This window comes from Staurois parvus, unplaced genomic scaffold, assembly GCF_062004578.1.
Source record: "Staurois parvus isolate SC_StPar_1 unplaced genomic scaffold, SC_StPar_1.0 ptg000476l, whole genome shotgun sequence".
Classification (NCBI taxonomy): domain Eukaryota; kingdom Metazoa; phylum Chordata; class Amphibia; order Anura; family Ranidae; genus Staurois; species Staurois parvus.
In genome coordinates, this window is record NW_028318272.1 from 5,416,771 (window position 1) to 5,550,532 (window position 133,762).

Below are 133,762 nucleotides of genomic sequence, written 5' to 3' on the forward strand. Positions count from 1 at the left end.
GGCACCTGAAGAGAGGGAAAGATTGAAGATGTGAGTGAGGCAGCACAGGATGGAGGAGGAGGGTGACCGAAGGAGTTGTGAGGGGACAGGGTCCAGGGGGCAGGTGGTAAGGCGGGCTTCTGAGAAGACCCTGAGGACCTCTTCGGTGGTAGCGAGGTCAAAGGAGGAGAGTGTTGAGGGAGGTATGGAATGAGGAAAGCTTAGTGGGGTGGGTGTCTGTGTAGTGGCGATGTCCCTACGAATTGCGTCAATCTTGTTTTGGAAGTGGTTTGCAATCTCGTGGGCAGTGAGTGAGACGCTGGGTAACGGTCGGGGCAGAGAAAGTAGAGAGTTAAAGGTAGAGAAGAGCCGACGAGGACTCGAAGAGAAGGTATTGATGAGAGTGACAAAGTAGGCTTGTTTGGCAGCGTGAAGGGAGGAAGTGTATGTTAGGAAGGCAGATTTATAACGGGTGAACGCTTGGTGGGATTTGGTTTTACGCCATAATCGCTCCAGCGTGCGACTGTGTCGTTTGAGATTCCAGGTGTGGCTGGTCTGCCAAGGTTGTAGAGGTCGGGACCTGATGCTTTGTGTTGTTAGGGGAGAAAGCGAGTCTAGAGCGGATGAAAGCGAGTTGTTGTAGACAGCGGTGGCCAGGTCGGGGCAGGACAGGGGGTTGATGCTGTCATAAAGTTCGTCAGTTGCAGAGTGGAAGGGAGCCGGGTTTAGGTTTCGGAGATTTCTGCTGGTAATTGTTTGCTGTTTGGTGGGAAAGGTGTTAGAGGACGAGGAGACTGTGAAGGTGATGGGATTGTGATCAGAGAGGGGAAAGGGGGTGTTTGTGAGGTTATAGGGAGTACAGTGGTGAGAGAAGACAAGGTCTAAGGTATTCCCGTTGGAGTGAGTGGAGGACTGTATACACTGTGCTAGTTCAAAAGATTGGGCAACTATGTGGCAAATGAGGTTTAATGTTGATAAGTGTAAGGTTATGCACGTGGGGACTAAGAATATGCATGCATCATACATACTAGGGGGGGTACAACTGGGGGAATCAATGTTGGAGAAGGATCTGGGAGTTCTGGTAGATCACAAGCTTAATAATGACATGCAATGCCAAGCTGCGGTTTGTAAAGTGAGCAAAATCCTCTCTTGTATTAAAAGGGGTATAGACTCCAGAGAGAGAGATATCATATTACCCCTGTACAAATCATTAGTAAGACCTCATCTGGAATATGCAGTTCAGTTTTTGGCACCAATTCACAAAAAGAACATTGGAGAACTGGAGAAAGTACAGAAAGGGTAGACAAACTAATACGAGGCATGGAGGAAAGATTAGAGGAACTGAATTTATTCTCTCTTGAGAAGAGGAGATTAAGGGGGGATATGATCAACATGTATAAATACATCAGTGGTTCATATAGTCAACTCGGTGTAGAGCTATTCACCCTGAGGTCATCACAGAGGACAAGGGGGCACGCTTTACGTTTTTTACTTTTACTCTTTACGAAACACAGGTTTCTTCACAGTAAGAGCTGTGAAAATGTGGAATAGACTCCCTCAAGAGTTGGTTCTGGCCAGCTCAGCGGATTGCTTTAACAAAGTCCTGGATTCTTTCTTGGATACACAGAATATAACTGGATACTAACATTTATAGGTAAAGTTGATCCAGGGAATATCCGGGGATCAGGAAGGAATTTATTTCCCTGCAGGAGCAAATTGGATCATGCTTTGCTGGGGGGTTTATTTGCCTTCCCCTGGATCAGTGTTTCTCAACTCCAGTCCTCATGGACCCCCAACAGGTCATGTTTTCAGGATTTCCATTATTTTGCACAGGTGATTTGATCAGTTTCACTGCCTTAGTAATTACCACAGCTGTTTCATCTGAGGGAAATCCTGAAAACAAGACCTGTTGGGGGTCCATGAGGACTGGAGTTGAGAAACACTGCCCTGGATCAACTGTGGGTATAGGATTATAACTTTTATTTTTCTATGGTTGAATTGGATGTACTTTTGTCTTTTTTCAGCCAGACTAACGATGTAACTACCGTATTTTCCGGCGTATAAGACGACAGGCATATAAGATGACCCCCTACTTTTCCTGTTAAAATATAGTGTTTGGGCTATACTCACTGTATAAGACTACCCCTCTTCCAATGCACACCAGTGGGAAGAATCGTGCCCCATCATTGATGTCAGTAGGAGGAATAGTGTCCCATCATTGGTATTAGTGGGAGGAATAGTGTCCCATCCTTGGTATTAGTGGGAGGAATAGTGCCCCATCATTGATATTAGTGGGAGAAATAGTGCCCCATCATTGGTGTCAGTGGAAGGAATAGTGCCCCATCATTGGTATTAGTGGGAGGAATAGTGCCCCATCATTGGTATTAGTGGGAGGAATAGTTCCCCATCATTACTATTGCTGAGAGGAATAGTGCCCTATCATTGGTATTAGTGGGAGGAATAGTGCCCCATCATTGGTATTAGTGGGAAGAATAGTGCCCCATCATTGGTATTAGTGGGAGGAATAGTGCCCCATCATTGGTGTCAGAGCAACGAATCGTGCCCCATCATTGGTGTCAGTGGGAGGAATAGCAACCCATCATTGGTGTCAGTGGGAGGAATAGTGCCCCATCATTAGTATCAGTGGGGGGAATAGTGTCCCATCTTTGGTGTCAGTGGGAGGAATAGTGCCCCATCATTAGTATCAGTGGGGGGAATAGTGCCCCATCATTAGTATCAGTGGGGGGAATAGTGTCCCAACATTGGTGTCAGTGGGAGGAATAGTGTCCCAACATTGGTGTCAGTGGGAGGAATAGTATCCCATCATTGGTGTCAGTGGGGGGTGGAATAGTGCCCCATCGTTGTCAGTGGGGGGGGAGGAATAGTGGCCCATCGTTGGTGTCAGTGGGAGGAATAATGCCCCATCATTGGTATCAGTGACACCAATGAGGCACTATTCCTCCCACTGACACCAATGACACTTGCTGACCCCTGTTCCAGTATGGTGCTGCTGCAGCCAGCATATGTGGTTGCAGCAGCACCTCTGCACGGCACACTTACCATCCGCTCCTTCACTCGATTTTCGCGGGGCCGCTCGGCTCCGCCTCCTCGCCGGTGATTGGCCGCCTGTGTGCCTTTCCTGAGCTACAGTTCTGGCGGCCAATCACCGGTGAGGAGGCGGAGCAGAGCAGCCGCGCAAACATCCAGTGGCCGAACTGAATGAAGGAGCAGCCTCGCTTCCTGGACTGGATCGTCGTGGGACTGGGACCGGAGCCAGGTAAGAAACAGCAGCCCCTGCCCACCCCTGTACTTAGTGTTCCTTCCGTTGGAAGGGGGGGGCGGCGGCGGCACCGCCCCACCCCCTAAAAAGTGTTAGCATGCCGTATACCGGCATATAAGACGACCCTCGACTTTTGAGAAGATTTTCAAGGGGTAAAAAGTCATCTTATACGCCGGAAAATACGGTATGTAACTATTTGTTGTTTTTACCTGTATTACAGCCCAGAAACAATAGTGCTCATTTTGTTTTGTTTTTTTACCTAAAACACATTGACACTTACTGACACTGATACCATATAAAAAAAATCCTGACCTTTGACCCAAAAACCTTTGACCTTGACCTTTGTCCCAAACACTAAAACTGGCACTGAATTAGATCAAACCTTAATCTAGGTATTATTTCTTTATTTTTTCTTATTTCTATATTTATTTATCTTCTTTTTTTTTTTTACAAACAGTTTTTTTTCTCTCTCTCTCTGCAAGGAGATAGAGAGATACAATGTATCTCTCTCCTCTATTCAGAGAGAAAAAAAAAACAAGGGGGGCGGGCTTCACAGTGACTGATCACTGTGATAGCCAATCAGAGGCTATCATAGCATTCATGTGACCCGGAATCGGGAGTCCCGGGTCCCGATCATTAGAAAAGCCCGGTCTTTGTGCTGGGAGCGCACTGTGAGGCAAGCTCCCAGCACAAAGACAGGTATGTAAATATGCGGCCCCACGGAAAAAAGCTCAGTTCTGTGAGGCCGCATATTTGTGTGATGCCGGTGGGAAGGGGTTAAAGACATACAGCAGAATAAATTTTAGCCAGAATTTATGAAGATATTTTTTAATTTTTTATTGGATATATTTTATAGCAGAAACTAAAAAATATTGTTTTTTCCCCAAAATTTTCAATCTTTTTTAATTTCTAAAAAATAAACAGTGGTGAACAAATACCAACAAATGAAAAGCTCTATTGAAAAAAATTGTATAAATTTTGTTTGGGTACAGCGTTGCATGACCACGCAATTACTGGTTAAAGTAGCGCAGTGCAGTATAGTAAAAAATGGCCTGGTCATGAAGAAGGTAAAATCTTTTGGAGCTTAAGTGTATAATATTAATTTCCAATGTGGCTATTGTTTTGTGAATTGTTGAATCTGGAAATCATGTTGCTCTGCTTCATAACTTGCATAGTGTTATGGTCATTTTTTTCTTGTTGAGGAGCAACACAGATACAAACTGCACTATCTGACAACTAGAGAGCACACTCTGATACCATTATGTTAAATATCATATATATGAAACGGCAATCTAAATGTGAACGCTACATGGAATAGGATAAGGTAGGTTTTATACTTAATAAATATTATTATTTTAATAATATTAATTAATATTTTCTAGCAATAGTTCAGAAATAATGATGTACAGTTGTGTCCAAAATTATTCAACCCCCACTGAAATTGAGTGTTTTGGCCAGTTTGACATTGCTTTTGATCATTCAGTCATCTTGCTTACATTTACATTAAAGAGGCACTTGTAGGTCAGACAAATATAACATAACAGTTATAATGAAATAACCACAAATGTCTTTTCTGTGCTCACAGCATTATCAGTTTTATTCAACCCCCAAGTGACATTCAATCTTAGTACTTAGTACAGCATCCTTTTACAGTTATAACAGCTTTTAAACGTGAAGCATAGCTTGACACAAGTGTCTTGCAGCGATCTACGGGTATCTTCGCCCATTCTTCATGGGCAAAGGCCTCCAGTTCAGTCACATTCTTAGGCTTGCGCACTGCAACTGCTTTCTTTAAGTCCCACCAGAGGTTCTCAATCGGATTTAAGTCTGGTGACTGCGATGGCCACTCCAAAATGTTCCAGCCTTTCCTCTGCAACCATGCTCTAGTGGACTTGGAGGTATGCTTGGGATCATTGTCCTGTTGAAAGGTCCAACGTCTCCCAAGCCTCAGGTGTGTGACGGACTGCATCACGTTTCCATCCAATATCTCCTGGTACTGAAGAGAATTCATGGTACCTTGCACACGCTGAAGCTTCCCTGTACCTGCAGAAGCAAAACAGCCCCAAAGCATGATTGACCCTCCACCATGCTTCACAGTAGGCAAGGTGTTCTTTTCATCATAGGCCTTGTTCTTCCTCCTCCAAACATAGCGTTGATCCATGGGCCCAAACAGTTCTAATTTTGTTTCATCAGTCCACAGAACACTATCCCACAACTTTTGTGGTTTGTCCACATGGCTTTTGGCATACTGCAGTCGACTCTTCTTATTCTTTGGAGACAGCAAGGGGGTACGCCTGGGAGTTCTGGCACGGAGGCCTTCATTACGCAGTGTGCGTCTTATTGTCTGGGCTGAAACTTCTGTACCCACATCTGACAAATCTTTTCTCAGTTCCTCAGCAGTCACACGGGGACTTCTCTCCACTCTACGCTTCAGGTAGCGCACAGCAGTCGAAGTCAGCATCTTCTTTCTGCCACGACCAGGTAGCGTTTCAACAGTGCCCTTTGCCTTGAATTTGCGAATGATGCTTCCTAAGGTGTCTCTTGGTATGTTTAACATCTTTGCAATCTTCTTATAGCCATTGCCCTTCCTGTGAAGAGAAATCACCTCTTCTCTTGTCTTCCTGGACCATTCTCTTGCCTTCACCATGTTTGTAACCACACCAGTAAATGTCTAGAAGGAGCTGAGTATCACAGTCATTTTAAAGCTGCCTAATTGGTGCTTATTATGCTTGATTGCTGCTCGGTGACATCCACAGGTGTTTTCAATACCTGATGGAAAGCACCTGTATGAACCTCTGTTCTTCAGAGTGGTAGTCTTTAAGGGGTTGAATAATTGTGGCAATGAAGAAACCACATAAGAACCATTTACTACTGTATTACATAAACAATTGATGTCATTTTAGTTGCATTTGGGTAGTTACAACGTCCTTGTAGGATTTGATTCTGAATACAATTCCAAATGTACACTATAGTCCCTAAACCCCTTTACAGCATTGGGGGTTGAATAATTTTGGACACAACTGTATGTTCTTTTGAATACTGTTACTGGTGAAGAATTACTATTGTGTGGTTGAACACTTTGAAAAATCATACAAGTAGAAATGATTTTGCAAGTTACATTTAAAACAAACTTGGAGGAATCTGCAGCTGCCTGGAGTTAGGATCTGGGGACACTGCTCTGTACCTGGACATTGGAGATCATTACTGAAACTTTCATTTTCCAGATGCAGCAGCACAGAATATGTATAAAGTCTTACTGTTTGCTGGCAGAGGTCAGGCGCTCCCAGTCATGCTGTGGCTGCTTCCTAAACTGTGTAAAAGTTGGAAATTCTGGCTTTGTTAAAATGATGGCTATATCTGTGCTCTATACCAGTGGTTCTGGAGGCACAGATGGCTAAAAGGGGCAAAAAGAAGTCATTTGCATGACTCTGCCTAATTCCCCTAAGCAGAGACGGAGCTCTTTATTTTATGGGTTTTGTGTTGGATGTGAGGAAGTGTGAATACCTTCTGTTATAAGAAGACAATGCTGTATTCCACAGTACAGTACTATCGCGGTGAGCTTTTCAGTTCCTTTTGTACCGCCTCATGACAACATGTTGAACTGTTTGCAGCATGTTGAAATGTTGAACATGCTGAACTGTTTCTCTTCTAAAAGTTCCAATTACATAAATTAAAGCAATGTCAAACCCTTACAAATAAAATGAATGTTGTGCTACAGACCTTGGCACTTACTATGATTGCTCCTAATCTTTCTTTACAATGGATTAGTGATTAATGTAACTTTATTTTTTTTTTAACTTTTGGTTTTTTTACAGAACTTTATTGCCATTACATAGGGGGCTGACACATAAAGAGGTTGTTATATTACTTTTGTCACTCCACAGTGACTAGTGAATAACAGCTCTAAAACCAAAAGTTACAAAATGATCATTGCTGGATGGAGGATCAGTGAAGGAAGTTGCATGGGTGGCGGGTCACTTTGCGGCACTTGTGGAAGTGGTCGGGTGCTCAAAAGCTGACATTTAGCTTGCAGTGTATACATGATTCCAAATGCTATAGCAGCCAGGGGTGTGTGTAAATTCCTCTTTTGCTGCTGACGTATTCCTTACATTGGTAGCAGCAAAAGAGTTAAAGGGTTGCAGAGGAGACACCTTTATCCATTGGCACTACATACATTCCCTACTTGCATCCATAAGATGAACAGCCACTCTCTTGCTTTTCCTTCTTCCTAGCAAGGGATTGACAATGCAGCTGGAGCTTGCGACTTCCCCAATACAGCTTTGAAGTAATGTAATCGGTGCACGTGCCTAACTACACAGATGTTCGTGGAAGCTGCGCTTTGGGATCTGGAGCTGGTGCCAGTCAAAAACAAGTATTGTTACTATTTTTGTTTACATACAAAAAAATCTACTGTAGAGAGTTTTCAGGCTGCTTAGAATGCATAATGATCCTTTCATATGGGCACCATCTGGTCCGGTCAGGATCCATGAATCTGTTGCTGAATCAGAGCAGAACAGAACAAATGCCACTTCAGTTTTCTGCTGCATTTAAAAGCCTGATCTTTCCAGACCTATGTTAGATCTATGGGCGCCTGTAAAAATATGGCTGCGGTCCGGCTTTGGAACTATGCCTACATAGGTTCGGATGGGGGAAAGGGGGGGCGGGCACACAGTGACATTATAGCGCCACTTGGCAGCTTTTATAAATGAGAAAGGAGTCAAGGACTCCGAGCCAGAGGACTGAGTGGAAGGGGAGGGACCCAAGAGTGGGAGAATACAGAGGATGGAATGGACTGGTGATGATGGCAGAATACACTCAGAGGATGGAAATGAGGGCAGAATACAGAGGATATAGATGATGGTAGAATACACATGGACAATGGGGATGATAGTAGAATGCAGAGGATGGAGATGATGGTAAAATACACACAGAGGATGAAGATTAATGTAGAATACAGAGGATGAAGATGATGGGATATATCTGCTGTGCTGTATGAGGGATGCGATGGGGGGGTGAACAAACAGAAGGGAGGGCAGTGAAAGTCCTCCAGAGGTAAGTGTTGGAATGGGGAGGGGTAGGTGTGGAGGTGAGTGGTGGAATGGTGGGGTGCAGGGGTGAGTGGCAGAATGGGGAGTATAGAGATGAGCAGAGGAATGGGAGGTACAGAGGTGAGTGATGCAAAGGGGTTACAGAGGTGAGTGGTGGAATGAAGGGTAAGACCGGCCACCCACCCTGGCGGGTACTGTGTCACTTACTGGAGGACTGGACAAGGACTCTGGAGGAGAACTTGGAGAAGAGGACAGAGGTGGTGATGAGAGGACCCACCCGGAGGCCCTGCAAGTCAGCAATGGAGGATGTCAGTGAGCCTCCAGTGGCTACACAAAGTTTGTGGGGTGGGGGTGGGGGTGGGGAGCGATCACTGATGTAAGGAGGAATGTATAAACTAAGGTAAAGCCTGGTACACAAGACCCGAATATCCACTGCTATCGGCCGGTTCAACAGAAACCGGCCAACATCCGGCCTGAGTGTACAACAGCCTGACCGACAGAAGCTGGTCAAATGTCCAGCCTCTGTGGAATGTCATGCCAGAAAAACATCTGCCAATCTGCATCTGGAGTGTGTCAGAACATAATAGGTCAGCAGAGAGATCCTTGTACTAAAATCAAATTGTTAGTACAGCGTCCTCCTCCCGAGCACCTCAAAAACACATAGTGTGAACAGGCATTAGGGGAGACACTGATATAAAGGTTCCCCCTTCTAACTGCTAACAGTAGCTCTCCCTTACCTTAGCGTATTCACTGTGTGGAAGGTGGTCTATTCCCAGCATTCCCTCTTGCAGCAAAGTCTGCAGGATTCCTCTTTACAGTGCATGGGGGAACTCTGCGGACCCTGATATAAAGGGAGCTCTGTGGATCTTGATATAAGGGAGAACTTTGTGGACTGTGATGTAGAGAGGAACTCTGTGAACTCTTATGTAAAGATTGGGGGGTCTTTGGTGACCAGAGATCCCCCTTACATTAGAGTTTCCCTTTACACCACAGCCTGCAGCATTCCCCCTTACAGTCACCAAAGATCTATTATCTCCTGCGCTCAAAAACTCAGATCAAACGGGCGTTAGTAACAAGCAGCGTGTTCATCCGCTGGTGATCAGAGGTTATGCAGCTCTATCATGAAGCCATGAAGCTGGGGAAGCTTGATAAAACTGTAGAAGAAGATGAAAGAAAGAGCGCACAAACCTTGCGCATTACCTCAATAAATAGTGACTAATTTTATCATTAAGGAAATATACTCACAAAGTGATGGTAAAAAAAATGTTTATTCTATATTATAAGATTTTTTGCTAACAATATTTTATATGATTTTTTTTTTTTTTTTTACTCTTAGGTATATATATATATTTACAATTAATTATTTAATTTTGTATACCATAGATACATTTTATGGTTCACAGTTTATATGACTTTTTTATTGCTAATCGATCTTTAACCAGCGATTCTTATGCCAGTTTTACAATTAAGCTCTCAATTTTTTCCATCATTTCCATCCATTTTTTCCATGTGTATGTGTATATGTATATATGTATGTATATATGTGTGTATGTGTGTGTGTGTGTGTGTGTGTATATATATATATATATATATATTTTTTTTTTTTTGTGTACATGTTTTCTATATATACCTTTTCTGTATGTGGTTTTTGACATTATTATTATTATTACTATATGTATTGCCATTTTTATGAGTATTTTCATGTGTATTGCTATGCTCATCTACAGTATCACCACCTGTTATACCATCATGACTCATGTAAATATTTTGAGGGGAATTTGTATTTGTATTTGTTTGTTTTTTTGATCAGCTCTGATGAAGAAGGGAGCACCCTTCGAAACGCGTTAGCCTTCATCCCCCCCCCCCTTTGGATTTACCTGTAACCCTGTGTGGTTTATGGTTACTTATGCCTGTGATACCATCACTTTGTGAGTATATTTCCTTAATAATAAAATTAGTCACTATTTATTTAGGTAATGCGCAAGGTTTGTGCGCTCTTTCTTTCATCTTCTTCTACTGCATTCCCCCTTACATCAGAGTCCTCAGAGTTCTCCTTTACATCATGGTCCGCATAGTTTCGTTTTACATCAGGGTTCGCAGAGTTCTCCCTTGCACTGTAAAGGGGAACCCTACATGTTCTGATGTAAAGGGGAATGCTGTGCTGGGTCATATTAACCTGACCTTTGTGTAAATGGAGAAATATGTTTTTTGCCATTTTTATACCTTAAACACATTGCTAATAGCACTGGCTACATGTTTTGCACTGAACCCTGTCATTTTATGGACTTTTTTGAAGTGCCAGTAAAAAAATGTGGTTCTGTCAGTAAATTTCATGATTTTTGTCATTAAAAAACTGGCGCTGTCAGTAAATTTTTGGCATCCTGTCAGTAAATTTCACTTCGGAAGACTGGCAACACTGCTGCCTTTACAAGCAATGATGAGCTGCAGGTAAAATACAAAGAACTGAAGAACATCTATTTTACAATCTCTTCTCTGTAAACATTGTAATCTCCAGCAGTCTGACGAGTATTCTATACAGTAAGGAGTGGAAAGCGTAGTGGTAGTGTAAGTTAATACATGTAGGAAGTGTGTACATAGGAGGGGCCTGAGTCTCCACTACTAGATCTTACACAGAAGACATGTTAATAACTTCTGCCTGCTGCTCCTTTACCACGTTCTGCTAGATCATTCTCACTATTTGCTGCTTACTGTATCTGCTGCCATATGCTTGATGGTATTGAGGGTGAATATTCACATTACTGGTAAGTAAGAAGAATTCTACGTTTAGTGTATTGTGTTTAGATTAGACTGCTTTATATGTGTATTGTTACTGTAAAGAGAGACAGACGTCACCAGTTGCAACATTTTTAAATATCTTCTGATGAAGGACCCTTTTCCTGGCATACATGATTTCCTTTCCTGTTGTTCAAAACGTTTTACCTATTTCTTCAGAATTATGGCTACGTTCACGTGAACAGCCAGGGGCACATAGTTTGCTGCATTCAACTATGCACCTGGTGCCCAACCTGCTTCCCCTTTGCACTTTTTGTCCCGCCCTCAAGGCCCCTGTAGACACTAGTTTGTTTTTCCCTATTGTCCTTTTATAGCAATGATCCTAAGTGCCGATTCACATGTATATGGATTGGATGTGGTTTGAACCGCATCCAATCCGCATGACATGTGAAATAACATTACTTCCTATGGTGCCTGTTCACATATGTCCAGTGCACTGGCAGTGCGGATTCAATGCGGATTGAAAAAGAGTGTTGTACGAGTTCTGAATGGTTCAGGTGTGGATTACAGGCTATTGACTTGTATGGGAACTGTTTCTACACCACACGTGTGAACAGGATAAAATCTTGACCTAATCCTGTCCTGAACCTAAAGTAAACCTGACCTGAACCACTGAACAACTGTGTCAATTAGCTGTAAAACCTGAGCTTCAATCCACACCACATGTGTGTGAATCAGTTCTAACAGTCTCATGTAATATGTGTCCTGAAGGATGTTCACGGGTTCTGACAATCTCCTGCATGTCTACAGTCTCTGACCATCTCTGATATCATGTCCACAGTCTTTGACCATCTCTCAAATTATGACAGCAGTCTCTGACCATCTGTCCTATCATGCCTGCAGTCTGTGACCATCTCTCATATCATGTCCGCTGTCTCTTACCATCTCTCCTATCATGTCTACAGTCTGTGACCATCTCTCAGATCATGCTCACAGTCTCTGACTATTTCTCACATCATGTCCTCTGTCTCTGACCATCTTTCATATCATGTCCACTGTCTCAGACCATCTCTCATATCATGTCCACAGTCTATGACCGTCTCTCAAATTATGACAACAGTCTGTGAGCATCTCTCCTATCATGTCTGTAGTCTGTGACCATCTCTCCTATTATGTCCACAATCTTTAACCATCTCTCAGATCATGCCCACAGTCTCTGACCATCTCTCATATCATGTCCGCTGTCTCAGACCATCTCTCATATCATGTCCACAGTCTATGACCGTCTCTCAAATTATGACAACAGTCTGTGACCATCTCTCCTATCATGTCTGCAGTCTGTGACCATCTCTCCTATTATGTTCACAATCTTTAACCATCTCTCAGATCATGCCCACAGTCTCTGACCATCTCTCATATCATGTCCTCTGTCTCTGACCATCTCTGATATCATGTCTGCTGTCACTGACCATCTCTCATATCATGTTCGCAGTTGGCGACTGTCTCTCTTATCATGTCTGAAGTTTATGATCATCTCTCATATCATATCTGCAGTCTGTGACCATCTTTTGTATCATGTCAGCAGCCTCTGATCACCTCCTGTGTTATGTCCACAGTCTTTGGCCATTTCCCATATCATGCCCATATTCTTATGGACTAGACTATATCCTGCTGTGTGTCTGCCCCTGAACTTTCACTGAAAAGTCTCTGACACTCCACATTCACTGAATTTTATATGCAGCCATTTGGTTATGTGGAGGGCCGCAATTGAGACCCCTCTTATCAGGAAAGATGACCACCACTGAACATCACTCTGTACTATGGCTGCATACAAAGAGGCTGATCAGCTACAATCAGTTTGTGTGCGGCCAGAACGTCACAGAAGCACCATCCTTAGATACACACTGCCTGTCTCCAGGGTCAGTTGGAGAATCTGTTCACATTTAACAATTAAGATGAGTGGTTACATGTGGATAACTGAGCATTGGTTTGTACAGAGCCCAATCTGCTTACGCACAGTGTGTACAGGTAGCATTTATAACCGTTGACACAAATCTAATGATTTTCACCTGTGGCCGTTCTCTGGCTGACCCTGCACCCCCAACATTGGTAACCTGTCTTAGGTCCTATTGACAATTACACTGTCATACCTGCACTTATATGCATCTAAAGGACCCTTCTAAATGTATATATGTTGTAAATGTAATGCTTTTTGAATGGTGCCATTCACCGGAGAGTTTACTTGTGTTTAGGTGCAGTCAGTTTAACTGGATTGAGAGAAAGTAGAATTCTGTGCACCTAGAATCTAATTAGACACTCTAAACATGGCCAAACACATGTAGATGTGTCCACACATGGCTAAACCTGATTTAAAGCTGCAACATTTAAATGCAGGAAAAAGTGATTTGGGATACAATAACTTCTTCCAACTGCATGTACACATATATGTGGCCTTGCTGAAATGGGTCTTCTTCAAGGGGGCCGCATGTATGCACATGTGTGTTTGTGCTGGGAGTGTGATGCACAGTGCACTCCCAACATAGAGACCGGGTCTCGTACTAATGATCAGGACGCTGAAAGCACAGTTCCTGATCACCTGATCGCTACGATAGCCTCTGGTTGGCTATCACAACGATCAACCACTGTAAAGCACGCCACTGTGTGTGCTTCCGCTCTGAATGGAGAGAAAGACACTTTGGAGTTGATTTACTAAAGGCAACTAGACTGTGCACTTTGAAAAGTGTGATTGCACTCTGCAAGAGCAGTTGCTCCAGAGCCTAGTAAATGATCAGAAGCTCTGCTGACTTCCATCATCCAATCAAGTGCAAGAAAAAAATGCTGTTTTTTATTTTCCTTGCACGTGATTGGGTATTCTTTGCAAAGTAAAGCTTTACCTCATTTACTACGCTCTGGAGTAACTGCACTTTGCAAAGTCAGGTTGCATTTAGTAAATCAAGCCCATTGCATCTCTCTTCTTGCCAGAGGAGAAAATGTAAATAAACAAATACAAAGGGAAAAAAAATGAGATTCAAGTGTTTCTAAAGGCTCAAGGTGTTTTAACTTTATGTATTCTATTGCAGAAGGTAAAAAAAACTTCTGTGTGCGGCGCCCCCCCCCCAATCCTTACCTGAGCCCCCTCCTATCCAGCAATGTTCTCAACAGCCTCTGCTGTCTGGGGACTCCTCATTGACTGAGACAGCAGCAGGAGCCCAGTGGTTCCCGCTGCTGTCATTCACAGTCAGTAAGCCAATGAGGAGAGAGTAGGGGGCTGGGCCGAGACGCTGCTCTGTGTGTCTTATGGATGCTTAGAGCAGCAGCCCGGGGACAAGCACGCAGGGTGATCTTCTTTCCCTGGGGACACTGCTCAAGGGGGAGGAGCCAGGAGCACCGGCGGGGGGCCCAAAAAGAAGAGGATCGGAGCTGCTCTGTGCAAAATCACGGCACAGAGCAGGTAAGTATAGGCATGTTTGTTATTTAAAAAAACAAAGCTTTATTGTCACTTTAAGGTTTGATTTAGGTCAGTGTCAGGATTAGAGTTAGGGTAAATGTCAGAGTCAAAGGCCAGGGGCAAGGCACATTTGCATCAGATGCAAAATAATTTTCATAGAGAACAAAAGAAAGCAAGTAAGAGATGTTCATTGTTGGGGTTTGCATACACTTTGAACTAAAGGCAACACTTTTTTATTTTGAAAAAAAAAGTAAGAGAGGGTTACAACCCATGGCAGGTGTTTGTTGCCATCTTTGTCCTATTGGGGAGATTTCCCTTCACTTCATGTCCCACAGCTAAAACAGGAAGTGAGAGGAAATCCTTTCAAAATGAGGGAATTCGAGATGGCAACCAAGGTCACCAGAACTGCTTTCCCCATTGAAAGATATCCTATATCTATTTATGTTCTGGTGACAACCTAAAATATGAGATTTATGTCTACTTTCAGTGATAACAGAGGTTAAGGGGTTAGCAGCACAGTGGCTAAGTGGTTAGCACTTCCACCTGGCAGCACTAGGATCATCGGGTTGAATCCCAACCAAGGCACTACCTGCCTTGAGTTTGCATATTGTTCCTGTATCACACTCCAAAGACATGCTGGGAGGTTAATTGGCTCCTGTCTAAATTATCCCTAGTATGTGTATGTATGAATGTGAGTTAGGGACTCTAGATTGTAAGCTGCTTCAGGGCAGGGACTGATATCATATTTGCCAACATTTCAAAACAGTTTTTAGGGACACCTTTTTTTCTGTGTCCAGAAAGCCACTATAGGTGGAGCATTACTTAAGTTTGTTCATTCATTTATCATAAGTGTGGTTCTACAAGAAGTAGGCAGGGAAGTAGGTTTGGTTTAAATGATGCTACATATTGGGTGTGGCTTAAAGGGGGTGTGGTTGAATAGAGTTTGAGATGACTTAAATAGGGAATGTACAGTGCAGAATAAGGGGGCAAAGATGCCATGTGTGAACCTTCCCCATGCCAAAAAAGTTGCATAGTGCATAGAGTGGCTGGGTTGGCATAGTGGACCAAGATGACAACCCTAAGATTTCACCACCATTAAAAAAGTTAATAGGATAAGGAGGGGTGTTTCTCTTGTGCAATGTAGCCATGAGAATGGTACAAAGAGTCAATCTTCAACATTTCTATCTGGGAAACAACGTAGCTTATAACTCACAAGTGCAGATGCAATTCTACAATTCGACTTTATGCCATTATATATCTACTTTCAGATCTATGGTGTTAAGAAACTGCATCTATGTTCATCTCTTACATACGATCCTATAAATACATGTACCAGTATACAGGGGTCATTAGTATGCAGAGCAGTGTACAGAGGTCAGTAGGGTGTAAAGCAGTGTACAGGGGTCAGTAGTATGTAAAGCAGTGTACTGGGGTCAGTGGTATGTAGGGCAGTGTACAGGAGTCAGAAGGATGGAGAGCAGTGTACAGGGGTCAGTAGTATGTAGGGCAGTGTACAGGAGTCAGCAGGATGTAGAGCAGCGTACAGGAGTCAGAAGGATGTAGAGCAGTGTACACGGGTCGGTAGGATGTGCAGCAGTGTACAGAGGTCAGTAGAATGTAGAGCAGTGTACAGGGGTCAGTAGTATGTAAGCAGTGTACAGGGGTCAGTAGTATGTAGGGCAGTGTGCAGGAGTCAGTAGGATGTAGAGCAGTGTACAGGAGTCAGTAGGATGTAGAGCAGTGTACAGGGGTCAGTAGGATGTAGAGCAGTGTACAGGGGTCAGTAGGATGTAGGGCAGTATATAGAGGTGAGTAGGATGTAGAGCAGTGTACAGAGGTGAGTAGGATGTAGAGCAGTTTACAGAGATCAGTAGTATGTACGGTGGTGTCCAGGGTTAAGTGGTATGTAGAGTGGTGTCCAGAGGTCCGTAGTACGTAGGTTTCAGCAGGGTAGAGGATTTTAATTAGCAGGGGATCAGCTCACAGATCCCCTTCTGATCGGAGCAGAGTAGGTGGATGACAGATCCTTGTCCCCTCAGTTTCTGCAGAGCGGACACAGTCAGACCATGGTGTGCACTATGGGTGGCTGGGTGCAAACTGTCCCTTTACACCTTATTGCCCTCTGATCTGCCTAAATGGAAGAGGAGGCATCACTTCTGTTTTTTTTTTTCCATAGACCTGATCGGACTGGAGGTAGGCGGTGTAAGTCTGATTACATCTCCCTGTCCATAGGGATGAATGGAGGGTCTGATCAAATCTGCCTCAAAATCTGACAGACAGATCTGATTGGGCATGCCATGTGAAAGGGGCTCAGGTCCTGTTCACATTAGGGGGTTTTGTATCTTGGGCAGAATTGCAGCAATTCTTCCCGAGAAACAAAACACCCAGATGTAAATGGGGCCTGAGGCTGCTTTCACACTGCAGGTCTGAAAACGCTCTGCAAAATTCATTTTTAAATGGCACTTATATGTGGCGCAGTTCTGCTGTGATTGTCATGCGATAAATTGTGGCAAACCGTATTGCGTAAAGCAAATCGCCCAAAAGAAACTCCTGCTCCTTTTTAGGCAACAAGCTTCATGTGATGTGGTTTGCCGCCATTGTAGCGTGATTTATCGCCCCTTCAATCGTGGTATAACTGCACTGCATTCAGGTGCCATTGAAAATAATAGCACTTGAATACATATGGTGCAATTTATCATTTTTGCAGAGCGTTTTGGGATCACGAACAGAATTGTGCTAATTCTGCCCCAGATACAAAACACTCAGATGTGAATTGGGCCTTAAAGATGGCGTCAGCAAGCAGTGACTGTGGGAAATTGGTTTTAAACTACATGGTCCAATTTCTCACAGCTAGGACAGTGCTACATGAAAAAGGAGATACCATCTTTGTCAGCTACCAGAACTGCACTTTTTTACTTAAAAATTAAAAATGTACTAAAAAGTTAGATAGAAGTAAAAAAATGCTGTTAGCTGACAAAGATGGTATCTCCTTTTTCATATAGCAATGTCCTGACTGTGAGAAATTGGACAGTGTTCTTTGTAAACCAATTTCTCACAGTCACTGCTTGTGCTACATGAAATAAAAGAGAGATGCCCATTGCAGACTTTTCTCACTTCTGCAATAGGACCTGTAAATCCCTAGCACCGGCACAGAGCTTACCTCCATTGCCGACACTTCACCAGTAGAATGAAAGGGGGCCTGGCTCGATTATATCTGAGCTGGGCTGAACCCCTTTCCATCCACTCACACCGCAAAGCCTCTCTACCTCGGGGATGCTGGAGTCCTCAATGACAGCGCTGAACTGCTTGGGGAGGAGGTTGGGGAGGAATGGGTCTCCAACATGTGTCCCTGTGTAATGCATGTGAATAAAGTCCACAGAGCTGAGCTATAGCGCCGGCCACCAGCCCGCAGGCAATCCATTATAACAGAACCCACTGGCTGTTGTCTGACTGGCCAGGACTGGTTAGATTTCCAGGATGAAGCCCAGGACAAAGATGTTTCAGGACATGCCTTTCATATCCGTGACTGTCTTGGGCAATTCGTGACAGTTGGCAACTATGTGATATGAATTTTCAATATATATGTAAAGCGCTGCGTAAACTGGTGGCGCTATATACTGTAAGTACCTGTAATAAATAAATAACAGTAAACAGGATATCAGAAAGGGGGAATCTTCCTAATGGGGGCACAGGCAGCAATAAAATCTTAACAGGTGTTTTAATCCCTCTCCACTGTATCCAAAATTAAAAAAGAAAGTTTTGCTTTTAGTTATACTTTAAGGTACTGTATACACTTTAGCAATAGCTCCATATGTGCTCCCCCACTTTCCCGTAAATAGTTTTACCTACTCATGACAGGAATGTGTGACATTGTTAATAAACTGCATTTCCGTTTCTGCTCAAACTGCACAATAGCTTTTTTAGATATGTTTCCTTTTTAAGAAACCTAGGCACATTTTCATCTAAATAGCATAAAGAACTCCACCCAAGCTTAGAATTCAACCAGAAATATAATATCTGTACATTTATGCTCCTTTGATTATGCAGGTAATAACATGTAATCATGAAAATTCCCCTTCGGTTTGTCTCATGTATCTGTTGATCCTGCCAGTGCTTCTTGGAATCATGAACTTCCTGTAGGGGGCAGTCAACAATGACGTTGTGCTGCTGAATTGGTCACAGCGATGTCGGCCCTCCACTCTGGGTCTCTACAGTACAGTGGTGATGTTATCAAGCCGGCTCCCTCACCCTGGAGGTGTTGTCGTCTTCAAGAATTAGTTCTACCTCCAGGGTAGCTGTATTTAGCACTGATTAAAGAGAGAGTGAATCAGTGGTTACTTTCATTTTCTGAAAATGTTATTGCGCGTTTAAGGGCTCTTTACAATTTTTTTTTCCATTTTCAGGCGGACCCGATCAGAACCTCTATTCTCCTCTCTGGAGCGGTGGGTGTAATTGGACATGTGTCTGTTTACACCCGCCAACATCCAAGCAGATCTGCCAAAAAGGGACGGATGGGGATCCAATACTCCATCCGTCCGTCGGATTGGATCGGATGAAAATGGACAGGCGCACCGTTTTCATCTGACCGCCCATTGAGGAGAGCGAGCAACTCTGTGTCTGCTCTGCAGCAGCGGAGGGAACATGGAGCTGTCATCCACTTGCTCAGTGGGGATCAGTGGAGAGATCCGCTTGCTCAGCGGGGATCAGTGAAGAGATCCCCCGCTGAACAAGCACATCCGCTATACAGGTCAGTCCCGTGTGAAAGAGCCCTAAGTGGTTCTTCATGTTACACTGACGTAAATCTGAGTGATTACTGACAGCTCGGACATGCTGCATGAATGAATATTTAGTGATAATACCAAATTCTTAGGGCCCAGTCACATTGTGTGCAGCTCAGATTCCTGCATTTTTTTCTCACTGAATGAATGCAGGCAACTACAATGACACATAGAAAACAATACTTTTCTATGTGTCATGTTCACACTAGAATGCAGAGTTACAGAAATGTGTGTTAAAATGAAGCATGTTTGCATTTTTTGCACAGGAATGCACAAAAATGTGTATAAATGCACCACAATACATCCCTCATCTACAACTATGCAGAAAAACACACATAAATGCAGAGAACCGCATGTGACTGCAGGCCAACAGAGAAGCGTTTTTATATGCATTATAGTTTATTCGGGCCCCTAAAGGCATTGTTACCCTTCCTACCTGTGCTATGTGTTTTTTATTTGCATAAAATGTGCGTTGATCCTGTAGTTTCAAGGCAAGATTTGTTGCCCTGCATGCAAAGCCAATAGCAGAGTAAATCTTCACATTCCTGTGTCGCCATTTTTGTTTGTGTTAAAACATGTGGCAAGTGTCATGGCACTGCACAAGGTTAATGCATGATCTCTCTCTGTAGTCTGAGAACTGACACTTACTATGTAGACACTAAATATCCCACAATGCCTGGTTCTCTCAGTCTAGTGCTGTTGCTGGTGAAAGCTGCACATTAATTAAATCTCACACTAGCACAAACAGAAGGAGCATTTACACACACACAGAGCTCACCATGCAGCTGGAAGATGTTTTTATTATATCTGCACTCCCACATTTGTGATGGAACACACAGCAGATGGCAAGGCATGCATTGGATGCTGCATGATCCAGAAAAGGAAATTGGATTATCCCTCTGGTGATTAGGAACAGGCTAGGTGAATGAATACATGGGCAGAAGGGAACTGATCAGTTATAACCCCACGAACCACAGTCACAACTTGTGAGACCATCATTACAAGGTAAGGTTGTCTGTTTCCCTGTTAGGGAGATTAACCCTCTCTATTTTCCCTGGTGACCATTATCAATGAAAGTAAAAGTTAAAGAAAATCCCAAACTTTGATTTGTCCTCAGAACAGGAATAGATGAAAATCTTCCAATGAGCACTAGTTCTGTGACTAACAGAGATTTCTGCACTCAGGAGGGATTTCCTCTCACTTTCTATTGTGGCTATGGGACAAAAAGTGAAGGGAAACCTCCCCAATGGGACACAGATAGTCAAAAATCTAACAGAAGTTATAACAGTGGTGGTCGAAGTTTTTTATATGGGGCCTCACGTGCAGCCCCCCGACATCATCAAAGAACTGCTCATAAAATTCAGTTTTATCTTCCTTCGGGGCAGTAACACACTCTTAGGGCATGTTGTGTCCTCACTACATGTTTCCTTGTGTGTAACTCGACAGGCAGCTAAGCGCTTCTATTCTGCAATAAGCCAGATTGAATGTAATCTCGAAGCTTTATTGCCAAAACAGGGTGGGGTGAAACTATTAGGAAAAACAGAGTATATCATATATATATTTATTTATGAAATATACAAACACAATGAAATGTTTAAGCTGTGGATGGCAATAAGTCCATGCTCATCTGTGCTGCTGCCTGTAGGGGATGTAGGTTTAGTCAACATTATGTGCTCCAATGGCTGGTTCTTTCTCTTTCAGTTTCTAAGATGGAGTCTGAGCTCCCAGGATGTATCCTTTCTCTCAGAATGATGGGGATTTTTATTAACCTGTAGCTCTTATCTAAACAGTCTCTTGTTTCTGTAAAACAGTAAATTTATTGTGGGCTCCATCTAGTGGCCAAATTTAATGGCATAATGAATTTCCCTGCTGAAGGCAGAAAGTGGTGTCTTCCCTCTGCATGGAAGAGCAATGGAGACACCCTATGGATATTAGCATTGTTAACTTGGGGAGAGGGTAGTGTTAGATATAATAGCAAATTTAGATGGACTTGACTAAAAAATTAAAGCCAAACTCCAGCCCAGGGGCGGACTGACAACTCATGGGGCCCCCAGGCAATAGGAGATCATGGGGCCCCTGTGTCCTTGCCCAAACTCAAAAAAGCCTATGAAAAAGGTACCAGGGGCATCTCATGGGGCCCCCTACTGACCCCGGGCCCTCGGGCAGTGCCCGAGTTTTCAAATGGTCAGTCTGCCCCTGCTCCAGCCAACACTAAGCAGTTAAGGCAACTTTCTTTCTGGGATAAATGTTTTGTATAATGTAATAAAATCTGACCATTGTAAGCAACCTCATCAGTGTTAAATGGTTTGTCTCAGCCCTTTAACTGCTGATTTGTCTGGACAGCTTGGTCTGTTCAAGGAAGTTGAAAAATAATAGACTTACTGGCTGGATCACTAGGTTAAAAAAAGAAAAAAAAAGAAAACTAATTCAACATCACATTTAAGTATTAGTAAGCTGCAATATATTAATTTTGTTTTTATTTAATACTGCTTTAAGGGTCATCAATTGTTTGAATGAGTTTTAGTAACTTATTAGATCTGAATATCTATACTGAAGCTCGAACCAATGTGCAGATAGTATACACAATCCACTAACCAGATTGTCCATGTAGGCAGGGTGTAAGGCATCCTAAAGTGAACTCTGGAAACTTTGCTCGCTAATACCCAACTATGCAGGCAGTAGCCTCGGTCATGAGAAATCTGCATTAAGGTGGCACTCCAATTTTAGAAGTGAGCACAAGTCGTGGCACAATTAACTCTTTGTGTCTCATCCACTTCAGAGCAGCATTACATTTGACCAACTGTATACAGTCTTCCTTACATGGTGCAGCATTTGTGAGGGGATACCGAGAAGCTTGTATCCCGCTCTCCAGCCTAGGTTTGATGTCACCTCACTCCCAGTGACATGCTATTGAGAATACTTCTCACACATTCTTCCCTGTGACATGCAGCTAGATACATAGGAGTTCCATGATGCTGGTCCGGTCCCAGGTATGGGGCACTGGCCACTAGAGAGGTAGTTCCACAAAGAAACCCCCTCACTACTTGAGCGCACCATCATCCTTGGCTAGTCACAATGTACACATGACGGCTGGCAGCTTAAAGTGGAGTTCCACCCAGAAGGGGAAGTTCCACTTTAATGACTGGTCTCCCACTCTCCATTAAGGATTGGCACCTTTGGGGAGTGGGTACCCGAAATTGACCGGTACCCGCTCCCACTTCCGCTGTAATCGTCTAGGCGATCGGAAGCAGAAGTTGTCCTCCTACCCTCCCTCCCTGTAGTCTTCTGGAACACGTGACAGGTCCCAGAAGACTACGGGGCTTCCAGAAGACTTCCATTCAGGAAGCGCAGCGCTACTTGCACACGTGCAGTGGCCACCCGGCTGTGAAGCTGCAAGCTGTCACAGCCTGGTGCCCACACTAAAGATACCAGCGCCTGGAACACAGGACGGCTGGTGAAACTAGCTGGGGGGAGGATACTATGGGATCGTGGGACAGGTGAGTGGCTGTTTTTTAAAAGTCAGCAGCTACAGTTTTTGTAGCTTCTGTCTTTTATTTTTTTACAGTGTGAGTGGAACTCCGCTTTAAGCACCAACCACTCTACTGGTTACTTATGGCAGTGGCACTTAGATATTTTACTTGCAACTTTCTCCGCTTGTGAACCTGTGGTAGTGCTCATCCCCTGACATAAGCCCTGTTCTTTTGATACACCATTATATGCACCCTTTGTTCAGACCAGGCATTTAGTAACTTCAATAACATTTACTGAAGCTTCTTTCAAGTACAGATCTAATAGAACACAGCCTCTCAGAGTTCCACTCAGACACAGTTCCATTCTAACTAATTTAAGTTGCCCAAAGCAAGGAAGAGTCCTCTCTAAGGTCTTAAATAAGACCCTAACCAAGAACAACTAATGGGGCTTTAGGAGTACCAAACCAAATAAATCAACATTGGTTATACAAAATAATATAAAGACAAACAATAAAATTGAACACCTTTTATTAGGTTAAAAAACCACAAACAGGTGGTGACCGTGAAACACATACATAGAAGATCATAAAATTCAATTGATGAAAGAGCCACAGTAGTTGCACTGATGTCCAAGACGCAAGAGGGTGTCATGGGCATCAGTTACAAATCGTCGATAGCTACAACCTCAAAGCATCAAGGCTAAATTGTGAATAGTTGCTGACACCTAATCAATGGTGTTGCATCATAGGTGGCAATTGACATAATGGTACATAGCTTCAGCCTAGAAACATAAATTGGTACTTAGTTGGTATTTCGACACCTAGAAGGATGGTGTCACATCGTAGGTATCAATAAACATATTAGTACATAGCTTCAGCTTAGAACCACGAATGAGTACTTTGTTGATATTTCCAACGTGTTTCACGGGACAATGCCCGCTTCTTCAGGGAAAACAAAACACAAATTCCTACAATAAACTAAAATTATAACCAAAAGCATATAATCAATATATAACCATACAAAAAATTCAACAAAACAACACAAATAAAAGGCATTAACAGCAATTAGCAGTTGACGACACTGGCACGCTCCCAGATGGCCCATACAGAATACATAAGACATGTCAATCGTATCTGGATGGAAAAAAGGGGCCTCCAGCAGCTAATGAGGAATAATTGTCAGTCAAGAGATCTAAATCCACTTGTGAACAGCAGAACTGTCATTCTAAGAAATTACAAAACACGTGCTTTTTAATGCACGTCAAATGCATGTCAAATGTGCATAGGGCATTTGGGGAGTGGTTTTAACACACCTTTAACGAGCGATAAACGCATATCAGTCTCAACGAACAGCTCGTATTAACACTATAGGCATATTTGTTAAGCGACAGTATTTTGAGCAAGTGTGAACAAGGCCTTACAGTTGTTTGGAACAAGAAGTGCATGTTAGTTGCAGTCATGTGTACTGTTCTATGCACACTACAAATCCCATAGTCCTTGGCTGTTAGTTCATTCCAGCAAGAGAGGGTGGCTATGTTCATACATACAGTAGAGCCACAGAGAAGGAGCTTAGCCACAGCATTCAAATGTATTTTTTAAATGCAAGCAGTGTAAGTACCTGAATTTTACCTGGTATCGGCCTCTTGCAGTCCAATGTATTGAGGTGCTGCCATGTAAGAGCAGGAAGAGGAGTCAATTAGTTAATGCACTAACAAGAAGAATAATGATAGGAAAAGGAAGCAGAATGGCAGAGAGATGAGTTTGTCATTGTGCTGTTTCTACTTTCACTGTCCAGTCACAGAGCGAGGAGAGTTCAGAATAATCTGAACTCAGGGGGAGTGAATTGTATGATGCCGGCTATCAGATGGAGGACATTTAGTGGAAAAAAAAAGTACTGTGGGTAGTACATTAAATCAATCTCTGGTTTGAAGGTGAATATATCAACACATCCTGGTTATGTTATTTTATCTTTTAATGGACTATTTATTTTTATCTTTGTTTTTTCTGTTTTAAAGAAGAACTCCATGCAATGTTTTTTTCCCACTGCATGGGTTAACTGCTCGATTTTGTTTGGGGGATTGCAGAGTGGAGATATACATACTTATCTGCCAATCCTCTGAGTGCAAGACCGGTCCCCACCACTCCTGCCCTAGCACCTCCCCTGCAGGCTTGTGAATGGACTGTTCCTGAGGTCATCACTCAGACCGGCTCTGGATGTGAGGACGACAGGAACAGTTCACCTTTGGACGTGGGGGAACACTGTTTACCAGAGGATCGAAGGATCAGTAAGTTTAGCTTTTCTTTGCACTCCTGGACAAAATGAGCAGTTAACCCATACAGTGCGGACACAGCCTGCCTGCAAGGGAAAATAAAAATTTTGCCCAGAGTTCTGTTCATTTCAGAGCATGAGGTCTTCTGAATGCATAGCTACAGTCTCAAAAAAAAGAAAATGTAATAGAATACAAGACATCAGTAAAACAGATTCCTAATTTAAAGACTTAAAGTGATTCTGAAGTTTCTTTTTTTTTTTTTTGGAAAATAAAACATGGCTATATTTACCTGCTGTGTGCAGTGGTTTTGCACAGAGCAGTCTGGATCCTCCTCTTCTTGGGTCCCCCACAGGCTCTCCTGTCCACATCCTCCTGTCGGGTGCCCCCACAGCAAGCGGCTTGCTATGGGGGCACCTGCTGCCCCGTGTGTCCATTCACACATGGAGCAGCGGTTTGGCCCCGCCCTCCTCACTCGTCATTGACTGTGATTGATAACAGTGGGAGCCAATGGCTCCAATGGCTCCCGCTTGCTGTCTCAGCCAATGAGGATGCAGAGACCCAGCACAGCCAAGGATGTCATTTATATCTCAGGATTGCGATGGGCCTCAAGTATTGAGGTTTCTGGGGGCACTGCTGCACACAGAAGGTTTTTTACTTTCATGCATAGAATGCATGAAGGTAAAAGATCTTCAGCCTTTACAACCAAGCTCATTTACATCAAGTTTGATTGTTTTGTTGTTCATCGCCCTACACAGCTGATATCCCCTTGTCTTTTACAATCATTGTAATAAACATTTAGTTGACAAAAATTGTAAAGGCTTTATATTTTAGAATGCAAAAATAGAAAATGTTATATTGTTTGCTATAGGTAAGAAGACAGATGTGACAGTGGCTGAAGGCATGGCTGATTATGTCAGGTGAGGGATAGTATAGGCAAAGTTTCAGCCACAGGCTGTGCCTTATGATTTGTATTTCCTGATAGTGCTGCACAGTTGGGTAGGTGGTGGCCCACCAGAGGCATCGAGAATAAGAGCACTCACGGCACACATTAGCAGAAAGTGGGTGGGTGTGTTGTGGTCAGGGGTCTGGTCAGAGACCAGTAGAATAAGTACACAAGCAGGTCACGCTGAGGGATGATGCGGGCTCACCTGAGGCACTAACCGCTATTCACCAGAGCTCCTGATGGTGGTAGTGGGTTTTGCTGTGTGTCAGGTCATGATCCTCAGGCTTATCCCACCAGGAGGTGAGAAAGCCGGGCTCTAGTATCAGATATAGCAGGTAGGGATCAAGCAGAAGCGTAGTGAGTAAACAAGCCAATAGTCAGTAACAAGTGGTTGCAGTTTGGAATCAAATGGAAGTGTAGTTGAGGAACAAGCCAAAGGCCAGTAACAAATGGTTGCAAGTTGGGATCAAACAGAAGCATAGTCAATGAACAAGGTTGGTAACAAGTGGTAGTAAAGATACGGACAGCAGCAGGAGTGAAAGGAGCAAGATATAGGCTTGAGAAGAGCACAATAATCTGGCAAACAGGAAGTGCAGAGACATGGCTTAAATCAGGAAGTTCAAGGGAGGAGCAAAGAGTTCAAGGTTCATCTAAAACAAGATACAGTGCAAGATTGTCCAAGGGATCATACAGGGAGCAGTAGCGAAAATAGCTAAAGCCAGACACCACAGATCAGATACTGACCCTGACAGGGTGTTGCGTAGTAACATATGTCCACTAACTAAAATTACGACAGTTCCTGACAGTGTGTACCTTAATGGGTTCCTCAAAACAAACTGGCAGCACTTGTACTTTTTAGTGCTCAGTCAGCCTTTTCACCCAGCAGCAGGTTCTCACAGCAGAGAGACTGAGATAGAGCACCTGAGACTAATAATGAGATCTGGCTATCAGGCAAGATATGAAATGGAGTAGGATTAGTCCCTCCTAAAGCTCTACAGAGCCTCTAGACTCCACAATACAATCAAATATTTTCTAAATACAAAAGTCATACGTATTTTAACTTGAATCCTGGGGTGCTCTGTGTGTTTTTTCCTGTAAAAGAAACCCAGATCTAATTAAGGTGATGTTTGTGTATTTTTTGAAATCTCCAAGTTTGTGGCAGGTTTCTCTAAGATTATTTTCACAATTTTAACTGAAGGTAGCCTGCATGTAAACAATACATTATAACAATTTGTTAACATTAACCCACAAGTTTCCTACTAAACTGTACCTTACATGTATCTTAAAACAGAAAAGGAAGGAACTTATGATTTAATTTTCAGATCAAGGGGAACTCCCCTTCTAAAAATGACTAAACCTACATCCTGCAGTACATTAGCATTTACACGATTGGTAAAAAAAAAGAAAATCTGGTATACTAACTGTATTTGACATTTGTCCCCTTACAGTAGCAATAATACCCCTTACATTGGTGGTCAGTGAAACAGAGAGATCAAGTCACCATTGGTCACTAATCCTCAGTAACCTCAGAAGGAACCCTAGTTGGTAAAAGCTGCTTTACACAGTGAAGATTCTCCTTAATTCATTTCTCAATAATAAGGTTTGACAGAGTCTGGATGTAATTAGGAATCTTTCCATCTGAGAAATAGACAGTAATAAAAAGTACTTTTAATGGGAGAAGGAAGGGTATTATAATTTTTTTAGGCATCACTGTTTTTGCTTTTACTCTCTTTTAGCCAAATGGTTTTACATGACCCTTAACTATTTATCTGAAACAGATTAAAAAAAAAGAAAAAATGGGCCTTAACAGGTCAGTTGAACCAAAAGTATATAAAATAATTGTAAAGTCTATTTTTAAATAACAAACAGGTTTATACTTACCTGCACTGTGCAAGCCCTGATCCTCCCCTTCTACCCCCCCCCCCACCAGCGCTCCTGGCTCCTCCTGTTTTTGGTATGTCACTATAGGAAGCTGCTGCCTATGGTGGCACACCTGCGGGCTCGATCCCAAGCTGCGTTGCCTGTGTCTATAGATAAAGATAGCACGGCTCGGGATCACCCCTGCTCTCTCCTTATAGGCTATGATTAAGTGCAGCAGGACCAAATGCCTCCCACTGCTGTCAGTAAGGAGAGAGAGAGAGAGAGAGAGAGAGAGAGCAGCTATGTTGCTCTCAGGCACAGAGCTGGATCAAGATTGGGCTCAGGTAAATACTTATGGGGGGCTGGGGCAAAGCAAAACATGAAAGTTTGTTCACCTTAATGCAGAGAATGCATTAAAAGAGATGTAGGGTTTTGGATTTTCCCCCCAATTATACTTACCTAGGTGGATCCAGCATTGCTCCGATGCTGCATCTGTCCCATGTTGGCTCTAAGTGTGAGAACTCAGCGATCACATCATACCGCTGATCGCTGAGTTCTCACAGACGCTCTGAGCAGAGTGGTGACTGTCAGTCACCACTGTTTGCTGTGCACCCCCCCAGCGCTCACTGGAGCACTGGGCTGTGGAGGGGGAGGGAGCAGCTGGCTCAGGCTCTCAGTGGCTCTCTGAGAGGCTGAGCCAGGTGTTGCTCCAGACTCAGGTGTATCCCGACTTTAAAGTCGGGATTGTTCCCCAGCCTGGACAAGCTGAGTGACATCAGCTGACAGCGGGCTTCAGCCCTCTGTCAGCTGAAAACAGGCTACATGAACTGCACTCTTGTGATCCACAGAAGTACAGCCAAAAGAGCTTTGGCTGTACTTCTCGTTTAAGGTAAAAAAAACATTTAGCTTTTGCAACCACTTTAATAAGAATCTTATATGTCTTGGATAGTTCAGCAGTGAGATCTCTCATAATTCAAGATTTTTTTTCTCTTTACCTGACAGTTTTCAGCATTCCCAGCTTTGTGAACTTCAACAAATTCTGATGCATTCTGCATAATAAAAGTCAAATCCAACAGGGAGAATGGGAACCCCTCATAATGGTCACAACAGGGTGCAGACTCAGGAACTCTAGCACTTGGAACTCTAGATCTCACCAGTTAAATTGCTATGTTATATGAAACCACGTGCCAGGTGGTTTAACTACTTAACATCTACCAAAATCTGAAGCATTGTTTTTTCTTTACTTTCATTTTTTCTATAAAAAGCACATGGATGAGGTCACAGTATGCATGTTTAACATGAGTTAACACATTAGATTGGACAGAAAAAGAAATTAATTATTGAAAGAGCCGCTAATGAAAGGCCATATAGAATGTATCTAAAGTACAATAAATGGAAAATAGATCTTCAGTTTCTTTTTCCATACTTTGAGTCTAGCCATTGAACAAAGGAGCAACTGACTTTTCAGTCTGTCGAATTAAAACAAGAATTTCAAGTGTGGTAGGAACTGTCAATATGATATCTAGGGGACGTGGGAGAAGAAAACAGAAGAGGGATACAGTGCATTCAGAAAGTATTCACAGTGATTACCTTTTGCCACATTTTGTTATGTTACAGCCTTATTCCAAAATGGATTCAATTCATTTTCTTCCTAAACATTCTACGAACAATACCCCATAATGACAAGGTGAAAGAAGTTCATTTTGAAATCTTTGCAATTTATTAAAAATAAAAAATGAAAAAAATAACACGTACATAAGTATTCACAGCCTTTGCTCAATACTTTATTGAAGCACCTTTAGCACCAATTACAGCCTCAAGTCTTTTTGAGTATGATGCTACAAGCTTGGCACACCTATTTTTGGGCAATTTCTCCCATTCTTCTTTGTAGTACCTCTCAAGCTACATCAGGTTGGATGGGGACCATTGGTGCACAGCCATTTTCAGATCTCTCTAGAGATGTTCAATCGGGTTCAAGTCTGGGTACTGGCTGGGCCACTCCAGGACATTCACAGAGTTCGCCCGTAGACACTCCTTTGTTATGTGGGCTGTATGCTTAGGGTCATCATCCTGTTGAAAGATGAACCCTCACCCCAGTCTAAGGTCCAGAGCACTCTGGAACAGGTTTTCATTAAGGATGTCTCTGTACATTGCTGCATTCATCTTTCCTTCGATCCTGACTAGTCTCCCAGTTCCTGCTGCTGAAAAACATCCCTACAGCATGATGCTGCCACCAACAGGCTTCACTGTAGGGATGGTATTGGCCAGGTGGCCCACATGGAAGAAAAATATATTTTAAATATTTTATTTAAATATTCTTCCCAAATATATTGACATATATTTGAAATACTACAATTTTGGCCATATTCAATATATTTCACGGATAATTCCTTGGACTTCATGGCTTGGTTTGTGGTCTGACATGCAATGTTAACAGTTGGACCTTGTATAGACAGGTTTATGCCTTTCATAATCATGTCCAATTAACTGAATTTCCCACAGGTGGACTCCAATCAAGCTGTGGAAACATCTCAAGGGTGATCAGTGGGAACAGGATGCACCAGAGCTCAATTTTGAGTGTCATGGCAAAGGTTGTGAATACTTACTGTATGCACATATGTTTGTTTTTACATTTTTTCTTTTTAATAAATTGCAAAGATTTAAAAACAAACTTATTTCAATTTGTCATTATGGGGTATTGTTTGCAGAATGTTGAGGAAAAACAATAATTTGATCCATTTTGGAATATGGATGTAACATAACAAAATGTAGCAAAAGTTAAGCGCTGTGACTACCTTCTGGATGCCCTGCATATAGTAAGAAAAGGAAGGGGATGTATCTGCATAGAAAACCATAAACTCCTTGCTCAATAATCACCCCGTATTCCAGAGAGCAAGTTTAATCAGTAGAGCCAGGTGCGGCTACAATTCCCTTTGTAATATTTTAGGGAAGTTGTGAGGTTGTGTTTGTGCTTAATGTCATTTATCTTTGAAAGCCACAATGCAAAAGAAGTTGAGTCCTGTTTCCACATAGCCAGCATGCAGGACCTGGCTGCGTTACGAAGGTGGGTTATAGGGGGAACATTACTGTGTATCTGTTTCTAGAAAGGTTTGATGATGAATGAGAAAAGCAGATGGACTAAGCAGATGAGTCTAAGTCAGCAATGGGCAAACTACGGCCCGCGGGCCGTTTACGGCCCGGCGGACCTTTTAATCCGGCCCGCGGAGCGTGATACTGTCAGGATGATCTGTCCCCCTCGACGTATCTGCGCATGTGCCGGAGATCGCCGATCGGCTGCTAATGCCTGAAACTGGCACATGCGCAGATACGTCGAGGGGGACAGATCCTCATAGGAGACAGATTTTCATGCTACACCGGAACGGCGCGGGAATACGGCGAGAGGAACAGGCGGAGCAAAGGTAAGTGAATTGACACAGGGGGGGCTTGGGGACTTAATATGGGGGATGAATTAATATGGGAAATGAATTACTATAGGGGGGATGAATTACTATATGGGGGATGAATTACTATATGGGGGATGAATTACTATGGGGGATGAATTACTATAGGGGGGATGAATTACTATGGGGGATGAATTACTATATGGGGGATGAATTACTATATGGGGGATGAATTACTATGGGGGATGAATTACTATATGGGGGATGAATTACTATATGGGGGATGAATTACTATGGGGGATGAATTACTATATGGGGGATGAATTACTATGGGGGATGAATTACTATATGGGGGATGAATTACTATGGGGGATAAATTACTATGGGGGATGAATTACTATATGGGGGATGAATTACTATGGGGGATGAATTACTATGGGGGATGAATTACTATAGGGGGGATGAATTACTATATGGGGGATTAATTACTATAGGGGGGGTGAATTACTATGGGGGATGAATTACTATATGGGGGATGAATTACTATGGGGGATGAATTACTATATGGGGATGAATTACTATGGGGGATGAATTACTATGGGGGATTAATTACTATATGGGGGATGAATTACTATGGGGGATGAATTACTATAGGGGGGATGAATTACTATAGGGGGGATGAATTACTATGGGGGATGAATTACTATATGGGGGATGAATTACTATGGGGGATGAATTACTATATGGGGGATGAATTACTATGGGGGATGAATTACTATGGGGGATGAATTACTATATGGGGGATGAATTACTATAGGGGGGATGAATTACTATAGGGGGGATGAATTATTATATGGGGGATGAATTATTATATGGGGGATAAATTACTATATGGGGGATGAATTACTATATGGGGGATGAATTACTATGGGGGATGAATTACTATATGGGGGATGAATTACTATGGGGGATGAATTACTATGGGGGATGAATTACTATAGGGGGGATGAATTACTATAGGGGGGATGAATTACTATATGGGGGATGAATTACTATGGGGGATGAATTACTATGGGGGATTAATTACTATAGGGGGGGTGAATTACTATGGGGGATGAATTACTATATGGGGGATGAATTACTATGGGGGATGAATTACTATATGGGGGATGAATTACTATGGGGGATGAATTACTATGGGGGATTAATTACTATATGGGGGATGAATTACTATGGGGGATGAATTACTATAGGGGGGATGAATTACTATAGGGGGGATGAATTACTATGGGGGAGGAATTACTATATGGGGGATGAATTACTATGGGGGATGAATTACTATATGGGGGATGAATTACTATGGGGGATGAATTACTATATGGGGGATGAATTACTATAGGGGGGATGAATTACTATATGGGGGATGAATTATTATATGGGGGATGAATTACTATATGGGGGATGAATTACTATATGGGGGATGAATTACTATGGGGGATGAATTACTATGGGGGATGAATTACTATATGGGGGATGAATTACTATGTGGGATTAATTACTATATGGGGGATGAATTACTATGGGGGATGAATTACTATAGGGGGGATGAATTACTATAGGGGGGATGAATTACTATGGGGGATGAATTACTATATGGGGGATGAATTACTATGGGGGATAAATTACTATATGGGGGATGAATTACTATGGGGGATGAATTACTATATGGGGGATGAATTACTATAGGGGGGATGAATTACTATATGGGGGATGAATTATTATATGGGGGATGAATTACTATATGGGGGATGAATTACTATATGGGGGATGAATTACTATGGGGGATGAATTACTATATGGGGGATGAATTACTATATGGGGGATGAATTACTATGGGGGATGAATTACTATATGGGGGATGAATTACTATGGGGGATGAATTACTATATGGGGGATGAATTACTATATGGGGGATGAATTACTATGGGGGATGAATTACTATATGGGGGATGAATTACTATATGGGGGGATGAATTACTATATGGGGGATTAATTACTATATGGGGGATGAATTACTATATGGGGGATGAATTACTATATGGGGGATTAATTACTATGCTTACTATGGGGGAATATTACTATACTTACTATGGATGACACATACACATCATTCATGTACTCTTGGTCCGGCCCCCGGGTCCAATATATGAACCCATTGCGGCCCTCAAGTCAAAAAGTTTGCCCACCCCTGGTCTAAGTTATTGCAAATCCAAAAGATATGTAGCAACGTCCCTTAAACTTCTCCACATCTCCAACATAGATGGGAGGTTTATGGCCAAATTTGTGGGAGAACTACAGGCACCTTGTACCATCTTGTCCAGATGTTGTAGCCCAACTCTTGAAATCTACTGGCTATGGGAGGTGTAGTGTGAAAAATATAGAATATCCTCTGTTTGTTCTGGTGTCAATGTGATTTTAGGTCGTTTTCCCATTTGAGGAGGAAGAGGGGTATAAAGGCATTAGGAGGTTGGACTAGAAGTTATGCTGAAATGTTTGTATACCCTTGGAGAATTGGTAATATGTGTCCTTTTTACAGAAAACATGTCAGAAAACAGGCAAAACACATTACTTTTGTTTCTTAAGGGATTCATATTCAAATGTAGGCCATAACAGAATGGCACAATCATAAAACAAAACATGGTAATGAGTAAACACATGAAATTACCCCTTTTCAAAAGTCTGCATACCCTTAGTTTTTAATGCTGTGTATTGCCCCTTTTAACATCAATGACAGAGTGCAGTCTTTTGTAATAGTTGTCTATGAGGCCCCAATTCTTGCAGATGATATACAGGTGAAACTCGAAAAATTAGAATATCATGCAAAAATTAATTTATTTCAGTAATGCAACTTAAAAGGTGAAACTAATATATGAGATAGACTCATTACATGCAAAGCAAGATGGTTCAAGCCGTGATTTGTCATAATTGTGATGATTATGGCTTACAGCTCATGAAAACCCCAAATCCACAATCTCAGAAAATTAGAATATTGTGAAAAGGTGCAATATTCTAGGCTCAAAGTGTCACACTCTAATCAGCTAATTAAGCCATAACACCTGCAAAGGGTTCCTGTGCCTTTAAATGGTCTCTTAGTCTGGTTCAGTAGGAATCACAATCATGGGAAAGACTGCTGACCTGACAGTTGTGCAGAAAACCATCATTGACACCCTCCATAAGGAGGGAAAGCCTCAAAAGGTAATTGCAAAAGAAGTTGGATGTTCCCAAAGTGCTGTATCCAAGCACATTAATAGAACGTTATGTGGAAGGGAAAAGTGTGGAAGAAAAAGGTGCACAAGCAGCAGGGATGACCGGAGCCTGGAGACGATTGTCAGGAAAAGGCCATTCAAAAGTGTTGGGGACTTTCACAAGGAGTGGAGTGAGGCTGGAGTCAGTGCATCAAGAGCCACCACACACAGACGGATCATGGACATGGGCTTCAGATGTCATATTCCTCTTGTCAAGCTGCTCCTGAACAACAAACAACGTCAGAAACGTCTTACCTGGGCTAAAGAAGAACAGACCTGGCTGTTGCTCAGTGGTCCAAAGTCCTCTTTTCTGATGAGAGCAACTTTTGCATCTCATTTAGAAAACCAAGGTGTCAGGAATGGACTCAGCACTGGTGGTGGGACTCACCTGCCGTGTGGGCTGCAGTACCAGGGCTGACCAGTGGGTGCTCTCAGCAGCCAGAAGCTCACTCCTGCAATCAGCCAACACCTGGGGCTGATTGCAGGAGGTGTATTTAAGGAATGACCAGGCCTGTGATCAGGGCCTTGGTGTATGTTTCCCATGAGCCCCTGTACCTGGTATCCTGTGTTCCTGTCTATCTGCCTAGTTGCTGACCCTGCTTTGATCCTGACCTCTGCTGACCATCACCTGTTGAACCCCTGGCTTGCCTGACCATCCTTCTGCCTGTGAGTTACTGAACCCGGCTTGTGACCCTGACTATTCTCTGCCTGCTCCTCCGGTACCTCACTGCTCGCACGTTGCTGACCTGGCCTGCCTGACTACGCCTGATGCTACCCAGACGATCCATCCATCCTGCACGGATCCAGCCACTACTGTGCAAACCTGCCAGCCCCTTCACATCAGGCTTCCCCCCGGTACATACCCTCGGCGGACCCCTCTACCACAGGTGGGTGCACTCAGGGGCCGCGAACTGGTCTCAGTCCTGCGCCAAGTCCATCCCTACCATCAGGGGCTCTGGTGAAAAGGCAGACTGGGACTTAGACTCCGCGCCCTGGGGAATCCTGTTCTGTGGGTCACTAGAGATCCCGCCGGGCGGTGCCTGACAGTACCTTACGGCCCGCCTGACCATTCCACCTCTCCAGTCCTGACTACGCCTGTGTTCCTGAAGCCTGCTACTTCCCTGTGTCAGTCCACACATTTCTGGTCACACCCGGATCCCTAACACAAGGACCCAGAGTATGGAGGAAGAATGGCGAGGCACACACTGCAAGATGCTTGAAGTCCAGTGTGAAGTTTCCACAGTCTGTGTTGATTTGGGGAGCCATGTCATCTGCTGATCATTAAGTCCAGGGTCAATGCAGCAGTCTACCAGAAGATTTTGGAGCACTTCATGCTTCCTTCCGCAGACGAGCTTTATTGGGATGCTGACTTCATTTTCCAGCAGGACCTGGCACCTGCCCACACTGCCAAATGCACCACAGCCTGGTTCAATAACCGTGGGATTACTGTGCTTGATTGGCCAGCAAACTCATCTGACCTGAACCCCATAGAGAATCTATAGGGCATTGCCAAGAGAAAGATGAGAGACATGAGACCGAACAATGCAGAAGAGCTGAAGGCCGCTATTGAAGCATCCTTTTCTTCCATAACACCTTAGCAGTGCCACAAGCTGATAGCTTCCATGTCACGCCGCATTGAGGCAGTAATTGCTGCAAAAGGGGCTCAAACCAAGTACTGAGTACATATGCATGCTTATACTTTTCATAGGTCCCATATTGTTCTATGTACAATCCTTGTTTTATTGAATGCATGTAATATTCTAATTTTTTGAGATTGTGGATTTGGGGTTCATGAGCTGTAAGCCATAATCATCACAATTATGACAAATCACGGCTTGAACTATCTTGCTTTGCATGTCATGAGTCTATCTCATATATTAGTTTCACCTTTTAAGTTGCATTACTGAAATAAATGAACTTTTCCACAATATTCAAATTTTTCGAGTTTCAACTGTAGCTGCCCATTCATCTTGGCAAAATGTCTCTAGGTCATGAAAGGTCTTTGGTCGTTTTGCATGGATCACGTTTGAGATCTCCGCAGAGTGGCTCGAAGATATTAAGGTCAGGAGACTGATGGCTATTCCAGAACCTTCATCTTTTTCTGCTGTAACCGCTGGAGGGTCAACTTGGCCTTGTGCTTAGGGTCATTGTTGTGCTGGAAAGTCCAAGATCATCCTATGCGCAGCTTTTGGACAGAAGAGTGCAAATTGTCTACCATTATTTTCTGATAAAATGCTGCATTGATCTTGCTTTCAAATTTCCCCATGCCATAATGTACTTCTGAAATCATATACGTGTCTTGTATCAGCAGGTAACATTTGCGTAACACAAAAAGGCATTTTCATTAGGAAATTTAGTTCACTGACCCACATATTTAATAGTCTTTGCATTAACGTTTGTCTGTATGCAATAAAAAAGTGTTCATGGAGATCCCCTAACATACATTTAAAACATGGTGCTTGTGTTAAATTAAAGTACAATTAGTGAAACATTCTGTTTGTATGTTAGTAGGTGTATAATTTAGCTCTTCTGAGTCCCAGGACAAAAAGGTTTCACATCTCTATTATAGTGGAAGTTACCTAAAGAAACATTTTTCTTTTTTTTTCATTTAAATCTTTGTTTATTTAAACAGCGCTTATACACAGAAGAATGTCATACTTTGTAAAATGTCCTCACTTATGATTGAGTGTTTGAACTGAAACCGGTTCACCCCACTGAGTGTGAAAAGAACTCTCCAATCATCCTCAGTGTAACAAACATGCGGGTGTGCTAACCAAATTTGCTTATGAGTAAAATAGAATTTGTAGCTAATCTACTGGTCCTTACCGAGACAGGTTTCGCAGGTGAGCAGAAGCTTGCTTGGTTGGTGAATCCAATTTGCTCAAAAGACTCTTACAAATTCACCGCTGGCACAGCAAGTTGTAGTTGGCTCTCCCTTACCTGGATGTCTTCTGGTCTGATCCGATGATGATCATACTTTATATAATTACAAGGGGAAAGATTTCCTGGCCCTATGTGCTAGTGATCTAATGAGGAATTAGCATACTTTCATTTTGGGTGCTATCCTAATAAAAAAAATGATCATTTTTTTTATGGATGTGATGTCACAAAGGGGATAGGTCATGATGATGTTTCCATTAGAGAAATGAAAAAAGGAAATTACCATGGACCTGGTTTTGTTGCTTAATACCTTTCCCGCCCCTGTTGCTATGCATGTTTTTTGAGTGATAGACATTGTTTTCTCTTAGGCGGTTGGTAATTCTCTGTATTTATAGTGATGCACCACTCTTAAAGTGTTACTAAATCCACAATAGTAAAATCAGTCTGTATTTGCAGTAAAGCATGCTTGTTATACTTACTGTGGAACCTAAGGGATTAATCATTGTGTAAATAGGCTGTTATATCCTTTCTTCTCTGATCTTCCACAGACCCCAATCCATCTGCTGATAGTACAATGCCCTAGGAGTCACTCTGCACATGCTCAGTTTGGTGTGTATTGCTAGGGAGGGATTTTTTTGTTGGGGGGGGTGCATGTAATTAGCACAGGGAAAATCAGCACTGTCCAGACACAGGGTCAGGGGTCATGCAATCTCATAGGACAGTCATAGGAGAATGAAAACTCCTATTACAGACTTTAACCAGTGCTCAGCCTGACACTGATAGAAGTCACACGATTGCTATATACTGCTACAGTCATGGCCGAAATTGTTGGCACCCTTGATATTTCTCCAGGAAATCATGTATTTCTCACGAAACGTATTGCATTAACACATGTTTTGCTATACACATGTTTATTCCCTTTGTGTGTATTGGGACAAAACAAAAAAAGGGAGGAAAGAAAGCAAATTCGACATAATGTCACACAAACCTCCAAAAATGGGCTGGACAAAAGTATTGGCACCCTTTCACAACTGCGGATAAATAAGAATGTTACAAGCATGTGATGCTCCTGTAAACTCACCTGGGGCAAGTAACAGGTGTGGGCAATATAGAAATCACACCTGAAAGCAGATAAAAAGGAGAGACGTTCACTTAACCTTTGCATTGTGTGTCTGTCTGTGCCACACTAAGCATGGACAACAGAAAGAGGAGACGAGAACTGTCTGAGGACCAGAGAACCAAAATTGTGGCAAAATATCAACAATCTCAAGGTTACAAGTCCATCTCCAGAGAACTAGATTTGCCTTTGTCCACAGTGCGCAACATTATCAAGAAGTTTGCAACCCATGGCACTGTAGCTAATCTCCCTGGTCGTGGACGGATGAGGAAAATTGATGAAAGATTGCAACGCAGAATAGTCCGGATGGTGGATAAGCAGCCCCAAACATGTTCCAAAGACATTCAAGCTGTCCTGCAGGCTCAGGGAGCATCAGTGTCAGCGCGAACTATCCGTCGACATTTAAATGAAATGAAACGCTATGGCAGGAGACCCAGGAGGACCCCACTGCTGACACAGAGACATAAAAAAGCAAGACTACAGTTTGCCAAAATGTACTTGAGTAAGCCAAAAGCCTTCTGGGAAAACGTCTTGTGGACAGATGAGACCAAGATAGAGCTTTTCGGTAAAGCACATCATTCTACTGTTTACCGAAAACGGAATGAGGCCTACAAAGAACAAAACACAGTACCTACGGTAAAATATGGTGGAGGTTCAATGATGTTTTGGGGTTGTTTTGCTGCCTCTGGCACTGGGTGCCTTGACTGTGTGCAAGGCATCATGAAATCTGAGGATTACCAAAGGATTTTGGGTCGCACTGTAGGGCCCAGTGTCAGAAAGCTGGGTTTGCGTCCAAGATCCTGGGTCTTCCAGCAGGACAATGACCCCAAACATACGTCAAAAAGCACTCAGAAATGGATGGCAAAGAAGCGCTGGAGAGTTCTGAAGTGGCCAGCAATGAGCCCAGATCTAAATCCCATTGAACACCTGTGGAGAGATCTTAAAATTGCTGTTGGGAAAAGGTGTCCTTCCAATAAGAGAGACCTGGAGCTGTTTGCAAAGGAAGAGTGGTCCAAAATTCCGGGTGAGAGGTGTCAGAAGCTTATTGATGGTTATAGGAAGCGACTGATTTCAGTTATGTTTTCCAAAGGGTGTGCAACCAAATATTAAGTTAAGGGTGCCAATACTTTTGTCCAGCCCATTTTTGGGGTTTTGTGTGACATTATGTCATATTTGCTTTTCTGCCTCTGTTTTATATTTGTTCCAATACATACAAAGGGAATAAACATGTGTATAGCAAAACATGTGTTAATGCAATACCTTTTTTGTGTGAAATACTTGATTTTCAGGAAAAATATCAAGGGTGCCAACAATTTCGGCCATGACTGTATATATTTCTGATGAGAAAAGGTATGTAGCAGTTTATATTTACTAAAATAATTGCATTTCCATGTTCTTTGTACTGTGGGAGACCAGATATAGTGAATGCAGGATCATGGGTTTAGTAACACTTTAAGGGACACCAATATGTATGCATATTTACGCATTTATGCAGTATTGTGAGTTGACATGTCTTCATGTAAATTAATGAGTTCTTTCTGCATTATAGAGCATGCAAGGCCACTTTCAAGAATGAAAGGTTCAGTGGTACAGCTGCAGATGGTACATGCTATTGATACTCATTTTAATTGGTCATATAGCTCAAGTTATGCACTAAAAATGCTGTAATTAGAAATGCATTGCAATAGATGTGAGCAATGTCTGTTAACCTCCCTGGCGGTATGATTATTTCAGATTTTTGGTGCTGAAAGCGGTACCATTTTTTTGCATGGAAATATGTATTTTTTTAATTGTAGGCCTGTAATTTTTAGGAAAAACTCACTGAAATCTGTCCGAACAAGAGTCTAGTAAACATCCTGGGTATGATAAAATTTGAAACACAAAATCATAAATTATAATTTAATAAATAATCATAAAAATAATATAAAAATAATAAAAAATTTAATTCAATAATATAATCAAACCAAAAACACTGAAATTTGAAATATAGCGCCAAGTTCGCACATTGCTGAGCTCAGTCGCAAAATCGTTTTCAGTGTCTGATGACGAATTTCCCCCACGAATCATTATCACTCAATTCTGCAAGTGGTTCTGATTTACTATCTCTGTTCTCTAGCTGATCTAAACCGCTTTTGACCTAAAGGGACACTTTTTGGATGCCATGGACATTTCTCAGTTTCCAGGCAGAAAGAACAGACAAAATGCAGGCAGGGCGCCGGACAAAGCACTCTGACAAAATGTATGTGAAATTGGTTGAGACAGCAATGTTTTACTATGTAAAATGTAAAAAAAAAAAATTACATTTTTTAAAATTTTTAAATTTCCCACCGCCGGCGGCGGCGGCGCCCGTGCGTCCCGACGTCACAGGGACAGGACACAGAAGCCGGATGCCGGCATCGGCCAGAGGAGATGGCCGGGGACGCTGCAGGGGACACATCGCGGGAGCGCAGGGTAAGGTAGGTGAAGAACAAATGCCGGAGCAGTGCCGCATGGTATTCCCGAGTGTAGCTCGGGGTTACCGCCCTTGGTACTGAAATGTTACCCCAAGCTACACTCGGGAATATCGCTAAGTAGGTTAATGTGCCTATCTGTATTATCTTGCACATGTATTTTACATATTGAAAACAGGCCCTAAGCCATCTTCTTTTATGATATACAGCGGAACCCTACTATAGTTATAAGCATCAGTTACAGTCTAAATTAATTCTAATGTTTGTCCCTGTTTCCTTAAAGTGGTATTAAACCCAAAACCAAAACTGTATTATATTGCAGCTTACCAAGAAAAATTTAGAAAAATATAATAAACCAAAGTAGAGCAGAGCAGTGGACGGTGTCAGTCAGTAGGGTAGTGGACAGTCTCAGTAGGGTTGAGGTTGGTGTCTGTAGGGCAGTGGATGGTGTCAGTATTTGTTTTTTACAGTTTTCATTATTATTATTTTTCACATTATTTTTAATAGCCCAGTTAAAGGGGAGCACTTGGGGGAGGGGCTGGGCAGCAGAAAAAGCAGGAAGGACGGGAGGGGCAGCAGGGGAAGCATTTACTAGAACCGATCCCTTGGATTTTCCTTCTACATCAGCTGTACATCAGCTGTACACTGGTGGGAGGGCAAGGAGGAGATGCTAGCTTTCAGCTGCTCCAGGAGGACAATGAAGGGGATCGTTGGAAGGCAGGTATTTAAAAAATTAGAATTCCCAACAAGTGGCTGCAGAGTGGGATTTGTCTGCCCACTTCTGAGTGGCAGCTGCCTTAGGGCACCAGGGTAGGAGAGGGGGGGGGGCATTAAAATCCCAATCCCCAGCCACTTGCTGGGAATTCAGATTTTTAAAATACCTGTCCATGGGAGGGATGGGGGGAGGGGGGCTAGAGGTCATTTCCCATGGTTGTGTCCTCTGCACATCACCCCCTTTCCCCCAGTAGTGTCCTCTGCCCCTCCTTTCCCCCATAGAAGTGACCTCTGGCCCCCATTTCCCTTCCATAGCAGTGTCCCAAGCAGTATCCTACCTCTGTACAGAGGAGTGTGGAAGGCAGCACAGTTCTGGACTGATGGTGTCTTCCCCCTTCCCCCAGCCTCATCTGCTGCTGCTGTTAACCTAGGTGCACAAGGGAGAGGGGCAGCACAGTTCAGGACGGACCTAGCAACCAATCACCTGCAGGTTAATATGAAAAGTTAATTTGGCCAGTTCCTCCTCCTGCCCTCCCTCCTGAGCTGTGCTGCCTCCCGCTCTCCACTGTGCACTGAGGATGACAGCAGCGTAGGAGGCTGGGGGAAGGGAGGGGAGAGGGATCTGTCACCTGTCACCTACCTGCGTTCAACAGGTAGACCGCGATCGACTGGTTGCCGACCCCCGATGTAAACTGATACATTCCACTGGAGAGCTGGAGAGATTGTGCTTTTTGAAAATAGAAGAAAAACAGCTTAAAAAGGGAAACTAATGCAGCCATCATATCTAAGAATTGGTAACTGCAATATAATAAATGTTTGCTTTTGCGTTTAATACTGTTATAAGTTGTCATCAAATTTTCCACAGAATAGGAAAGAATTTCAAGCCATAAACTGCTATATCTTTAGTGAGCTTTTTATTGCAGTGAGTAAGAGGAAATCGCCCTAAAATGAAGGGTCATCCCACCTCTTACAACTATCACCTGAATTGGTGGGGTTATTTACTAGAACTGGAGAGTGCAAAATCTGGTGTAGCTCTGCAGAGAAACCAATCAGCATCCAGGTTTTATTGCCAAAGCTTAGTTTTAGTAAATCTACCCCAGTGTGTCCACAGGAAGATATACCATGTTTCAGTGACAATTGTAGATTCCCCCTCATTCTCTCCCTCATCAGTAGTGCCAAAGTTAGACCTTCAAAGTAATTAAACTGTAAACAATCAAAACCTAGAAAAGATTCTACCCTTTCTAGTCAATTAAATAATTATATTAAAATGATAATGTATTATACCTTATTATACCTTAAAAGAAACAATAATACAATAATGTTTTTCATTCCTATTCAATTCTTTTTTTTTTTTAAAGCTTACAAAAAGTTAAACTGGGCTTTCTGTTTATATAATTTATATAAAATGAACATGTATTACAGGGTGCACCCATGAAACTGGTTTTGTAAAGCATTCTAAATTTTCTGATGATAAAACACAACAATAGATTTTCTGTATGGCTGTCTCTCTAATTAAAGCCAAAGTCTAGTTAAAAAAAAAGAAACACAAATCAGCACAAAGGACATGACTTTCTACATGTTTTATTACTGTGTTGTGTCTCTTTTGCTGCTGGGCCCTTGTTTTCTTCTACTTCTACTCCCCATGCCATAATATTTCTGTGCTGTGAGGGTTAATAGAACTGGGGGAATTGACATTTGCACTCATAATTAGTGCCTGACTTTGCCTGTCCCTTTCCACCCAGCTCCCCCATTCACAGAAATTGCACTACAGTGTCTATGATTGAAACAGAATCTACTGTATAAATGGTGGATGGGAAGATTATTGAAAATTCCACGTTCTCCATTCATAGGTCATGTTTAATTTATTGAAGCTCTAGTACTGGCTTCTTTGAATCCAGGAGCTTGGCAGAAAGGGTGGGCATAGTCAGACATTCTTATTATTTTCATCTGGAATATGCAGTTCCGTTTTGGGCACCAATTCACAAAAAGAACATTGGGGAACTGGAGAAAGTGCAGAGAAGGGCATCCAAACTGATAAGAGGCATGGAGGAGCTCAGCTATGAGGAAAGATTAGAGGAACTGAATGTATTCTCTCTTGAGAAGAGGAGATTAACCTCCCTAGCGGTTTTCCCGAGTCTAGCTTGGGGTTAAATCTAGCTGTCAAAAGTGGTAACCCCGAGCCAGACTCGGGGTCACCGCAAACTAAGTATCGGATCTGTGTCCCGAGTCCTGAGCCGCATGCAGCCATCCCCTCCCTCTGTCCCCTGTCTCCTTCCCTGCTTCCCTGGTATCTCACGCTGATCAGTGTGATCAGCGTGAGCCTGCCGTGCTGTGCCGTCAGGGAACGGGGCTTGCGGAAGGTGAGAGTTATTAAAATAGATCAGTGTCAAAATAAAGTGTTACTCTAGTGCATACATTGCAACTTTACCTCAGATATTTCCATAGTGAAGTTTTCAGTTTCTGGGACTAAAAAACTGTTTTGCACTCATGGCTTCCAAACAGGGTCTCGCTAGTGCCAAAGCGGTTTATGATGAGCTAGCAAACAGCGACGGTGAGGAGCTACTTGAATTGAGCGATGGCGACTCATGTGGCGATTTGTCTTCAAACACCAACAGTGAAGACAGCGGTGAATCTGAGATTGACGTGAGTGATCTGCGTACGTGGTGCACTATTGATTGCAGTACACCAGCGCCACCAAGATTTCCGTTTACCGGCGCACCTGGTATGAAAGTTCACGGTGAAGGTGACAACCCCTTGGCGTACTTGGAATTGATTCTGACCACCGATGAGGTTATTGAAATTATCGTGATGGAGACAAATAGGTACGCAGCGCAACAACTAGCTGCTCCACACAGCAGGTTTTAACGAAGCAGAAAGTGGGAACCTGTCACCAAATAGGACATTTGGCTGTTTCTCGGCCTAATTATTCTGCAAGGAGTGGTGGGGAAACCGCTGCAGAAGTGGTACTGGACCACCAACAAAATGCTCACCACGCCGTTCTTTGGCACAGTCATGTCGGAGTACAGCTTTTCCCTTATTATGAAATTTTTGCACTTCGCAAATAATGAGGATTTTGATGAAAGAACTCATCCAGCTCCCAAGCTAAAAAAAAATTTGGGAAGTCTCCCAAATAATTGTAAGAAATTTCCAGCAGAGCTATGTGCCAGAGAGAGACATCAGCATAGACGATAGTCTAATGGCCTACAAAGGAAGGCTCAGCTGGATACTGGATACAGCATATGGCGTCCAAGAGAGCACGATTTGGTGTCAAATCCTACCTGCTGTGCGAATCCTCTACCGGCTACATATGGAACACAGTTATATACACTGGCAAAGGCACAAAATTTGATCCCAAGTACAGCAACTACGGAATGGCAACATCTTCCGTCCTGTCACTGATTGAGCCTCTGCTAAACCACGGCTACTGTGTAACGACAGACAATTTCTACACCTCTCCAGAACTTTACAAGGTTCTTTTTCAGCACAAAACGGATGCATATGGAACCGTTCAGGCTGACCAGCGCAACCTGTCATCGATGTTTGCAAAAAACAAACTGAAGTCGGGAGAATTAGTTGCCTGGCAGAAAGGCAAAATGATTGAACTTAGATGGCGGGACAAGAAGGATGTGTGCCTAATGAGTACCGTTCACAATGCCTCCACAGTGATGGTACAAACAAAAGGTGGGAAAAACATTCAGAAGCCACAGGTTGTTATTGACTACAACAGCACCATGGGAGGTGTCGACAGAGCTGACCAAGCTATGACATTCTATCCGGCGATGAGAAAGCAGCAGAGGAAATACTACAAAAAGATTTTCCGGCATCTTCTAGAACAGTGCATTGTGGAATGCCTATATTCTGTTCCGCAAAAACAGTGACAAGCCTGTGGTTCTTGCGGACTTTATCTGGAAAGTGGCTGAATCCATTTTCCTCAAGCATCAAACACCATCAGTGTCTGTAGGTAGATCCGGACGACGTGCTTTGGGAGTTGTCAACCCAGAACGCCTGACTGGACGTCATTTTATGGACCACATCCAACCAACCCAAAAAAAGGCAGCACCTACACGGATGTGCGTGAAATGTTGCTCTCAGCAAGATGAGAGTGGAAAAAAATCCGCAAGGAAACGAGGTTGCACTGTCCTGATTGCGATGTCGGACTTTGTGCAGTCCCATGTTTCAAAATATATCACACCCGTGATGTTTTCTAGAATATGCAGTGTCTTTATAATATTGTTTGGAAAGAGTTCCGTGTGTTTGATTTGATTAAATTATTTTATTTATTATATTATTATTTTTTATTATATTATAATTTATTATTTAATTTATTAGACTTTATTGCACCAAGGATGTCTACTAGACTCTTGTTTAAACAGATTTCAGTGAGTTATTCCTAAGAATTACAGGCCTACAATAAAAAAACAACATATTTCCATTGAAAAAAATGTACCGCTTTGAGCACAGAAATACTGTGGGGATATGATCAACATGTATAAATGCATCAGTGGTCCATATAGTGAACTCAGTGTAGAGCTATTCACCCTGAAATCATCACAGAGGACAAGGGGGCACTCTTTACATCTGGAGGAAAAGAGATTTAATCTCAAAACATGTAAAGGTTTCCTCATAGTAAGAGCTGTGAAAAAGTGGAATAGAGTCCCTCAAGAGTTGGTTCTGGCCAGCTCAGTGGATTGCTTTAAAAAAGGCCTGGATTCTTTCCTAGATATACATAACATACAGCAACTGGATACTAACATTTATAGGTAAAGTTGATCCAGGGAACATCCGATTGCCTCTCGGGGATCATGAAGGAATTTTTTCCCCTGCAGGAGCAAATTGGATCATGCTTTGCTGTTTTTTTATTTTGCCTTCCCCTGAATCAACTGTGGGTAGAGGATTATAACTTTTTTTTTATGGTTGAACTAGATGAACTTTTGTCTTTTTTTAGCCAGGCTAACTATGTAACTATGTTATTGAGCGCAAATGACTGCCCCCTCAGTTCTCTACAGGGAGTCCTTAAAAGCTGGACACAATGCATAGGCAAAATGCATATTTTCAATAAATTTCAATACATTTTTCAACAACAATTTATTTCATTGGAAGATTAGGCAAAATCATTTGCAATTTGATTTCCACCATTTGTGATACAAAGTTTCATGTGCTTTGCAAGATTTAGATGTGTATTGCCCACCGCGGCACCAGAAGATTATGGCGGAGGGGTAGAGAATCAATGGTGGAAAATTTCAAGGAAACTAGTAGCCATCAGCACAAGCGTGAAAGAGAAGTATGCCCAGAGAGTGAAGGGTAGCACAAGCTCATGGCAGCAGCCAAATACACATAGTGATCCAGTGCAAGTGGTGCAGCCCCCCTTTTTGGTGATAACAGTAATATGACAAATAAGATAAATCTCCCGCAGACAGCAATAAAACCTGACAGGTGTTTTAATCCCTCTCCACTCTATCCAAAAGTAATAAAGTCTGGTAATTGTATATTAGCTTCTTTCTATTGTAAGGAAGGTACTGTATGTAAAAGATAAAAATAATTATATTTATTTCAGAAGATAAATCCTTTTTTATTACAGACTTAGTTTTAATTTCTCTTTGGTTAACTGCTTTGTTATTTCCAGATAAAGAACATTGATTTGAACCATTTTATTTTTTGTTTCTTTCATGACAGAGTCTTTGGATCTGACTCCATGTTATTTCTCCATGACAAGAATGTGGAATGTCCTCACTTCATACTGTCCAAGTTAAGAGAGATTACATAGTGTCTACATTGGCCAGAGGTTCAGTGGACAAATATGAAAGCTTGCTTGACCACCTTCTATCACAAAATGCCCTTAACTGGGAAGAATATCAATCATGTACACATTTGGGACAGCCTTTATGTAGCCTGGTTAGAAGCCTACTGGACAATATTACCTGTAAAGGCGACACTCATTGCAGCATTTTCTTAGATGCTCTCCAGAAAATTGAGACTTTACCACATGAGGAACAATTTTGTTGTCAGGTTCCTGAGGATCTGTCAGATTTTTCTCACTATCTACAATGTGAACGGCCAAGGATTGTTCAATTAATCCACCACTACATGGGTGCTCTTTTACAACAACTTTCAGAGCACGGATATATCTCTGAATGTGAAATTAATAATATACAACTGCATATCTATTCACCTTCTCAAAAGGTAGGTTATTTTCAGTTGTTCATGGAAATCAAATACATGTTTTTGACTCCTAAGTAAGGCTGGTAAGTAAGTGAGGTTGAATGAAATAAAAGTGACCCATTTCCCCCATAGGGAAATAGCTCCCAATGTGCAATTGTGTCCTGATGGTGGGGAGCCTTATCCACCATCAGAACACACTGATCAGTGCTGCTGGCTATAGCTGGTGGCACTAATCATTCAGGACCCTGCTGAACCGGACGCATTTTAATCATTGTATGGTCCCATTAATATACAAGACCTCCTCAGCTTTCAGGTTCCGGATTGTAGGGACTTGAGGTCCAGCCACCTGCTGGTGAAGTCAGGTATTGCTTCATTTCCAGTCTGAAAACATTACACTTTGTGAATACATTGAAGTTGAACTAAAGGCAAAACATTTTTTAAATTTTGGATAATTGTAAGGGAGAGTTATAACCACACTCCCAAACTATAAAGAATATAACATTTTATTATTATAAAAATATATCAGAACACTTTATGACCCTCCACCAATTAAAAACAACAGATTTTCATTAAAAAGCCACCAAAGGGGTCCCCCCACACATTCATGTCACACCCTGATATTTATTGGTTATGAACAACCATAGCTTACAAATGTCCATGAATTGGATTTATTTTCTCAAAGCAGATTTTTTTAAGTGATATTAAAGATTGATTTATTTTTAATAACAAATAAGTCATACTTACATGCTCTGTGCAATGGTTTTGCACAGAGCAGCCCCGTGCCTCCAGTTCATGGGTCCCCCGCCTACACTCCTGGCCTCTCCCTCCTGTCTAGCGCCCCTATAACACGCAGCTTGCTATGGGGGCACCTGAGCGGGATCACTCCCGAGCCACTGCTCTGTATGTCCACTCACACACGAAGTGTGGCTTGGCCTCACACTTGATCCCTCCTCAGTGGTTTATTGGCTGTGATTGACAGTAGCGGCAGTGAATGATTCAAAAAGGGAGATACCCGGGAGAGCTGGGACTTTCGTGTATAACGCTGGATCGGGATGGGGCTTAGGTAAGTATTTAGGGGTGCTGGGGGACTGCTGCATACAGGTTTTTTACCTTTCCTGCATAGAATGCATGAAGTTAAAAAACCTTGAGGCTTTACAACTGCTTTAAATCTTTCACAACACTATATCTTTGTGATTAAGTTTTATATTTTTTATTGTTGCAGCAGCAAACTACGAATACATTTTTCTCTTCCTAGTTACTATATTTTCAGGACCCCATACAACTGTTATACACACACAATCTCATTTAGGGTCAGTTCACACCACAAAAACACACTCCATATGCATTCTGGATACTTTTTTGGCTTAAAGTTCACACCACACTCTGTTCCGGTGAAGTTTTGATGCAGTTTGCTATGTTCCATTACAGTTCTGTGCAGAAAAAATGCACCATGTTCTACTTTTTTTTTCTGAACTGGAAACAGACTGGAACTGACTGCACTGGTGTGAACTAGGTCATTGGAATACATGGAAAACACTGTGCATGCATTTTTAATGCAGAAAAAAAACACACTGGACTGCAGCTAATGTGAACTAGCCCTTAGGCTAGATTCACACCTTGTGGTTGTGGGTGTAGGCCAGCATGTACATCACAGCTGTTCCTGCTCCAGCAATCACCCACAGCCAAACTGTGCTGCTCCTTTGCAGACATGCAGGGCTACATTCTTAATGGCACTCCTACCTCCTACATATCTTAAACCACAACACGTTTTCGGGTGTGGGAAATCACATGGTGTATAAGCACCATGTAATTTCCCTGTAGCTCCATTTTAAATAAAGGTGCAGGAAACTTTTTCTGCATGAAAATGCAGACACAGCAGCCCAGTGAAATGAATGGGCTGCTGTGCCCACACAAATGCAGCTCTCAGAGCTTCAAAAGATAAGAACCTAGCCTCAATCATATCATTAGTATTTTACACTCCAGTTTTGGATCCTCATCCTTATTTCAGATCACATCCACATACATCTATATTGTTGAGCCTTTATGCATTCATGGTCTCCTCTAATTTCATTGACCACCGAAATCCACATTAATGAGTAAAACGTATCTCCTCTACTTCACACACAGGTGTGGTGTGCATGTGATTTCCCAACAACTTCACTCAAAGATTAACAATTGGAGTGGATTCAACTACAGTCCACCATCCAATGCTTATAAATATAGCTAGCATCTAATGTTTAATGTATGGTGTAATATGCTGCCTTCAGCTTCAGCTTCTTTAGTCAGTGATCCATTAGCAATATAGTCTAAGCACAGACTCTAATTCTTGCATAATATGAACATGCACCTTTCACATCATGTTTGATGCAAATCTGCTGAGATTTTCTACATTGTAATAACAGTTCACACATACACTATATTGCCAAAAGTATTGGGACACCCCTTCAAATCATTAGATTCAAGTGTTCCAATCACCTCCATGGCCACAGGTGTATAAAATCAATCAAGACATGCAGACTGCTTCTACAAACATTTGTGAAAGAACAGGTCTCTCTCAGGAGCTCAATGAATTCAAGCCTGGTACCGTGATAGGTTGCCACCTGTGAAGTAAAGCCATCCGTGAAATTTCCTTGCTACTAATTATTCTATGGTCAACTGTTAGTGGTTTTATAACAAAGTGGAAGTAACTGGGAACAACAGCAACTCAGCCACAAAGTGGTAGGCCATGTAAAATGACAGAGTGGGGTCAGTGTATGCTGAAGCGCATAGTGCGCAGAAGTCGCCAACTGTCTGCAGAGTCAATAGTTAAAGACCTCCAAACTTCCTGTGGCCTTCACATTAGCACAACAAAAAAGCATAGAAAGCTTAAAGGAATGGTTTCCATGGCCGAGCAGCTGCATCCAAGCCTTACATCACCAAGTGCAATGCAAAGCGTAAAGCACACCTTCACTGAAATCTAGAGCAGTGGAGACGTGTTCTCTGGAGTGATGAATCACACTTCTCTGTCTGGCAATCCAATGGACTTTTCTGAGTTTGGCGGTCACCAGGAAAACGGTACTTGCTTGACTGTATTGTTCCAAGTGTAAAGTTTGGTGGAGGGGGAATTGTGGTGTGGAGATGTGTTTCAGGGGTTGAGCTTGGCCCCTTAGATCCAGTGAAGGGAACTCTTAAGACATCAGCATACCAAGACATTTTGGACAATTTCCTGCTCCCAACTTTGTGGGAACAATTTGGGGATGGCCCCTTCCTGTTCCAACATAGGTGCACACCAGTGCACAAAGCAAGGTCCATAAAAACATGGATGACAAGTTTGCGGTGAAGGAACTTAACTGGCCTGCACAAAGTCCTGACCTCAACCCGATAGAACACCTTTGGGATAATTTAGAGTGGACACTGCAAGCCAGGCCTTCTTGTCTGACATCAGTGCCTGACCTGACAAATGTGCTTTTGGAAGAATGGTCAAACCTTCCCATAGACACTCCTAAACCTTGTGGACAGCCTTCCCAGAAGAGTTGAAGCTGTTATAGCCGCAAAGGGTGGGCCAACTCAGTATTGAACCCCACGGACTGAGATTGCCGTTAAAGTTCATGTGTGTGTAAAGGCAGGTGTCCCAATACGTTTGGCAATATAGTGTATCTTGGTTCAGCCTCCTATTGGTACTTTGAAACATGTGTAGTATGTATGTGGTCTCCCTCCATGCAATCTACCATTTAGTGCTTTTACCTATGCTTTGCATCTTATATTGCATATACTGCATGTAAAGCTATGTCCACCATAATTAGTCATATAGTTCAAGCACAAACTCTAAAATTCATGCACAACGTGAACATGCACCTCTCTCATCATGTTTTCATGCAAACTTGCTGAGATTTTTCCATGCTTTAATTACAGTCAGCTCCTCTATATGTGCAGCTTCTTTCAGCTACTTCTCACACAATTATAATGTGCATGTGGTCTTTCACTATACAATCTCAAAACTGTAAGATAGCAAAGAAAAGATAATAGGTGTTTTATTGCTTTCCATTATAATCCAAAAACTAAATGCCTTTAGTTATACTTTATAGCTATATATAGGCTTTGTATATACATGTAAATGAAAGCCATCGGCTTTGTGTACAAGTTATTGTGGTGTATTACTGTTGTGGATTGACATTATGCAAAAACAAGATTAAAAAAACTAAATTAAAGTGACTCTACTACTAGGAAAAACATTAAAAAAAAGATTAGTCCATAAAGTAAATAGTTATATCTCTCCTCTGCCTCTACCCATGCTGTTGATCTTCACTTTGTTCCAGACCTAAGCTTGCTGAAAAATCTTCAGCATCCAACACTTCCTGAAATGTTGGACTCTTGGTCCTCTAATGCCTGCTGTGGGGTTCATCTCCTACCACCTCTGTTACTACAGGACATTGGATATTTGTATTGTTTGAAATGACTTGTTTCTACATTTAGTTTGTTATAACATAGCCAAATCTGCTTATTGTATTCTCTGCTTCCTGTTTTGAAGTGCTAGCCAAGAGTTGTGTTTCAAGTATTTTGTATGTATTTATTTATTAAGTTTTTTTTTAATTTGGGAAATAAGCACATATATAGTACAACATTAGCACAGTAATAACCAGAAGGTTTTATGCAAACTGTTCATACACTTAGTAGAATAAATGCTTTGCTTCAATAAGATTCTTGAATTCTGAAGGCCTGCTTTTCATAGTTAGGAACAAAGCTCCACTAACTGCTCATATTTATTACTGAACCTTTTTAGTAGCATGCCAACAATATACAAAACCAATCTGCACCTTTGCAGAGGATAAGCAAATGCAAATTAACAGGACATGTCTTCTAAATGGTTAAAATTCTGTTTAATAGAGTACAGAGATTTGCAAACCAGTTTGTTAAAGTTATTTTTTATATGTTGTCTATATAACTCCTTAAAGAAGGCTTGACCAGTATTACTTGTGGTCCCTTGTGGGCAAGCATTAGAAAGTAATATTACACATTCTTCTAGAATTAACTTTAGCAACTAGGCACTTACCAAACACAAGTTTCAGAAATACAGTTGGCATACACAGCTTACATTCATTTAGTAGTTTTCCACTGTCAATTTTTTTAAAGTGGGACACACATGAAGGGGAATCTCCACTCACACACAAAAATAGGTAAATATTGGGCTTCCTTGGAAGCAGCCCTTGTGTGTGCACATGAGCAGATGTCCAGGGAAACCCACGCATGTGCAGATGTGTGACAGGGCTCTCTTGGGACCTGATCCTTGCTGCATATCTGTGCACATGCAGGGGTCAGGGAGAAAGACTTGTCTAGGCAAAAAAAAGAGGAACAGCACAAATAAAGCAATGCAAAAAAAAAATTACTCTAAACAGATTTGCTGGGTTGCTGTGATCTGCTGAGGGACTGGTATGCTGATTACATGCAGAAAAGTTCCTTCTTTCCATCAGGTTATCTCTCTCTCATGAATGGGGCTCTGTCCCTACCAACTTTCCTCATATTTCCAAGCTCACCGAAATGACTCAGCAGGGGCTATATATCGCCTTTCCTGCCAAGATAGCCATCCAAATCCCGTGAGAACTCATGGTCCGATCAGACACAGGCTCCTGCAAGATGGTAGCCAGAGTTCATGGCTGAGGACACTCTGGTGTCACCCCTGACTTTCCTTTTGAAGACAAAACAAAAGGGAAGACATTTAGTGTTAGAAAGTGAAAACTACACCAGAAATTTCATTGGAGGAAAACAGTGCAGGACCAACACTCCTGGTAAATGTAAAAGCCAGAGGCAAAAGTGGTTTACATCATCTTAAAGCGGAGCTTAAAGTAGAATTCCAGTGTAATTTCCTGATTAGGAAATATCTAATGCAAGGCCTCCATTCCACCAAAAAAAAAGCCCTACTGAAATAATTGCACTGTACACGTTTGTTCATATTTTTATTGTGCTATGCGAAATACATAATAGGTCTGTTAAAAAATAATTAGTGGTTGATGTGTAAAGCATATGCAATTTGCAATGGTCATGGCCTACATGTAACCTATCATATGTGAAAAGATATGACTGCCATTGCTAAATGTCTTGTGCAATTTCTTGTTTGCTAGGCTAGACTCCCTCTGGACTAGTAAATTCAGTTTCAAAAAGCTGAATTAAGCATGTGGCAAGTGAAATTAAAGCTTTACATACTTAGTATACTTGTTCAAGGAGAGCAATCTCAAAGCCAGAAGGTCAACATGGCAGCTAGCATTTTCCCTAGCGGATCAGCAATGGCAGCTTTTTTTTCTCCTATGAAATGTTTCCTTAAACTAGAAGACATGTATAGTTTGAAAATTTTGAGGACTGATTGACTTGGAGAAAATTACATTGCTTTGTTCAGAATATTGTTAAGCTGAACTAAACTCATGCTTACATTAGGCAAGAAGACTTCTTGATCTCATCCAACTGAAAGGAAATGAAGCCGCAAGATGCCTACTAGAGTTCATCCACAATTTAGAGGAAGGAACGATAGCGCAAGTCACAGACGGTAACCTGAATTCCTAGTAAAATGTAGTTACTAAATTTGCCATGCTACATCAGCTGAAGGTCAACATAGTGCCTAGTTGGGAGATGGGCCTCTGATAATTCATTATTTACATTGTAATTAGCCTGTTTATTTATTTTTACAGAATTTAATTTAGTATTCTCATTCAACGTTATATATTTGTAACACAAATTATTGTATTTGCTTAGGCAGGGATACTACTTGGATTTATAAATAAATTAGTGTAGCGCTAAACATTCAAATAAGACTGGACCACTATAAATAATAATACATAATAAATAAATACTGTGATAAGTGCTGTGATCCTCTCAGTGCTCTTAGACCACTAAATACCCTCGTACATATACATCACAATATATTTTTTATGGAATGTGAGTATATTGCTTTATTTGTAATAGAGTGATATGTACGAGGGTATTTAGTGGTCTAAGAGCACTGAGAGGATCACAGCACTTATCACAGTATTTATTTATTATGTATTATTATTTATAGTGGTCCAGTCTTATTTGAATGTTTAGCGCTACACTAATTTATTTATATTTGGACACTGTTTTGGGTATCGGTTTGAGTGTTAGCTGCATATCAATTAGGAGGGGGGTTTTCCATAGAAGCGCAGGAGGATTCACAATAATCTATACTACTTGGATTACCCTGGTTAGTTCAGATATCTGAAAGCATGTGGCATAAAATATTTTTGTTGTTTTTAGTTCCTGGTTATGGCTGACAGGTTTTATTATACTTTCTGGCATGTCCTGTTTGTCTGCCCATGCTTCCTTTTACACCTTTCATCAGACACCACCCCATAATAAATCTGTGGATACAAAGCTAGGAACTGATAGTTCTAGGAGCAGGACTCACAGGTACAAGTGCTTAACCACAAGCCTACAGGGCACTTATACCCCCTTCCTGCCCATGCCAATTTCCAGCTTCCAGCACTGTCACACTTTGAATGACAATTGCGCGGTCATGCAACACTGTACCATTATGAAATTTTTATCATTTTTTTGAGACAGAGCTTTATTTTGGTGGTATTTAATCACCTCTGGGTTTTTGCACTGATGGGCACAGATGAGGAGGCACTGGCAGGTGGCACTGATGGGCATTGACAGGCATCACTAATGGGCACTGAAAGGTAGCACTAATATATGGCACTGATAGGCAGCACTGACTGGCACTGATAAGCAGCACTGACTGGCACTGTTAGGTGGCACTGACTGGCACTGTTAGGCGGCACTGATTGGCACTGATAGGCGGCACTGGCAGGCACTGATAGGCGGCACTGACAGGCACTGATAGGCGGCACTGACTGGCACTGATAGGTGTCACTGATTGGGTGACACTGAAAGGCAGCTCAGATGGGCACTGATATGTGGCATTATTGTGTACTGGTAGGCACTGATATGTAGCATTGATGTGGCACTGATGGGCACTAGCACGTGGCACTGATGAGCACTGATAGGCGGCACTGACTGGCACTGATAGGTGTCACTGATTGGGTGACACTGAAAGGCAGCTCAGATGGGCACTGATATGTGGCATTATTGTGTACTGGTAGGCACTGATATGTAGCATTGATGTGGCACTGATGGGCACTAGCACGTGGCACTGATGAGCACTGACAGGTGGCACTGATGGACACTGACAGGTGGCACTGCTGGGGCTACACTGATCATCAAGGCACACTGATCATCAGTGCTCTGATGATCAGTGTAGATGTCCCCGGCTCTCCTGTAGATGTGTAGATGTCCCCGGCTCTCCTCTCCTCTTGAGCTGTCAGCGTGACAGCTCGTAAGGAGAGAAATGCCGATAATCGGCATTTCCCTGTTTACATGTGTCCAGCTGTGATTGGACACAGCTGATCATATGACCGAGCCAACATCTTCGGCTCTTTCCATGGATCGGTGATACGCTGTGTCCGAGGGACACAGCGCACGTCTGATTGCCGTGCTGCACGCTCCCTGAGCCGCGCATGCGCGTTGAGAATGGGAGGACGTCATATGACGTCCTCCCAGAATGAGAGAACCACCTTGCGCCCGTCATTGGACTATATGGCGGGCGGGAGGTGGTTAAAGGCCACCAATTCTAAACAACGACCCTAACACCTAAGCCTTGCCCTAACACTTAAAGAATAATTTCAGGCATTGATATGTTATACATAGGTATATTGGTCCAGCTTGGAACAAAGGGGGGTCTCCTCCAGACATCATCGCCACTTGTGAAAACAGAAGGGGTAATACCCCTGTCATTTTATTTTCTGCTGTGCTTGTTTTTACTTCTATGCAGCAAAACAATGTTTTTTTTTCAAAGTTAAATACACTTTAATGGGAAGCAAGGGATATTCTCTGTCACTCACTAGCAAGTAGCAGAAGGCTGTAATCAGGTCATTGAGATCAAGGAGGTCCTTGAGAAGCACCCACTGCTATACCATGGGGGAATTAATACTGTTTTGTATTGCTGTGTGCTGATTTGTTCTTGATTGTTATCTATTTTGCATTGAACATGGAAGGCAGTGGGCAAGACTGCAGGAGCGCAGTGCTTCCCAATCTCAACTGACCTTATAGGTTGGACCTTCTTTAGTTCCTCGGTACATACTGAACACCTCTATCAGCAATTAACCATAATCCCAAATTAAAAGAACTTCATAGTCTCAGTCTAATACTTCCAACACACTGTATTCTCACTAGTTAAGTGCTAACAATGCAACACCTACAGTAGGTAAAATAATTATTTGAACCCCTCCAGATTTTGTAAGTTTGCCCACTTACAAAGAAATGAAGGGTCTATCATTTTTATCATAGGTGTATTTTAAATGACAGAGGCAGAATATCAACCAAATATCCAGAAAAAAACACAATACAAATGTTATACATTGAGTTGCGGTTCAGTGAGTAAAATCAGAATTTGAGCCCCAAGCAAAACATGACTTATTACTGGGTGGAGAAACCCTTGTTGGTAAGCACAGAAGTAAGACATTTCTTATAGTTGGTTACTATGTTTGAACACATCTCAGGAGGGATTTTAATCCACCTTTCTTTACAGATCTTCTCTAAATCCTTAAGATTTCTTGACTGTCTTATGCACCTTTGGCCATTAGATTGCGCAAACCAAATAGGGGCAAAAAAGAAAAAAGAAAGGAGGGAAAAGATTAACAGACTTCTAAGTGAAATATTTGATCTTGAACAGGCCCATAAAAAGAAAATAACTAAGGAGTTAATGCAAAAAATAATAAAGAAGAAAGAAGAATTAGAAAATGTAATGGAGGAAGAAAAATGAAGAGTCTTTAATAAAGTAATAAGTGAGAGGTATAGATGGGGAGATAGGCCGGGAAAGTATTTAATGAGAACTCTAAGAAAAAAGAAAAGTAGGAATTACATAGAAAAAATAAGAAATCCCAAGGGTGAATTGGTGCACTCAACTAGAGAAATCGCGGGAGTATTTAAGGACTAGTATAGTAAGTTATATAATATAATACCCCAGGATATTTTAAATAAAGCTGAAATAGTAAATAGAGAAAAAAGAAGAACATACTTAAGAAAATCAGGGTTATCAAAATTAAGTGAAATACCATTGAACTCTTTAGAATTAGAAATTACGTCAGAGGAAATAAAAACAGCATTAAAAAGTACTGCGGTGGGGAAAAGTCTGGGCCCAGATGGGTATTCGGTAAGATACTACAAAAAATATAAAGAGTTGTTAATACCTAAGTTGAAGATATATATGAACGCTTTGGGAGGAGAGATGGAAATAAGGGGAGAATCTTTGCAGGCTAATATAGTTTTAATCCACAAGGAAGATAAAGACCCCACCCAGTGTGCAAGTTATAGACCAATTGCGCTGCTGAATGTAGATACCAAATTGTACGGTAAGGTATTGGCAATTAGGCTGAAGGAGCTGATGCCGGAGTGGATACATGGGGACCAGGTGGGGTTTGTCCCGGGGAGAGAGGGAAGAGACAACGGCTTGAGATCGTTGCTGCTTATACAGGAAGGAAAAAAGGGAAAGCCCCGGTGGTACTGTTGTCAATTGATGCCGAGAAAGCATTTGATAGAGTGAGTTGGGGATTTATGATGGATACCCTGGAGGTGTTGGGATTGGGGGACAGAATGAGAAAATGGATTGGAAGGTTATATAGAGGGCCTACAGCCGCTATTATGGTTAATGGAGGAAGATCTGAGCTTTTCGGGATGTCAAATGGAACAAGACAGGGATGCCCACTATCCCCATTGTTGTATGTTTTATCATTGGAGCCATTATTGTCAACAATAAGGAAGAACATAGATATAAAGGTTATTTGGATAGGAGTTGGAGAACATAAGGTGGCAGCCTATGCGGACGACTTGATGTTCTATGTTGGAAATCCTAGGTTATCACTCCCAAATCTAATGAAAACATTGAAGGAATATGGGGAATTATCAAATCTGAAAATTAACATGACAAAAACTGAAATCTTAAATATAAATATTAAAAATAGTGAAAAAGAAAAAATACAAGAAGAATTCCCCTTTGTTTGGAGAGAAAAAGAATTAAAGTACCTAGGGATAAAATTGTCAACCTCAACTAAAAACCTGTATAAAGATAATTATATTTCACTATTAAACAAGCTTAAGGAGGAGGTGAAGAGAATGGGGAGTGGAAATACGTCCTGGATAGGCCGCATAAACTTGATAAAAATGATAATTGTGCCCAAAGTCTTATATAAATTTCAAATGATTCCAATTAAACTTCCAGAGGCATATTTTAAAGAACTTAAAAAAGTGATAATGAGATATATATGGAGGAACAAAAAACCTAGAATGTGCTATGAAATGTTGACTAGAACTAAGGAGAGAGGTGGTTTGGGTGTACCAGATTTTAAGAGATATTACAAAGCGGTGATAATTGCGAGAATTTTTGATTGGACCCATAACCCAGGGAAAAGCTGGGTTAAAATTGAAAATACACTAAGTGGAACAAATTTAAGTAGAATTATATGGGTGCCTGCACAATATAGGGGATTAGATACTAACACAAAATTTTTTTGACTTTTTGCTATTAGCATGTCCAGTATAAAAATGTAAAAATCAAATTTCGACAGACATTTAGGCCAAAATGTATTCTGCTACATGTCTTTGCTAAAAAAAAAATCCCAATACGTGTAAATTAATTGGTTTACGTGAAAGTTATAGCGTCTACAAATGGCAGTATATATACTGGAATTTTTTCCATACAAAGCAGCGTGCAGAAGCTGACAGGGGAGAGATCCGTATTGTTTACATACAGACCTCTCCCCCCATCAGTGATGCTCAGCAATCGCTAGTTGCCGGTGGGGTATCACCGGCTGGGATCCGGTGATCGACAGCTGAGGCCACCAATGGCGCAAAGGTAGGGCACGTGCATGCCCCCTACCCAGAAATATAAAGTCACATATATACAGTTGCAAGAAAAAGTATGTGAACCCCTTGGGATTACGTGGAGTTTTGCATGAATTGGTCATAAAATGTGCTCTGAACGTCATCTAAGTCACAACAATAGAAGAACACAGTCTGCTGAACATAATACTACACAAACATTAGATGTTGCCATGGTTTAATTGCACATAACATGTAAACATTCACAGTGCAGGGAGGAAAAAGTATGTGAGGCCCTAGCTTAATGACTTCTCCCAGAGCTAATTGGAGCCAAGAGTGAGCCAACCTTGACTCCAATCAGTGTGATGATATTGGATGTGTTGCTGACAGCTGTCCTGCCCTTAAAAAACACACACCTGTTTTGGGTTTACCGGTTTCAAGAAGCACTGTCTGATGTGAACCATGCCTCGCAGAAAAGAGCTCTCAGAAGACCTACGATCAAGAATTGTTGACTTGCAAGAAGCTGGAAAGGGTTACAAAAGTATCTCCAAAAGCCTTGATGTTCATGTGTCCACGATCAGACAGACTGTCTACAAATGGAGAAAGTTTAGCACTGTTGCTACTCTCCCTAGGCATGGTCGTCCTGTAAAAATGACTGCAAGAGCACAGCGCAGAATGCTGCAGGAGGTAAAGAAGAATCCCGGAGTGTCAGCTAAAGACCTACAGAAATCTCTGGCACATGCTAACATTTTTGTTGACACATCTACAATAAGGAAAACATTAAACAAGAATGGAGTACATGGGAGGACACCACGGAGGAAGCCATTGCTGGCCAAAAAGAAGATTGCAGCACGTTTGAAGTTTGCAAAAGAGCACCTGGATGTTCCACAGCACTACTGGCAAAATATACTGTGGACAGATGAAACCAAGATTGAGTTGTTTGGGAAGAACACACAACACTATGTGTGGAGAAAAAAAGGCACAGCACACCAACATCAAAACCTCATCCCCACTGTGAAACATGGCGGAGGGAGCATCATGGTTTGGGGCTGCTTTGCTGCCTCAGGACCTGGACGGATTGTTGTCATTGATGGGAAAATGAATTCCAGAGTTTATCAAGACATTTTGCAGGAAAACGTATGACCATCTGTCTGCCAACTGAAGCTCCGCAGAGGATGGGTGATGCAACAGGACAATGACCCAAAGCATACAAGTCATTCAACAAAACAATGGCTGCAACAGCACAGAATACGCCTTCTGGAGTGGCCCAGTCAGAGTCCTGACCTCAACCCAATTGAAACGCTGTGGCATGACCTTAAGAGAGCGATTCACACCAGACATCCCAAGAATATTGCTACACTGAAAAAGTTTTGTGAAGAGGAGTGATCCAAAATGACTCCAGATCGTTGTGCAGGTCTGATCTGCAACTACAGGAAACGTTTGGTTGAGGTTATTGCTGCCAAAGGAGGGTCAACCAGTTATTAAGTCCAAAGGTTCACATACTTTTTCCTTCCTGCACTGTGAATGTTTACATGTTATGTGCAATTAAATCATGGCAACATCTAATGTTTGTGTAGTATTATGTTCAGCAGACTGTGTTCTTCTATTGTTGTGACTTAGATGACGTTCAGAGCACATTTTATGCCCAATTCATGCAAAACTCCACGGAATCCCAAGGGGTTCACATACTTTTTCTTGCAACTGTATATGTGATTTTGCACAGCCCTGCTGCCCTGTAGCAGTAGTTCTACTATAGGACGGTCCGGGAGCGGTTAAAAACTCAAACCATCTCATTTTATTGTCTTGGAATAATGCCCTGGGATCAATGAAGGCAGTCTCACTGAGACTTGAGCGTAGGTAGCACCGTTCTGGCCTGACTGTTCGTTATCAGGTTTGGAAGAACCATTTGTGTGACTATAAGGGGAGATTTACTAAAACTTGTGCACAAAGAATCTGGTGCAGCTGTGCATGGTAGCCAATCAGTTTCAGCTTATTCAATTAAGCTTTGACAATAAAACTTGGAAGCTGACCCCCCTACTGACCCCAGGCCCTCGGGCAGTGCCCGAGTTTCCAAATGATCAGTCCGCCCCTGCATCTAAGGGACAAATAGAGACTGCTAGATCCAATTATTTCTCCCATGCCATTGAAAAAAAAATTAACAAATCTAGACAACTGTTCTGCAGCATTGATAGATTATTAAAACCTTGTTGTCCGTCCACATTACCAGCCTCAACACAGCTTTATAACACATAATTATAGTTTTTTCTCCTCAAAAATTGACAAAATCAATTGTGATCACACTCTTACCACAGAACACGTTTTTTCCACATCACTTCCAGACTCCCCCTTGTTTTACTAGTTCTTCTTTCTTCCAATTCTCTTTGTTTAACTTTGCATCTCTGATTAAATTGGTCTCTAATATAAAATCTTCCACCTGCATACTTGATCCTATTCACACCAATTTATTTAAATCTTGTTTTACTTCTCCATGCCCCATTATTCTCAATATAATAAATGACTCCCTTAGTACCGGTTTTGTAATAACGTCCTATGCTATACACTGTAGCTGATCCATACATTTGTGTTCTCTCAACTTGACTACTGCAATGCTCCACTCGCTGGTTGACCTAAATTCACTATTAATCGACTAGAATATGTACAAAATTCTGCAGCCAGAATCCTGACTAGGCCTGGTACAAGTGATCATATTACCCCTATTCTGGAGTTCTTGCACTGGCTATTAGTCAGATTTCGCATGTACTTTAAGATCCTCTTTCTCACCTATAATGCTCTTCATGACTTGGTACTCCAGTATCTCTCTGAACTTTTATTAACATAAGCCTAGTACACATGATGTGAAAATTGGATGAATGATTGCATATGGGTTTTTGCAAGCTACTCTCATAATGAATACGAGAGTGCTACTAAGCATACGAAAGTTCTCGTATGATCTAGTATATGTTCCCATGTGTGTAGCAATGTAACAGCATGTAATTGGAAGTGAGGTCATGTATGTATGACCCCTCTGCAGATAATTACCAAATTGTAGCAATAAGATTATCACTCCATTATTGCTATTATCATATTTCTATCCTTAAAACAGTATGTTTTTGTATTTAGGAGCTTTTTTGCTGTATACGAAGATTGTTTTCTTTGCCATTTTTTTTCTTCCGGTTAGTTTTCATGTTTTCAATCATGTGCGGTCTTGGTCACCCAATTTTTACAGACTTATACTGTACTGATTAATCTTACTTTGATTATCTTACAATAAAAATGTTTGTGCTTGTCCCTTCAAGTATTTTCGCATTAACTGTCGTAATCGGCACTTGAAAGCTGTGTACTGACAAATAGATTATCGGATGATCACTCCGACTGTGGTTTTTTTCGTCTCATGTTTTCATTGTGTGTACTAGACCTTAACCCCCCCGCTTGTAACCTCTGCTCCTTGAATTCTGGTCTTCTGTGTTTCCCCCATTCACCTACACTCGATGGGACACAGAGCTTTCTCCTGCTACGGCCCAGAACTCTGAAATTCGCTTCCAAAGAACATCATAGAGTCATCTTCTCTAAACTCATTCAAATCAAATCTAAAAACGAATTTCCTTTGTTTTATCCAGGGGCGGACTGACCATTTGGAAACTCGGGCACTGCCCGAGGGCCCGGGGTCAGTAGGGGGCCCCATGAGATGCCCCTGGTACCTTTTTCATAGGCTTTTTTGAGTTTGGGCAAGGACACAGGGGCCCCATGATCCCCTATTGCCCGGGGTCCCCATAAGTTGTCAGTCCGCCCCTGGTTTTATCCTGTGTTTTTGTTTCTCTTGTCTTTGTAAAGTGCTTTGAGAAGCTATCTTTAAAGGCGCTATATAAAATAAAGTTGTTTTTTTTATTATTATTATTATTATTTAACCAATTCTGCTTTCATACTTTTAATTTATTCCCCTAATGGACTTAGCTACTTTAATTTCTTGCTATTAGCCTTTTTATTTGGCAAGACCTGATTCTTTGATACACTGATCCCAGTTGTGTCCAATTCATATACAGCAAACAATTAGTTCCTGGTGATTGTGCCACCACTAAGTGCCCATATTAATCCATCACTCTTACGCCCTGAAGAAAGAAGAGGTCTGAGGTCTGAAAAGAGTACTGGCTGTTCTATGTTGTCTTCTTTTGGAGCTTTTGGAGTCTCAAACCTTTTGATTAGTGTTCTCATTGGACTTTGTACATGAGGATGTTACTTTTGTCTGTGTTCTCCTCACTTTCTGTTCTGGTAACAGGTGTCAAAGATTAGGATGACAAAAGAAATATCCTCAGTATGGACACTAGTATCATTCAAAACCTGGCGGGAGTTCTATCCCTTGCCCATCCACTGAAAAACAAAATAAAACTTTGGGATAAGTTGGGCTTATTTTTTGTCATACCTGATCCCTTTGCGGAGGAACCCTAACGATTAGCAGTGAATTGGATCCTACTTTATCCTGGTGACATTATCCTCTAGTCAACTGCTGGTAGCTCCCATGTCCTTTTGGTGCACTGTGCTGCAGCACAGCTTTTAAAAACTTTACACAAATAGAAGTTAGAGCTTTCAGTTTGCTCTCTACTTTTCTGGGAGTTCAAATATGAAGAAATATTCTGACTAAGTTGGCATTTGACCCTTATGCAATCATTTTTGATTTTTTTACTTTAGGAAATCTGTTGCAGAGACATTACGTACATCTTGATTTATTCAAAGAGTGATATATCGGGCAGGGAAATACTACTTCACTGAAATGTCAAACTACATTGCTAAGTAAAAAATAAGTACAAAACTTTATCTACTTTTTAACATAATTTGGCCTTACTTAGTAACATTGTAAATGTTGGTATACAATGAAACTATATTAAACTATACCCAAATAAACTTCTTCAGGTTAGATCCCAACTTCAGGTAAATAGAAAATTACTTTTTTTCTAGGGGAGAAACTAAACAGTTGTATTTACTTTACAGTGGAACAAATAACATTTATGGCAGTGCAGAAAGCAATGGCGTACAGTGGACAATTTAAAATAATCTTTTAGCATCTTAGAAAAACAATGTGACAGTTGAATGTGACCAACTGCTAGTAGCAACTACATTTTAGAAATAATTGAAAACACATTTTTCGCAAACCTTGTAGTTTATTTTTTTAATTGTATCTCTTTTAGATTGTCTGACATTTCATAAAAAATTGAAGAACACCATAAGTGCTCAAACAAGGTTTCTTAGCACCTACGATGGGACAGAAAACATGTGTCTAGAGGATGTCTATACAGAAAGTGTCTTGGAACTGTCAAGAACTAAACACATGTCAGATCATGGCAATGGCTTTCAGAGCACCCTGGGCCTTCATAACATTTTTAGTGATCAGGGAATTATAAATGAAAATGCTGATACCATAATAATTCTTGGAGATGCAGGCAGTGGCAAAAGCACATTGCTTCAACACATTCAACATCTCTGGGCACGTGGACAAGCTTTCCAAAAGTTTTGCTTCATTTTCCCCTTTAGTTGTAGAAGGTTGTGTTGTATTACAAAGCCAATTTGTCTAAAAGCTCTTCTTTTTGAACAATGTTGCTGGCCTGATCGACACCAGGAAGATATATTTCAATTCATCATAGATCATCCCAGTCAAGTCCTTATAACATTTGATGGATTTGATGAGTTAAAATTTTCTTTCACAGAGGAGAATAGGCACTGTTCTCCCATAGAACCTGCAAGTATTGCAAGCATTGTTTTTAACCTTATTGAAGGAAACCTAATGAAGGACTGCATGAAAATTGTTACAAGCAGGCCTGATGCTGTCACTATGCCATTAAGGAAATACATCAAGAAAGAAATCAACTTGAGGGGATTTTCAGAAGAAGGCATTGAGACATTTATAAGGAAACATCATGACAACCCTGACATATCCAGAGGTATCATTAGCTTGGTAAAAAACAGCTCGTCCCTTACTGGACTGTGCCATATTCCAGTCTTCTGTTGGATTATTTCAAAGTGTCATAAGGAACTTATAAACTATGACTACAAAACTCCCCAGACTATGACCGATATGTACATGCTGACTCTAAAACACTTTCTCTTACATGCTTCAACAAACTTAAAGCGAACACAAAATATTCTTTCAGAAAGAACTAACTCTGTCAAACACCTTGGTATGATAGCGCTCATTGGTCTTCACAAAGCTATGTATGTGTTTTCTCCCCAAGAGATTACCAAAGCAGGAATAACAGAAGATGATCTCTCTTTAGGTTTTCTTGTTATTTCCAAAAACCTTTTAGATGAAGGACAAACTTCTTTGCACTACTACGAGTTCCTTCATATCACATTTCAATGCTTCTTTGCTGCTCTGTACATTGTAATGAGTGATGATATGGACTCCTCTATATTATACCAACTATTTAAGTGGAATAAAAGGGAAACAAGGAACTCGCTTGTTGAAAGACTTCCTATGCCATGTGTACAACCTGTTTTTCAAAGACAAACTAAAATGAAGTTACAATACATAGAGATTAGAAATCTTCAAATTACAGCAACATTTGTAGCTGGGCTTTTTTCAGCTGTACTGAACAGTTTGTTAGTTGACTCATGGAAACCTGAAAAACTGACCAAAAAATGTAAAACCGTTAAAAAATGTTTGGCTAAAGCAATCCAAAAACACTTCAAGTCAATATCACCAGCGCTGCCATATGAGAAAAAAGCCATGCATGCCATGCCCGAGTTTGTCTGGCTTATAAAGTGCCTTTATGAAATGCAGGACATCACTTTGGCTGAGAGAGCTGTACAGGGTCTTGCAGTTGATCATCTGAAAATGACCTATTGTGGCATTGGTCCTGCTGAATGCACAGCATTGTCCTATGTACTAAAGCATTTAAAAAACCCAGTTGGTATACAATTGGACCACAATTCTGTTGGTGACACTGGAATTGAGCAGTTGATTCCCTGTCTTCATATCTGCCATGCTCTATAGTAAGTCTGTTTATGTATTATTTTTTTTTTAGTTCAATGTGTTTTTTATTTTATCTTTCAGGGTTACAATGGTATATTTATCATGTACAATAGCATAATTGCAAATACAGAACATCAAAGGGACATTAGTGGAATATCTACATATATGCATAAAAAAACTAAATATTGTATCCAAGGTCACCAAACTTGATTAGTTGGTTACATGACAAAGAAGCAGATGGTAATGTGGGAAGGATTAGGGTGAGGGAAGGAATATTGGTGCATAAGGGGAGAAAAGATAAAGGATAAAGGCATAAAATAATGTTTTTAGATGTCAAAACAATGTACCAAAATCATCTCAAATATTTAAAAAATCTTGCGAGCCAGAAGGCAGACAAAAATTTCTAATGTTGGATCGCAAACCTCTTAGCACATAACTACCAATGTGGTTAAACGAAAAATGAAAATATATTTAGTGTTGCGCTCTCAAACCTTCAATCCATATATAATTACTTAAATCATATTAACAAAAAATTCCTTTATCCAAAAAAATTTTTTGCAATTATTAGGAATGATGTGTATAAATAAACATAAATTCTAATATTCTTATACTCTGAATCTTCTAAATCAACTCAGATAAACCATGTGCATAGAACAGTGATAAACAAACAAATATAAAAAAATAATATAAATAAAATGTAGAAAATATATATAATATATATACTATATATATATAAAATAAATGTCCCAAAAAGTGACTTTGTGCTGGAAAATCTTCAATAATATTAAATCGGTGACTGCTTGTGAATCCTCCCTCAAGTGAAGATATGCGCTCACCTCATAGGAAGCCTGCAATTAGGCTATATAAGCTTGCGGTTCACCTCCTTTGGAACCTGCTTGTTGAGAACTCCTATTGCAAGATATCCATGGTATACGACATATGCTGTGGAATGAATCTCTTCTCCAGAGGGTGCTATTCCTCTATATTATCATCTCCATGCGGTTCTCCACATACAAAAAAGATCTCGACATGGTGCTTTATCGTTTTAAAAGCTTGACTTTTATTTGCTTTAAGGTATGGCACTCACATGTGTGCGGATAGTGGTAGTACAAATACGATCCCCGACTGCCGCTGACTGCTAGAGCTGTGTACTCGTGGTCCGGCAATCGGACTGACTCCCTCCGAGTGACGTTAACAGTCCCACCCCTACGCGTTACGCCACTGGTCACGTGGCTTCATCAGGGGGATTTGATTGGTCCGTCACTCGTATATTGCCGGCTTATAAAGCACGGCTCCGCCATTTTCTTGGCTATCTAATGGGGGCAGCCATTTTCCTGGAGATAAGTAGGACGCTATCATCCATAGTTACATATGATTTCAGTAACACTGTAATCATCCCGGAGGGGTACATAGCATCACAACCTCGCAGTCAGCACAGATATATCTAATCTTATCCAACAAAATGAGTACATCCCTATATGAAATATGCAAATATAAGCAAAATACAAAACATATGAAATTACATTACAATTTACAAAAATGCAATAATTTAATCCATGGTACAAGACAATTAATTATTAAAATAAAATGAAAAATATAAAAAATATAAAAAAATGTAATAAATAAAAAATATATATATATAAAAAATGAAAAATAAGAATAAAAATAAGAATAAAAATAATGATTGAAAAATATTCACTAACTTATATATTAATATATAAATGTGCTTATGATGACCTCCAATAATACTGAACTATGCACTGATTGAAGACTGGTTTAATAAGGTGTATGGGGAATACATAGTGGAAGCTGATCAGAGCAGAGTGACGTACTGATCCTGCCCCGATATGCCTCCAACACACCCTATCAAACTTCTATATATCAATATAAGACTAAATATATAATAGTGAATCTAGCGTATATTTCCCAATCTAAATATCACTGATAAAACATGATAAATCAAAATCTTTATTTAATCCTCCTGGCGCTAAACTGCCCAACTCATAAATCCAAAATGATTCTTTTTTACTTATTTCACGTACTAAATTATCCCCCCTCCAGTGTGGATAGTGTTTAGTGATACCCCAAAATTCTATTTTGTCTATATCTTGAATATGGTGTGTTTTGAAATGTACTGATAGATGATGGTATTTAAATCCAATATCTATATTGTGTACATGTTCTTGCATGCGTTCTTTCAGACTTCTCTTTGTACGACCTATATATAGATAATTGCAGGGACATTTTAAGGCATATACTACACCTGTACTGTCACAAGAAATGAATTGATCTATTTTATATTGTTTTCCGTTCCTTGGATTTGTAAATGACTCTCTATGTCTTGGATTCGAATGTGTTTTTCTACAACTGTAGCACCGACCACATTTATAAAACCCAGTTCCACTAAAGAAACTTAAAGTATTTTTCAAGGTTTGGGGGGGTTCTAACACATTTTTGACTACTCGGTCACGGATATTTGGTGCTCTTTTATAAATAAACCTGGGTTGTTCTTTAACAATATTCTTCAAGGTTTTATCAAGTTGGAGTATATTCCAATGTTTATTTATAATTTTCTGAACATCTCTATATTGTCTACTATATGGTAATACTATAGATAATTCCTGTTCTCTAACCTTTGGTTTCTTCTTCCCCTCTAACAATGTTGTTCTGTCTATAAGTTCTATTTTACCTCTTTCATCCAATATCGTTTCTTTCTTATAACCCTTGTCTACAAATCTTTGAACAAGTATTTGACTTTGTTCTCTGTAATCTTCAATATTAGTACAATTGCGTCGCAACCTGTAAAATTGCCCCCTTGGTACATTTTTGATCCATGGTCTATAATGGCAGCTGCTGACCGGAATATATGAATTGCGATCAGTTTTTTTGAAATGATTTTTTGTTATTATCCCTTCATACGTGTTCACTAAAGTGAGATCTAGAAAATGTATTTCCTTCTCATTGATGTTCCAACTTAATACAATATTTTTAATGTTCAAATTTAGATTTTGGTAATAATCCATCAATGATAGTGTATCACCTTTCCACAATATTAGGATATCATCAATGAATCTGCCATATACAACTATATTGCTATTTATATTGGAGAATACCACTTCTTCCTCCCATTTTGCCATATACAGATTGGCAATACTGGGTGCAAAACGGGCGCCCATGGCAACTCCCCTTATCTGCAAGTAGTATTCTCCCCTATACCAAAAATAGTTATGGCTGAGACAAAATCTGATGCATTTAATCAGAAATTTAATTTGTTTCTTAGAGAGAGTAGAATATTTGTTCAAGGCCCAAGTTGCTGCCTCTATTGCTCCAACATGGTCAATTATAGTATACAGTGAAGAGACGTCTGCTGTACTTAGAATTAGACTATTCTTCTTTTCCACTGTTTGAACAATATTAATCACATGTGTAGTGTCTTTTATATACGCTTTTGTTTTCTCTACTAGGGGTTGAAGAAATTGATCTATATACTGTCCAATCCTAGATAGTAGCCCATCTATACCATTAACTATGGGTCTCATGGGGGGATCCTCTAAACTTTTATGTATTTTTGGTATTGAGTACAGAACTGGTATCTTGCTAACTGAGGGCACCAAATACTTTGCTTCCTTATCATCCAAAATGTTTCTTTGTTTTCCATATAGTGTTAGTTTACTTAATTCTGTTTTATATATCTTAGTGGGGTTGTTAATTAATTTGCAGTAAGTGTCAGTGTCCCCTAACATTTTACTCATGGACATTTCATAAGACTCTTTCGATAATAACACTATCCCCCCCCCCTTGTCTGCTGGTCTCACTACTATGTTGTTTCTATCTTGCAGAGACTTTATTCCTCTATTTATATCAGATTCCCCTTTAAACGTTTTGATCTTCAGTTCTTCTATATCTTTCATCACCATTTTCTTAAAATTATTTATATATAGGTGGTCTTGATTTTTGGGATTGAATAATGATTTATTTTTCAACGTGCTATGTTGTATATTCCCAATACTCTGATTATTGGTCTCAATAGGATTCTGTATGAAATATTTTTTTAAATTTAATTTTCTTATAAATTTTTGCACACTTACATAAGTTTCAAACTTGTTCAATTTATTAGTTGGCGCAAACTTCAAACCTCTATCCAATGTTTTAATCTCATCACTATTTAATGGTATACCACTTAAATTGTATATACCTTCCCCTAAGGGTCTCTTCTCCTTTTCTTGTTTCCTTTTTCTTCCTCCTCTTTTTCCCCTCTTTCTGATCTTTCTATATTGTGTGTGGGATTGTAATTACCCCCCACCATACAACCAAATGTACAATGTTCCAGTTCACAATAGTTACTCACCATTAGAACAACAACAACAGGACAACTCTATCCCCAACCCTTTTTTAGGATGGGATTACAGATTACAGGAAGAAAAAGGAAACAAGAAAAGGAGAAGAGACCCTTAGGGGAAGGTATATACAATTTAAGTGGTATACCATTAAATAGTGATGAGATTAAAACATTGGATAGAGGTTTGAAGTTTGCGCCAACTAATAAATTGAACAAGTTTGAAACTTATGTAAGTGTGCAAAAATTTATAAGAAAATTAAATTTAAAAAAATATTTCATACAGAATCCTATTGAGACCAATAATCAGAGTATTGGGAATATACAACATAGCACGTTGAAAAATAAATCATTATTCAATCCCAAAAATCAAGACCACCTATATATAAATAATTTTAAGAAAATGGTGATGAAAGATATAGAAGAACTGAAGATCAAAACGTTTAAAGGGGAATCTGATATAAATAGAGGAATAAAGTCTCTGCAAGATATAAACAACATAGTAGTGAGACCAGCAGACAAGGGGGGGGGGGAATAGTGTTATTATCGAAAGAGTCTTATGAAATGTCCATGAGTAAAATGTTAGGGGACACTGACACTTACTGCAAATTAATTAACAACCCCACTAAGATATATAAAACAGAATTAAGTAAACTAATACTATATGGAAAACAAAGAAACATTTTGGATGATAAGGAAGCAAAGTATTTGGTGCCCTCAGTTAGCAAGATACCAGTTCTGTACTCAATACCAAAAATACATAAAAGTTTAGAGGATCCCCCCATGAGACCCATAGTTAATGGTATAGATGGGCTACTATCTAGGATTGGACAGTATATAGATCAATTTCTTCAACCCCTAGTAGAGAAAACAAAAGCGTATATAAAAGACACTACACATGTGATTAATATTGTTCAAACAGTGGAAAAGAAGAATAATCTAATTCTAAGTACAGCAGACGTCTCTTCACTGTATACTATAATTGACCATGTTGGAGCAATAGAGGCAGCAACTTGGGCCTTGAACAAATATTCTACTCTCTCTAAGAAACAAATTAAATTTCTGATTAAATGCATCAGATTTTGTCTCAGCCATAACTATTTTTGGTATAGGGGAGAATACTACTTGCAGATAAGGGGAGTTGCCATGGGCGCCCGTTTTGCACCCAGTATTGCCAATCTGTATATGGCAAAATGGGAGGAAGAAGTGGTATTCTCCAATATAAATAGCAATATAGTTGTATATGGCAGATTCATTGATGATATCCTAATATTGTGGAAAGGTGATACACTATCATTGATGGATTATTACCAAAATCTAAATTTGAACATTAAAAATATTGTATTAAGTTGGAACATCAATGAGAAGGAAATACATTTTCTAGATCTCACTTTAGTGAACACGTATGAAGGGATAATAACAAAAAATCATTTCAAAAAAACTGATCGCAATTCATATATTCCGGTCAGCAGCTGCCATTATAGACCATGGATCAAAAATGTACCAAGGGGGCAATTTTACAGGTTGCGACGCAATTGTACTAATATTGAAGATTACAGAGAACAAAGTCAAATACTTGTTCAAAGATTTGTAGACAAGGGTTATAAGAAAGAAACGATATTGGATGAAAGAGGTAAAATAGAACTTATAGACAGAACAACATTGTTAGAGGGGAAGAAGAAACCAAAGGTTAGAGAACAGGAATTATCTATAGTATTACCATATAGTAGACAATATAGAGATGTTCAGAAAATTATAAATAAACATTGGAATATACTCCAACTTGATAAAACCTTGAAGAATATTGTTAAAGAACAACCCAGGTTTATTTATAAAAGAGCACCAAATATCCGTGACCGAGTAGTCAAAAATGTGTTAGAACCCCCCCAAACTCTGAAAAATACTTTAAGTTTCTTTAGTGGAACTGGGTTTTATAAATGTGGTCGGTGCTACAGTTGTAGAAAAACACATTCGAATCCAAGACATAGAGAGTCATTTACAAATCCAAGGAACGGAAAACAATATAAAATAGATCAATTCATTTCTTGTGACAGTACAGGTGTAGTATATGCCTTAAAATGTCCCTGCAATTATCTATATATAGGTCGTACAAAGAGAAGTCTGAAAGAACGCATGCAAGAACATGTACACAATATAGATATTGGATTTAAATACCATCATCTATCAGTACATTTCAAAACACACCATAATCAAGATATAGACAAAATAGAATTTTGGGGTATCACTAAACACTATCCACACTGGAGGGGGGATAATTTAGTATGTGAAATAAGTAAAAAAGAATCATTTTGGATTTATGAGTTGGGCAGTTTAGCGCCAGGAGGATTAAATAAAGATTTTGATTTATCATGTTTTATCAGTGATATTTAGATTGGGAAATATACGCTAGATTCACTATTATATATTTAGTCTTATATTGATATACAGAAGTTTGATAGGGTGTGTTGGAGGCATATCGGGGCAGGATCAGTACGTCACTCTGCTCTGATCAGCTTCCACTATGTATTCCCCATACACCTTATTAAACCAGTCTTCAATCAGTGCATAGTTCAGTATTATTGGAGGTCATCATAAGCACATTTATATATTAATATATAAGTTAGTGAATATTTTTCAATCATTATTTTTATTCTTATTTTTATTCTTATTTTTCATTTTTTATATATATATATTTTTTATTTATTACATTTTTTTATATTTTTTATATTTTTCATTTTATTTTAATAATTAATTGTCTTGTACCATGGATTAAATTATTGCATTTTTGTAAATTGTAATGTAATTTCATATGTTTTGTATTTTGCTTATATTTGCATATTTCATATAGGGATGTACTCATTTTGTTGGATAAGATTAGATATATCTGTGCTGACTGCGAGGTTGTGATGCTATGTACCCCTCCGGGATGATTACAGTGTTACTGAAATCATATGTAACTATGTAACTATGGATGATAGCGTCCTACTTATCTCCAGGAAAATGGCTGCCCCCATTAGATAGCCAAGAAAATGGCAGAGCCGTGCTTTATAAGCCGGCAATATACGAGTGACGGACCAATCAAATCCCCCTGATGAAGCCACGTGACCAGTGGCGTAACGCGTAGGGGTGGGACTGTTAACGTCACTCGGAGGGAGTCAGTCCGATTGCCGGACCACGAGTACACAGCTCTAGCAGTCAGCGGCAGTCGGGGATCATATTTGTACTACCACTATCCGCACACATGTGAGTGCCATACCTTAAAGCAAATAAAAGTCAAGCTTTTAAAACGATAAAGCACCATGTCGAGATCTTTTTTGTATGTGGAGAACCGCATGGAGATGATAATATAGAGGAATAGCACCCTCTGGAGAAGAGATTCATTCCACAGCATATGTCGTATACCATGGATATCTTGCAATAGGAGTTCTCAACAAGCAGGTTCCAAAGGAGGTGAACCGCAAGCTTATATAGCCTAATTGCAGGCTTCCTATGAGGTGAGCGCATATCTTCACTTGAGGGAGGATTCACAAGCAGTCACCGATTTAATATTATTGAAGATTTTCCAGCACAAAGTCACTTTTTGGGACATTTATTTTATATATATATAGTATATATATTATATATATTTTCTACATTTTATTTATATTATTTTTTTATATTTGTTTGTTTATCACTGTTCTATGCACATGGTTTATCTGAGTTGATTTAGAAGATTCAGAGTATAAGAATATTAGAATTTATTTATACACATCATTCCTAATAATTGCAAAAAATTTTTTTGGATAAAGGAATTTTTTGTTAATATGATTTAAGTAATTATATATGGATTGAAGGTTTGAGAGCGCAACACTAAATATATTTTCATTTACCAAAATCATCTGCTGATGGGGGATGCAAGAACCCAAAGAACTAGGTAACCCCACCAAACCACCATAATGCCATAATTGATCTATGCCAAACTATATGATCAGTTTCCCTCCAAAGTATTTTCCATGGGAATATATGTGATTTCCAGCAAAGACAGTACGGCCACATTATTTTTATTATTATTATACAGAATTTACATAGCACCAACAGTTTCCACAGAGCTTTACAATATAAGGGAGACAATACATTTACAATACAATTCAAGGGCCTTGTTCCTGAGAGCTTACAATCAAGTGCCCACAGTGCTTGGCATAAAGCACAGTTACTTCTAGTTTTATGAAACTTATTTATTGCTAGTGGATGTTTTAAAATGTTGCCTTGTGAAATAAGTTAACTGACTACAGATACTTCTTGTTTTTAGCTTGAGAGACAATAATATCACCGACAAGGGACTCTGCAGTCTTTTAGAGAATGCATTAGAGTGGCCACATTTCCAGAAGCTTGCGTAAGTACATATCACGACAATAATAATAAGTGCCATTATATACCAATTTGTACAATACACCTTGAAATTGTATTGAAATTGCATGGTAGCCAGTAAGCTTCTAACTTCGGCTTGTTCAATTAATCTTTGGCAATAAATCCTAGAAGCTGATTGGTTTCTATGCAGAAGTACACCTGATTTTGCACACTCCAGCTTTAGTAAATAACCCCCCTTAGTATTTGGTCCATAATCAAACAACTGGAGGATAACAAGGTAGACAAAACTGTTTTTTAAATGTGCAAGGAAAAATGTCTATGCAAAAGGAAAAAAAGTAGTGAACATTTGTACCTTTAACAGCTTTGGCATTACATATGTTGGGGATCTGGTGAATGAGCTGAAAACTTGGGTTTAATTTAGGGCTTCAGAAGTCATAATAATAGCATATACCATCTCCGATGTTCAATATCCAAACAGATTTAAGTCAACTTAACAGTCGTGCACAGGGTGATTTTTGCCAGTCACTGAAGGTATAAACAGATTAATCTGCCAGTGTAATTGCTCATTTATGTGCTATATGCAAGTGAAGAATATCTTATCTAAGAGCAGAGAATGGCAGGGGACCAAACAGAGGTTAACTTGTTGCCGACCGCAGATAGCCGAATGACGGCTGCACTGCGGCCGGCCAGTTCTGAGTGGACGTCATATGACGTCCCCCCAGAACGCGCTCTCCTGCGCGCCCCAGGGGGCGCGCACCCGGCGATCTCCGTGATCGCTGTGTCCTACGGACACAGCTGATCACATGATGTGGTAAAAGGCCAATCACAGCGGCATTTTACCACCTGATCAGCGGTGTCCAATGACACGCTGATCAGAGGGAAATGCAAGTGCCGGTTCTCGGCTGCACTTTCCTCACGCTGTCAGATCGTGAGGAAAGTACTGCCGAGAACCGGCAGTTGTCAGAGCGGGGATCGGCACCGATCATCAGGGCACTGATGATCAGTGCCCTGATGATCGGTGCCCAGCAGTGCCACCCGCAAGTTCCGCCCACCTGTGCCCTGCAGTGCGCCCACTAGCTCCGCCCACCTGTGCCCAGCAGATCACCCACCTGTGCCCAGCAGTGCACCCACTAGCTCCGCCCACCTGTGCCCAGCAGATCACCCACCTGTGCCCTGCAGTGCGCCCACTAGCTCCGCCCACCTGTGCCCAGCAGATCACCCACCTGTGCCCTGCAGTGCGCCCACTAGCTCCGCCCACCTGTGCCCAGCAGTGCACCCACCTGTGCCACTCTGAAATTTCACACACCTGTGCCCAGAAGTGCCACCCACCTGTGCCCACCAGTGCCACCCACCTGTGCCCACCAGTGCCACCCACCTGTGCCCACCCACCAGTGCTGCCCACCAGTGCCACCCACCAGTGCAGCCCAGCAGTGCTGCCAGTCAGTGCCACCAGTCAGTGCCCAGCGGTTGTGCCAGTCAGTGCCGCCAGTCAGTGCCCAGCAGTGATGCCAGTCAGTGCCGTCTATCAGTACCCATCATCAGTGTCACCTATCAGTGCCGCCTATCAGTGCTGCATATTAGTGCCGCCTATCTGTGACACCTCATTAGTGCTGTCTATCAGTGCCGCCTATCCGTGCCACCTCATTAGTACTGCCTATCAGTGCCCTTTAGTGCTGCCTATCAGTGCCCATCAGTGCCGCCTATCAGTGCCCATCAGTGCTGCCTCATCAACGCACATCAGCGAAGGAGAAAAATTACCTGTTTGAAAAATTGTATAATAGAAACAAAGAAACTTTTTTCTTTTTTTTCAAATTTTTGGCAATTTTTTATTTATAGCGCAAAAAGTAAAGCACCCAGTGGCGATTAAATACCACCAAAAGAAAGCTCTATTTGTGAGGTAAAAATGATCAAAATTTCATATGGGTACAATGTTGCATGACCGCGCAATTGTCAATCAAAGTGCGGCAGCGCTGAAAGCTGAACATTGGCCTGGTAAATAAGGGGGTATAAGTGCCTGGTAGGCAAGTGGTTAAACTGGCCATACGTGGATTGAAATTTGGCCAATTCAGCAGGGGCCTGCCGATATTCCATCCATGTATGGGCAAGCTGATTGTACCCAAATCTATCCATCGATCGACTGGGGGTTTTTGTAATCAATTACTGCTGGTGGCTAGAGACTCTATCAGTATTCTTTGTGTTCTTCTGGCTGGGAAGGCTACCCAAGCCCCCCCAGTGGGCTGAACACAATAGCGCTGTGAGAGGCATTCCCCATCAACACTGAATGTGTTGATGGGGGAATCAAGTGATTTTCTTTCCTTCCACCCTTAGTGGAAGGAAAGAAAATTGAGTCATCTATGGGCTTCTTAAGGCTGGTCACATATAGCCTCTCTCACACCAAAAAAGGATCTGCCTTGTTTATTCGTCATTCAGGTCTTCCAGCATATTGGAAAATGCCTGCACATAATATACATAATTTCTGACCCTTAGTTGTGTTGATTTGTTATTGAACCTTGCAGCCATGCTATTACAAGTGATGCTTAAAATTGCACCTATTACAAGTGATTGCTTAAAATAGTTTGCACCTTTAATCCAATGTTGATGTTCTGAACATATTTACATACGAATTATACAATGTGGTGCTGATTTACTAACCCCAAACAGGCTGTTCACTTTGCAAGTGAAAATGCACTTGGCAAAGAAATTTACACTAGAGCTTAGTGAATAAGGTCAAGCTCTGCTGACTTCTATTATTCAATCATGTGCAAACAAAAACCCTCTTTTTTTACATTTTCCTTGCATGTGAAAGTGAACTGCCTATTTGCCCTCAGTAAATCAAACCCTATATGTTTGTTTTTGGAGTCCAATATATATTTTGGTGGTCAAAGGGTAAGGCTGTGAACATTTAAAGAAGAGCAATGGAGACATGTAAAAAAAAAAGTTGATCTGCGCTTACAGTTTTCTCTTAAGTGTACCTGCCAAGTACCAAACATACCTCTTGAGCCTGCAATTGAAGTCCACCTAATGCAGTTTCCTGTGATGGTGAAGTAGCAATTCTGTACTCCTGTACTCCTGAATTTAGAGCAGAGTTGCAACTCTCATGTAGGTTGTGCCTGCTTGCACTGCATTTGTGACCTGCAGTGTCCGGAGGTGGGGCATGTGTAAAGGAGGATTTGGCTCCACCAGGGAAGGAAGTTGCTGGTTTATTTTATGAGACTTCTGCATCACATAGTTACTGGATCTGTTACATGTTTAGAACCCAAAATACAGGTGAGTGGAGAATCAGTAAGTGGAAAGCTGAAAACAAAGTTAACCACTTGCCCTCCAGAGGATTTATCCCCCTTCCTGACCAGGCCATTTTTTTGTGTTACGGCACTGCATTACTTTAACTGACAATTATGTGGTCATGCAACCCTGCACCAAAATGAAATTTGTGTCCTTTTTCCCAATGAATAGAGCTTTCTTTTGGTGGTATTTGATTGCCTACGTTTTAAATTTTTTGCGCTATAAAAAAAAGCGACAATTTTGAGAAAAAAACATTTTTTACTTTTTGCTATTAACCACTTGCCTACAGGGCACTTATACCCCCTTCCTGCCCAGGCAAATTTTTCAGCTTTCAGTGCTCTCTCACTTTGAATAACAATTGCGCAGTCATGCAACACTGTATGAAATGTTTATCATTTTTTGAGACAGATAGAGCTTTCTTTTGGTGGTATTTAATCATCTCTAGGTTTTTTTATTTTTTGCTAAACAAACCAAAAACAACTGAAGTTTGAAAAAAAAATTTCTTTCTTAGTTTTTGTAAATAACTGATTTTTGTCCTTCATTGATGTGCGCTAATGAGGCTGTAATGATGGGCACTGATAGGCGGCACTGATGAGGAGGCACTGGTAGGTGGCACTGATGGGCATTGACAGGCATCACTGATGGGCAGTGAAAGAAAGCACTCATATATGGCACTGATAGGTGGCACTGACTGGCACTGTTAGATGGCACTGATAGGCAGCACTGATGGGCACTGATAGGCGGCACTGATGCGCACTGATAGGTGGCACTGACTGGCACTGATAGGCGACACTGACTGGCACTGATATGTGGCACTGATTGGCAGCACTGATAAATGGCACTGACTGGCATTGATATGTGGCACTGAATGGCACTGACAAGTGGCACTGAAAGGCAGCTCAGATGGGTACTGATATGTGGCATTGATGTGGCACTGATGGGCATCGGCAGGTGGCATTGATGAGCACTGACAGCTGGCATTGATGGACATTGACAGGTGGCACTGATGGGGCTACACTGATCATCAGGGCACACTGATTATCAGTGCCCAGATGATCAGTGTAGATGTCCCCTTTGAGGAATGCCGATTATCAGCTCTCCTATCCTCTTGAGCTGTCAGCGTAACAACTCGTGAGAAGAGAAATGCAGATAACCGGTATTTCCTTAATTACATGCGATCAGCTGTGATTGGACACAGCTGATCACATGACCGAGCCGACATCTTCGGCTCTTTCCTTTGATCAGTAATCCGCTGTCTCCGAGGGACACAGTGCACCACCGATTGCCGCGCTGCGTGGTTAGAGTGGGAGGACGTCATATGATGTCCTCCCAGAACTAGAGAACTGCCTTGTGCCAATCATTTCCTTATATGGTTGGCGGGAGGCTGTTAAACATGTCCAGTAAAAAATTTTTAAAAATCTAATTTTGGCATAAATTTAGGCCAAAATGTATTCTGCTACATTTCTTTGCTAAAACAAAAATTCCAATACCTGTGAATTATTTGGTTTATGTGAACGTTATAGCATTTACAAATGGCAGTATAAATACTAGAATTTTTTCTTTTTAAAATTTTTACTAGTAATGGCGGTGAACAACGACTTATAGCGGGACTGTGGTGGGCATTCTGACACTGGGGGGAACTGATTGGTGTCACTGACATCCCCAATGACACCAAAACAGTGATCAGTGCTAATAAAAATCACTGACACTGTACTAATGGCACTGGGCAGGAAGGGATTAACATCTGGGGCGATCAAAGGGTCAACTGTGTGCTGTGTGCCAATTTACACTGTGTCCTGTGCTAGTGCTGCACTGTAAGAACACTGCTTTGCATGGCTGTGCTATGCACAGCCATGCAAAGCAGTGTGCAGGAGCTGACAGGGGAGAGAACCGCAATGTTTACAAACAGTTCTTCCCCATGTCGGAGATGCTCAGCAATCTCCGAGTGCCGGCGGGTAATTACCAGCCGGGACCCGGTGATTGACAGATGAGGCGCAGGTAGGGCACATGTGCGCCTTGTGTGTGCCCCCTACCCAGAACTGCAAAATCACATATATATACAGTTGTGTTCAAAATAATAGCAGTGTGTTGAAAAAAGTGAATAAAGCTCAAAATCCTTTTAATAGCTTTTATTTCTATACACACAAATGCATTGGGAACACTACACATTCTATTCCAAATCAAAACATGAAGAAAAATAGATCAAATTTGTGTTGTTCCTCTAAAAAAATTTGAAGAAAAGTGAATATTAGACTGTTCAAAAAAATAGCAGTGTTTGTATTTTTCTTTACAAACTCAAACATTCACTATATAAACTGAAAAATGTTTGAAGATTTTGCTTTCCTTTGAATCACTTAATTAATATTTAGTTGTATAAGCACTGTTTCTGAGAACTGCTGTACATCTGTGTTGCATGGAGTCAACCAACTTCTGGCACCTGTGAACAGGTATTCCAGCCCAGGAGGATTGGACTACATTCCACAGTTCTTCTATATTTCTTGGTTTTGCCTCAGAAACTGCATTTTTGATGTCACCCCACAAGTTTTCTATTAGATTAAGATCCGGGGATTGAGCTGGCCACTCCATAACGTCAATCTTGTTGGTCTGGAACCAAGATGTTGCACGTTTACTGGTGTGTTTGGGGTCGTTGTCTTGTTGGAACACCCATTTCAAGGACATTTCCTCTTCAGCATAAGGCAGCATGACCTCTTCAAGTATTCTGATGTATTCAAACTGATCCATGATCCCTGGTATGCGATAAATAGGCCCAACACCGTAGTATGAGAAACATCCCCATATCATGATGCTTGCGCAACCATGCTTCACTGTCTTCACAGTGTACTGTGCCTTGAATTCAGTGTTTGGGGGTCGTCTGACAAACTGTCTCCGGCCACTAGACCCAAAAAGAACAATCTTACTTTCATCAGTCCACAAAATGTTGCTCCATTTCTCTTTAGGCCAGTCAATGTGCTCTTTGGCAAATTGTAACCTCTTCAGCACATGTCTTTTTTTCAACAGTGGGACTTTGCGGGGGCTTCTTGCAGATAGCTTGGCTTCACATAGGCATCTTCTAATTGTAACAGTACTCACAGGTATCTTTAGACCATCTTTGATCTTCCTGGAGCTGATTGTTGGCTGAGTCCTTGCCATTTTGGGTATTCTTTTATCCATTCGAATGGTAGTTTTTCGCTTTCTTCCACGTCTTTCAGGTTTTGGTTGCCATCTTAAAGCATTTGCGATCATTTTAGCTGAGCAGCCTATCATTTTCTGAACTTCTTTATATGTTTTCCCCTCTCCAATCAACTTTTTAATCAAGGTACGCTGTTCTTCTGAACAATGTCTGGAACAACCCATTTTCCTCAGAATTTCAGAGAGAAATGCACTGTAACCAGCATGTACAACATTTGCTGCCTTCCTTCCTTAATCACCTCCCGCCTGCCATATAGTAATATGACGGGCGCAAGGTGGCTTTCTCGTTCTGGGAGGACGTCATATGACGTCCTCCCATTCTCACTGCGCATGCGTGGCTCAGGGAGCGCGCAGCGCGGCGATCGACGGTGCGCTGTGTCCCTCGGACACAGCAGATCACTGATCACGGAAAGAGCCGAAGATGTTGGCTCGGTCATGTGATCAGCTGTGTCCAATCACAGCTGATCACATGTAAACAGGGAAATGCCAGTTATCGGCATTTCTCTCCTCTCGAGCTGTCACGCTGACAGCTTGAGAGGAGAGCCGGTAATCGGCTTTCCGGGGAGGGGACATGTACAATGATCATCAGGGCACTGATGATCAGTGTGCCCTGATGATCAGTGTGGCCCCAGCAGTGCCACCTGTCAGTGTCCATCAGTGCCTTATGTCAGTGCATCGTGCCTCGTGCCAGTGCCCATCAGTGCCACATCAATGCCACATATCAGTGCACACCAATGCCACATATCAGTGCCCATCTGAGCTGCCTTTCAGTGTCACTCATCAGTGCCAGTCAGTGCCACCTATCAATGCCAATCAGTGCCACCTATCAGTGCCAGTCAGTGCTGCCTATCAGTGCACATCAGTGCCGTCTATCAGTGCCTGTCAGAGCCGCCTAACAGTGCCAGTCGGTGCTGCCTATCAGTGCCAGTCAGTGCCGCCTATTAGTGTCAGTCAGTGCTGCCTATCAGTGCTGCCTATCAGTGCCATATATCAGTGCCATGTATCAGTGCTGCCTTTCAGTGCCCATCAGTGATGCCTGTCAATGCCCATCAGTGCCACCTACCAGTGCCTCCTCATCAGTGCCCATCAGTGCCACCTATCAGTGTCCATCAGTGCAGCCTATCAGTTGCCATCAGTGCAGCCTCATTAGCGCACATCAGTGAAGGCGAAAAATCACTTATTTACAACATTTTATAACAAAAACTAAGAAAAAACATTTTTTTTTCAAAATTTTCAGTGGCTTTTGGTTTGTTTAAGAAAAAATAAAAAACCCAGAGGTGATTAAATACCACCAAAATAAAGCTCTATCTGTCACAAAAAAAATGATAAAAATTTCATATGGGTACAGTGTTGTATGACTGCGCAATTGTCATTCAAAGTGTGACAGCGCTGAAAGCTGGAAATTGGCCTGGGCAGAAAGGGGGTATAAGTGCCCTGTAGGCTAGTGGTTAAATAAGGGCAATAATTGGCACCTGTTTTTCAAAGAATGAATGACCTCACTAATAGAACTCCTCACTGCTATTATTTTGAACATGCCCCTTTCAATTAGTGATTTCTACCAAAAACAGTGATGTCTGACTGCTATTATTTTGAACACAACTGTATATATATATATACAGTATATATATATAAATATATGTGTGATTTTGCGCACCCATGCCGCCCTGTAGCAGTACTTCTGTTATAGGGTGGATGGGAAGTGGTTAAAGAAGGGCCTTTGGTGGTACATTACCTTTTTTGTTTTTTGTTTTTGTTTTGAAATGGTTAAATCCTTTGTTTTTTAATGCTGTATGTGCCCTATTGGAGAAATGAGATGTCCTTTTAACCTCTTGGCGCCAGCCGAACACAAATGTGCAGCCTCCCGCCGTCTGTGCCTAGACACCGAGCGGCTGCACATTTGTGTTTTATTAAAAAAACATATGTGCTGAGAGCGCGCGCGCCCTGAGCTCTCCCAGCACACATATCTGGTACTCACGGAAAGGTCCCGATCTCCTCTTTCGATTGGGACCTTTCCCAATCATGTGACCGCTATGATGGCGTGTCACGACGGTCACATGACCCTCAACCCTGCCCCGCCTCCCAACTTCTGAAACCCTTAAAGGGCCGGGAGACGCCAGCGCCAAGGGGTTAAGATCCAATCTTTGGAAAATGTCCCCATTAGGTCTCTTACAGATGGGCAAATAGGTTGCTGTGCTCAGATGAGGCTAAATTGTTTGGCTCCAGCATCAGTCAGGGGCACTATTCACATGCTACAGCTTGTATGAATGGTCAGAGACCCTTATTGCATGTAACTGCTCATATTTTTAGGCCTCATTCACACCATATGTGCAGAAAAACTGATGGAAACTGACACACAGATTTCACTTGCAGAGTTTACATCAGTTTTCATGGGCGCTCCAATGAGTTTTATACACGTTAGCGGTTCCTGCACAAAAAAATCTGCACATGATACCAGTGATGTGGTGTGAACAGGACACATAGAGAACAATTGATTTCATTGTACCCTTGCTGTACGCATGCAGAAAAATCAACATCTCTGTAACCTTTGGTGTGAACGAGCCCTTAACAATGACAGTTATTTTCAGCTCAGTACTGTAAAGATTGAGGGCTTGTTCACACCATCTGCAGAGACCTGCGGTTTTCTGCAGCAGAAAACTGCAGGTCTCTGCACGACACACAGAAAACAATGGTTTCCTATGTGTCTCGTTCACACCAAAACGGAGGTGTGATTTCTGGTGCAGAGCTGTGAGGGATTATGCAGTATGTCTGCAGTTTACCTCACAGCTCCCCACTGGATCACAGGCAAAACGGACAGCACCGCTCTGCATGCCTCCCATGTGACAGGAAGTGGGAGGGGAAGCAGACTGATGCTCTGTGACTGTACTGCCCGCCTACCTTCCCTCCTGTCAGATGCCGACTAGGATCATGCTGTGGTTAGGGTCACTGATGGTGGAGGGGGGATGTTGCTGACACTGATGGCAGGGACAGATGAGGGGGGCACTAATGGTGGGGGACAGATGAGCAGGACATTGATGACTGAGAACAAATAAGGGGGCACTAATGGTGGGGGACACTGACGGTGGTGGTCAGATGAGGGGGAACTAATGGTGGGGGATGCTGATAGTGGGGGTAAGATGAGGGGCACTAATGGTGGGGGACACTGATGGTGGGGGTCAGATGAGGGGACACTAATGTGTAGGACAGATGAGGGGACACTACTGGTGGGGGATAGATGAGTGGGACACTAATGGCGGACAAATATGGTGGCACTAACAGTGGGGTACACTGATGGTAGGGGGCAGATGAGCAGTCACTAATGGCGGAGGAGACTGATGGTGGGGGAGACTGAAGGTGGGGGACAGATGAGGGGTCACTTATGATGGGGGACAGATAAGGGGGGCATTAATGGTGGTGGACAATAATGGTGGGGAATAGATGAGGGGAACACTGATGGCGGAGGACAGACAAAGGGGACACTAATCGTGGTGGACAAAGATGGTCGGAAACAGATGAGATAGACACTGAGGGTTGGGGACACTGCTGGCAGGGGACAGATAAGGAAGCACTGATGGCGAGGGATAGATGAGGAGGACACTGATGGTGGAGGTCCCCAATGAGGATTCACCACTCTGTACAATGGCGGGTGAGTATAACATGTTTGTAATTTTAATTTTTTCCTTTAGAAACACTGTAACTTCATTATTATGAGGAACTTAAGATGTGTCCTATTTGGGCATCAGTAACAAGATGTGGACTGCAATAAAATATATTTGAGGGTTATAACTGTCATGTACAAGCCAGTTGTTTAGCTTTACCAAATGCTGTGTTTAATCATTCTAGATTGTTCAACAATGGATTGACAGACAATTCTATGAATTCTATTGCAAATCTCTTGAAAAAGAAGCAAGATTTTTTGTCCTTAAGGTAAGGTAAATACTGTATGTTGTATCTATGAAAGAAATTATTACTATACAGGATTTATATAGCGCCAACAGTTTGTGAAGCGCTTTACAATATAAGGCAGACAGTACGATTACAATACATTTCAGTATAGAAGAAATAGGAGGGCCCTGCTCGTGGAGCTTACAATCTAAAGGAAGGGGGAGGTGATACAAAAGGTGATAGCTGCGGGGGATGATCTGTTGGAGGTGATTCAAGTACAGTTCTTAGGTGGAGGTGAGATAAGCTTCCATGAATAAGTGAGTTTTCAAAGATCGCCTAAAGGCAGACAGGGTGGGGACTGACCGGACATACTGTGGTAGGGAGTTCCAGAGAATGAGAGAGGCTCTGGAGAAGTCCTGGAGACCGGCATAGGAGGAGGTGATGAGAGAGCAAGAGAAGAAGATATCTTGGGAAGAGCGGAGTGGGCGATTCGGGCGATATCTGAAGATGAGGTGGCGATGTAGCTAGGGGCAGTGTTGTGGATGGCTTTGTAAGCTGTGGTTAGTATTTTGAAACTTATACGTTGGGTTAGTGGAAGCCAGTGAAAGGATTGGCAGAGAGGGACAGCAGTCGCCGATCGGTTGGTAAGGTGTATGAGTCTAGTAGCAGCATTCATAATAGACTGAAGGGGGGATAGCCTGTGTAACTGTAGACCAGTGAGGAGGGAGTTGCAGTAATCAAGGCGGGATAAAACCAAGGCGTGGATAAGTTGTTTTGTGGTGTCATTGGTCAGGAAGGGGCAGATTTTGGAAATGTTCTGGAGGTTGAGGCAGCAGGATTTAGCCAGTGATTGGACATGGGGCCCAAAGGAGAGTTCAGAGTCTAGGATTAAGCCTAGCACCCTGGCATGAGGGGAAGGACTAATGGTTGTGCTGTTGATCTTAATGGTAAAGTCGTGAGTGGAGGATCTGGGGGAGGAAATATTACAAGCTCGGTTTTGGAAACTTTGAGTTTAAAGTATTGGTGTGACATGCATTCTGATATGTCACTTAGTAGATTTGTGATACGTGAGGAGATTGAGGGGGTGAGCTGGGGAGTGGTGAGATAGATCTGGGTGTCATCAGCATAGAGGTGGTATTGCGAGCCATGGGAGGTTATCAGTTGGCCCAGGAAGAGGTGTAGAGAGAAAAAAGGAGAGGCCCAAGGACAGAACCTTGGGGTATCCCAACAGAAAGAGGAAGAGGAGCGGAGGAGGAGTAGTTGTATGTGACACTGAAAGTGCGCTGAGAAAGGTAAGAGGAGAACCAGGAGAGAGCGAAGTCATGGAGGCTGATGGAGTGGAGTTTACTGAGGAGGAGCGGGTGTCAAAGGCAGCGGAAAGGTCAAGGAATATGAGTATGGAGTAATGGCCATTACTTTTAGCAGTTAGTAGGTCGTTAGTGAGTTTTAGTAGGGCATTTTCAGTGGAATGTTGTGAGCGGAAGCCAGACTGTCGGGGATCAAGAAGGTTGTTGTTGGTGACATAGCCGCTTATACGGTTGTGAACAAGGTGCTCGAGAAGCTTGGAGGCAAACGGGAGCAGGGAGATTGGTCTTAAGTTATTCAAACAGGTGGAGTCCAGCGAGGGTTTTTTGAGTATGGGGGTAACTAGTGCATGTTTGATCTGGGAGGGAAATGTGCCCATGGAGAGTGAGAGATTGAAGATGTGGGTTAGAGATGTGGGTTAGGATAGAGCAGGAAGGAGGCTGCAACAGTCGAGAGGGGACAGGATCCAGGGGGCAGGTGGTGAAGTGGGCCTTGGAAAGGAGTTCGGTAACTTCCTCGTTGGTAACAGGGTCGAAGGAGGAGAGTATTGAGTGTGGTGTTGGGCCTGGTATGTTGGTTGGAGGACGAAGCCTGACACTGGAGATCTCATCATGAATTGTATCGATCTTCTTCTTGAAGTGACTGGCAATCTCCTGTGTAGTAAGTACGTTGGTGGGTGGAGGCAGTGGGGGGTGGAGTAAGGAATTAAGGGTAGAAATCTGAACACATATGGCACACTAGACCAGTTCAAGTGCTTTTATTACCACTTCCTGTCTAGAGGACACAACAGAAAGATAGGGGAATTCTCCAAAGCTGGGATACAGTTAGCACTAAAACCTGTCCTATGATCTAAGCCTTTCCTATTATCAAGAACAAAATAAAACTGAATGAATACTAACTCATACATAATAATGGAGATTATTCTTTCATTTTCCATAAAATACGTATTTCTTTTACATATAGTGTGATTACAACATTGGCCAGAAATACATTTTTGTCAACTTGTATTCAAAAATAAATTGCAAGCTGAAATCTTTTTTTAGATTGGGGAACAACTGTATAACTGAGGTTGGTGGACAAATATTAGCAGAAGGACTAAGGGAAAATCAGTCACTAAAATATCTGGGGTAAGTAAGAGAAAATAATTAAAAGTTTGAATCTATTATATTATAAAAGCAACTATATAACTTGGTAATGCTGAATTGTCTTACTTCAGACTCTGGGGAAATCGAGTGGGTGATACTGGAGCAAAGGCTATTGCGGATTCATTACAAAATAGCAAGAGCTTGATATGGATTAGGTAAGAAAAGGAGACTTATTTTATAGTACTTGCATTAAAAAGTATATATAAGTATATATTTCACATTTTAATTCCCTCAATTCTATTTTTTCCCATATGGAGGGAAGGAATTGCAATCTTTCACACTGAAATTTGATTAATTCTATTTTTTTTCAAAAGGAGCTAAATAGAAGTCTTATCTAAAAAATTAACTAATCTTACTGTAGGATGCATTGCCATTGCCTTTCCCTTGAATTAAATACAGGCTTAATTATTTTTTCAACAGTTATATAGTCTAGTTGAAAAAAGACACAAAGTCCATCCAATTCAACCCACTGTATTTGTAATTTGTTTTGTTAGCGGTAGCAAAATATGAAAAGCCCTTGTGATAAAAACTATAAATAAAATTAGCAAATACAGTAAAGAAATACATCATGCTCTACATCATGCTGTATGAAATGCACTATGACTTGTGGATTTAACCTTGCTGAAGCATAACTTCCCTTGCGTATGTACAAGTTTATTACAATACTGCCTTAGTAGTACTCTGCTACCAGAGGGGAATTTGACCTAGCATAGGCCCCCTAGCACTTTAAGCTATTCTGGTTGTCTTTGATCCCCAACAACCCTGCAGATGGATTCTAAAGTCTATAGGTTACAATTACTGTTGAAGTAACATCTTGCATATGAATATATCCATTTGACTGTGAAAAGAAACTTTGCTTTGCAGCTATTATCTTTTACCGTGATTGGCTGCCACCTGTGCAATAAGTCCATCTGTGAAATTTTTTTGCTACTAAATATTCCACGGTTAACCGTTAGTGATATTATAACAAAGCGAAAGCAGCTGGGAACAACAGCAACTCAGCCACAAAGTGGTAGGCTGCGTAAAATGACAGAGTGGGGTCAGCGCATGCTGAAGCGCACAGTGAGCAGAAGTCACCAACTGCCTGTAGAGTCAATAGCTGAAGATCTCCAAACTTCATGTGGCCTTCAGATTAGCACAACAGTGTGTAGAGAGCATCATAGAATGGGTTTCCATGACTGAGCAGCTACATCCAAGCCTTACATCACCAAGTGCAATGCAAAGCGTTGGATGTAGTGGTGCAAAGCACGCCGCCACAGGACTCTAGAGCAGTGGAGATGTGTTCTCTGGAGTGAGGAATCACTGTTCTCTGTCTGGCAATGCGATGGACGTGTCTGGGTTTGGCAGTTACCAGGAGATCGGTACTTGCCAGACTGCATTGTGCCAAGTGTAAAGTTTGATGGAGGGGGGATTATGGTGTGGAGTTGCTTTTCAGGGGTTGGACTTGGCCCCTTAGTTCCAGTGAAGGAAACTCTTAAGACATCAGCATACCAAGACATTTTGGAAAATTTCATGCTCCCAACTTTGCGGGAAGAGTGTGGGGATGGCCACTTTCTGTTCCAACATGACTGTACACCAGTGTACAAATCAGGGTCCATAAAGATATGGACAAGGGAGTTTGGGGTGGTGGAACTTGACTGGCCTGCATAGAGTACTGACCTCAACCCGATAGAACACCTCTGGGATACTTTAGAAGAGATACTGCGAGCCAGGTCTTCTCGTCTGCCATCAGTGCCTGACCTGACAAATGTGCTTCTGGAAGAATGGTCAAACATTCCCATACACACACTCCTAAACCTTGTGAACAGCCTTCCCAGAAGAGTTGAATCTGCTATAGCTGCAAAGGGTGGGCCAACTTAATATTGAACTATGAATAAGACTGGGATGCCATTAAAGTTCATGTGTGTTTGAAGGCAGGTATCCCAATACTTTCAGCAATACAGTGTATATGCACTGAAAAACAACCCCACACCATTGTTATGCACTTGGGGGCTAAGAGCATGCATGCATCATACATTCTGGGGGGGGGGGGGTACAACTGGGGGAATCAATGGTAGAGAAGGATCTGGGAGTTCTGGTAGATCACAAGCTTAATAATGGCATGCAATGCCAAGCTGCGGTTTCTAAAGCGAGCAAAATCCTCTCTTACAGTGGGGCAAAAAAGTATTTAGTCAGCCACCAATTGTGCAAGTTCTCCCACTTAAAAAGATGAGAGAGGCCTGTAATTGGCATCATAGGTAGACCTCAACTATGAGAGACAAAATGAGAAAAAAAATCCAGACAATCACATTGGCTGATTTGGAAAGAATTTATTTGAAAATTATGGTGGAAAATAAGTATTTGGTCAATATCAAAAGTTCATCTCAATACTTTGTTATATATCCTTTGTTGGCAATGACAGAGGTCAAACGTTTCCTGTCAGTCTTCACAAGGTTGGCACACACTGTTGCTGGTATGTTGGCCCATTCCTCCATACAGATCTCCTCTAGAGCAGTGATGTTTTGGGGCTGTCGCTGGGCAACACGGACTTTCAACTCCCTCCAAAGGTTTTCTATGGGGTTGAGATCTGGAGACTGGCTAGGCCACTCCAGGACCTTGAAATGCTTCTTACGAAGCCACTCCTTCATTGCCCGGGCGGTATGTTTGGGATCATTGTCATGTTGGAAGACCCAGCCAGGTTTCATCTTCAATGCCCTTGCTGATGGAAGGAGGTTTGCACTCAAAATCTCAGGATACATGGCCCCATTCATTCTGTCCTGTACATGGATCAGTCGTCCTGGTCCCTTTGCGGAGAAACAGCCCCAAAGCATGATGTTGCTACCCCCATGCTTCACAGTAGGTATGGTGTTCTTTGGATGCAACTCAGAATTCTCTCTCCTCCAAACACGACGAGTTGTGTTTCTACCAAACAGTTCTATTTTGGTTTCATCTGACCATATGACATTCTCCCAATCCTCTTCTGGATCATCCAAATGCTCTCTAGCAAACTTCAGACGGGCCCGGACATGTACTGGCTTAAGCAGGTGGACACGTCTGGCACTACAGGATCTGAGTCCCTGGCGGCGTAGTGTGTTACTGATGGTAGCCTTTGTTACGTTAGTCCCAGCTCTCTGCAGGTCATTCACTAGGTCACCCCGTGTGGTTCTGGGATTTTTGCTCACCGTTCTTGTGATCATTTTGACACCACGGGTGAGATCTTGCGTGGAGCCCCAGATCGAAGGAGATTATCAGTGGTCTTGTATGTCTTCCATTTTCTAATTATTGCTCCCATAGTTGATTTGTTCACACCAAGATGCTTGCCTATTGCAGAATCAGTCTTCCCAGCCTGGTGCAGGTCTACAATTTTGTTTCTGGTGTCCTTCGACAGCTCTTTGGTCTTCACCATAGTGGAGTTTGGAGTGTGACTGTTTGAGGTTGTGGACAGGTGTTTTTTATACTGATAACAAGTTCAAACAGGTGCCATTGATACAGGTAATGAGTGCAGGACAGAGGAGCCTCTTAAAGAAGAAGGTACAGGTCTGTGAGAGCCAGAAATCTTGCTTGTTTGTAGGTGACCAAATACTTATTTTCCACCATAATTTGCAAATAAACTCTTTCCAAATCAGCCAATGTGATTGTCTGGATTTTTTTTCTCATTTTGTCTCTCATAGTTGAGGTCTACCTATGATGCCAATTACAGGCCTCTCTCATCTTTTTAAGTGGGAGAACTTGCACAATTGGTGGCTGACTAAATACCTTTTTGCCCCACTGTATATTAAAAGAGGTATAGACTCCAGAGAGAGATATCATATTACCCCTGTACAAATCATTAGTAAGACCTCATCTGGAATATGCAGTTGAGTTTTGGGAACCAATTCACAAAAAGAATATTGGGGAACTGGAGAAAGTACAGAGAAGAGCAACCAAACTGATAAGAGGCATGGAAGAGCTCAGCTATGAGGAAAGATTAGAGGAACTGAATTTATTCTCTCTCGAGAAGAGGAGATTAAGGGGGGATATGATCAACATGTATAAATACATCAGTGGTTCATATAGTGAACTCGGTGTAGAGTTATTCACCCTGAGGTCATCAAAGAGGACAAGGGGGCACTCTTTACGTCTGGAGGAAAATAAATTTAATCGCCAAACATGGAAAGGTTTCTTCACAGTGAGAGCTGTGAAAATGTGGAATAGACTCCCTCAAGAGTTGGTTCTGGCCAGCTCAGTAGATTGCTTTAAAAAAGGCCTGGATTCTTTCTTAGATACATAGAATATAACCTGTTACTAATATTTATAGGTAAAGTTGATCCAGGGACTATCTGATCGCCTCTCGGGGGATCAGGAAGGAGTTTTTTTCCCTGCAGGAGCAAATTGGTTCATGCTTTGCTGGGTTTTTTTGCCTTCCTCTGGATCAACTGTGGGTATAGGATTATAACTTTTTTTTAATGGTTGAACTGGATGGACTTTTGTCTTTTCTCAACCAGACTAACTATGTAACTATGTAACCATAATCCCCCCTCCACCAAACTGTATACTTGGCACAATGCAGTCAGGAAAGTACCGATCTCCTGGCAACCGCCAAACCCAGAAATGTCCATCGGATTGCCAGACAGAGATGTTTGATTCATCACTCCAGAGAACACGTCTCCAATGCTCTAGAGTCCAGTGTAAAACCACTACATCCGACGCTTTGCATCGAACTTGGTGATGTAAGACTTGAATACAGCTGTTTGGCCATGGAAACCCATTCCATGAAGCTCTCTATATACTGTTGTTGTGCTAACCTGAAGGCCACATGAAGTTTGGAGATCTTTAGTTATTCACTGTTGGCAACTTCTGTGCACTGTGCTCTTCAGCATGCTCTGACCCTGCTCTGTCATTTTACATGGCCTACCACTTCGTGGCTGTTGTTTCCACTGGCTTCCATTTTATTGTAATACCACATTTTTTTAGCAGTTGACTGTGAAATATTTAGTAGCAAGGAAATTTCACGGATGAACTTATTGCACAAGTGGCAACCTATCACGGTACCACGTTTGAATTCACTGAGCTCCTGGGAGTGAACCATTCTTCCACAAATGGTTGTAGAAGCAGTCTGCAAGCCTAGGTGCTTGATTTTATACATCTGTTGCCATGGATGTAATTGGAACACTTGAAGCCAATGATTTTGAGGGGTGTCCCAATAGTTTTGGCAATATAGTGTATACAGGGGTGGACTGACCATTTGGGAACTCGGGCACTGCCTAAGTGCCCGGGGACAGTAGGGGGCCCAATGACATGCCTCTGGTACCTTTCATAGGCTTTTTTGAGTATGGTTTGAGTGTGGGTGAGGACACAGAGGCCCCATGATCCCCTATTGCCCAGGGGCCCCATGAGTTGTCAGTCCGCCCCTGAGTGTATATATATATATATATATATATATATATATATATATATATATACAGTATATATATATATATATATATATATATATACAGTGAAGGAAATACGTTTTTGATCCCCTGCTGATTTTGAATGTTTGCCCACTCACAGAGAAATGATCAGTCTAAAAATCAAATGGTAGGTGTATTTTAACACCGAGAGACTTAATAGCAACAACAAATTCAAAAGAAATGCATGTCTAACAAATTATGCACTGATTGCATGTTCATGAGGGAAATAAGTATTTGATCCCCTATCATTCAGCAGGATTTCTGGCTACCAGGTGTCTTTCATACAGGTAACAAGCTGAGATTAGAAGCAGTTTCTTAAAGGGAGTACTGTTAATCTCATTTTGTTACCTGTATAAAAGACACCTGTCCACAGGAACAATCAAACAATCAGATTCCAAACTCTCCACCATGGCAAAGACCAAAGAGCTGTCCAAGGATGTCAGGGACGAGATTGTAAACTTACACAAGGCTGTACTGGGCTACAAAACTATCGCCAAGCAGCTTGGTGAGAAGGTGACAACAGTTGGTGCAATCATTCGCAAATGGAAGAAACACAAAACAACTGTCAGTCTCCCTAGGTCTGGGTCACCATGCAAGATCTCACCTCGTGGAGTGTCAATGATCATGAGAACAGTGAGGAATCATCCCAGAACTACACGTGAAGATCTTATCAATGATCTCCAGGCAGCTGGGACCACAATTACCAAGAAAACAATTGGTAACACACTACGCCGACAAGCATTGAAATCCTCCAGTGCCTGCAAGGTCCCTCTGCTCAAGAAAGCCCATCTGAAGTTTGCCACTCAACATCTGAATGATGCAGAGGAGGACTGGTTGAAAGTGTTGTGGTCAGATGAGACCAAAATCGAGCTCTTTGCATCAACTCAACTCGCCATGTTTGGTGAGGAGGAGGAATGCTGCCTATATCCCCAAGAATACCATACCAACTGTCAAAGGGGACAGGACAACTGGACCGCATTAAAGGGACTATGGATGGGGCAATGTACCGTCAAATCTTGGGTGAGAATCTTCTTCCCTTAGCCAGGGCATTGATAATGGGTTGTGGATGGGTGTTCCAGCATGACAATGACCCAAAAAAACGGCCAAGGCAACAAAGGAGTGGCTCAAAAAGAAGCACATTAAGGTCCTGGAGTGGCCTAGCCAGTCTCCAGACCTAATCCGATTGAAAATCTGTGGAGGGAGCTGAAAGTTCGAGTTGCCAAACGTCAGCCACCAAACCTTAATGACTTGGAGAGGATCTGCCAAGAGGAGAGGGCCAAAATCCCCCCTGAGATGTGTGCAAACCTGGTGGCAAACTACAGGAAACGTCTGACCTCTGTTATTGCCAACAAGAGATTTGCCACCAAGTACTAAGTCCTGTTTTGTAAATGGGATCAAATACTTATTTCCCTCATGAACATGCAAATCAGTGCATAATTTGTTAGACATGCATTTCTTTTGAATTTTTTGTTGCTATTCTGTCTTTCAGTGTTACAATACACCTACCATTCAATTTTTAGACTGATCATTTCTTTGTGAGTGGGCAAACATTCAAAATCAACAGGGGATCAAATACTCATTTCCGTCACTGTATATATATATATATATATATATATGTACAGTGCTCAGCATAAATGAGTACACCCCTTTTGAAAAGTAAGATTTTAATCAATATCTCAATGAACACAAGAACAATTTCCAAAATTTTTACAAAACTGAGTTTTATAGAACATTTGTTTAGCTCATTTCATGAAAATAAGGTTAATAATATAACTTAGATTACAAAATCTTCAGTTTTACTCAAATTAGATGCAAAAATGAATACACCTCACAACAAAAACTACTATATCTAGTATTTTGTATGACCGCCATGATTTGTAAGGACAGCACCAAGTCTTCTAGGCATGGATTGAACAAGTTGGCGACATATTGCAACATCAATCTTTTTGCATTCTTCAAGAACGACCTCTTTTAGAGCCTAGATGTTGGGTGGAGATTGATGGTTAACTTGTCTCTTCAGAACTCCCCATAGGTGTTCGTTTGGGTTCAGATCAGGAGACTGCTGAATCACTTTCACCCTGTTCTACTTCAGAAATGCAATATTGGCCTTAGATGTGTATTTTAGATCATTGTCATGTTAGAAAAGTGCACGATGACCAAGGGCATGGAGTAGCATCTTTTCTTTCAATATAGAGCAGTACATCTGTGAGTTCATGATACCATCAATGAAATGCACCTCCCCGACACCAGTAGCCCTCATGCAGCCCCACAGAAGGACTCTGCCACCACCATGTTTCACTGTAGGCACCATGCATTTTTCTTTGTACTCTTCACCTTTGCGACGCCATACAGTTTTGAAGCCATCAGTTCCAAAAACATTTATCTTGGTCTCATCACTCCAGAGTACATGAAATGGGAAGGGGGTTTCTTTTTTAAGTAACACCCTTTTATAATCAACTGTCTGCTGAACGCCTGTTTAACCACTTCAATAACGAGCACTTTTACCCCCTTCCTGCCCAAGCCAATTTTCATGTTTCAGCGCTCTCACACTTTGAATGACAATTGCGCAGTCATGTAACACTGTACCCAAACTAAAATTTTATTTTATTTTTGTTCAAACAACTAGAGCTTTCTTTTGGTGGAATTTAATCACCACTGGGGCTTTTATTTTTTGCTAAATTAACACAAAAAGACAGTTTCTTTGTTTCTGTTATAAAAGTTTGCAAATAAATAATTGTTCTTCATAAGCTTAGGCCAAGATGTATTGTGCTACATTTTTGGTGAAAAAAACCAAATCAGTATTTATTATTTAGTCTGTAGGAAAGTTATAGAGTTCACAAACTATGGGATATATCTGAAAATTGATCAATCCTGAAGTACTGACAGCCAATCTAATTTCTTGAGGCCCAAAAATGTCAGAACAGTACCGATATCCCCCAAATGACCCCTTTTTGCAAAGTAGACAGTCTGATGTATTTCATAAGAGGCATGGCGAGTTTTTTGAAGTTGTAATTTTTCTGACATAATTTTTCGTAAAATACAGAAATTAAAAACATTATTTTCACAATTTTTTTTACAGCTGTCATCAGTGCAGTACAGCATCAGCATATAACTGGTGTAGCGGTGATCAGGGACATAATTTTTTTTAATAATTTTTTTTTTAATTAAATTTTTTCTCTTTTTTTAAGATTTTTTTTCAAATTACACTATGGCCAAAGTAGTATAATGTTGCCACAGTAACATTGTACTACTTTGGGGAAGTGATCAGTAATTTTTTTTTTTACACAACTTGATTGCTTATAGCAAAGAATTTCTCTGCTATAAGCAAGCATTTAACGGAATGAAATCGATTTATTCCGTTTTTTTGTTGTGATTAGCTGTAATTGGCCACGGCTAATCACATGACACAGATGGGCTGTAATTGGCCCAGCCTGTGCATGTGATCACTGTGACCATTCACAGCTAGACACACTTGTATACAATGGATAGCATGAAAGGAAGCCATCCATTGTAAACAACTGTCATGTGACCTGCTGTGATTGGTCAAGGGGCCGGTACACAGATCTGTCATCAGCCGTGTCCGAGGTAAACGGCCGGTGACAGATCTTGCCACAGCTCAGCCCTGCGGGAACACGCAAAGCGCGATTCGGGAAGAATGTCATATGACGCCCTCCCAGAGGGACAAAATGTTCACACGGCCGTCATTTGACCATAGGCTGGGCGGCAAGTGGTTAATGAATAATTAGACTCACATGTAGTTGAATTCTTGTTAATTAGGATTTTGTTGTCTAAAATTTAGCTTTGCTCCTAAGACTTTCATTGGGGTATATTTATTTTTGCAATATGGTCTTGAATGAATCTGTTAGAAAAAATTTTTTGTGTGTGTGCAAATGAGCAAATCTTGTTTGCAATCAATAGACCGCATTTGTGGGAGTATTTTGTAGTATAGTGTCCCATAGAAAATGTTGGTTCTGAAAGGAAAGATTTTCTGAACAATTTGTTGGGGTGTACTCTTGTATGCTAAGCACTGTATGTATGTATATATATATATATATATATAGAGAGAGAGAGAGAGAGAGAGAGAGAGAGAGAGAGAGAGAGAGAGAGAGAGAGAGAGAGAGAGAGAGAGAGAGAGAGATTATATATATGTCTATTTTGAAGTACTAAATCTGTTTGGATATTCATTTTTTTTTTGTTTTTGCTTACACTACTAGAGAAACGCTCACAGCTTCCTATTCTTAAAGTGTTTTCCATTTTGGCTTTGGGGTCAGGGTTTGGTTTTTGCCTCTTTTTTTGGGGGGGGGGGCTTGCTTTCCCCCTCTGTAGACATTGTCCAAATATGGCCATGTGGTCATACTGGGGTTGATTTACTAAAGCTAGGGGATGCAAGATCAGGCTCACTTCTGCATAGAAACCAATCAGCTTCTAACCTCAGCGTGTTCAATTAAGCTTTGGCAATAAAACCAGGAAGCTGATTGGTTTCTATACAGAAGTGAGCCTGATTCTGCGCTTTCCAGCTTTAGTAAATAAACCCCATTAGGTCAAAGATGTCACCATCATCGCCATGCCTTTCAAATGTGTGGCTGCAGGGCAGGAATTCCCCTGGCCACATCTGATAGGACCACTATCCTGTTACCATATGACAACTTTCCTCGGGTTCTGGGCGAACTGGATTTGGCCTAAACCTTAGCTCATCACTGCATTTGACCAATCAAAACCAAAATCAAAATGTTTGGATCTGCGGAATGACTGACACCTTTCTATTTTTTTGCCACCACCTTCCATTTTTTTAATGTATTGTCAGTCAAAAAGGGATATATCATTAGGATCTTAAAATGTAATAACTGGTAATTGTGTCATAAACTTACGACATAAAGGAGCTGCTTTTACATTTCAAAGTGAAATATTATGACTAGAGATGAGCCAACCCATTCAGGAATCAGGCGAGTGACTCCACCTGCTTTTCAAACGATCATGATCAGCAATCGCCTGCATTAAACTGCACAAACCTGCATGCAAATATTCAAATATTCCGCCATGTAAGGGGAACAGCCAAAATCCTCAGATTATTGAATCAATTGGCTCATCTCTAATTGTGACAGATGAATTGCTGTAGTAGCTGCAACCAATCTGCTTCTTGTTTTTCTCATAATCACCAGCAAAAAATGAAAAAAAAAAAAAGACATCATGCTAAATGTAAAGGGAAAATTGGTAGTCATGGAACTATATGGGTTTTTGTGCTACATGGACACTGGGGACAATGACACTTGGGACTAAATATGGAGATGACCCCTTCCCCGAAGGCCAAATAAACCAAGAAGTTTTTCTAACCTTCAAATGTGTAAAAGTTCTTGTATCCAATCAGAACATGAGCTATTTGACATTGAGACCCAATTTTCCCATAAGGAGAATGTGGCTGAGTGTCCTTCATTGGGATAATTGACAGCTAGTCATCATTAGGAACTAACCGTCTACCCTCAGGATCAGAACATTACATCAAATGCGCTCTTTTCTAATATACCTCTGGAACTTTTACATGTATTTATAGAGAGTTCCAATAAACGTTTCTTGGGACTTTATGGTTTTAACACAAGTGACACTCTGACATATTAGCACACCATGATGCTGGTTTAGGATAATTTTTAGTCCTTAAAGAATAAACAATGGTGCGTTTATCAGTCAGGCCACAATGCAGCAGAAAGCAAAGGAACCCCTTCTCTTATTGCCCAAAGGCTGTGATTAAGTGTCATTTGTGTAGTCCATAAACTATCCACTGCTTCACCCCTACAAGTCAAATCATTCACAAAGCTCAAGTCTGGCAAAGGGTCAAGGCGTATCTAAACCCAAAAACAAAAAAATTAATTTATTGCAACTTACTGGTTCTTTCCCTTTATTTCCACCTGCTAATTCTGTGAAAAATGCATGCACTGTCCTAGCATGACAATGCTCACTCCTCCACTGTATCTATGGGGGAAGCCATGGTTGTCAACCACACTGGACTGCAAACATGTCTGCCTTTGTTCATCTCCATTACAAGAGGAATGGGGAGATTAGCAGTTTACAAAAGGAAAACAACTGTGTTTTATGCTTCCGGTTCTTTTCGCAAGAAGTGACAAGTACACAGCATTTCTGGCAAGATCAACGGGTATTTTATGTGCTGCTGAAAATGTCCTTAGCCTGAAAAAATGAAAACAAATGCAGTCACTATGTCTAAGGTCTGACTGCAACATATCACATTTTTGTTCTTGGGTTTAGCTATCCTTTCATACTTGGGATGAATATATATAAATATATATATATACACACACTTGCTCCTGCTGGGAAAAAAAAATCCTTCCTGATCCCCTGAGAGGCAATTGGATATTCCCAGGATCAACTTTACCTATAAATGTTAGTATCCAGTTATATTCTGTGTATCTGAGAAACAATCCAGGCCTTTTTTGAAGCAATCCAGTGATCTGGCTAGAACCAACTCTTGAGGGAGTCTATTCCACATTTTTACAGCTCTCACTGTGAAGAAACCTTTCCGTGTTTGGAGATTAAGTTTCTTTTCCTCCAGACGTAAAGAGTCCCCCCCTTGTCCTCTGTGTTGACCTCAGGGTGAATAGCTCTACACTGAGTTCACTATATGAACCACTGATGTATTTATACATGTTGATCATATCCCCCATTAATCTCCTGTTCTCAAGAGAGAATAAATTCAGTTCCTCTAATCTTTCCTCATAGCTGAGCTCCTCCTTGCTTCGTATCAGTTTAGTTGCCCTTCTCTGTACTTTCTCAAGTTCCCCAATGTTCTTTTTGTGAATTGGTGCCCAAAACTGAACTACATATTCCAGATGAGGTCTTACTAATGATTTGTACAGGGGTAATATGATATCTCTCTCTCTATACCTCTTTTAATACAGGAGAGGATTTTGCTCGCTTTAGAACCTCAGCTTGGCATTGCATGCCATTATTAAGCTTGTGATCTACCAGAACTCCCAGATCTTTCTCCACCATTGATTCCTCCAGTTGTACTCCCCCTAGTATGTATGATGCATGCATATTCTTAGCCCCCAAGTGCATAACCTTACATTTATCAACATTAAACCTCATTTGCCACATAGTTGCCCAATTAAACAGTGCATTGAGGTCGGCTTATAAGTTGAAGACATCCTGTAAGGACGTTATTCCACTGCACAGTTTGGTGTCATCTGCAAGACTGAAATGGCATTTTCAATCTCAGACCCTATATCGTTTATAAACATATTAAAAAGTAAGGGTCCCAACACTGAACCCTGGAGTACACCACTGATGACCCCAGACATTCAGAGTATGAATCATTAACCACTACTCTTTGAATACAATCTTTTATCCAGTTTTCTATCCATTTACATACAGATTTTTCCAAGCCCGTAGACTTTACCTTACACATTAGCCATGTGTGGGGAACTGTGTCAAACGCTTTTGCAAAATCCAAGTATACCACGTCCACCGCCACCCCTCTGTTCAAGGTTTTGCTCACCCCCTCATAAAAAGAAATCAGATTTGTATGACAACTTCTGTCTTTCATGAATCCATGCTGTCTATTGCTTAAAATATTTTTTTCCAGCAAGAACTCATCTATGTGGTCTTTTATTAAACTCTCCAGTGTTTTCCCAGCTATAGAAGTTAAATTAACAGGTCTGTAATTACTTGGTAAAGATGTTGACCCCTTTTCTGTCTGCTACCCCCAGAGCAAAATTTGTCACAAACTATGCTCATTCTTGTCCCAGCTGACACCCCAACCCCCTTCCTTACCCTACCTCAGAACAAAACAATTAAAAAAAGAAATAAATAAAACCTCACAACTTAAACCTCAGTTAGCACGAGGGTTATACTCCTCTTCAATCATTAACAATTTCAACATTCTATGTGTAACAATAAAGAAGTCAATCTTTGCACAGAATGTCATAGTCTTGTGCATCGGACCCCTCCCCCGGGGTCCTTGGTTCTATCTGGTTGCGGTTCCAGTGCCAAGGGGTCCACTTCCAAGTCTGGGGACCTCTTGTTTATTTTCGAGACATATTTCCTTCTAAAAACAACACTTGGCGCTGCCTGCTATCAAGGGTCCGGCAAGTCTGATGTTTCGACTATGGCTTTAATAAAAATAGTATCATCTTTTATGTACTTCCCATTTTCCAGCACTGTCTGAGTGACAAACACGGGGCACCTGGAGGCACTGTTTATTTCCCTGGTGGCTTTTTGAAGCTGCTGCTGTTGGGGTCTGGCTTGAAGGCGTCACCAAGGTGGGTTCGTGATGGTCCCTGGTACATTAACATGACGCTTACTTTCTGTTTGAATGTCCAGGGAAGCAGAGAATCATACTCTCCCCTCCTGATATCCTGGATAGCAGGCATATATCCCCTTGTTTTTTGCAAGCAGGCTTTATAAGAAAATACAGTTAACGAATGGGGAATGTGAAAAGAAAATAGAAGAGGAGGGGGTCTGAGTTGTGTAAGCATCCCTGAGGTTTAGTACAGACAGAAGGAGGTTCATTCCTTGCTGGTTGGGTTAGATGTTTGCTGCTACTGTTATGTATCTGGACTTTTTTGTGCTATATGGGCAATATGCAGCTGAAGTAAGCCAGTATCTTTCGTGTTCAGGACTTTATTGAATTGCCATAGGAATAAATGTTCATGTTTACTTCATGCGGCTGAAGACAAACCTGCTAAAGCCACAATAAAGACTGAGTTTTGTGACAGACATTTTGGTGTCCTGCATCAAGGCTCACCCCCAAAATATCACAATATATATAACCATTTGTGCTTTCTTCAATTGTAGCTTGGTTGGCAACAACATAGGAAGTATTGGAGGGCAAGCATTGGCCATCATGGTGAAGAAAAACACGGTACTAGAAGAACTCTGGTAAGTGTATGCCCTGTATTTTTATTGATGCCACAAAGTATAAAAAGCTTTTGTTACATATATCTGTCACATTTAGATGTAAGATTTCAAGCCTTTTTACTGGTATAGGAAATAACTTGTGAATACCTGCTGAATTTGCAATATGCTTACTCTCCAGGGTTTGATGTGTTGTGCTGTCATTGCTGACCAGGGAGTCCAAATTCCTTGGTAGCGCTGAATGTCATGCATGAGGTCCATTTTCCTAATGGATGTTTTTATATAGCACTGCCGAGAGTGGGTACTAAACAAGACGAGTATCCACTTGTAGGCTATGGGGCCCAGGTGTTAGGCACTCCAGAGGGAAGGCACAGCCCACACAGTGGTTGAAGTTGCAGAAGTTGTATTATCAAATACAAATGTTCCAACATACAGTAACAAAGGCTATGCAGTGGCTTAGAACTGGCAGCAATACTCACAGAAGGTTATACATTACATGCAAAGAGCAATGCACAGAGATTGGCAGCACCTGGAGCAGAGGGGATGGCTGGAAGGCAGATGCAGCACGGTGTAGTAGTGGAAAGGTTTCCTTTTTGAAGTACTGGCAACAGTCCCTATCCTGTCCCTCCTTTGGAACCTTTCTTTATGCTAGACACCCTTTTCCTGTCAAGTGGGTTCCAGTCCCTAATTTAGCTACATGCAACATGGGTGCCAATTGCAGTGGGACACTGCTTTCTATATGCATTGTCCTCATTAAAGATGACCACAGGGGCCACCCGGATGGCAGTGTCCAATTGGACAGCATTCCACCCGATGACAAATACGGAGGTCCTCCATTCTCTCTGCCGGGCAACTGCAACATCCCCACCCTTACATGGAGGTCATACTGCACCTGCCTAGACAGTAACATACATACCTAACAATACACAAGATATAAAATAGAACTATGGCCTTCCATCCAAAAAATATATGCTTTAGCACTTAATTATAAATGCATTTATACTTACAGTTTTCTATTAACCCCTTTGCAAACTCCCACAAATAGCCATTGATCCTGTCAGTAAAGACCACCTAATGCAGCTTCTGGTGACAGGGTAGAAGCAATGCTGCACTGCTCCTGAATTCAGAGCAGAATTGCTACTCCCATGTAGGCTGTGCTTTCTTTGAAATAAATGTTGCAGGGGGCTTGGTTATAAGCATTGTCACTGCTAATTCACAGGTCTGTAGCTTGGCATGTAGACCTTAGTCACACTTAGTCATGCCTACTTCCTTCTGGATTGACAGTACATCCTCTGTGGCTGAAACCCTCCCACTGTGACCTGCAGTGCTGGGGAGGAGAGCATGTGAGACACAAATGAAGGGGGATTTATTTTGTGTCCCACATGCTCCCCTCCCTGACTTCAGCTCACAGTGGGAATGGCAATGGGATGGTAATGGAATATTTTTGTTTGCTTTATGAAGCTTGTCTATGACATAGTAACTGGTTATGGTACGTATGTATACAGTACTGTCATACAGGAACCATTAGTTATATTTTAACCACTTCAATATAGGGCACTTTTACCCCCTTCCTGCCCAGGCCAATTTTCAGCTTTAAGCACTCTCACGGTTTGAATGACAGTTGCGCGGTAAAGCAACACTGTACCCAAACAAAATCTTCATCATTTTTTTTACACAAATAGAGCTTTATTTTGGTTGTATTTAATCACCACTGGGTTTTTATGTTTTTGCTAAATGAACGAAAAAAGACTGAAAGTTTTTCTTTGTTTCTGTTATAAAATGTTGCAAATAAAAAAATGTATTCTGCTACATTTCTTTGGTGAAAATAACCCAAATTAGTGTATATAATATAGTCTATAGGAAAGTTAGAGTCCACAAACCATGGTATATATGTCTGAAAATCGATCAATCCTGATATATTGATGTACTGATCTAATTTCTTGAAGCCCAAAAATGTCAGGATAGTACAGATATCCCCCAAATGACCCCTTTTTGGAAAGTAGACAGTCTGCGGTATTTAATAATAGGCATGGCGACTTTTTTGAAGTTGTAATTTGTTATCATAAGTTTTTGGAAAATGAAGAAATTTAAAAAAAATATTTTCACAATTTTTTTTTCAGATACTGTCACCATGCAGTACAGCGTCATCATATAACTGGTGTAGCGGTGATCAGGGACACTGACTGGTGACCGTGTCAATATATATATATATATATATACCGTATTTGCCGGCGTATAAGACGACTTTTTGACCCTTGAAAATCTTCTCAAAAGTCGGGGGTCGTCTTATACGCCGGTACACATGTTAGGGGGGCTGCGGCATTAAGTACAGGGGTTTGCAGGGGCTGACGTCTCTTACCTGGATCCAGTCCCACGACGATCCGGTCCAGGAAGCGCGGCGTCTCCTTCAGTTCGGCCACTGGATGTCGTGCGGCTGCGCGGCTCCGCCTCCTCACCGGTGATTGGCCGCCAGAACTGTAGCTCAGGAAAGGCACACAGGCGGCCAATCACCGGCGAGGGGGCGGAGCCGAGCGGCCCCGCGAAAATTGAGTGCCGGAGCAGCAGGTAAGTGCTCTGTGTAGAGGTGCTGCTGCAACCACATATGCTGGCTGCAGCAGCACCATACGAGAACAGGGTCAGCAAGTGTCAGTGGGAGGAATAGTGCCCCATCATTGGTGTCACTGATACCAATGATGGGGCACTATTCCTCACACTGATACCAACGATGGGGCACTATTCCTCCCCCCCACTGACACCAATGATGGGGCACTATTCCCCCCCCCACTGACACCAACGATGGGGCACTATTCCTCCCCCCCACTGACACCAATGATGGGGCACTATTCCCCCCCCCACTGACACCAACGATGGGGCACTATTCCTCCCCCCACTGACACCAATGATGGGGCACTATTCCTGCCACTGATACCAATGATGGGGCACCTATTCCCCCCACTGACACCAATGATGGGGCACTATTCCTCCCACTGACACCAATGATGGGGCACTATTCCCCCCACTGATACCAATGATGGGGCACTATTCCTCCCACTGACACCAATGATGGGGCACTATTCCTCCCACTGACACTAATGATGGGACACTATTCCTCCCACTGATACCAATGATGGGGCACTATTCCTCCCACTGATGCCAATGATGGGGCACCATTCCTGCCACTGATACCAATGATGGGGCACCTATTCCCCCCACTGATACCAATGATGGGGCACTATTCCTCCCACTGATACCAATGATGGGGCACTATTCCTCCCACTGACATCAATGATGGGGCACTATTCCTCCCACTGACATCAATGATGGGGCACTATTCCTCCCACTGACATCAATGATGGGGCACTATTCCTCCCACTGATACCAATGATGGGGCACTATTCCTCCCACTGACATCAATGATGGGGCACTATTCCTCCCACTGGTGTGCATTGGAAGAGGGGTAGTCTTATACGGCGAGTATAGCCCAAACACTACATTTTAGCAGGAAAAGTAGGGGGGTCGTCTTATACGCCCAGTCGTCTTATACGCCGGCAAATACGGTATATATATATATACATACAAACACACATATACGTATAGATTTTTTTTCCAATTTTTACATTTTTTATTTATTCTTTAATAATTTTTCTTTCTTTCTTTTACAAATTGTTTTAAATAAAACACTGTGACCAGAATACTATAATGTTACCATACTAACTTTGTACTACTCTGGGGAAGTGATTAGTATTATTTTGTTTTTTTTTACACATTATGATTGCCTATAGCAGTGAATTTCACTTCTATAGGCAAGCATTTAACTGAATGAAATAGATTAATTCAGTGTTTTTGTTGTGATTAGCTGTGATTGGCCACAGCTAATCAGAAGACACAGATGGGCTGTGATTGGCCCAGTCTGTACACTGTAACCAATTACAGCTAACAACACAATTATATACTATGGATGGCATGAAAGGAAGCCATCCATTGTTTATAGTTGTCATGTGTTGTCATGTTGTCATGTGTCACAGGGTACTGGCAACAGGCCATTACATGAATGGTCATTGGCTGTGTCTTATGAATACAGCTGGTGACAGATCTCGATGCAGAGGAAGTAAAGGGCCGCTCAATGCAATACCATTACACAGAGCATGTAAGTATAGCAATTTTATTATAATAAAAAAGTATATATATCAGCCTTTACAACTGCTTCAACAACAACCATCACACAGTTATTTCTTCTGCAGTGTATTACCATGAACAAATATGTTTACACTGGATGACATGACATACAGTAATAATAATTGATATTCAAGGTACTTACCCACTAATAACTTTATTAACCTCCCTAGCGGTATTCCCGAGTGTAGCTCGGGGTAAAGTTTCAGTACCAAAAGCAGTAACCCTGAGCTACACTGGGGCTTACCATGCAGCATTGCATAGGGAGTCCCTGCAGCACTTACCTTGTCCTTCGCTCCCACGATGCGTCCCCTGCAGCGTCCCCGGCCATCTCCTCCAGCCGATGCCGGCATCCGGCTTCCGTGTTCCGGTCCCTGTGACGTCGGGACGTACGGGCACCGGAACCAGCGGCAAATTTTAAATTTTTAAAAAATGTCATTTTTTAAAAAATGATTATTACATAGTAAAACATTGCTGTTTAAAAACATTTCACATAAATTTTGTCCCTACTGCTTTTTCCTGTCCCCTGCCTGCATTTTGAATGTTCTTTCTGCCTGGAAACTTAGAAAAGTCCATGGCATCCAAAAAGCGTCCCTTTATGTCAAAAGCGGTTTTAGACCGGCTAGAGAACATAGATAGTAAATCAGAACCACTTGCAGAATTGAGTGATAATGATTTGTGGGGAAATTCATCATCAGACACTCAAAACGATTCTGCAACTTTGCTCAGCGATGTGCGAACTTGGCCCTATATTTCAAATTTCAGTATTTTTGGTTTGATTATATTATTTAATTAAATTTATTATTATTATATTATTATTTTTTATGATTATTTATTAAATTATAATTTATGGTGTTGTGTTTCAAGTTTTATGATATCCGGAATGTTTACTAGATTCTTGTTCGGACAGATTTCAGTGAGTTATTCCTAAATTACAGGCCTACAATAAAAAAAATACATATTTCCATGCAAAAAAATGGTACCGCTTTCAGCACCAAAATCTGAAATAATCATACAACTAGAGAGGTTAAAGCCTGGGTGGATGATTTGATAATTCACCTTTTATGCACAGAATCAAACAATATATCCTATCACCTAAATAGAATAATATTTTACTATTTGAATTTTTCACATTTTATCGCAGGCAATTACAAAATAATAGTTTGTAATTTATTAAATGATATCAAACCCAAACCAATTTATACAGAGGTACAATGATTTACTGAGCCAGCACACCAGATGATTTTTTTCAGGCAATGCAATAGATTCATACTTTCGGTAATCTTGGAGTCGAAAGTACTAATTATTATACACAGAGATGTTCTAAAATGCTGGTTTGATGGTTCAGTTACCACAATGGACAGATCCCTCAAATTGTTAGTTGGCTAGGCTGGATTTTAACTGATCTCTGAGCATCCATCCCTACTCCCTTAACTAATCACTATGTTAGTTTAAGCCCATGGTCACATCGGGTGCGATTTGGTATGCGATTTGCATGCCAGGCAACTTGCAATTCGTATACCAAGTCGCACCCTACTGTCCGCAATTAGAGGGGTCATATCGGTGCGGTTCCAACTTGGTCGGAGCCGCACCGATTTCCAAAGTAGTGCATGCACTACTTTTGTTGCAATTTGCATTGACATCTGTGTCAGATGTCTTACAAATTGCAATGAAATCGGCAGGTCACCCGATTTTGAAATCATGTGACTTCACTGTAAGTTGCACGATTTCAAAATTGACTTTGATGTGACCGGGGTGTTAAGAAAACTTAAAAGCCCCCTTTGCTCACATAAATCCATGGTCATATGATTTTCTGGTTCCCAAGGCTTCTTTCTTCCTGCAGAGTGTCCATGTCACATCCTGGATGACATGAACACTTTCTATTGGTTGTCTAGCGGCTTTTCTGGTCTTGAAGACTGCAGTAGTGCGATGACATCATGGCAACAGGACCAATCAGTAAGGGCTCAGGATGACTGGTCTCCATTCCTGGAAGAAGTGTCTGTGAGCAATACATGATGGCAGATTTAGGTGAATAATAAAGGGTTTTAAACTTTTTTTTGAATGGAAGAATAGGTGGGAGAGAGGTTGGGAGAGGGAAGAGGAATTTACTTTGCCTAATGATGGACTATATGGCCAAATCAGTTCAAAGTGCAACCCAATAATTGTGCCCTTTAAGACCTCCATTTTTTAACTGACATTAAATGATATTAAAGGCAAGTATTTGTTTTTTTTTAATAACAAACATGTCACACTTGCCTGCTCAGTGCAGTGGTTTTAAACACAGCAGCCTCCTGATATTATTAATCACTTATCATGCCCCCCCCATCTCATTTTTGTCTGCTCTGCACCCCCCCACTCCAGTGTTCACTGGTAGCTCGCTGAGAGGCTGAGTCACGTGTCGCTCCAGACTCTGGGGTGGATCCTGACTTTGAAGTCGGGATCTTTCCCCAGCCTGAACAGGCTGAGTGACATCAGCCGACAGCAGGCTTCATCCTGCAGTCAGCTGAAAACAGGTCACAGGTGTGCAGAACGAACTGAACTCCTGTGATCCCAGCAGAAATACAGCCAAAAGATATTTGGCTGTACTTCTTCTTTAAGTTACATCCTGCAGAGCTCTGTGAGGAGGGTTCTGAGAGCTGATTGGATTGAAGGGACACACCCCCTTCCAAGGTCCCTCCCTTGTCACTTTTTTTTTCTCTTGATGTCAGGAAACCTTGTCAGATGTGATTCCTGCTGATAGCAAAGGAACGAAGCAGCAGACAGAAATGACACATAGTGCTCTTAATTGAGACAAGTACACACTATAGAGGGATATGCTTTGTTCATATGTCATGTCTGAGGTTTACAACCACCTTAATGCATTCTATCCATTTGTGCTACAGGACACCCCCCCAGCCCCCTTATACCTACCTGAGCCTCATCTCGATTCTGTACTGTAAACAAGAACAGCAACTCTCTCTACCCTCTCCCTCCTCACAGGGTATTGTAGAACATATTCTGTGACAAGGAAGCAAGGGGCGTGTCTATAGACTCAAACAGGGTGGCTCGGGATCAAGCCCGCACAAGTGCCCCCATAGAAAGCTGCTGATTTTAGTTCCTGAATTAAAGAGGTACTTTAGGTATACTGATCTGAATCAGTAAGTGTCTCAAGCATTCAGCTGCTTGGACCTTGCTTTTCATTAATGTCAGGGCAAGGCTGGATTTATATCACTGAAACCTGTAGGCACACACCCTTTGCTGTCTACAGCAACACCCCTGTACCTTGCTTGTCTACTTTACACAGAGTATTTTCTTGTTATACTGGATCCAGATTTTTAGCAAGTGACCTTGAATGAGATGATTGTAATTTTACTGATTAAGGGAAAACAGTTTATGGCTGATATTATGCCTTTTGTGGCAGTTTGAAACTTGATGTGGCCTATTATAACTCTGCTGGCCTAGGCATGTGCCATTATGGTATATGCCCTCCATTCACCAATTTAATCAAAAAGTTCAGGCTTTTCCAGGGCTGGTTCTCTCTCCTAAAAAAAACAAAACTGTCAAGGACCACAATGTAAAAGGCCAAAATTTTTTAGCTTGAGAGAGCAGCGTGAACTACGTCATCCTGCTGCTGCTCCTTCACCATCCAATCAGCAGTCTGGGGGTGAAGAGAGGGCACTGCTGTATTACTTAACAGAAAGCGATTTTATCCAGCTGGCTGTGTTTGATGACAAAGCTGTGTAAATCCCAGGACTTCGTGGGCAGAAATACACTTCCTTTAGCAGATACAACAGTTCCCTTATATGCATTTCACCTTTTTGCCCGGAGTTCAGCTTTAAATGAGTTTACAATGTATGAACATTTTTGCACTGATTTTCTTGCATTTCTTGCACTGATGGGAAAATGGCAGCTCCATACTGTGCTGTGATCCATCTTTAATGCCTTTGCTGTATCCCCTCATTACATGATAATGATGTCCTATTATGTTGATCTAAATCAAAGCTGGAAGTAAGCATGGAAACCAATTGCTGATGGGTACGTGGCAAAGCTGAGAAGCCTTATTATGACCATAGCTTACTTTCTTCTGCAGGCTTGATGACAACAAACTTGAAGATAGTGACGCCATCTCAATAGCAGCCAGTCTAAAGGAAAACCATGCCATGAAAATTTTAAAGTGCGTATTAAATTGTATTATATCAAATATGAATTACACTGTTGATTTGGTTTGTAAGTCCATGTCTTGTGTACATATCAAAATATCCTGAACATACTTTAATATGTTACTCTGGTCAGGATGACTATTGAGGGGCACTTGTTAATAGGGTTATGACAAGAAGCATCTGGTTTGACAATGTGGCCTGTCCATTTGCCTCTCCATTTGCACTGTGCTGTATTCTGCAATTGCACCATAAAGGGCAGAGACTTTTCATGTATGGTTTAAAGCCCAACTTTATTATAAACTTCTAGATATGATCTTTATTTCATACTTATATTGATCCAGCTTTGGCAAATGTAAGTATGAGCATCTCATACCTGTGGATGCTGAAATCGTCCAAGTCCTTTGCCACAATCACAGAACATTTTGTATTTTTTAAATACAATTTATGATATCATGATCTCTACCACATCCAATCAGAGAAAACCTTGTATTCATTAAAAAGATGAAAGACATCCTGGTGACAGTGCAGAGTGAGTGACCTGCTGTGGCTAAACTATGCAATAAAGATCATACCTTGAAATCAGCTCAAGTTTTTTTTTTATTCCTCAAAAATGTTTTTTCCCCCTCTTGTATTAAGAAAAATATGTTCTACTCATCCTCTCTATGCTCCCGTGCTCCTTCTCTACTTCATCTTATGCTAGGTACCACCCCATTAGAAAATTCAAATTAAATTAGTTAACTCTGTGATGGGAAGAAAGAATGTTCTGACAAATAAATTCTCATAAATGTTAAAGAAACAATTGAGTACTGTCCGTGATACCTTTTTTATTTGCACTAATATACAATTTTGAGGACCAAGCTTTCGGGGAGTGTCCCCTTCTTCAAGGTCCAAGCAGTACTATACAAATCACAAAGTTTTAGCAGAATGTTAGAAGAGATGAAAAAAAAAAAAAAGAGGCTAGAGATAAGACACAGCAAATCAAAAGGGGGGGGGGAACAACACTCACATCACAGAGGGAGTCAAGCTTGAGTTGATAGTCATAAAACTATTGGATAATGATTGAGGAATCCCATGTCCAAATTCAGGCCGTTATATCTTGTGTCAAATAGAATTATCATTCTTAGTTCAAAAGTTTTTCTTTCCTGAATGGATTTGGAATTTCCTTTAAGAAATAAAATATTGAGGTCTCCCATTGTGTGGTCTGGTTGTGCGAAATGGTGTCCCACAAGTGTGCAGAAGTCATCTTCTTTATGTTCGTTGATGGTATGTCTGTGCAAATTCATCCTTGTTTGCAACTTCTGTCCTGTTTCGCCAACATAAGATCCTTTGCTGCATTTTCTGCACTGGATAAGGTACACAACATTACTAGAAGAGCAGCTGTATGATCCGGAGATATTGAAGCTGGATAAAATATGCTTATTTATTTATGGCTGACCTGGAGGAAAAATTCCTGAACAGCATGGAACAAAAACCATACAGATACTATCGCTATATTGATGATATTTTCATCATATGGACAGAAGGTGAAGAAAACCTAAAACAATTTTACTCATTGATCAATACTTTTCATCCATCAATCAAACTAAAAATGGAATACTCAAACACACACATCAACTTCCTAGACATCACAGTATACATCAGGGATGATACGCTTCACACCTCAATATACAGGAAACCCACTGACAGATGCAACTACCTCCACAGTTCTAGCTTCCACCCCCAACACACGAAACGTGCCATCATACACAGTCAGGCCATTAGATACCACCGAATATGTTCTGACCCAAGAGACAGAGATAAACATCTCGGGACACTAGCAGACACCTTCCATAAGAAAGGTTACAAGGACAAAACTATCAACAACAGCATAAACACAGCCTTGAGAACCCGAAGAGAAAATCTACTTCAGTACAAAGAGAAAAAAACAAACAACCGTGTACCTCTAGTAATCACATACAACCCAGCAATAGAAGGTATAAGAAAAATAATCAAAGATTTACAACCCATCATAACAGAGAATGGAACTCTGAAATAAATATTCCAGCAACCCCCAATACTGGCCTTCCGACAACCCCCCAACCTCAGAAATAAACTAATTAGTTGGAAACTTCCTTCTGATCAAGATGTCACAAATAATGGAAGCAAACCCTGCAATAAAAAACGCTGCAAACTGTGCAACCAAATCAATCCATCAAAAAGTGTCAGACACTCAAAAGGGATCTTCAATATCTCCGGATCATACAGCTGCACTTCTAGTAATGTTGTGTACCTTATCCAGTGCAGAAAATGCAGCAAAGGATCTTATGTTGGTGAAACAGGACAGAAGTTGCAAACAAGGATGAGTTTGCACAGACATACCATCAAGGAACATAAAGAAGATGACCTCTGCACACCTGTGGGACAGCATTTCGCACAACCAGACCACACAATGGGAGACCTCAATATTTTAGTTCTTAAAGGAATTTCAAATCCATTCAGGAATGAAAAACGTTTGAACTAAGAATGATAATTCTATTTGACACAAGAGATAATGGCCTGAATTTGGACATGGGATTCCTCAATCATTATCCAATAGTTTTATGACTATCAGCTGAAGCTTGACTCCCTCTGTGATGTGAGTGTTGTCTCTCCCCCCCCCTTTTGCTTTTGCTGTCTTATCTCTAGCCTCTTTTTTTTTTTTTTCATCTCTTCTAACGTTCTGCTAAAACTTTGTGACTTGTATAGTACTGCTTGGACCTTGAAGAAGGGGACACTCCCCGAAAGCTTGGACCTCAAAATTGTATGTTAGTGTAAATAAAAAAAGTATCACGGACAGGACTCAATTGTTTCTGTCGCAAATGCACTAATACGGCTACAATCACCTCAAGCATAAATGTTAAAAAAATGTCTTACCATGTATAGCCAGCTGAAATAGCTTTTTTTCTTTCACATCTATATATTTGTAATTCTGTAATTTGCTGTCTGATTCTTTTAGAATATTTAAAAAGAGGCATAATATCCATTTAGATTTAATATTTAGCACATCATGACCTGGACAGGATGAGACTGCTAATGGTTTCTATGTTAAACAATATGGGGTTCTATTTAAATTGTCTCCATGTTACTGTTGAGTATCAACAATATGCACATTTGGTTAATTTAAAACAAAGACTTTATAACAGCAACTTATAGGTTCTGACCTCCAGGACTTTTATTTACTTTTTTTAATCGCTTTTTTTCTATTTTTTTTAATAGGATTTCCAACAACAATTTCAGTAAAACTGGCGTGTCTGCATTTGCTGAAGCTTTGAAATATAACGACACTATCACTGAAATCTGGTAAATGCCAAGCTGCTGTTTACAGATAATATCATATGTTACATATACTGTACATTACAGGTAGACTCATTACAGAGATAGACTCATTACATGCAAAGCAAGATAGTTCAAGCCGTGATTTGTCATAATTGTGATGATTATGGCTTACAGCTCATGAAAACCCCAAATCCACAATCTCAGAAAATTAGAATATTACATGCAATCAATAAAACAAGGATTGTACATAGAACAATATCGGACCTCTGAAAAGTAGAAGCATGCATGTGTACTCAGTACTTGGTTTGGGCCCCTTTTGCAGCAATTACTGCCTCAATGCGGCATGGCATGGAAGCTATCAGCCTGTGGCACTGCTGAGGTGTTATGGAAGACCAGAATGCTTCAATAGCGGCCTTCAGCTCTTCTGCATTGTTCAGTCTCATGTTTCTCATCTTTCTCTTGGCAATGCCTCATAGATTATCTATGGGGTTCAGGTCAGGCAAGTTTGCTGGCCAATCAAGCACGGTAATCCCACGGTCATTGAACCAGGTTTTGGTGCTTTTGGCAGTGTGGGCAGGTGCCAAGTCCTGCTGGAAAATGAAGTCAGCATCCCCATAACGCTCGTCTGTGGAAGGAAGCATGAAGTGCTCCAAAATCTCCTGGTAGACGGCTGCGTTGACCCTGGACTTAATGAAGCACAGTGGACCAACACCAGCAGATGGCATGGCTCCCCAAATCAACACAGACTGTGGAAACTTCACACTGGACTTCAAGCATCTTGCAGTGTGTGCCTCTCCATTCTTCCTCCATACTCTGGGTCCTTGGTTTCCAAATGAGATGCAAAAGTTGCTCTCATCAGAAAAGAGAACTTTGGACCACTGAGCAACAGACCGGGTCTGTTTTTTTTTAGCCCAGGTAAGATGCTTCTGACGTTGTTTGTTGTTCAGGAGCGGCTTGACAAGAGGAATATGACATTTGAAGCCCATGTCGAGGATCCGTCTGTGTGTGGTGGCTCTTGATGCACTGACTCCAGCCTCAGTCCACTCCTTGTGAAAGTCCCCAACACTTTTGAATGGCCTTTTCCTGACAATCCTCTCCAGGCTGTGGTCATCCCTGCTGCTTGTGCACCTTTTTCTTCCACACTTTTCCATTCCACATAATTTTCTATTAATGTGCTTTGATACAGCAGTTTGGGAACATCCAACTTCTTTTGCAATTACCTTTTGAGGCTTTCACTGCTTATGGAGGGTGTCAATGATGGTTTTCTGCACAACTGTCAAGTCAGCAGTCTTTTCCATGATTGTGATTCCTACTGGACCAGACTGAGAGACCATTTAAAGTCTCAGGAACCCTTTGCAGGTGTTATGGCTTAATTAGCTGATTAGAGTGGGACACTTTGAGCCTAGAATATTGCACCTTTTCACAATATTCTAATTTTCTGAGATTGTGAATTTGGAGTTTTCATGAGCTGTACGCCATAATCATCACAATTATGACAAGTCACTGCTTGAACTATCTTGCTTTGCATGTAATGAGTCTATCTCATATATTAGTTTCACCTTTTAAGTTGCATTACTGAAATAAATGAACTTTTGCACGATATTCACATTTTTTGAGTTTCACCTGTAAGTGTCAAGTAGTAGAAAGATAAAGTTTGGGTTATCATAGTTAAGCTGATCATTCTCAGTCCTCATGATCTGGCTGAAATTTAAACTGTGGGTGGCCCTGTGGGCATTCTCCTGCTCTACATCCTTTGATCTGAAATTCAAAGAAGCCAGGCAGAAAATTGTTTGCCAAACAATGGCTGCATCCAAATAAATGCAGCTACTGTTTGTGCATTCATGCCAGCTGTCAGAGGGAGATTCTGCCATCTATGCTGTTTAGTATGGATGGGGGAATCAATAGACTTCTCTTTATCAGTCTGCAGAGCTGTCTTTGCAGTCTTTACAGTGCATTGTCCGCTTCAGGTTTACTATGGTTTTAAGTAGTTAGTTTGGGCCATGGTGGATCAAACAAACTATTTCCTTTATTAATGGATGTGCCTGCTGGAAATTCTGCACTAACTGTACATAGCATCAGTTACATACAGTATTTACAGTATTACTATATTCCAGAAGCAGGACAGGGACTTCCAGACCAAATTTTGGAACAAAACTGAGTTGGGCTGAGCATCAGTCATAGGAAGCCTTGTATTTTATGAATGAATACAAAGCTTCCCTTGATTGGCTAAGGTGGAGATCCTGACGTCATCTGTCCTACTATCTGCCGGCTTTTCCACCTTAGCCAATCAGAGGAGGCTTTGTATGCATTCATAAAATACAAGGCTTCTATGAATGGCTGAGCACCACTCAGCCCAACTCAGCTTTTTTTCCAGGATCAGGTTAGAATTCCAAATGCTGCTGCCGGAAAATTGTGCTGTATACTGTGTTGCAGCTAATACATTTATACAGCGCTCCCAGCGGACGCATCTGTTAGTAAAGGAAATAGTTAATTTGGGCGAACTTGGCCCAAACTATATAAAGTCAACCTGGAGTTAGGATGTAAGTTTCTAAAACTGCATATAACAAGTAAATAATTGCGCTTTGCACTCACATTATTTTTATAAAAAGTGCAGTGATAACTAATCAGCACTGATCTCTTTTCAAAACACAAGCCTAGTAAAAACTGAAACCTTACTGGTTGGCATGGCCCACTGCCCTTTGTGCATCAACACTGCTTCCCGCACTGCTAAATAAGCTTACATCAGCACCATTAGTAATTTGGACCAGGCAGGGAGGCTAAATATGTAAATATGATCATTTAAAAAAGGAATGAACAATTTGGTTTGTGACAGTGAAAACTTGCAGTGAATTTAGGTGGTTTGCTCCAAACCAAAGTTTGCTGGAGGGCAGAAGTTCATCGGCATCAGATATTGAGCAGAATTAGATATTTAGCAAAGACTTTGTCTAAGCCTACCTTAAGGGAAGATTTTGTTAAACAAAATGCTGGGAACTACAACCAGCAACTGTTGAGATATTAAACACAACAAAAAATTACAGCAGTAAGGTCTACGTAACATACAACAGTATTTTATACTTAGAATTGCATTAAAGAAGAGCTCAGGGAATGGGATTACTTTATGCACTTACTTAGCCAGCTTGGCTCAAACAATATATGCAAATGCCACCTCCGTGCGTGCGATATTGAAGTTGTAACTTACTGTTGTAGACTGTTACTTACGGGGAGTGGTGTCCCCTTCTGGCAGGTGCTGCAGAGTGCAGGGGTTAGAGGTAGTGATGTTCTGGATGTTCGAGTCGAACATCGGCCGTTCGTGTGTTCGGGGGAACACACAAGAGGTAAAGGGGCTTTAGGGGCTTTCACAGTGCATTGTGATTGGTCAAAGCAATGCACCTGACTACAGGTCAGGTGCAATGCTTTGGCCATTCACAATACAATTGGGTGGAGCTAGTAGTTACGTCACCACTAGATCTGCCCAATTGTTTACATCTGAGCGGCAAATGTCAGATTGAGGCGAGAGCTCGGCAGGTGCGGATGGGTCAGCGAGGCGTTGTCTTTTTTTTTTATTTCGGAAAGTCGTTGTCGTGCCAACGCTGAATGCCGTGATTGATGATGGATTACAACGCTGGAACTGTTTTTTTGGCTTTTTTTTACTAAAGGACTTTCATTTTTTGTTCAATAAAGGATTTTTTCAAAAGACTGGTCTCTTTATGTTTTACTCAATTTAGCCCTTTAGTGAATGGGTAGGGATACAAGTTCCCCTTACTCATTTACAAGGGTGAGGCAGCATCAGGTTGCCCACCTATTTAAAGGGGTACCCAGATGCTAATGAGCTCCCCTGCCCACATTCCCCCACAACCACCCGGCCAGGGTTGTGGGGAAGAGGCCCTTGTCCCAATCTGCATGGGGACACCATCCCAATGTCGAGGGCACGTGGCCTGGTAAGCCACAAGGAGGGAGAGGGGGATGCTCATTTGCCCCCCCCCTCTTTTTCTGGGAGGAATTTAGGTAGGACCCCATACCCCCCATCCATTTTTTGAGGGTTGGGTTCCCCTTAAAAGTCCTACTAGGTATAAAAGGCCTCGTATGACTTTTAGGGGGAGCCCCATGCACTCCCCCCCTCCCCTCATTTTTTGCAGGTGAGGTTCCCTTAAAAGTCCTAGTAGGTCTAAAGCACCTGGCATGGCTTTTAGGAAGAACCCCATGCACTTTTTTTTCACTGTGAGGTCCCTCCTAAGCTTCCAAACGAGACATAAAGGGTCTGGTATGGATTGGGGGGGGGACCCCATGCTGTTTTTTTCTTTTTTTTCTAAAAACAGCATTTTTAAAAAAATGTCAGTCCTGCTACAGCAGGTTCTATACATTGTACATTGTACAGATGTGCAACTTTGTAGGTAGTTTAAGGGGACCTCCCAGGCATGATATTTAAAGGAATTTTTTTTTTTTTTCACTTTACGCAATGAAAAATGACTGCCCCATTAAAAACTGTATTTTTTTTTCAGTGTTTCATGTCCCTCAGGGCAGTACCCGAGTCCCCATACCCCTTTTATGGCCAATAACTTGTATATAAGCCTTCAAAATGGGCACTTTTGAATTTACCAGTTGAAGTTCAATAGACTTGCATTAAGTTTGAATGTTCGACCACGAACCAAACCTGGGGGAGTTCAGCCCATCACTAGTTAGGGGTGTGTAACGCATAGCTTGCAGGGACCAGGAATAGGTAGTGCACTGAATGCAGGGTCAGGGATATGTAATGCAAAAGATGCAGGGATCAGGAGTAGGTAGTACAGTGATTGCAGGGGTTAGCAGAATTTAAAGCATAGAGTGTAGGAGTCAAGAGCATGTAACACACAGAATGTAGGCATCAAGAGCATGTAATACACAGAGTGCAGGGCTTGGGAGTGTGTATTGCACAAACTGCAGGGGTTTGGAGCATGCGATGCAAAGAGTGCAAGGGTCAGGAGTATGTACCACACAGAATTGAAGAGATAGGGAGTATGTAATGCACAGAGTGCAGGGGTCAGGAGTACATAGCACAAAGAGTATATGTAACGTACAAGGTATGCAATTCAGGATGTGTAGCATAACAAATGTAGGGGTCTGGAGCATGTAAAGCAGAGCATGCAGGGGTAAAGATTATGTAATGCAGGAATCAGGGGCATATAAAGCACAGCTTGCAGGGGTTAGAGATATGTAACAACAGAGTGCAGGGGTAGGTAGAAAACAGAATGCAAGGGTCAGGGGTATGTTATGTACAGAGTGCAGGAGTCGGGAGCATGCAATGTATAGAGTAGTGGTTAATGATTCATACTCTGAATGGTCTAGGGTTGTAAGTGGTGTACCCCAAGGTTCAGTGTTGGGACCCCTACTTTTTCATATATTTATAAACGATATAGGGTCAGGTATCAAAAATACCTTCAGTCTCTGCAGATGACACCAAGCTGTGCAGCGAAATAACGTCCTTACAGGATGTCTTCAACTTACAAGCCAACCTCAATGTGCTGTTTAATTGGGCAACTTTGTGTCAAATGAGGTTTAATGTTGATAAATGTAAGGTTATGCACTTGGGGGCTAAAAATTGCATGCATCATACATACTAGGGGGAGTACAACTGGGGGAATCAATGGTGGAGAAGGATCTGGGAGTTCTGGTAGATCACAAGCTTAATGATGGCATGCAATGCCAAGCTGCAGATTCTAAAGCGAGCAAAATCCTCTCTTGTATTAAAAGAGGTATAGACTCCAGAGAGAGAGATATCATATTACCCCTGTACAAATCATTAGTAACACCTCATCTGGAATATGCAGTTCAGTTTTGGGCACCAATTCACAAAAAGAACATTGGGGAACTGGAGAAAGTACAGAGAAGGGCAACCAAACTTATAAGAGGCATGGAGATCAGGTATGGGGAAAGATTAGAGAAACTGAATTTATTCTCTCTTTAGAATAGGAGATTAAGAGGGGATATGATCAACATGTATAAATTCATCAGTGGTTCATATAGTGAACTCGGCGTAGAGCTGTTCACCCTGAGGTCATCACAGAGGACAAGGGGGCACTCTTTACCTCTGAAGGAAAAGAAATTTAATCTCCAAACACAGAAAGGTTTCTTCACAGTGAGAGCTGTGAAAATGTGGAATAGACTCCCTCAAGAGTTGGTTCTGGCCAGCTCGGTGGATTGCTTTAAAAAAGGCCTGGATTGTTTCTTAGATATACAGAATATAACTGGATACTAACATTTATAGGTAAAATTGATCCAGGGAATATCCGACTGCCTCTCGGGGGATCAGGAAGGAATTTTTTTTCCCTGCAGAAGCAAATTCGATCAAGCTTTGCCGGGGGGGGGGGTTGCCTTCCTCTGGATGAACTGTGGGTATAGGATTATAATTTTCTTTTTTTTTTTAATGGTTGAACTGGATGGACTTTTGTCTTTTATTCAGCCTGACTAACTATGTAAGAGTGCAAGGGTCAGGAGTACAGGACTCACATAGGACAGGGGTTAGGAGTATGTCATGAGTATGCCAGGAGTCAGGAGTAAATAGTACACAGAATACAGAAGTAAGGCATATGTAATGCACAGTGTGCAGGAGTCAGGAGTGTGTAATACACAAAGCTCAAATGTCAGTAGTACATAATGCACAGAGATCAAATGTCAGGAGTACATAATGCACAGAGATCAAATGTCAGTAGTACATAATGCACAGAGTTCAAGGGTCAGGAGTGAGTACTAAACAGAATGCAGGCATCAGAAGTACATATTGTATAGAGCGTAGTGGTCAGTGTGTAAGGATCCTAGCCAGAATCCTCTCCAAGAAAAAATTCCCCTCAATGGCCAATGAATATTCCCCCAGCACAACCACCCAATTGAGCATATTTGATGTAATCAGGTGTAAAAAAAAAAAGTGTACAGTCATGGTCCTGGGACCTGGGGCATCAATGTGCGACATACACCCAGGATACCCAGCGCTGGTGATTCACATTAGCTGGTTTGTCATTTTAATGTTTAACCACCACTAAGTGCAAAGGCAAAAAGGGAAAATGCACAGCACCTCATTATGTTTTGACACATTTTATGTTTGCCATATAAAACTAAAGAAAATATGTTTCTGCATTCTTTCCGTGGAAAAAAACAATAAAAGGCTTTCTTTGCAGATTCAGTTTAAAGAATCAGACATTTGTTTGAGTAGTGTACTAAAATGTAGCATTTGGTGAAATATTTTAATTTTTTATTTTGAGGTCAGTATTTGCTAATTCATTAATTATTTTATGCAGAAATATGTTGTAGCTAAGTTTATACTATGGGTTGTGTGTTTCTCTCTAGGCTGAAAGGAGCCAACCTGTCAAGAGAAGACATGGAGACATTTGACCAGCTGGAACGTCTGTTTATAGAAGGATAAACAACATACTGAGCCCATGTGGATTCCAATTTAAATAATAGCCTGATATCAAATCACACTTAAACACTATTTTTCTACGATCTAAATTCAAATTCACAGGTTCTGGACTGGACAAAGTATAAAATGTATAAATAAAGCGAAATTGAAGCATAATCTATTTATTCGTGGTAGCTGAGTTTTTTCCTGATTCAGACCTGCTATGATTTACTTAAAGCAGAAATAATGTTCTGCTGTTTATTGACTAGGAGCAGGCAGGCTTTTCATTGCAGAAGAAACACACAATGATTCTTCTGCAAAAAAATTCATCTTCCTGCCTGGTCTCAGCGATCTCTGCACAGCTCAGTTTACAGCATCCGGCCCCATCTCTTTGTGCCGGGATGACAGCCTCCTGCACATGTATCGTGCAGGCAAACGAATATGGCCAAAAACTGGCACACAGAAGAAGAAACCATTAAAGGAGTGCTAAGTATTTGGTGCCTTCAGTTCCACCAGAAATATGGGGGTATTATTTTTTGTAATTCCTTTCCTTTTTTTTTTTTAAGGCCCAAGTAATACTGAAGCACAAAACCAGTAGTTCTTAGACCTAGATGAAAGGAGTAAATAAAATGTTGACCTCATTCACATGGGTGTTTGGGGTTGGTAAAAACAGGTGGTCAAGTGATGGGTTTACTACCCCTAATTTACTACCCCTAATTGTCAATCTAAAGGAAAGCATGTACACATGCAAAATCTATACTCTCTCTTGTGTTTCAGCAGGTAGTACCACAGCCCATTGTGGCCCATTCAAGACTACAAGGCAAACGCTTGGCTGGCAGTTGTGGTGTGGTGTTTACATACACAATCTCCATCTGGTTGTGAAAGGATAAAAAAACAAAAATTCAGGCAGACACTGCTCTACCACCCTCTGAAGAGCAATTCACCGCAAATTTCTGTTCAGAGGGGTGGCAAGGGCTCTTACTGCATAAGAAAAAGTATCACAAACAGTACCCATATATGTTGTTTCAAGAGTGCTATGATGAATACATTAGTTTTAGACATTTTACAGCAGTGGAAGTTAAATGCCCACCTAAAATAATTACTGCTAAAAATATTACTGCAACATAAATAGTAGCCTCAAATATTGATACATTATGCAAAAAATATATTTTTCCAGTTTAAGCCCGGATTCACACTTTTTATATCCACTGTACCTTCAATGATTGTGGCTGGACACATTTTTTTGTGCATCCAGCCAAGATCAAAGTGGGTAGTCACTTGCTTGTACAGTGCAATGACAGGCTGTTGGCAGCCACAGCTTTTTGTGAGAGTTTGTACACAGCTGTCAATCCCAACCGCAGGAATCGGTAGATTGTTGGTCCTGGGATTTGCAGCGTGGCTAAATGCCCATACAAATGCATCCTGAAGCTGCTGCTGACCGCCTCCTTCCCTGAGAGGAGACAGCCTGGGAAGCTGGGAAGGAACCATCCCAACATAAGGCCAGAAGGCAGCCACCAACCCACATGTCTGCAGGAGAGGACTGAGTAATCCCACACACCCTGGGCCAGATAAGGGGAGAGGGCATTCTGGTGGGAAACCTGATTAACCCTGATCTGGGACTGTCTCTTTAAAAGTGGCAGATTCTGGGTCCCCTTGTCCAGGGATTCCCTCAGGCAGCTGGGTGAGAAGGAGAAATCATCTGGGGTCTGAGGTGGTACACCAGGAGGGCAGGAGAGCCCTCCAAGAAGAAAATCTTTGTCTGTGGATTTGTACATACAGTAGTTGCTAAGGAGTCCTCAAGTTTCAGTTTCCTTGGCATCCCATACACCCCTCAAGCCTACCCAACTTCAATACCTCTTAATAAAACAAAAAAAAACAAGCTAAAGAACTGTTTACTGCCTCCAGTGTGCCAGGTCTGAAGAAAATGTGTGTTGCCTTGCTGTGCAAGAATATAGGGGGACCCAAGACTCAGTAACTCCTAAGAGGGTAGTGCTACACAAGCAGCGGGTGGGGACGTCCCCCTGCCACACGCTGTTTTCTGCAGCTTTAACGGGACTCCAAAACATGTGAGGTATCACCGCAAACATCAGATCGTAAGCGGTAATTCTACCACCAGATCTCTGTAAATCTAAACTTTGCCTGGTGCAGATTTTCCCTAACCCATACTGTCATCCCTGCAAAAGCAATGTGCAAATATAAAAATAAAGTGCAAACTTTATCAGCATGCAAAAGGATATTAGTATGCAAAAGTGCAAAAAATGAAATTAAGCTGATTTGTATCAGAGTGCACAATGGGGTTAAGCCCTAGTTCACATTGGATCCGATTTTGAAATAGTGCGACTTCACTTGAAGTCACACAATTTCAAAGTCACAAGAGCGACATCAGGTGTGACTTGGTAGACAGATGTCGATGCAAGTTGTACCAGAAATTTGTCCAAATTAGTGCAGGAACTACTTTTCAAATTGGTGCGACTCCGGTGAAGTTGGGCATGCATGCAGGGGGGCGCCGTTACCGTGGGCTGTGGAAGCAATCAGGCAGCAGAGCAGCCACCCGACTGCTGCCACCGGACAGGTAGGCGTCTGTCAAAGGTAGAAATGATTAACCCTATCGGAAGTATCCCACCAAAACTGAATTTCCTATTGCAGGGGTGCCTAAAATTAGACTTGTATCTTAGTGCAGACTTCTGAGAAAAATCAGGACAAAATAGGAAAATATATTTCTGGGGGCGTTCTCTACACCATTGGTGTACAGAATGCCTCCAGGTTGCTACATTGCATTGAATTTTACAGAAAGGTAAAGCGGCTGCAGATTGATTGGCTTGGTTCTCACTGATGCGATGCAGGAAATTCACAGGAATCATAACAATAATGCGATCTTCTGTGGGTGTCAATTAAAAGTCTAAACACCAATGCAATCTCATTTCAGTGCGGCTAAAAAAAGGCGCCTGCACCTCTTTTTTGAGCGTATGCAGTTCGATTTCAGCTATACAAAATGATGGTCTCAAATCGCTCTCACAGAATCGCATGCGATTTGCGCAGCAATGCAGTGTGCAAATCAAATGCAACATGACAATGTGAACTGAACCTAAAAAAGAAAGGGAGGAGTCTGATGGGGACCCTGATGTAAGGGGGGACTCTGATGTAAAGGTGAAATGTGATTTTTTTTCCATCCACAAATATTTGTAAAATATATGGTACAATGTGGCCCTCAGTTTGGAGCCCCCTGGTCTAGAGCAGGGGTCTCAAAACTGCGACCCGAAGGCCAAATGTGGTTCTTTGCTATTTGGGCCTTGGGGCACTATTCCTCCCAGTGATATGAAGCAGTATTCCTCCCACTGACACCAACAATGGGGCACTATTGATAACACTTATGTGGTACTATTCCTCCCAGTAATACCAATGACAGGGCACTACTCTTCCTCCTACTGACCACCATCCCTGAGGCCATGTTTATTTTCACCGATGCTGGGCCCGAAACATTGTCTACCCCCACTGGCCACACCCCAGCCCTCCTAAAGTTTGAAGTTTGGAGACCCCTGATCTACAGGATCTGCAAGTTCTGTGTTTTCCAGATAATTAAAGGATAATTTCACCTTTTGGAAAAAAAAATATGCATTTATTATTTTTGTCTGCAGGAATCTGTAAACCATTGCACAGCACCGTGGTAGTTTATTTAAGACTAAACTTGACACCAGCTAAGGTTGTCGGGACTTGTAGTCTCTCATTCACAGATGACTGTGAATAAGTGACACGGGCGTGTGGGTGGAGCCATGCATTGCTACGGTTTTTAAAAAATGTGACAGCCTGCGAGGGGGGAGAATATTCCCGCCAGCTGTCAAAGCGTGGGCCAGTCTGATTGTAACATGTTACACCCTGAATATTGGTGTTACATGTAACATGTTACGAAAGGTGAACTTATCCTTTAATCTCATAGGACTCCACAAAAACATGGACAGACCTTCCTGCTATAGGCACTTGAAAGAAAAGGAAAATAAAATATAAAAATAAAATGAGCAAATACAGAGCAGGAAAAACACCTGGGAACAGGCAAGTGTTACACTCAGTGCAAGAAGGACAAGAATGTTATAAACATATCGGAAATGTAATAGTAATGTTATAAACATATCAGAAATGTAATAGTAATGTTATAAACATATCGGAAATGTAATAGTAATGTTATAAACATATCGGAAATGTAATAGTAATGTTATAATCATATCGGAAATTTAATAGTAATGTAATAAACATATCGGAAATGTAATAGTAATGTTATAAACATATCGGAAATGTAATAGTAATGTTATAAACATATCGGAAATGTAATAGTAATGTTATAAACATATCGGAAATGTAATAGTAATGTTATAAACATATCGGAAATGTAATAGTAATGTTATAAACATATCGGAAATGTAATAGTAATGTTATAAACATATCGGAAATGTAATAGTAATGTTATAATCATATCGGAAATTTAATAGTAATGTAATAAACATATCGGAAATGTAATAGTAATGTTATAAACATATCGGAAATGTAATAGTAATGTTATAAACATATCGGAAATGTAATAGTAATGTAATAAACATATTGGATATGGCTTTGGACAAAAACAAGATTGTGGTCCTTTCTAGGAATTACCATTTTCTCCCACACACACTTTATTGTGTTTGGCACAGTGTGTGATTTAAATAGATTTGTAAGAAATATTGGGAGTGGGGTTCAATAAAGCTGCTGCACCACTTTTCTGGCAATAATTGCTCTTGTTAAAGTGTTGAGCTTAATTAATGAAACATCTGCATCAATTTCAGATCTGACATCAACTCGTGTGCCAAATTTAGGTAGTTCTAATTTGCTTCACTTCTACATTGTAGTGCAACACCTGCACCAAATTTAAAATAAAATACCGGCATATCCTAGGAAAGTTGAGCTAATTAAGACCAGTTTTGTTTTGGTGTATAGAGGCAGATTTTGCAAACATGTACTGTATAGCATACGGTCTAAAAGTGGCGCAGCATGTACCAGAATCAAGTACAATTTCTAGATAAATAAATGAGTGTGCTCATACTGCTCCACTTTTAGAATGCATGCAAGACACTTTCGCAGAATCTATCTGCACCAGGAATTTCAAGGATTGTTTTTAGAAAACATCTTTCCCCAAGTGATATAGACGCTAGTAGTTCTGAGTCAGATACATCTTTAGTTTAGAGAATCTTGAGTTTAGAGTCCGGCCATAGTACATAAATGGCTGGACTGGAGCTGCGCCAACACACAGGGCAGCCATCAGAAATTTTGGGGCCACTTACACAGCTTTAGGTCTGACCACCAACATTCCCCAGGGCACGTCCACTGACCATCTCACAGAGTCCTTCAGTGCACCCACTTTTATTTAAACACTCTTAAAACTTAATACATAAAAATGAAAAGTGTATTCCAAGTCATCAGTGCTTTCAAAATTTAACAGTAAGGAATTATATTTTGGCCAAAGTAACCACGACAAGGTAGACTCTTTTGAGCAGGACCCTACACTAACATAAACTGCACTACCTTTTCAAAGAGACAGCCCAATCCAGCCAAGAGACATCCCCATATATTTAGCAAACAGACTGCCCCATATATTCAGCAAAGAGATGATCCAATCCAGTAAAGAGACATCCCCATATATTCCGCAATGAGCCACCCAAATCCAGCAAAGAGCCATCCCCATATATTCAGCAAAGGGACATCCCCATATATTCAGCAAAGAGACAATCCAATCCAATATATTCAGCAAAGATATATCCAAATGCAGCAAAGAGATAGCCCAATTCAGCAGAGACATCCCCATATATTCATTCAGTGACTCTTCATCACTGGACCCCTCATCTGTGGAGGAGCCGTGCACCCCAAGCATGTACACCGGGGTTTTTGAATAAAAAAGTTCCCTTCACAGCCACCTTCCTTGCACCTCCATCCCCTTCATAGCCCCCCCTTCATTGCACCCCAGTCCTCTTTACAGTCCCTCCTTCCTTGCACTTCAGTCCCCTTCACTGCCCCCCTCCTTGCACTGGGGGGGAAGGGGGGGCTCTAGTCTACTTAGTCCCTCTGCGAAGCAAACAATACCAGGCACAATTTCCAGATCTGTAGGCATGCAGAGTCAGCTCTCCTGCTTGTCAGCAACATTAGCTATCTGTAATCCTTCCATCCAGCTCTCCAATGCAACCTGATCCGGTATGGGCCCACCGAGCCCGGCACCAGCTTCCAGCACACATCCTCCTTCTCTCACAGTCCCCCCCCCATCCCAAGAAGCTCCCAGGCTTATTGTTATAAAGGCTTCCACCCCTTTATCAGCTCCTCTGGAAGATGTAGTCTGCTTTCAGTCTGTGCACAACAGTCCTGCCTTCAGCATACGAGTTCAACAATGCCTTGCTATACTCCCATCTGTAATAGCTAAACTGCAGAACACCGCCATCTTGTGGTTAATCAATATCCTGCAAACAGTAACAGTGCAGTGTGGAAAAGTGATTGGAGGAAAAGGTATGGTGAACACTGAGAATTTTTGGTTGTGAAGTATGTAAGTATGTGCGTAAGGATTAATAAGGCGGGATTAATGTGGTGGGATGTTTGTTAAAATATGAAAGTGGGAATGCGTTAAGAAAATATAAAGAAAATTGTATGTGGAGATGTATGTGAAGGTGTATGAGGAGATATGAATTTCATGAGGTAATAAGAGAGGTGTGGTGTGAGAGTAGGAAAGTCATGGGTGTGTTAGAAGGGAGGGAAGAGTTGAATATTATAGGTGGATTGAATGAGGATCAGAGTAAGAAAGTTTTGAAGAATGTGTAATAAAGAGCTGGTGAATAAGCGTTAAGATGCTGCATGAATGGCGATGCACAGTGTTGGCCAACAGTGGGGGAGTGAAGTAAGGGTGGACAAAGGACACTGTTTTGGGGGGGCACAGGACACTGGGGTGGATAGGCAGAGGACACTACAGTGTGGGGGTGATGTGAAGGGGGCCGAGAACACTGCTTTGGGAGGTACAGGACATTACTGTGGGGGGCAGCAGAGGACACTGCTATGAAGGTCAGAGGACACTACAGTGGGGGAGTGATGTAAAGGGGGCAGAGGACACTGCTATTGGGGGGGGGCAGAGGACACTACTGTATGGGGGGCCTAAGACACTACTGTGGGGGGCAGAGGACACTACTGTGGAACGGGGCAGAGGAAACTACTGTGGGGGGCAGAGGACTCTACTGTAGGAGGGGGGTAGAATACACTACTGTGTGGGGGGGCAGAGGACATTGATCTATTGGGGACAGTGGACACTACTGTATAGGGGGCAGAGGACACAACTGTATGGGGGGTCAAAGGGGCAGACGACACTATTTGGGGGGCAGAGGACATTACTGTATGGGAGGGGCAGAGAACACTATTGTGGGTTGGGGGCAAAAGGCCAGAGGGCACGACTGTATGGGGGGGCAGACAACATTATTATAGGGGGAGTTACAGTGAATTACTGTAGGGGGGGGTGATGGGAAGTGATGTGAAGGAGGCAGAGGATACTACTGTGGGGGGGGAGAGTGATGTGAAGTGGGACAAATCTTTGATTTCTTCCATGTTGTCCAGGTAGATCTCAACCACTGAAAGTTTGCCTACCCCTGATTTAATGAAATTTGTGAAAGATTTGACTGAGGTGGAAAGGATGGTGCTTGAAATAATAATGTTTGGATAGTGTAAGATTAGGAAAAGTGAAGAAAAGGTTTTATTGATGTTGATAAATTGTGTGAAAGGAAGTGTGAAAGAAAGTCTGTGAAATGTGCAAAATATTTTAATCTTTAGGAAAGAGGAAGTGAGGGTAAAATATTGTCTATCCATGGAAGGCTTTACTCATACATGTATTGTGATTGTAAGAACTATGGGTATGAAAAGAAGAAAAAATATGAACACTGAGTGGGTGGGGGGAGTGGAGTATTGTGTGGAAGGAGGGAAGTGGGTGGTTTTTGCTATGACCTTTAGGTTTTGGTATTGCAGTGGGTGGTAGGAGGAATAATGTCAAATACTGTTTTTTAATGCATGGGGGTTGATTTTGTTTATGATAAAGTATGGTGTTTTTTTGGGCGGGGGAGGTAGGAATGTTTTATTATTATTGAAGGGGTGTGGGTAAAGTGCATTGTGGGTGGTGGTTGTTTTGAATATACTGTATATTGTATGTTTGACGTGGGTCACTGATTTGTTTTTCTTTCATTGTAGGGTGAGTTCAGCACAATGGTGGAGAGACAGCAGAGGAGGGAGAGTGCAGTTGTGTGATGTCTAGGTGGAGGAAAAAGTAAAAGGGAAAGTTTGCGGTGTAGGGATAGTGATGTGGTTGTGCAATTGTTCATTTTCATTATTAGTGATATACCGGTATATTTCTCTTTGGAATTGATATCATTGTGTGGAAAGTTTTTGTTGTGTTCTAGGATTGTTGTAATGCAAAGTTTGTAATATACAGGGGTTGGACAACATTAAGGAAACACCAGGTAAAAAAAACAAATTGTTACCTAATATGGTGTTGGACCGCCTTTGGCTTCCAAGACAGCCTGAATTCTCCTGGGTTTTAACAAATACAAGATTTGGATAATGGTGGATAATTAAATCTGATACAACTCTTCATGCAATAATTGTTCTAGTTATTGCAGAGATGCCGGAGGCAGAAAATGAGTTTGAACCTTGTTCTCCAAAATTGACTATAGTGGCTCTATGATATTGAACTCTGGCGACTGCGGCGCCCAGGGAAGGTGCAAGACTTCGACTGCATGCTCATCAAACCATAATTTGACAACACCAGCTGTGTGAATAGAAGCATTATCACCTTGGTAAATGGCGCTGTCTTTGGGAAACAATGTCTGCGCCATGGGGTGAACATGGTCAGCCAAAATGTGTACATAGTCACTGGCAGTGACTCTGCCTTTCAAGGTGATGATGGGGCCTGCAGAATAGCAAGATATAGCTGCTTTACCATTGGCACAAGACTGTTCTGGTCATAATCTTCTGATCAGGACTGCACCACTCTCTCCTCTTCTGAGCACTAATATCGGTTAGTAGTGGTTTGGCAATTGCAGCTCGCCCTTAAATGTTTTGCTTATGGAGTTCCCTCCACACAGTTTTTGTGGACACGGCCAATGTCCTTTTGTCTCTTTCGGTCAGTTGACCATGCTGACAGTGCTTATGTTTATCATAGCCCTAAAAATTTCCACTTGCCCGCTCGCATTGGGCGAGTGAAAATAACACGGGGATGAGCAGCGCCGGGATGAGTGGGAGAAGCAGCGGTGGGGGAAGTTACAAGCATCGATCTCTCTGTATAGCTTTCAATGAAGCAGCTGAAAGCTGTGGGAGGGAGAGGAGGGGAAGCGGCTTCCAGCTGCTTCATTTGAAGCCATACAGGGAGATTGATCCTTGTAACTGCCCCCACAGCTGCACTGATAATCCTTGATAGTTCATTTTCTTTCCGGACCCCCTCTGTGCTACTCAGTACCCAGCCCCTCTCCCCATGCTCCGCACCAATAGGAGAGGAGAGAGGCTGTATCTGCTCTGCCTTCCACTGTGCCCGCCCACACTCCAGTCTGTGCTGTGCAGCATCTCAGAAGAAGATGTGTGGGTGGGAAATTGAACACGGAGCAGTCAGCAGCTCTGTGATGTTTCTGATTAAGCATGTGAGCCTGAAACCATCTGTATAAGTCCGATCTTCCTTCCTTCCACCCGTACCTTCCTTCTTTCCTCCCATTCTTCACTCCTTCCCTTCCTTCCTTCCTTCCCTACTTTTCCTCCATTCCTTCCTTCCTTCTTTCCTCCCTTCCTACTTTCATTCTCCCCTTCCCTCCTCCCATCTTTCTTTACTTTCACCCCTTCCTTCCTTCTCTTCCCTTTCCTTTCCTTTCCTCTTTCCTTCACTTCCTTCCATCCCTCCTTTCCCTTCCTTTCTTCCACCCTCCTCTCCCTTTTTACCCCTCCTTACCTTTCCTTCTTTCCTCCCTTCCCTCTTTCCTTCCCCTCTCCCTTCCTTCCTTACTCCCCTCTCTTCCTTTCTTCCCTTCCCCCTCCCTTTCTCCCTTCACTCCTTCCACTTTCTTCCCTCCTTCCTTCATTTCTCCCCTCCCTCCCTTCCCTCCTCTCTTTCCTTCCTTTCTTTCCTCCCTTCCTTCCTTCCATCCCTCCTTTCCCTTCCTTCCTACCCTTCCTATTCTCCTTCTGCTCTCCCTTCCTTCCTTACTCCCCTCCCTTCCTTCCTCCTTCCCTTCCTCCCTTCAATCCTTCCTTTCTTCCCTCCATCCTTCATTTATCCCCTGCCTCCTTTCCTTCCTCGCTTCCTTCCTTCCCTCCTTTTCCTTCCTCCCTTTCTACCCCTCTCTTCTCCCTTCTTTCCCTTCACCCCTCCCTTCCTTCCTTCCCTTCCTCCCCTCCCTTCCTTCCCTCCTCCTTTCCTCCCTTCACCCCTTCCTTTTTTCCCTTCCTCCCCTACTTCCTTCCTTCCCTCCTTCTCCTTCCTTCTTTTCTTCCCTCCCTTCTTCCTTTACTTCCATCCATCCTTCATTCCTCACCTCCCTTCCCTCCTCTTTTCCTTCCTTCCCTCCTTTCCCTCCTTCCTTTCTTCCCCTCCCTTCCTTGCCTTCCCCCCTACCATCCTTCCTTCTTCCTTTCCTTCCTCCCTCCTTTCCTTCGTTCCTCCTTTCCTTCTCCTTTCCTCTGTTCACTTCTTCACCTTATTTCCTTTCTTACCTCCTTTCCCTTTCTTTCTTCCCTCTTTTCGTCTCCTTCCCTACCCTCCCTCATTCCCTTCTCAAACCTCCCTTCAATTCTTTCCCTTCCTTCCTCTCTTTCTTCCTTCCATCCTTTCTCTTCCTTCCCTCCTTTCTCTTCCTTCCTTCCCTAATTTCCCTACCTTCTGTCCTTTTTCTTCATTTCTACCCTTCTTTCCCTTCCTTCCTTCCTTCCTTCCTTCCTTCCTTCCCTCCTTTTCCATCCTTCCTTTCTTTCCCTCCCTTCCTTCTTCCTTTCCTTCCTCCCTCCTTACTTTTGTTCCTCCTTCCCTTCTCCTTTCCTCCTTTCACTTCTTCACCTTCCTTCCTTTCTTCCCTCCTTGCCCTTCCTTCCTCTTTCTTTCTTCCCTCTTTTCCCCTCCTTCTCTCTTTTTTCTTCTTTCCTTTCCTCCTTTCCCTTCCTTCTTTTTCCTCTTCCTTTCTTTTCTACCCCTCCATTCCTTCCTTTTACCCCTCCCTTCCTTCTTCACCTTCCCTCCGTCCATCCCACTTTTCCCTTTCTTCCTTCCTCCCCTCCCTTCCTTTCTTCTCCTCTTTCTTCATTCCTTCCTTCCCTTCCCCCTTTCCTCTCTTCACTCCTTCCCTCCTTCTGTTTTTTTCCTTCCACCCATCTTCCTTTGTTCCTCCCTTCAATCCTTCTTCCTTTCCTTCTCTTCTCCTTTGCTCCCTTCACTTCCTCCCTTCCTTCCTTCTTTTCCCTTCCATCTTTCATTCCTTTCCCTACATTCTGTCCTTTTTCTTCCTTTCCTCTCTTCTTTCCCTTCCTTCCCTCCTTTCCCTTCTTTCCTTCCTTCCTTTCTTCCCCTTCCTTCCTTCCCTTCCTCCTCTCCTTTCCTCCCCTCTTTCCTTTTTTCCCTTCCTTTCTACCCCTCCCTTCCTTCCTTCCTTTCACCCTTTCCTTCCTTCTCTCCTTCTTCCCTTCATTTTTTCCATCTTTTTCTACCGCTCCCTCTCTTCCTTCCTCACCTCCCTTCCTCCTCTCTTTTCCTTACATCCTTCTTTCTATCCTTCCTTCCTCCTTTCTGCCCTACTTCCCTTCATTCCCCATTCCCTTCCTTCACTTCTTCCCTCCTTCCTTTCTTCTCTCCTTTCCCTTCCGTCCTCCCTTTCTTCCTTCCCTCCTTTCCCTTCCTTCTCTCCTTTCTCTTACTTCCTTTCCTCCTTTCCCTTCCTTTCTCCATTCCTTCCTTCCTTTCTACCCCTCCGTTCCTTCCCTTCACTCCTTCTTTCCTCTCTCCCCTCCCTTCCTTACTTTCTTCCCTTCCCTCCTCCTTTCCTCCCTTCACTCCTTTCTTTTCCTTCTTGTTTTCCATCCTTCCTTTCCCCCTTCCTTTCTTCCTTCCTTCCCCCCCTTCCTTCCTCCCCTCCTTTTCCTTCCTTCCTTCCTACCCCTCCCTTTCTTCCATGCCTCCTTTCCCTTCCTTTATTCCCTCCTTCCTCTGCTCCCTTCCTTCTTCCTTTCTTTTTTTCTTTCTTTCTATTCCTTTTTCCTTCCCTCCTCCTTTCCTCTCTTCACTCCTTCTCCTTCCTTCCTTTTTCTCTCCTTCCTTCCTCATCTCCCTTCCTTTCTCTCATTCCCTCCTTCCATTCTTCCTTTCC

General features: G+C 41.7%; 1 protein-coding gene across 1 annotated transcript; it reads left to right on the top strand.

Moving 5' to 3' along the window:
- The first annotated feature begins 10,933 nt into the window (after positions 1-10,933).
- Positions 10,934-121,569, top strand: NOD2 (nucleotide binding oligomerization domain containing 2). Its single transcript, XM_089689491.1, has 12 exons — positions 10,934-11,069; positions 47,349-47,855; positions 54,240-54,348; positions 64,874-66,674; positions 75,279-75,362; positions 85,649-85,732; positions 88,039-88,122; positions 88,212-88,295; positions 102,354-102,437; positions 110,656-110,739; positions 113,960-114,043; positions 121,337-121,569. Exons 2-12 carry the CDS (start codon positions 47,397-47,399, stop codon positions 121,410-121,412), a joined length of 3,033 nt encoding a protein of 1,010 aa, XP_089545617.1. The 5' UTR covers positions 10,934-11,069; positions 47,349-47,396; the 3' UTR covers positions 121,413-121,569.
- The last annotated feature ends 12,193 nt before the right edge of the window (positions 121,570-133,762 follow it).

Excerpts from the sequence above, each read along its gene's own strand:
- NOD2 (XM_089689491.1), top strand. The coding sequence starts at position 47,397 with ATGTCCTCACTTCATACTGTCCAAGTTAAGAGAGATTACATAGTGTCT. Across the intron at positions 47,856-54,239 it reads TCTATTCACCTTCTCAAAAG|GCAAGAAGACTTCTTGATCT; the intron begins GTAGGTTATTTT and ends TGCTTACATTAG. Across the intron at positions 54,349-64,873 it reads GATAGCGCAAGTCACAGACG|ATTGTCTGACATTTCATAAA; the intron begins GTAACCTGAATT and ends TATCTCTTTTAG.